This window comes from Esox lucius, chromosome 10 (assembly GCF_011004845.1).
Source record: "Esox lucius isolate fEsoLuc1 chromosome 10, fEsoLuc1.pri, whole genome shotgun sequence".
NCBI lineage: Eukaryota > Metazoa > Chordata > Actinopteri > Esociformes > Esocidae > Esox > Esox lucius.
In genome coordinates this window covers 13,307,608-13,436,773 of record NC_047578.1, presented here as the reverse complement: position 1 = coordinate 13,436,773, position 129,166 = coordinate 13,307,608, and the positions used below count along the sequence as shown (strand labels likewise).

Here is a 129,166-nt window from a genome sequence, read left to right as displayed (position 1 = left end):
AGGATTGGGCTTGCAGGCGCCCAACCGATCAGTAAGGTTTGTTCATCAATAGATTCACAAACCTACGATCAGTAAGGTTTGTTCATCAATAGATTCACAAACCTTACTGATCGGGTGGGCGCCTACAAACCCAATCCTGGTTGGCAGTTTTTTTAATTACAGTGTGCGGGCAAAAATGGTCTTGGGCCCATTTTTCTATAATGTTCTCTTACAAGCACTTGGAGGGGAACCCTCCAGTCCTTGTTAGAAAACATTTCCTGGTTGAGTGAGCTGTTTGATAAAAACAAAGGGGTATTGTAGAATTAAATGTAAAACACATATTAAAATGAAAACTGTAAAGCTTATATCAAACATGAAGTATTGGCAACAGACTCGACAAGGCCATCAAGCCATGGTTTACAGGTAAGTTTAGTCACATTGGCCATAGGATGTCCATAGGGTTTTGTTTTCAGACAATTTTTTTTTTTTTGTGGAAATGCCACTCCCAAGCTATTTACTCATAAATAACTAGATTGGTTTACAAAGGCCCCAAGTTCAGCAGATGCATTTGTCTACAATAACATTGTAAAGTACATGTATTTTTAATAGGCTTATATGTGTTAGTATTGTGGGGGGGGGGGGTAGAAAGAGTGATAGTGAGTGAGAGTGTGTGTGTGTTTTGGGTCTAACTATGCTTATGGGGACCAAATGTCCTTTTGCCGGTTCCCATGAGGCGAAAGCCAATTTCCGGCTTAGGGTTTAAGTTTAGGGTCAAACTTACAATTCATTTTATAGTTAGAATTGGGGTTTCTTTAAGGTCCAGGCGTTGTTGGTTAAGTTTATGGTTAAGGTTAGACATTACATCTAGGTAAAGTTTAGGCATAAATGTTACTTTAATGAGGTTAAAGTTAGGTTTACGTTAGGGTAAGGGTTAAGTTTAGGGCAAGGGTGTATGCATTTTCTATTTTCTGGTCCCCATGAGAATAGCCATACAAACGCGTGTGTGTGTGTGTGTGTGTGTGTGTGTGTGTGTGTGTGTGTGTGTGTTTTATGAGTGAAACGTTAATTTGATTGGCTAGACTGCGTCTGTAAACGCCCATTGGGTTTATCATTGGATGTCTCGTGATTCCAACCGTCGGAGTCTGCGCATTGAATGCAGCGCTGAAATTCAAATTTTGAACAGATGTTGTCAAAAACTAGAGAAACGGAGGGGTCGGGAGTGGCGATACGACTGCTAACTAACTAGCTGCCAGCATTGGCAAATTAAGATAAATAAACGACGATTACTTCTGAAGTTATATATTTGAAATAGAAACGTATAGGAATGGATCCGTTTACCGAGGTGAGTACACATTTTAACTTGGTATATACTTAGCTACACCTAGTTAGCTAGCTAACTACGTAGCTAATCTGTATAGTACTAGCTGTACTTCATCTGGCTAACGTGAATGTAGCTAACAAGTTATTTACCTGGCACAAGCCGTTTTCATTGCGTGAAAAAGATAAAACATACTGTGTGACTCATTAACCCCCATATGTAGCTCTGATAACATATTAACAAATGAGTAGCTACGCAATCAAGCTGTTTAGCTAACAAGTAGTACAGTCAGTATGTAAAGTAACTCCCACGTGTTCTTCAAATAAGGATTCATATTTTTCAGTTTACTTCCTCTTAATTCCAATGTAACTGGTTCGAAACTTTAGGTAGCTAGCGTAATACTTATTTTTAACTAACTAGCTAACGTTTTCTAACTACCCACATCAAACTGCATTGGATTCAGGTCTATTCTCACTTTCCACGCAATAACGCCGAATATTTCTTAATAATTGTGATTTCCTCTTCATAATTACAATACTGTAAACGTACATAGACGACTGTCATATTGTCAACAACCCTACAATAGCCCCTCCCCTTCCAACGTAAGAGCAGGGAGAGGAATCTGAGAATTCTATAATTCCCTTAATTGGGAATGAATGGCTTCTAGTCTTCATAAGACCAGTTGGAGTTTGGAATAGTTCCAATTTTTGACTGCATTACTGAACTACAGTGTGATGTAGTTTATGTTTAAATATAATGCTACGACTCAAGGTTTTTTAGTCTTCCTTTCCAAAAAGCTACTTAATGTCAATTTCCATTTACCCTTGTACTCTAGTCCTTATCAAATTTAAATAGTTCCTTGTGTAAAGATTATTTAAGTTAATTCAAAATACTCTACTTTTGAAGTGACTATTTCATGAAAGCTCTGGTCCTGGAGCAGTTTACAAAGTCCATCAATTGTCTACTAAAACTAATGGAGATTTCAAATCCTGTTGCCACGACACCAGAAGCTGCGCATTCCTAAGGAATGACACCCGCAAGTTTTCCACACAGTCTGGCTGGGAGGAAAAGTCAGTTGAGTAGGAATGTGTTGAGTCTTGCGGTGTAGCAGGGCTCTGGTTCATGGTAATAAATTATGACTATTTTTCTTTGGGCTGGGATGCCAGCTAGGGTTTAGTGTACATAAAGGAGGAGGCCTGAGACAACTGCAGCCTTGTAACTCCCCACACTCCATAGTTTCAGTTGACACTATGATATGGACAGATGTTTTCACTATTTCTCTCTTATTACCTGCCATGCAGTGCTTCAGTTTGGTTACAATAGAGAAAAACGAAAACAACCAAGCAACGAGTCTAGTACTTTGGTGTGGAATGTTTCAGTATGTCACCTTTGTGTTAAGTTAGTGTTCTATGTATGGTATTGTGGACTGGTTCTGTTTATTAGATTGAACTAATAGATTGAACTGTTGTCATTGTTTTTTTTTTTGTGTTCAGAAACTCCTGGAAAGGACCCGCGCTCGCAGGGAGAACCTGCAGAAGAAGATGGCAGAAAGGCCTACTGCTGCTAACAGGCACATTGTCAAGAGAGCCAGGGAGCCTCTGGCTGAGACCTGCAACAGTCTGTCCACAGACCCTGTCAGTGACAAAGGTAAGGTATTTAAATGACTAAATGTTTGCAAACCCAGTGCTCCCTCTTGTGTCCACTGCAGAATAATGCATTGACAGTAATGTTTTAAATGTAACCCTCAGAGAGGTCCAATAGAATTAAGGAAGTGGTTGAACTTCCTGCCCTTCACTTGCATCACTTTTCCATAGAGGAAGTTTGACCTCCAAAATGGCAAATTGTAAATTATTGATTGAAATCAAACGTTTGGAATGGACTGCTGGTTGCAACTTTCGATGGATACAGCTAGAAACTATAATATTTCAGAGCTGCATATGTGTTTCTGTAAGTTTTATGTTACTGAAATTTATAAAATTTTAAATGTTAACTCATGCTGTCTATCACTCCAGCCCCCCACCCATCTACCAAGCCCTCTCCCTCCAAGCGAAGTCGTTCAGGTGAACTTGGCCAGCCCCCCGTTGTTGGGGAGGAGAACAGGGAGCCTGCGATGCCTCCTCGCATTATGACCCCTACCCTTACAGACCCCCAGACTGACAGGAAGCCCCCAGCGGGCCCGGAGAGGGTGGCGCTCCCCCCTGCCATAGCTACCCTTCCTGAACCAAAGCCCATGGTGGCGGCACAGCTTGTCCCTGAGCAGGCCGAGCCCGTAGCATGCTCTGTCTCAGATACCGAAAAGGTAGCTCCAGGGCCAAGGGGCACTAGGGCTGTGGAGGTGGTGCCTGCTAGCCCAGTTCTACAGAGGAACAGAGAGGGCCAGACAGAGGCTTCCACCCCTGCTGCCATAAAGTCTCGTCTGGCCCGACTGGCTGAACAAAGGCAGTACTGGGATTCTGAGGGTAAGGACATGGTCTGTTAACTAGCAGATTTAATTTCTACATGTAGCACATTCTTAAACAACATTTACACAACTTCTCCTCTGTTTGAGACTGCAGTTAGTAATTACAGAGTTCCATGTTTCATTTGTGACTGAGATTTGAGTGTTTCTTCTTCGAGGTACCTCCAATGAGGTTCCAGACGTCCCTCTGGCTTTGTCCCCGGTGAAGACGCAGAGGCAGGCTGAGGCCCCGGTCCCCACTGCTGTTCCATCTGTGTCCTCAGACGCCCCGTTAGGTAGAAGGGGCCGGCTGGCCAACCTTGCTGCCACCATTGGGTCCTGGGAGGATGACCTCAGCCACGCAGCCCCCTGTGGCAATGGAGGCCAAAACCATGCACAAGGGAAGCCGGGCAGCGCCACTACTACTGCCCCGGCGTGGAAGAGAGATGCTGGTGCTACCGCCAAGCCCGGCTCTTCTGCAGCGGACCGGACACAACTCAGTCAAACATCAAACTGCAAGTCAGTTCTTGGTTCCAATCAGGTGAGGCATGCAATGGCTTGGTTACTCATATGTATTACTGTTATGTGATTTATATTTAGGAAAACCTCTAGGAGATTTTTTGAATTAAATAAGTAAACAGGACTTAATTCTCTGAATTACAACTTGTATGTTATGTATTATAATTGGAGCTTACAATCACAAGCGCTATAATGAGGACATCAAATTGGCCCTTAAAATTATTTCAGCTGATTTAATGTAACAACTGATTATAACTGATTTATTTTCTCAAAATCAGTTTAGATTTTCTGCCTTCTTTGAGGGGAGCCTTTTTCTCACTATTATTTTATGTCCTCATTGCATTTCAGCCGCAGTCAGTCCACTCACCACTAAAGTCCAACAAAGTGGTTCCCCCTAGCCCCCAGAAGACTGAGGTATCTAAAGCCAGACCTGCTCTGCAGGCTGGTGGAAGACTGCCGTCACCTGTTTCCAGTGCTCAGAAGGGTTACCAGGGGGCCATGTTCCCCTCTAGCCCCCAGAAAGTGACCCACTCTCTAGCCTCACCTGTTTGTCAGAGCCCCCTGAAAATCCAGACACCGCCTAGAGGTCTGGAGGTCACAGCCAGCCCTAAGAAGACAGAGCTCCCCCCAAAGCCCTGTAGCACTGGACTGTCAGTGTTGCAGACAAGGGAGAGGTTGACCAAGACGACCACCCCGGCCTCGCCCCTGCAGCAGAGAGCCACTGCTGGGGCAACTGGAACTCCAGGTGAGTGACAACTGTTACTCCGCATAGCTTTGCTGATTTCCCTGCTGATTTGTCTATTGCTATGTATTTCAAACATGGGCCGGTCCACTGTCATTGTCCTCCAAGAGTTACAGACTTCCAATCTGTCTCAACAGTAGTCAAGTCGTTCATGGAGCGTTTTGGGGAAAGGTGCCAGCAGCGTTCTGGCTTGAGTTCCCCTGCTACAGGCCAGGGTGCTGCCGCTCGTACCCTGGCCGTAGTGAACCCATCTGGGGAAGGACTGGCTGGCCGTACGTCTGTGGTGAGCCAGTCTGTGACCCCTAACACCAAGCTTGTGCAGGAGAGGTTGAAAGCTGCTCAGGCTGCCCACACTGCCACTGCCGACCTAACACTGAAACAGAAACTGGTACGTCTGTCATTGGGTCCTACTGGCATTAGTTATTTTACACTGCAACCTATGTTGTCAGTGTTGTTAGAAATCAGCAGTTTCGTATAGTGGTCAAATAATGTAGAACCCGTATCAAATCGAGGGAGAAATTTGCTCATTCGATGAATGTTCCATTGTCTTCTCGCTGTAAAGAGAGTTTCCAGCTAGCATATACATTAAGGGTGTTTCTACCTAGCAAAGATCAGGTTTCCAAGACAGTAACCCCCATGCCAAATGATCAATGTAAACATTCCTGTGGTTATCAGAGCACAACCTACAGAGAGATAATGAGAACAGAAACATCTGTTTAGATTATCTAGGCACATTCACTTCCAATGAAACGTACATTGTTTGTATGTAATGAATAGCTCTTTATAAAATAAGTGTTATTTTAAGTGACCACACTGTTGAAGTTGGGATGATAATCCTCTTTTTGCTGTTGTTAATAACAGGAGCGTGAGTCCGAACTCGCTCAGATTCGCAACCGCTTCAATAAAGGGAACAACACGCAGAAAGATGAAGAGGCAGATACCCAGACTCAGACTAATGTCAAGGTTGTTGAAGCATATTTATACGCCATTCAAACCTGTACCCAAACTACATATGTGCATGATGGATGGCAGCAAGGCAGTTATGAAAAAGTGATTCAAGTGTAAAAACTGAACCTGTAATGATTTTTCTCAGGATCTGAATCAGAAGCCTGAGGAAAGACCCGCCGCTGTGTCCCAACCCGATGACGAGCCAACTGCCCTGCCCCTGGACATCCTCAGCAGTTCACCCAATAAACCTACATTGTCTGCTGTTACCAGCACCCCAACCACCAGCCCTGTGAAGAGAGTGGAGTTCTCTATGAAGAAGGCTTTTAAGGAAGAGAACCAGGAGGCTTCACCAGGTACTGTTTAAACTTTACTACACTTTCTGACACTAATCACTATAATGGTAGAAGCATGAATTGGACCAGGGCCCCGGGTTAAGTCAACAACATGTTACCAGTAGTCCATGGTGTGCATTCATGACGGTAATATATTTATATTATCCCTTATTGCAGACAAAGGAGAGAGTCGTGAGATAGAGATGAATGTGGATCAGTCCATTAACTCGGATATGATCAACGACATCTTCGCCGGGGTTCACGATAAGAGCGAGGACCAGAGTGATGAGGAGGGCGAGGGAGATGAGGAAGAAGATAAACTGAACATCTCCTCTATGTCCATTCTGGCCCCCTTTGCTGCGACTGTGGCTGAGGTGATCAAGAGTCCAGTGAGGAAGATGATGGTGAGAGTTACTTTAAAAAGACGGAAACAATATGGAGACAATCTTTAAGAGGCTTAGAATTTGAACCATGATAAAAAATGTAACTAGGTGTATAGTGTATGGGTATAATTTTGAGTGTATAGATATATTTTATATGAATCACACACTCGTACACTGAAATTGCTTACAACCAAACAGAATTCTCCATTCATGTCACTATGCCCCCCAGACATCAACACCGGCCAGTTCATTTAACGCTAAGAGCCAGACTCCTGAAAGTGTGACCAGACCTAGTAAGTTCCAGAGGGCTCAAATACCCAGGGAAGGAGACGAACACCATGATCAAAACCTGCCGTACAGGTAACCCCACCCTGATCACTAAAGCAATATAGTCAACATAGGCTACACTTTTGTCAGCTTTAGCCCAACAACGGCTGTACAGTTGATATAAAGTCTATACACCCCTGTTAAAATTTCAGGTTTTTGTGATAAATCATGTCAAAACCTTTTCCACTTTTTATGTGACCTATAATGTAAAGAATTCAATTGAAAAACAGACATTTTCGTGGGGGGGAAATAAAAAATAAAAACAATAACCTGTTTGTGTAAGTGTGTACACCCTATTATAACTGGGGATTTGGCTGTGTTCAGAATTAACCAATCACATTTAGTCATTACACACCTGCCATCATTGAAAGTGACTCTGATTAATTAAGTTCAGCTGTTCTAGTAGGATTATCCTGACATTTTCTTAGTTGCATCTCTGAGCAAAAGCCATGGTCCGCAGAGGGCTTCCAAAGCATCAGAAGGATCTCATTGTTGAAAGATATCAGTCAGGAGAAGGGTACAAAATAATTTCCAAAGCATTAGATATACCATGGAACACAGTGAAGACAGTCATCATCAATTGAAGAAAATATGGCACAACAGAGACATTACCAAGAACTGGACATCCCTCCAAAATTGATGAGAAGAAAGCTAGTCAGGGAGGCTTCCAAGAGTCCTACAGCAACATTAAAGGATCTGCAGGAACTTCTGGCAAGTACTGGCTGTGTGCTACATGTGACAACAATCACATGGGGTAGGGTGGCAAGACAGAAGCCTTTTCATAAAAACATCCAAGCCCAGCTAAAGTTTGCAAAAACAAACCTCAAGTCCCCCAAAAGCATGTGGGAAAATGTTATGGTCTGATGAAACCAAGGTTGACCTTTTTGGCCATAATTCCAAAAGGTATGTTTGGGGCAAAAACAATCACCCAAAGAACACCATACCCACAGTGAAGCAGTTTTTCTTCAGCTGGAACTGGGGCCTTTAGTCAGGGTGGAGGGAATTATGAACAGTTCCAAATACCAGGCAGATTTGGCACAAAACCTTTAGGCATCCGTTAGAAAGCTGAAGATTAAGTTCACCTTTCAGCACGACAACGACCCAAAGCACACATCCAAATCCACAAAAGCATGGCTTCACCAGAAGAAGATTAATGTTTTGGAATGGCCCAGACCTGAATCCAATTGAACATATGTGGGGTGATCTGAAGAGGGCTGTGCACAGGAGATCTCCTCACAATCTGACAGATTTGGAGCGCTTTTGCAAAGAAGAGTGGGCAGATATTGCCACGTCAAGGTGTGCCATGCTAAAAGACTCCTACCCAAAAAGACTAAGTGCTGTAATAAAATCAAAAGGTGCTTCAAAAAAGTATTAGTCTAAGGGTGTGCACACTTATGCAACCAGGTTATTGTGAGTTTTTTTTTAAAGATTTCAGTTGGTTTTTCAATTGAATTGTTCACATTATGGGTCACATTAAATGTGGAAAAAGTTCTGACATGATTTATCTTTGTCTCATTCTTTTACATCACAAGGACCTGGCATTTTAACAGGGGTGTGTAGACCTTTTATATCCACTTTATCTTTGTTTCACACAATTCCAAAATCCCTCTAACCAGTTTCTCTATTTTTTTTCCCCTTCTAGTATTGATGCCTACAGGTCGACCAGGGTCAAGGACAATACGGAGCGTCCCCATGTCAAGCAGGTCATCGTGAGGAAAGAGGACGTGTCTCGTAGAGCAGCAGAGGAAGCCAGGAACCAAGGACACACCAGCATTAGACAAAAGATGAAGGTCAGAGGAAGATGAGTTCAGACTCCATAACACTCCCAGAACAGGAACCACTTCAGATGTGATCCAGTCTTAGGCTTCAGGCTAGTCTTAGCAGGTGTATCTAACCTTAGAACAATCTCAAGCTATTTATAAACAATGGTAACAGGGCCATATGCATTTTCAGTTTTTACAGAATGCCTTTATGTACTTTTTCATGAAACTTCTGCCATGTAGGTCCACAGTTTAAACAAGGTTTGGGGAAAATATTATTGTCTGGATCCCATTGTAAGCAATGGAACAAATTGGTGTGCCACACAGACTGGCAACATGCTGGAAATCTATTTTGAAACCAGGATGGGATAATCCCAATGTTACAGTGATAAGATGGTAGCTGGGTGACAGATTTGTGCTGGAACACAGCCTGTTTGTCCTTTTAGAATAGGCTAACTGCTCATAAATGGACTGTTAAATACCTAAAGATCACTATTACCTGGTTAGAGGTCCCTGCTATAACCTCTGTTTAGCGCATCCCCTGTAATTAATTGGGGCGTATTGTTTTCTTTGTTCACCGTCATTCTATATGTATTATATTGACCACTGGGAGGCCCTCGTACCGACGTCTTTCTGTTTCCTTGCAGGTTCTGACCAATGAAATGAACCTGCAGCAGACTGTGATTAGCCAGGCCAGCCAGGCCCTGAACTGCTGCACTGATGAGGAGCATGGGAAAGGTTCTCATGTGGAGGCAGAGGCTGAGAGACTGCTACTGATAGCCAGTGAGTTCAGCTTACACCACTGAAAGTATTGGTGCAGACAGACAATTTCAATTCACCACATACCCACTTCCCCTCTTACAAAATCATAAATAATAATCATTTTACCAAAGTATCACAAAAGAATTACAGTACAAGAGTGGCAATGAAAATAAAATAAGCCTAGTGATGTATGTACTTCTAATCAATGTTTGTAACCGTTGGCTTGAGACAACCTGCTTTCTTAGCTCTGAAGCTTCAAGCATAAAAGCCAGAGAGTGGTACCTTGAAGGCTTTTGTTTTAAAGACCTGCCAAACCTGCTCAGACTACCTTGTGATCTTGGTTGTAGTTTGCCTGGCAATCATTGTATCAATAGTAGTGTGCTCTACACGTGGCTCCAAAGAACACAATGTACAAATGTAATAACAGGCTATGTTGGCATCCTGGCGGTTAAATTATTTCTCTGTGGAATACTGCCCCCTTTAGGTGACGCTGGCCATTTCAAATTGCCTGTGAGTCTTACCCAGCAGGACGGTGGTAGTCAGTTTGCTGGCAGGCCCTTTGTCAGACTCGCTCATCTTTCTTGTCTCCTTCCAGCGGAGAAGCGAGGGGCTCTGATGGTCGAGCTGGAGCGACTGAAAAAAGAGGGTCCCAGCGGGCAGCAGGTTGGGGACATGGGTGTCTCAGCCTCTAAAGGCTCCATCTCTATTCTTGAACTCCGGCTGCCCCTCAAGGCTGACTTTGTCTGCTCCACTGCTAACAAGCCAGGTAAATAACCGATAGCTGTAACGTGATGGTCTTTCTCCAAACTTGTGACCTAGTTTATCTGTGATAGATACGTGGTTTCCACTAAATCTTGGTATATTCCAGAATTATCCTGTCATTACTTCTTCATCATGATCCGTGCTGGCGCTGAGAACACTGTCGCAACTCCCCTAGCCAGCACACGTAGCTCTATCAGTGGAGATGCCATCACCTTCGCTACCAAGTTCACCCTGTGAGTTGGACTGTATATGGACCAGAGTGTCTATGGACTAGAATGTTCATGCATGTGATTCTGTATCTGTCAAACCTTCTAATGCCATCTCTCTTTGATTTTAGGCCTGATGTCTCCAATGACTTTGCCATTGATATTGAAGTTTACTGCCTAGTGAGTACATAGTGCTTTTTATTTAATTTTAATATTTTTTTGCAGATGTCATGGTTGTGTTATAGGAGGCATTCTTTTACCTGTGATACTGCTCTTACCCTGTTATTTCTTTAGGTGCAGAAGCGTGAGTTGTGCCCTGACAAGAAGAAGAAGCAGCTCAGCAAGTCAAAGGTAGTTGGGTTACCGCAAATATTGCAAAACAAACTGTACCATTCAGTGTGTGGGACATGAAGGGTGGGCTTGCTGAAGGGGGTGCTCAATTTGTCAATCACTCAATCCTGGTGTTACTTCTGAAACAAAGTCACCCTTTCTTTTTCCAGGCTATCACTCCCAAGAGGTTCCTTGCCATCACTGTAAGCTTTCCTTCATAACCTACTTACAACTTTCCTTTCTCCAGGTCATGCAGAATTGTATTTTAAAAGCGATATTAAATTGGTGTCCTAACCTTGAGTTGGGTCATTATTCCAATCTCCTTCCTGTAACTACAATACATTGTAAAGTACTGTTGCTAGTACATGTAACCAATGGCTGAGTTGCTGTGTATCAGTAAGTGCACGAAACAAATAAAATGATGGGTAACTCTGAATACTATTCTGTTTGAGGGGTTTGGAAAGATTGATAGTCACTGGAGAAATGGGTTGATTTTCACTTGTGAATGCATTCCCATAATATACTTTGTATGTTTACTGACAGTTTATTAGGTCCACCAAAACCTTTACAGATATTTATTCTATATAGACAGTGATTTATGCAGCTGTTGCTTTATAAGTCAGACAGAAATTGAGGCGGTCAGTTTTGCAGCAGTTATCTGCAGCCACTGCCTGATGCCTTTCCACATGGACCAATACACACTGGAATGTTTCTAACACCTTGTGGAATCTATGCCTACAAGAATAAAAGGAATAGAGAATCTGATGAAGTACTAGATGGTACACCTAATAACTGTCTAGTGAGCCTGTAAAGTTACTTCGTAATGTGATGTCTTGAAATTAATACGTCTTTCCTCCTCCAATGTCTCTCTGTTTCCCTCTGTAGAAGAGCAGTCAGACCCCAGGTAAAAAAAAACATTTCAGTTGAAGAATTTGATTTTGAAAGGTTGCTGAGTTGATTGACATTCAGATGCTGCAATATTTTTAAATTTTTTTAAATATGTATATTACCTTGCTATGATGGTATGTGCTTGGTTTGTTTAAAACATGTAACCAACTTTTTTTATTTTCTCTAGTTGTGGCCAGTCCTGGAGGCCCTAATGCTGTCCGGACCAGTAACTTTGTTCTGGTTGGGTCTCACAAGCTAACTTTAGCCTCCATTGGGAAAAACAAGTTCCCATTGGAGAAGGTAAAATTGAAAACTTCCTCTATTCAGAATTTTCTTTTTACACTTTGGCTGACCATTACATATTCTATAAACAACTAGCTAATAGACCAGATCAAAAAAGGTGGAGGTAGAGTATAGAAATTACAGTTGGCTGAGCGAGGCTAGAGCAATGATGTGGTGCCTCTTTATCTAACGCAAACACTTCGTTCTCCCACCCTGCACTGCCTGTGTCCTGCCTGCCAGCCACTCAGCCTCATTTACTCACACAGCTCCTCATTTCTTTCCTTTAGATCAAATATGAAGGCAGTGAGAGAGAGCTTCTGAGAGACATGTTTCACAGCAAGGTTGCTATTTGAGCCATGACCACTTGAATTGGGGAGTTGCGTATATGGTGGTGTTATGGGACGAAAACAATTTGGTTCTGTTGTGGCACTATGTCAAATTTCTGTCCACAAGTTTGTTGGTATTGCAGTAAGAAAAGCAAGTTGTGCAGGATGTTTTATTTTAAATTTAATGCAGTATTCAGGCAGTATTCATTAATTGCACATCCACACAATTTACTCTTTCTTACTAGATAAAATGCATTTCAGTCTGATACTTGGCTAATCCAATCTGTCTTCTCACCTGCCCTTCCTATTAATTGATGTAAGCAGTGTTTCCCTTAATTCTTTCAGCAGTGTTTTATTTTTAGGCCTGCCACAGATTAAATTAAATTAAAAATAGTTTCTTGCACTCAATGGTTTTCTTGTCATTGGTTAGAGGATTTTTTCAAAGGTAATCTATCTGCATTTCCACATTTTGCCATGTACTGTTATGCTGTCTGAATGAATCGAACATAATACCAATATTATTAACGCCATGTCTTTAGGAATTTTTGGAACAGTCTAGATTTATTTTGGTGGTTGTGAAGTCTTTATTTATTTTTTTATATAAGGTATAGTTCAATTTCAATTTGCAGTTGCTGTTTGCTAAATTAATTTAGGGGAAACACTGGATTTAAGCACTAGATGGAGGTGTAAATAGTATTTTAGTTGAAGCCAGTATTACATGTCCTGTGTAATCTGTAGGTGCCCTTCCTTTGCCCCCTGGAGGGCCACATCTACCTGAAGATGCAGTGTGAGGTGGGCTCCTTGGTGGAGGAGAAGGGATTCTTGGTGAGTACAAGTTGCTCTGGTTAAGAGTGGCTGCTGTATAACTTGAATAAACTGGATAGAAGGCCTTAATGTCTCCGGTAAGGTGTTAGACTCGGTATTCTAATCAGTATCCTAATCAAGATCACAAACTCTTTTTCAGACTATGTTTGAAGACGTGAGTGGGTTTGGAGCATGGCACAGGAGGTGGTGTGTCCTGTCAGGGTACTGCATTTCCTACTGGACCTATCCTGATGATGAGAAACGCAAGGTAAGAGGAAGGCAAATGGTTGGGACTGTTAGACTTCGGTCCCCTTTGGCTTTGTGTTCATCAATCATGCAATTGAACTGCGCCGCCCTTTTTCCAGAATCCAATGGGCCGGATCAACCTGGCCAACTGCACCAGTCGTAAGGTAGAGCCAGCCAACAGGGAATTCTGTGCTCGGCCAAACACCTTTGAACTGATCACTGTTAGACCGCAGAGAGAGGGTGACAGAGAGACGCTGGTCAGCCAGTGTAAAAACACCATGTGTGTCACCAAGTAAGTTAATGCTCACAGTTGCGCAGTGTGTTGTTTTGTTAGCATTTACCTTGTGAAGCAAAAGTAATTTTAAAGATTGATATATATTTTTTTAACGGAGAATTGGTACACCGCTAAGTTAGTAGCTTAATTAGATTTTGCAGCGGCTGGGTAGTATTTAAAATATAGCTTTGTGAAATGATGTTGCCACAAGCGGCACCACAGGTATTCTGATAAAGGAGATGGTGATCTGTGATTAACTTCATGCATTGCCAATGTCTGTAGAGGGGTCATCAACTCTGGTCCTCAAAGCCAGTTCCACTCCATTTTTCATTGCAACCCTCTAATTAGGGACTTATTTAGACTTGAGACAATAGGTGGGTCCAATTTACGGTGAGGTACAAGAGAGAACCAGTAGGCTCTGGCCCTTGTAGGGCAAGAGTTGATGATCCCTGTCGTTATGTTGCTAGAAAGGCATGTAGAAGCACACAACCATTATTATAGGTAGCCTGCATTTTAATACTCACATTTTACTTAACAGAAAATATTTGTTCCTGTTTTTATTTTAATTTTTTTATCAATTAAGGAGTTCTGGGGATGGGCTCATCGAAGTGTCAGTTAGATTAGGAAGGAAGCCATGACCCTATTTTCTTAAGCCATTCCAATGCTTTTAAATCTTTCACAGAACTATACAAATGCATACTTCATAGAAAAGGGAGAATTTGATTTTGGTCTATTACGTCCAATATTGAAACACTTAATAGAAGTCATTATGTACCTGTGTAGGAATTGGCTGAGTGCTGACACCAAGGATGAGAGAAACCTGTGGATGCAGAAGCTCAACCAGATTCTAGTGGACCTGCGCATGTGGCAGCCGGACTCTTGCGTCAGGCCTGTGTGAAAGCAGATCACCCAGGCATTAACTTGACTTAACCACAGTGCATGGCTGTGGCTCTCATGGACTGTCCGTATTAGAGACACTTACGTTCACCAAGTGCAATATAGTATGAGAGCTACTGAATAAGATTTACAGGTGGAAGGCATTTTTAGAAGGGCTTTATTGAACAGAGAAAAATATACAGTAAGTGTGTGAAAATAAAGCCATACTTTCAGTTATTTCAGATATTTCAGTATTGACTAGGGCAGCTGGTCCTTGTACACAGTCCATGCTGACGTTGTATTTTATGCATTTCCAAAATGGTAGGTGGCCATACTCTCTTGCATTTAGTTTTTTGATGCTTTTAATCACATTTTTTCCTATCTATGGCTAGATGCGTTGAATTTGATTTAGTCTTGATCTGTTGGTGACACGGTGAAACACCTGAATTTTCTGTATATTCATAAATAAATACCCCACTTTCATCGTTTTGGGTTAATGGCAGGATTTGAGAGCACTGCGGAACAACAGTAACACTTTATCAAAGTTTTTTTTATTTTAGCCACATGTTTTTCCACTTCAATACCCTTTGTGGTTTTTCTGTCCTTTCTGTTTGCAATCTTAGCTGTAGTTTATCATGTTGCGTACCATTGTCTTTTTGGCTGTGAATGACACTACCAGCCAGAACAACTGCATGTTGTTTGATCTTATATCAGTGTCTTTTATAATTTTTTATTTGTCTGAGTTTTAAATTGTTACAGCCAAACTGTGGGCGTGGATTCAGATTATTATATTTTTGCAAATCTTTTTTGTTGTACAGGCAGATTTCTATTGTCATATGTTATTGTTTACGCTACACATACTAATGTCAAAAAGTGCAACATTCTCAGTCCAGGTTTTAAGCATGTTTTTGGAGAACTGATAATATTCACTTTGAGATATTGCAGGGATTTCTTAGGGGGGGATGCTTATCATCTTATTTAATGCACACACTTTCTTTTTTTCTTGTTGGCTGTTTAACACCAAATTCTATCTACATTTCAGGCTTTACTGGAATATCAAGCACTCCAAATATTCCTAAAACAGTAGAATTTTTTGAAATTAATAATTTTAGAATAAAATCTTTTCTGTGGTGACTGAAAATAATTTAACCCCCACCTAAGATCTAGACCCTGTAACCAGGTTCCAGGACTATGTAAATGGTTCTCTGATAATTTTTTTTGCAGGTAAATTTAAAGAATTCTCCCAAACATACCTAGAAAGAAAGTGTTGAATAAGGGGGTTTGTAAATGTCTTATATTTGCAGGTAATCCACTACATAATATTTCTGAAATGGGTAATGAGACTTGAATAAATGCCAGCTTTAAACACTATTCTGTGGTTTCTTTCAATGTTATTAGGACTGTGTTGGCATTTTCTGGCTTGAGGTACATTTTTGTTTTTAGACCATATGTAGAAGTGCCTGTGAATTTAGGGTGAGAAGGGCCTCTGGATGGTGCGATTTTAAATGTGTTGCCTTGCAGTTACCTGCATTACTGGGAGACCTGGGTCCTCATTTATAGACGTTTTGTACGCACAAAATAATGCGTACGCCAGTTCCTACGCATACTTTGGGATTTATTTTTTTAAAACTACACGAGAATGTCCGGTTCTCCACTCACATTTTGGCCCATGCGTACGCACAAATAATTTAGAAATGGAAAACTGCGACTCTGACGGCAGATGGATAAAACTCGAGAAAAGCTTTCAAATTAACATCTCGGTGAAAAAATAAGTCGAAAAATTTCCGATAAATACAATCTCTCGATGAAAAATAATTCCTCATATTTGTACAGCTGAATCGGGAGTAATATTCGATTGTATCTGGAATCATTCAATAGTTCTTGCATGTCAGGAAATTCATTCCCACGAATAATAAGGCGAACATGAGGACAAATAACGTTCAAACTGATGCTGTTGCCTCAGTCCGGCAGTTACGAATGCACAGTGTCTTTCATTTCATCGCATGATCTGTCAACGTGGCCCATTCATTGTCCATAACAATCAGTGCAATTACCACACTTGAAAGTGTTCGAATATTGTGTAGCTTTTACAATAAAATAGGTGGGTATAAAAAGACATGCAATTGCAATGCGTAATGACGCACAATGGCTGCTTTGGCACTGTTGGAAGATTTGGCAAATGGAAGAATTCGAAGAGATCGAATAATACCAGCAAGTCGTTGAGCTCCAGTGTCCCTTTTCCACCGCCTGTGGCAAAAACACTGTGTAATGCGATGGGCTTTTTGGCCTCCAGTTTAATGTCACACCACTCTAATTTCTGGGATGGTCAGACCTTCTGAACCTGCAGCATTCACAGCGTTCACCACATGCTGCCACTCTAACGACTTTTTAACATTTGTAATGCTCACACTGTGTCCACCAAACAATATATTTGTTCGTTGTTCAACCACCCCTACAAGGACTTCATTGTTTGTATTTGAAGACACAGAAAACACAATACAATATTACTTAGAAAAACCGGCATATTAAATGCATTACTTGATCCTGGATGGCTAAACTATGATTGTACTAAGATCATAAACCATGCGGAAAGATACGTCTACAAGCCTATTTGATCTACTTGCGCAGGTGGACGTGAACACTGACCGCAGTTGAAAATATACATTTTACTTGGTTGTAGTCATTTCTGTTTCAGCTATTTACGACATCGGCTTAAATTTAGAAGTCCGCATTTACATTTCGAACAATACACCGTTCTTTTTTTCCAAGTTCTCCCAAATGACTTTCAAACTCAAACCCCAGTCAGCTCTGTCGAGTCATTTGTGCTAGTATTTCCGGAAGTGCAGTTCTATTGCGCCTGTTTAAAACGGCAAATCCACCTTTACAAAATAAAAAAATAAAAAACTTTTCACCCATTCACTATTGACCTAAAAAAAATATTTTCATTCCATAATTAGCATGTCATGTAAAAAAAAAACTAAAAAATATAAAGAATACCTATTTACTGCAAATCTATTAGAATTGTAAACAAACCCTCTATGCTATGTTATTCGTAGTTTTTCTCTCTCCAATGTATGTAAAACAAATGGAAATGTAATAATGTAAGTTTTGAATGTCCGAATAATGTAACAAAACTAATGTAATGTAACCCAAAACTGACGCAACCGAACTGATGTAGGATGTCACGCCCCTCTTAGAATGACACTCCTGTAGTTCGTGTGCGTGTTTGAATGAGCTGAGTTGCATCATTTTCCGTTTAGAATACAACTGACATTTGGAGTCCGAACAATTGGGGTATGCATGTGCTTCATGCACATTTGTATTTTATTCAATTATCATATTTTACAAACTGTCTATGTTATATTCGTAACTACACTTGAAGTTCCTCCCTGGGAATAAGCGATTTTAATTTACTGCAACGAAATCCGTTCATCGTTCTAAAGTGCCGGGTAGTTTTCACGAAGTGAATCTGTGAAACCATGTGAAATCTACATGGTACATACAAGCACGTTTACTGTACGCTACTGAATTTCGTGCTAACAGTATGGTTGATTTTGTGCACTCCGTTGTGAGTTTAGCTGTTTTCTTTTTTTTCCTGACCAGCCCAGCTACATTCTTTATCAAAATGTGTGTTACAGATCGGATTAAGGTTTAGGTTAATCTAGTATCGATTATACATTGTAGCATGAAACATATCTACCATGTGCCACGCTCGTCTCAGGAAATGACGTAATTTATTTGACGACCGAATTCATAAAGTATCTTACGTTAAATGAGTACGGAGTGGCTGTAGTGAGCGTTATTAGCATAGACATAATAAAGAGTAGACGCCGCATCGACCGCTACTTCCTACTGGCGCTGACGAGCCGTGGGGCCGCCAACTTGGACCGGTCAGCCGCTCCACTCAGTGTAATCTGTTTTGGCAGGTGAAATGAGCTGTTAGCGCATTTAATTAATCATACCTCAGTGAATACCTTACTGAGTTTTTTTTGCTGCAAAGGTCATACATGTAGCTATGATACAGGACACATGGTTCAGGGTATTTTAATATTCATAGTGGGCTTAACAGTAATATAATTTTCTGATATATGATATAAAGTGACCAGACGTCCGAGATCAAAACTGGGAACATTATCCCCAAAAAGGGAGAAAAACAGGGACATTTCCATTGACTATCATTCTGATTGATACACCTAATGTGTAAATAGTGGCAGTGAAGTCATATATATATTTTTTTTCTTTCTTCTCTTTCTCTCTCTCTTTAATTTCGCATCCCCCCTCCCAACATACATACACTAAAATAGCAGGATGAAATGAAAAGTGACAGTTTTTATTTAAACTGCACATTTACTGTTGAAACTCCCTAGAAAAAGTCTGCAAACTTAATGTAGCAATTTTCAAAACACAGTTACAAAGTGCTTTACAGAACCCAGAGGGAAAGAGATCAGGGTTAAGACAATCACAAACACAATGTAAAGATAAACTTCACTATACAAAACCTCGCAAACCCAGTGTAAGGCAAAGGAGACCAAAATGTTGATTCCTGGAGACACACCATGAGGCTAGAGTTCATGAAACACAAACAAACAGAGGTATTTACAGACCCACCAACACTTACAGCAGTATTCACATATAATGTGACAGACCACTGTTTCCAGGCATTTTTAAGCCATTGCTTTCAGTTTGTGTTGATCTTGTCAGAATGATGACAGATGTGACATAAAGATACTATGTGTGATGAGTAAGGTTAAAGTACAGATATAAAGCTTAGAATTAGTTTTGGGATGCCGGAATTTAGGATTAAAGTCTTGAATTGGCATGGAACAACGCACACGATCTAAAACCCCTGAAAGAGGACAGTTTTGTAGAGCTTCTTCCTCGTGCTCCCTTTCTGCAGTTCAAGAGAGGTGAGTTTGGCAATGTGATTTTGTTAATACAAAGCAGTAAAGTGCCTATCACAGGGGTGCAAACTCACAGAGAATGAAAATGGTAAACCGCTACAAGGGCAGATAGATAATTAGTTTGCATCCATGTTTTTAGGAATGGGATCAGTTTCTTGTTTAACTTATACAGTATACTTGTACACAAAGGAACATTAACTTGTAACAATGTAATTGCAGAACTGGGATAACTTGAAAACAACACATGCAATACCTACCCTTTTGATACCTACATGTACTTGATGTTGTGTAATACATACCATCTAGGACCTGAAAAACATCTAGAAACATCTAGGACCTGAAAAACACACTGAATACAAGATAATGCCAACCGAAACAAAACTGCATATTGAAAAACATTTAAACAAGATAACATCATATCAACATACATACCAATCTTTCTGACACCTGCATAAAGTTGATGTTGTGTAATACATACCATTTAGAAGCATCTAGGACCTGAAAAACACTGAATACCAAACATTTCAGATAAACAAAACTGAAGCAGTTAGGAGCATCTTAGGAACACAATGCATAACAAAAACACAGCAGTAGGCTAGTTCACTACATAGGAAGCTACTTTAAGTTGCGCTAATTTCCCATGACAAGAAAAGTGTAGCTTGTGTGGCCAAGCTACTTTGTAAATAAAGGAGTTTCTACTACTGAAAAGTTCTTTGACTCTGGAAATAGAGAAGCTACCACCAAAATACTAAGTTACTAGCTAAGCTATTGCCCAACACTGATGATACTGTCTTTTATTTATAGATATGACTATATATGATACAGTCTGTGCCACTTAAATTAGCTGGCCAATGTTATACCAGTAATATCTGTTTTATTTCTACAATAGCATTCTTGTGTCAGTTGTAATCTAAGCCAGTGTTATGGAATATGACTAATCAAGTCTCAGTTCATAGCTGGGTGAACACCGGCTGGTGCAGTACAGTAATATCAAAGAACCTTGCTCCTTCTCAGCTCTCTGGTTATATTCTAGTCACAAAATACAACCAATAGTACTGTAATGTTAAATCTTACTTGTGAAAAGTAATCCACCGAGCCCTGCTTTCGATGGTCCGCCGATTTGAGCAGGAATATGCTGCACAGTGCTCTGGCATTGTTGCTTCTGCTGCTATGCAACTAGGAGTACTACCGGTCCAAGATGGCGGCCGTATTTCTCGCGCCCAGCAGCCAATGCGAGGTCTACTCTTTATTATGTCTATGGTTATTAGAATTGGAGTGCATTTTTTAAAGGAAATTGTGAATGGGCAGAAACACCATGAATTGGTGTGTTTAATGTTACTTCATTTTAAGCCAATCAGTCATCTATTTTAAAATAAACTATTTTCTGCCAATCAGTTAAGAGAAGACCCCCAATTATATTTTTGTGTTTTTTGTGTAGGTGGTTTTGTTAATGTTTAAGTAAAATTAATGTTTAAGTAAATTCGTTTTTGTTTATTGTAAACCACTAGGGTTTCTATTAAGCCAATTTGGTTATTTTATATTTAAAAAGATTGAGTAGCTGTTTTTGAGCATTTAAACAGCTTAGAAAAAAGGGATAAAATAAAATACAACTATGTGGTGTTTTCATTGATTTGTTAAGAAACAGTAATTATTTTCCACCTCAATTGAAAAGTTCATACTAAGAAAAAGTTAATACTAACCTTTCAATACTGCAAAAGCATGTTGCATGCATTTTTATTACTTTCTTGATCCGTACATATTACTTTTCAGTAATTTAAAAGACGCTCTTATCCAGAGCAATTAGGGTAAGTACCCTTCACAAGGGCCAAGAAACGGATTTTACAACAAACCGTTTTATGTTAGTTTGTTCATTGGCACAAGCAAACTTTTAACTGCTGGCCTAAAACTCTAACCACTTGGCTGTCTGGTGCCCCCCTCCACCCCCCTTTGTGTTCCTCTCTAGGATGTGCGGTATATGGGCCCTGTTTGGCAGCGATGAGTGCCTGTCGGTTCAGTGCACCAGTGCTATGAAGATTGGCCATCGTGGTCCCGATGCCTTTCGCTTTGAGAATGTCAACGGCTACACTAACTGTTGCTTTGGGTTCCATCGCCTGGCTATTGTAGACCAGCTGTATGGAATGCAGCCTCTCCGCGTCAAGAAGTTCCCATACCTCTGGCTTGTCTACAACGGAGAGATCTACAACCACCAAACGGTTGGCCTAGTGGCATCTGGGATGCACATTCTGTCTCCTAATCACATTTTATTTCTCGGTTCAATAGATATTGGAGAGATTGCAGAGAAATGCGGGTGTGCCTACACCCTAACAGTGGAGTGGAATTTCAAATGTTCAGATCATCAGTTATTTGAAATAATCAATCCTATTAACACTCCAAATAACACTGTATCAGTAAACCTAATGGTGTTTATCTGCTGTATACACCAGATTAATGACAATATTAGCCTCCTGTACTATTAATGATATATACCTCAAACTTCACAGTTTCATCTTGCTCTTCAGGTTTATGGTCAGAATACATATAGTTAGAAAAAGGGAATACATTTCCATTTATTGCATGCTATTTATTCTCCATGTGAAAGCTTGGTGAATAACAGCAACAACAGTTGGGAACTTTTGTTGGTATATGCATAATATAGATGGTGATTAATTTCTTCCTCAACAGATAATACTGTGGCCTTAATGATTTACATTTGGTTGGACTAGAAACAAGCAGATTTAGCTGTATTGGGTGCAACCATGGCACTAACAAATGCAAACATTATCTATAGGGCACTAAGAAAACACAACAAATATCCCACTTACGGTTAGGGGATTATTATTTTTTGATCCCCTGCTGATTTTGTACGTTTGCCCACTGATAAAGAAATGATCATAATTTAATGGCAGGTTTATTTGAACAGTGAGAGACAGAATAACAACAAAATAATCCAGAAAAACGCCTTTCAGAAATATTATAAATTGATTTACATTTTAATGGGTGAAATAGGTATTTGATCCCCTCTCAATCAGAAAGATTTCTGGCTCCCAGGTGTCTTTTGTACAGGTTACAAGCTGAGATTAGGAGCACACTCAAAGGGAGTGCTTCTAATCTCAGCATGTTACCTGTATAAAATATACCTGTCCACAGAAGCAATCAATCAGATTCCAAACTCTACACCTTGGCCAAGACCAAAGAGCTGCCCAAGGATGTCATGGACAAGATTGTAGACCTACACAAGGCTGGAATGGGCTACAAGACCATCGCCATGTAGCTTGGTGAGGAGGTGACATCAGTTGGTGCGATTATTCACAAATGGAAGAAACACAAAATAACTGTAAATCTCCCTTGGTCTGGGGCTCCATGCAAGATCTCACCTCGTGGAGTTGCAATGATCATGAGAACGGTGAGGAATCAGCCCAGAACTACACGGGAGGATCTTGTCAATGATCTCAAGGCAGCTGGGACCATAGTCACCAAGAAAACAATTGGTAACACACTACGCCGTGAAGGACTTGAAATCCTGCAGTGCCCGCAAAGTCCCCCTGCTCAAGAAAGCACATGTACAGGCCTGTCTGAAGTTTGCCAATGAACATCTGAATGATTCAGAGGAGAACTGGGTGAAAGTGTTGTGGTCAGATGAGACCAAAATCGAGCTGTTTGGCATCAACTCAACTCGCTGTTTTTGGAGGAGGAGGAATGCTGCCTATGACCTCAAGAACACCATCCCCACCGTCAAACATAGAGGTGGAAACATTGTGCTTTGGGGGTGTTTTTCTGCTAAGGGGACAGGACAACTTCACCGCCTAAAAGGGATGATGGATGGGGCCATGTACCATCAAATCTTGGGTGAGAACCTCCTACCCTCAGCCAGGGCATTGAAAATGGATTGTGGATGGGTATTCCAGCATGACAATGACCCAAAACACATGGCAAAGGCAACAAAGGAGTGGCTCAAGAAGAAGCACATTATGGTCCTGGAGTGACCTAGCCAGTCTCCAGACCTTAATTCCATATAAAATCTGTGGAGGGAGCTGAAGGTTCAAGTTGCCAAACGTCAGCCTCGAAACCTTAATGACTTGGAGAAGATCTGCAAAGAGGAATGGGACAAAATCCCTCCCTCCATGTGCAAACCTGGTGGCCAACTACAAGAGACGTCTGACCTCTGTGATTGCCAACAAGGGTTTTGCCACCAAGTACTAAGTCATGTTTTGCAGAGGGGTCGAATACTTATTTCACTCATCAAAATGTGAATCAATTTATATCATTTTTTACATGTCTCTCACTGTTCAAATAAATATAGACTGATAATTTCTTTGTCAGTGGGCAAATGTACAAAATCAGCAGGGGATCAAATAATTTTTCCCCTCACTGTAAACAGTGTTCCCAAACAAAACTCATGGTCACACAGGAAAATACATTTGTGACCAAACTGGTCAAACATTTGATCCCTGATAGTGATGCAGTAATAAGAATGTCATGAGCATTTTTGACTGCTTGGAATATCTTTAATTACGTAATAATCTGGAATGTTCTCCTTAACTTCTCAGCTGAAGAAGCAGTTTGGGTATACTGATTACCAGACCAAGGTTGATGGTGAGATCTTGCTTCACCTGTATGACAACTTTGGCATCCAGAAGATGGCATCCCTATTGGATGGAGTGTTTGCCTTCATCCTCCTGGACACAGCCAATAGGAAGGTGTTCCTGGGGAGGGATACATATGGGGTGCGGCCGATGTTCAAACTGCTGACAGACAACGGCTTTCTGGCAGTGTGCTCTGAGGCTAAAGGTGAGAGCACTACTTTATATGTACTTATATGAAAAAAGTCCTTGTGTAATTACTAAAATACACTAATTATTTCAATACCATAGTACATTGTAACAAAATCTTGCTATGATATTTTTACTAAAGTATGATGCTGTAATCTTTGCACAGTCATAGTCACAACCACTTAATATTAAGTGTTAGCATGTTCTGTGTTTTTATTCTCTCCCAGGTTTGACTGACATCACCCACTCTATGTCCTCTCCCGCTACGATCACTCCGTTCCTCCCGGGACACTTTGAGGTGTTTGACCTGAAGCCCAGTGGAAAGGTGGAGTCGGTTGAAATGGCCCGCTTCCACAGCTGCACCCAAGAGCCTAACCACAGTGCTTATGACCTAGTCAAGGATCTAAAACCAGGTACACACCAACACACACTCCAGTCCAGTGTATTCATATCATCGGTCAGGACAGCTAGCATGGATGATCAAGAGTTCTGCTGTAATCGTTTCACTAACTGTAGTAGCTGCAGTTAATTGGAAATGGCACGTTGATAAATGTTTTTTCTTTTGAGGATATTGCAATCAAGCAGTTTTTCCAACTGAATTTTTTTTGTCTTATTAATATATAAGTTAATTTGCTTGTTTTTATCCATTCAGATTCATGGTCTGTCTCTGTCCGGTGTAATGACGCTAAGATATCTTTCTGCTACCTGTAGGTTTTGACCAAGAGTCAGTGAAAAGCAACATCCGGTCTTTGTTTGAGAATGCTGTCCGAAAACGCCTCATGGCCCATAGGAGAATTGGATGTCTTCTTTCAGGTACAAATTTTATGTAAAATATCAGAATGCTTTTTTTTCTTTAAGACACTGCTTCATCGCAGCAACTCCCTTTAGACTCAAGACAGTCAATGCTGTTACTAGTGTCTCCATTTGCTGCCTTTCTGGTTTTTATCACACCTCTTGCTCAGTCACTAAGTCTAGGCCAGATTCTTTACTCACCATAGGGAATGCACTATCTGGACTTGGTCTTTGATTGGAGTAACAGGCATTCAACTGCCACAAGGTGTCACTAAAGCACAAAAATGGCAACCTGATTTGATTACCAACCCCCAAATCTGAATTGTGCTGGTCTATTGAACTGCCCACCCTGGGACCCTTGGGTCCTCATACCCTGTTTTGTTTTTTAATGTATTTAATGTATTTAATGTATTTTTCTATAGTGTCACACATGAAAGATTAAGTAATGCTTGATCAGTTACTTGTGGTTTTCCCTTTCCCTGCTTATAAATCAAAGTAAATACTTGTTTAGGTACAATTACTCACATTAGATAAGCTAGTAAGTTCTATTTTATTTTATGTATTTTGTGTCTATACCAGGTGGTCTGGACTCAAGTCTGGTGGCAGCTACACTGGTCAAACTGGCCAAAGAAGATAAGTTGAAGTATCCCATCCAGACTTTTGCTATTGGGGCAGAAGACAGCCCAGACATCCTGGCTGCTCGCAAGGTGACAGAGGCTCTCTTCAGACTCTGTAATTATTACTGATTTTACATCATTATCAGTCAGAATTTAACACAAGTACATTACTGATCCTTTAAAATAAAATAATGAGAAATAGAATACTAAGACTTGGTGAAGCAGCCTGTGAAGTAATTCCATTGACCTGGTCATGTTTTAATTATAAAAAAGGAATATGTCCTCCGTAACTGACCTGGTTAAAGGCAATACAATCATACAACTGAAATGATAGTGATGCTTAAGGCCTTGTATCGTTCTAGGTGGCTTTGCACATCGGCAGCGAGCACCACGAGGTGAACTTCACTCCTGAGGAGGGCCTCAGAGCCGTAGATGAGGTCATCTTTCACCTGGAGACCTATGACATCACTACCATACGTGCCTCTGTCGGTGAGTCTAGCTGTCCCATAGCACGACCTGTACTTCAAAAGACAAAGCAGTCAGGGGATACCACAGCGGCTGAATTAATAGGTTGAGGATGGTGCATTTGTGAAATAACTAAATGGATGCTAAACTGTTTTATTGCATTTTCTCAATGTTCCTACTGACCTGGACAAATGGAGTCTGACTAGGTTACATTTCTTTTCAAACGTATGAATAGAAAAGAGCTAATGTCAACCATACCCAGGCCAATATATCTGGGTCAAATACAGTGATGGCAAAAATATTTTATCCCCTGCTGATTTTGTACATTTGCCCACTGACAAAGAAATTCAGTCTATAATTTTAATGGTAGGTTTATTTGAACAGTGAGAGACAGAATAACAACAGAAAAATCCCGAAAAACCCATGTGAATTTTTATTTGCATTTTGATGAGTTAAATAAGTATTCAACCCCTCTGCAAAACATGACTTAGTACTTGGTGGCAAAACCCTTGTTGGCAATCACAGAGGTCAGAGGTTTCTTGTAGTTGGCCACCAGGTTTGCACATCTCAGGAGGGATTTTGTCCCATTCCTCTTTGCAGATCTCTCAGAGTCATTAAGGTTTCGAGGCTGACGTTTGGCAACTTGAACCTTCAGCTCCCTCCACAGATTTTATATGGAATTAAGGTCTGGAGACTGGCTAGGTCACTCCAGGACCATAATGTGCTTTATCTTTCTGATTGAGAGGGGATCAAATACTTATTTCACTCATTAAAATTAAAGTCAATTTATAACATTTTTGACATGGGTTTTTCTGGATTTTTGTTTGTTGTTATTCTTTCTCTCACTGTTCAAATAAACCTACCATTTAAATTACAGACTGAATTTCTTTTTTAGTGGGCAACTTACAAAATCAGCAGGGGATCAAAAAATGTTGTTCCTCACTGTATGGGATTCACTGATGATTGGCTCAGAAGCCCCAGTGGACAAGCATTGTCCAGAAGGGGTAGGTCATCACATGCTTCCTTGTACCATTGTGCATAACTGTTGCTTCCCTTTTAACTTTGTTTTCCAACTACAAATATCTCTAGATGGCGGAAGAACCTTTCTTAAGAAATGTACATTTGCTGAAGCAATTGTTTTTCCTATTCTTCTTTTTCTGCAGGCATGTACCTCGTGGCAAAGTACATCCGTGAGAAGACAGACAGCGTCGTGATCTTCTCTGGGGAGGGCTCTGATGAGTTGACACAAGGATACATCTACTTCCACAAGGTAAGTCCGGGGCAGAACATTATCTTCCATACGATACACCAATTTCCATGCTCCAGACAGGGTTGTAAATGCACTTGTCAATTCAGGAAGCACATTCATTTTTAACAATAAGAATATAACAGAAATCAATGTCCTGGTTTGACTAAATGGAAAACGTAATGAGACTGAAGTGAGTTTCTGCTTCCCGTTCCAGGCTCCCACACCCAAGGCAGCAGCTGAGGACAGTGTCCGTCTGTTGAAGGAGCTCTACCTGTTTGACGTGCTGAGAGCCGACCGCACCACTGCTGCACATGGGTATTTCACCCATTTATTTTTTTTGTCTATATATATATATATATATATATATATATATATATATATATATATATAATTTATTTTTTAATCTTTGGTGGGGATCCAATATAACAACGGGTCAGGGATGTGTACTGTAGGTTCTAAGGTCGGCATCTCATCTCTCTTGTCTAATCCAGTCTGGAGCTGAGAGTGCCTTTCCTGGACCACAGATTCACAGCTTACTACCTCTCCCTGCCTGAGGAAATGAGGCAGCCTAAGGTCAGTCTCATCAGCCCTGGACCAATATCCTTCCTATCCACAAATCCCTGTCCTCTAGATTTGGCTCTGATTAGATCATTTATGATGAAATCAGAATCTGTAGATTTTTGTGCAGTTGGGAAATAGTGCATATGAATGGTTCTATGTTTTTTCTTTAGGGATTGCTGTATTGAATATTGAATTCAGATTTCTTGCGGGGAGATCTGTGTCTCCATACAGTACATGCAAGACATTATACAGTGCTGTAACTCAATGAGCAAGATTGTGTGTCTAACCAGGATGGAGTGGAGAAGTACCTTCTCAGAGATGCATTTAAAGGTCTGAACCTGATCCCAGATGAGATCCTTTGGAGACGTAAAGAGGCTTTCAGCGATGGAATGACGTCTATCAAGAAGTCTTGGTACAACAGCCTGCAGGATCAGATGGAGTCCGAGGTACACACACAGGCACACCTTGGTTTTTCTGTCCTTGTGTGGAATCCTATCCCAGAAATGTATATTCCCTAGCCCTAAAAATGAACTTTAACTAAACCTCAAATGCCAAACCTTTAATCCTTAACCTGCCTGCCTAACCTTTAAAACGTAAAACCCCAATTTTATCAATATGCCCAATTGTAAGTTGTACAATACACCTAGTCCAGAAACGGCCTTTTCCATTGTGGGGACCTTCCACAAAAAACACATGTACACAAACTCCTGGATCACACACACACACACACACACAAATGATGCTACCCCTTTCTCTTTCCCACCAAGGTGAACGACTACCAGCTAGAGAAGGCAGCCAAGACCTTCCCTCACCTCCCTCCCAGAACCAAAGAGGCGTACTACTACCGCCAGGTGTTTGAGAAGAAGTACCCTGGCCGGGCCGAGTGGCTCAGCCACTACTGGATGCCCCGCTGGATCAACGCTACAGATCCCTCAGCCAGAACCCTCTCCATCTACAAACCTGACAAGGACCAGTGACTCCGCTACCCATGTTTTACAGTGTCCAGCAGACTACATACTACTTAGAATACATGGCCACTAGATTGATTCATTCTAAGTAATGTGCTGTATGTATGTTGGAATATATGAGCGGTGAAAGTAACAAAAATGATAAATTCGGTTTAAATGCTCTCAAATTCAAAAATGATAAAAATACACATGAATTAAATTATTGCAATTATTAAAGAAAATTGAAAATGTATCATTGCAAGTTTAACATCACTTTATCATTACACTTTTTCACAATTATCATTATTTATCAATACAGGAGAACACAATGCATAACGTGTCAATCATAGGCCTGCCCACCCATATAAATCGACTGTTCTGAGGCCTACAGTGGATATAAAGTCTACACACCTCTGTTAAAATGCCAGGTTTTTGTGATGTAAAAGAATGAGACAAAGATAAATCATGTCAGAACTTTTTCCACATTTAATGTGATCTATAATGTGTACAATTCAATTGAAAACAAACCGAAATCTTTGAGGAAAAAAATAATAATAAATGACCTGGTTGCATAAGTGTGCAACCAGGTTATTATTAAACTAATACTTTGTTAAAGCACCTTTTGATTTTTGGGTAGGAGTCTATTAGCATGGCACATCTTGACATGGCAATATTTGCCCACTCTTCTTTGCAAAAGCGCTCCAAATCTGTCAGATTGCGAGGACAACTCCTGTACACAGCCCTCTTCAGATCACCCCACAGATGTTCAGTTGGATTCAGGTCTGAGCTCTGGCTGGGCTGTTCCAAAACATTAATCTTCTTCTGGTGAAGCCATGCTTTTCTGGATTTGGATGTGTGCTTTGGGTCGTTTTGGAACTTAATCTTCAGCTTTCAAACGGATGCCTGAAGGTTTTGTGCCAAATTTGCCTGGTATTTGGAACCATTCATAATTGCCTCCACCCTAACTAAGGCCCCAGTTCCAGCTAAAGACAAACAGCCCCAAAGCATGATGCTGCCACCACCATGCTTCACTGTGGGTATGGTGTTCTTTGGGTGATGTGCAGTGTTGTTTTTGCGCCAAACATACCTTTTGGATTTATGGCCAAAATGTTCAACCTTGGTTTCATCAAACCATAACACATTTTCCCACGTGCTTTTGGGGGACTTGATGTTTGTTTTTGCAAACTTCAGCCAGGCTTGGATGTTTTTCTTTTGAAGAAAAGGCTTCTGTCTTGCCACCCTACCCCATAGCCCATCCATATGAAGAATACGGGAGATTGTTGTCACATGTAGCACACAGCCAGTACTTGCCAAAAATTCATGCAGTTCCTTAATTTTGCTGAATGCCTCTTGGAAGCCTCCCTCACTAGTTTTCTTCTCGTCTTTTCATCAATTTTGGAGGGAGGGACGTCCAGTTCTTGGTAATGTCTCTGTTATATTTTCTCCACTTGATGATGACTGTCTTCACTGTGTTCCATGGTATATCTAATGCTTTTGGGCATTTTGTACCCTTCTCCTGACTGATATCTTTAAACAATGAGATCCCTCTGATGCTTTGGAAGTTCTCTGCGGACCATGGCTTTTGCTCTGAGATGCAACTAAGAAAATGTCAGGAAAATCCTACTAGAACAGCTGAACTTTGTGATTAATCATATTCACTTTAAATGATGGCAGGTGTGTAATGACTATTTAACTTGAGTTTGAATGTGATTGGTTAACTCTGAACACAGCCACATCCCCAGTTACAAGAGGGTGTACACACATATGCAACCAGGTTATTATAAGGTTTTTATTTTTCATTTTTCCCTCACGAAGATTTCAGTTTGTTTTTCAATTGAATTGTTCACATTATAGGTCACATTAAAAGTGGAAAAAGTTCTGACATGATTAATCTTTGTCTCATTCTTTTACATCACAAAAACATGGCATTTTAACAGGGGCTTGTAGACGTTTTATATCCACTGTATACGACAAAGGAGGATTTGAGATTAGCAAACTAGGATTTGAGGTTGAACCCATGGTTGTCAGTCACGACGCTGGGTCCATAGATAATAGAACATATCTATATATCTAATCATATACAGTATCTCAGAAAAGTGAGTACACACCACATTTTTGCAAATATTTGATTGTATCTTTTCATGTGACAACACTGAAGAAATGACACTTTGCTACAATGTAAAGTAGTGAGTGTACAGCTTGTATAACAGTGTACATTTGCTGTCCCCTCAAGATAACACAACACAGCCATTATTGTCAAAAACCACTGGCAACAAAATTTTGTACACCCCTAAGTGTCAAAATTGGTCCCAAAGTGTCAATATTTTGTGTGGCCACCATTATTTTCCAGCACTGCCTTAACTCTCTTGGGCATGGAGTTCACCGGAGCTTCACAGGTTGCCACTGGAGTCCTCTTCCACTCCTCCATGACGACATCATGGAGCTGGTGTATGTTACAGACCTTGCACTCCTCCACCTTCCGTTTGAGGATGCCCCACAAATCCTGAATAGGGTTTAGGTCTGGAGACATTCTTGGCCAGTCCATCACCTTTACCCTCAGCTTCTTTAGCAAGGCATTGGTCGTCTTGGAGGTGTGTTTGGGGTCGTTATCATGTTGGAATAATGCCCTGCGGCCCAGTCTCCGAAGGAAGGGGATCATGCTCTGCTTCAGTATGTCACAGTACATGTTGGCATTCATGGTTCCCTCAATGAACTGTAGCTCCCCAGTGCCGGCAGCACTCATGCAGCCCCAGACCATAACATTCCCACCACCATGCTTGACTGTAGGCAAGACACACTTGTCTTTATACTCCTGGGTTGCCGACACACGCTTGGCACCATCTGAACCAAAGACGTTTATCTTGGTCTCATCAGACCACAGGACATGGTTCCAGAAATCCATGTCCTTAGTCTGCTTGGCTTCAGCAAACTGTTTGTGGGCTATCTTTTGCATCATCTTTAGAAGTGGCTTCCTTCCGGGACGACAGCCATCCAGACCAATTGTTTTGATGCAGTGTGCAGCGTATGCACCCTGACAGGCTGACCCCCCACCCCTTCAACCTCTGCAGCAATGCTGGCAGCACTCATGTCTATTTCCCAAAGACAACCTCTGGATATGACGCTGAGCATGTGCACCCAACTTCTTTGGTCGACCATGGCAAGGCCTGTTCTGAGTGGAACCTGTCCTTTTAAACCGCAGTATGGTCTTCGCCATCGTGCTGCAGCTTAGTTTCAGGGTCTTGACAATCTTCTTATAGCATAGGCCATCTTTATGTAGAGCAACAATTAATTTTTTTCCGATCCTCAGAGAGTTCTTTGCCATGAGGTGCCATGTTGAACTTCCAGTGACCAGTATGAGAGAGTGTGAGAGCGATAACACCAAATTTAACACACCTGCTCCCCATTCACACCTGAGACCTTGTAACACTTACAAGTCAAATGACACCGGGGAGGGAAAATGGCTAATTCCTTTCTAACTATAATCCATCTTTCTTTATATATTCAGCAGATGGCGATGTTGGGTAGTCTTTGTCCACAAAAAAGTAGTAGTTGCACCTACTTACGTCCTCCGATTACAGTGCTTCTGTTAGCATACCAAATTCAGTGAGCTAGCTTGCTCCGTTTAGCGTACTGTTACTTAAAGTGATTTCTACAATGAAATTAAATTACGTATTTTAATTTAAAACCACATTTAATTGTTATCTATGGAACTCGAGAAATATACATTTGCACTGTATTTAAAGTACCATCCTGTATCTTCCTACATTAGAGCATAGCCATTTTTTACTCTTCATTTAATAAGTTATTGAAACTATTTCAAATCGATTTTTTTGTTAATATTCTGAAAAGTACAGTAATTTCATTTATTATGCTATGCATGATAGTGGCTATTTATATATTATTAAGGAAATGTAACTGTCATAAGAACTGAAATGCCACTTCTACCGTGTTTGTACTGTAGATTGTTTAGAACAGGACCCTGGTAGGATGGCTGTTAAATTGCTCTATTTTGATTTATAGGGGGTCTATGACATCAGCCCAAATACTGTTCTATTATCTGTTTTACCCATTCATTTTTCCCATAGTGGACTTTTAGATCCAGTTCAAATAAGGTCTGTGTTTCGCGTAGGATTACACCACCTTGCCGTTTTGATAACTGAGTAAATATATAAGACAAGGGGACTTATATCAATATATTTGCCTAGATTTAGACAAAAACGAAGGAAAGCTAATTAACCGCTAATGTGGCTATCTCAATGAACTACACTCACGTTCGAAGTCATCACCAAGAGCAGCCTGTGGTAGCTGGAAACCGTCCACATTTCCCAAAGAATGTGAACAGCAAGAATATAGTGTGGTTGTTGAGCTTTTTTTCTCCAAATTAGCCTTGGTTTCTCATTTTCATAATTGATTGGCTGATAACAAGTTTATCTTTTATCGTTTTTCTACCGAGATACAGGCGTCGCTGTTGCCATGTGTTTTAAGGTACAATACTATAAAATGTTAGCAGCAAACAGCATTTAGTATCATTTGTGGTAAAACATTAGCTACCTTTATTATTTACAAGATATTCATGATGTTCAGAATGGAATTAGGTTTTCCACCAGACCATGTATATAAATATGAACATGCCCTGGCCTGCTATTGTTTCGAGTTTCGGGAAAATTGGTATTATGTGAATGTGAACGTTAACTATGCTTGTATATATCATTTCCCGTGTGTGCCAGTTAACTCAACGCGTCGAGGAACTGGATTACAACCAGAAAGATAACTAGCCCACCGGTGAAATGATGCATACCACCACAGCTGGCAGTCGACGTTACAGTTATTTAGTTAAGCACTACTTGCAAAACTGATGTTATTTTGTTGATGTATTTTACCAGGCTATTATTAACATTTTCGTAGGATATAGTAGTCATTTTTTAACTTTTTTCTTTCAGCCCTGGCTGCAAATAGCCTTTCCACTAGCCATTTGACTTACACCCCATCTAGTGTGAGCCAAGGACCCTGTTTAGCAGTGAAGTAATTTGTTTCACCCCAACATAAATCCTAAATGGCTGGCCCTCAACCTCCCACTCTGCATGATGTGAAATAAGGGGTTGGTGCGCTGTCCCACTGTTGCAAGCCATAGCCTCCTGCTGCTCTAAAGACATCACCGTGCCAGCCAGGATGCCTGCAGGTCCCGGGTTCCCTTGGATTTTAACAATGTCCGGTACAGACAAGGAGGGTACCAGTTGTTCTGGCTCAGGTTCAAGGAATCCTGCCATGCCTGTAAACCTGCCTCAGAGACAGTTCAACTACTGAAGATCCTCTCTGTGGGTTCTCTGGACAGAGGGTTATAGTACTTCTCCAGACTGCACATTGTTGGAAGTTGATGGCCTTTTCCATTCACAGTCCATGTCTGTTTGTTAACTTCCTGTGTTATCCCAACAACTAAACAGTGACCCTTTCGAAGGGTCAGCAGGAGAGTAAAGCAAGGGTTGGACCCCATACAGTGTAAAACCATTGATTTTGCAGTATTTCCCCTTTATGCTTGGTTGCAGTGTAGACCATACAGGATTGAGTGTTGAGTATATAGTGTGGATATATTGAATGTATAAGCTGTTAAACTGTTGTGTGAGCATTGAAGCAGACTGTTGGATGTCTGCTGAAAGTTGCAAGTAGAAAAACAGGAAATCTTATTTAGGCAGTTGCTAGGAAGAGGAAGTAGATTTAGCTTGGGTGTGTCAGACACACAGGGAACAGGACACAGATTGACAATGCACACACATACTGAGGAACTTCAAGCTGAAGACATAAAGCCCAAATATGACGCTTGTGCTACATGTACACATATAAGGTATAGAACATAAATTGGACCAATGGCACACTGCTTGGCTACCTTAACGCCCCCACTTTTTAGGCGTGTTTGAAGTATAAATAATGCTGTTATGACAGTTCATGTTTAGACATTGTGCGGCGACACTTGTCTCCAAAAGCTTTTGTAATAAAACGGAATATGCGGTACGGTAATTGACCTGACTCCTGGTTTTTTATTCTCCTTTCCAACAAACCAACTCTGGGAAGTGTTAGACTTCAACAATAGTTTGTCATTTGCATGCCTTATTAGCACATGGGAGGGTAGCCACATTTAGAAATCTATTGTGCCCATGTTGACCAGGGAATATAAAAGGATGGCAGTTGTGGAAGGTGGAACATGGGCCTTATGAGTTGTACTGTTCTAGTTTAGGACCCTTTTGTAATACAATGGATTTTTCTATCACTTGTCATGGTATTGGAGTTGTTTGCTGGGAATAAAGTAATCTGTGTGGTGAAGTCAAGGTTTATCTAAGTGAGTTCTTTTGACACATGTACATCTGATGTTGTACAGCTAAAAAAATTTCCAGTGCAGATGCATGGCCAGATTTATGAGCTTGGCAATATAACACAATATCCCAAACCTCTAATATGATCTGGTCATATAATACAAGCTAGACATGAAAACAGAAAATTATATTCAGAATGTAAATAATGACAGCATTGGAAATTATAATGGTGTCCAAGGTATTATCCTGGATAATGTTTATTGATAATATATCAATACTTGTTTTTTGTCTTGTATTTTGTTAGCTACACTCAACAGGATAAACTTCTGCTGCACTTCTGCTAATGTCCACACTTGTGGTCTTCTGCCCTTTTAATGCTCATCCATAAAATGACATGTGGTCTGAAATTGACAGTAACGTCGACAAACTAAGTTAACTAGGTAATATTTCTATAAGTAAAACAAAACAATGTATTTGTTACTGCACTGCTAGCTCGCTAATGGCAATGACTAGCATAGAAAGAGGACAGAAGATATGTAACACTTCATTTCAACAGAACAGCACAAGGAATTCAGAATGATCGCGCTGGTCAACGTTAGCTAAGTTTAGAAATCACGTTACTTAAGGGAATTGTAGTCTTACATTAGGTACGCTATGTTGCTAATTAGAATGTAAACGTTTGTATGGGTAATTTAAGCAAACATGTTGACATTCGTCTACTTGTTCTGACGAAATTTAAACGGTTATCAAAACGGCGAGGTGGCGTAAGTCTACACGAAATACAAACCGTAAGGGGAAAATGCGAAAAGAACCGGAAACAAGCATATTTAGCGTTTTGCCGCTAGTTTTATGGGGATTATGACGCCGCAACCTTTTCGGTCTAGGGGTTTAGAGATAAATTATGTTGAATTCTTCGGTTCAACGGAACACGTTTGCGAACTTGCTTGTTTCACAGATTTATGTTTTTTGGCGCTTGAAGTTCACGTATTGCAACGTATTCTGTTCAGAGGAAGGGAGATCCGGTTATTAAATGTTTATTTTTTTAATTATGATTTGTTTTATTTACTTCGTTCCGAGATCAATGGGCTAATGACTAAATCTGTTTTGAAATGATTCAGAATAAATCTAAAATCTCATTTAGAAACAGAATGTGTACTGTATGTAGACTTTCATTTACTATAAACTATAGTTGACTAAAGACATTTGGTCTCCTTTGAGATGGAGTGGACTCCTTTGTAATTTCTTTATTTGGATAGAATTGAAATCATATTAGATCAGTCTCTAACTATGATACAGGTATACTTTAAGCCAAAAAGAACCTTATTTGAATAGATATTACACCCGTTGTTACTCTAAAAATACATGATGAAAATATGTTTTGGGGAGTATGCTAAGCCAAAACGAGGCTTAGCCCCCGCAACCATGAATTTCTAGTGATGTCCCTGCTGTGGACCATTTATCTGGGATTCAGTAGCTCTGCTTCTCCAGTGCTTTCATTGGACACCTAATATAGATACCAGTATTCTAAAAGCTTAAAGCAAATGCTAAGTCTATAGATGATTTTTAAGTTCTTTCCACAGTATCTGCCTTTTCCTACTATTAACATGTTGTGAAAGGAATTGTTAAGATACGACAACAAAATCATTATTTTGACTGGTACTAAAAATGTTTAACGTTGCCTCATATCCTGACAGTGAACAGGTTAACTGTAGAAAAAGAGACACTTTATTCTTGGCTGGTATTAAATGGATATTTGTGAAGTTTAGTTCCGTAAAGGACCACAACTTGGTAATATTACACAGAATTACTAAAGGTATTAGTGAATGAAAAAATAACCTTAAATCAAGTACCTTTTAAACATTTAAAAAAATAATCTAAACAGAGTTATGACACAAAATATTTGGTAACTTGATCAACCACCAAAATTGCCTTGGGGCAATCTTGCTCCTTATTTAGACTCTCTTTTACCTGTTTCTTTCATTGAACTTCTCTTACTAATTTCAAGAGTGAGAAACCCCTTTGATCCCACTTACTAATGCTGCATTAAATGTTGTTGTTAAAAAAAATATAAGTGGCTACACCAAAAAGTATTAAAAGGATGAAGTGTTGTTGCCTGTTGCATTCTGTCTTTACTGGTGTATGTAATTCTCAATGACCAATTTAAGGAGACCATGATATTTCTTATTTCGTAGCAATGAAATAAAACCAAGTGTGTGCGTGTGTGTGTGTGTGTGCTGTGTGTGTGTGCACTTGTGTGTGTTGTGTGAAGGAACTACACTTCAGAGCTTGCATAAGTATGTGTCATTGAGATAACAACAGAGTGTGTAACAGATTGAATATAATTCTGGAAACAGCATCGATCCTTTGGTGCGTGGTTGAATTATTTAAACAAAGACATCGCACTACCCTGCTAGTGTAATGTGCTGGGTAACCATGTTGCATTGACAGCACTTCAACTTCTCCTTCATGACCCATTTAGACTGATGGAAATCTATGAAACATTAAATCTCTAAATTACATTATGGTCTGTAACTACTGTGATTGGTTCTAACTTGCAGATTCCAACAATAATTAAAGCAAGATCAGTACCCATAGTATTGTTATTGTATTGTGTGTGTCCTCATCATAAGTCTGTTACTGAAAACATTCTGGTGATATGGCTGTCCTTGGATGAGTGTGGGATCACTTGGTGGATTATGGGAGGCATTGTGGATTTTCTAAGGCTGTCTATTACCCTTAATGTCCACAGAAGGCCCACCATGCAATACTTGTTCCCACAATTCCTTTTTGTTTCTCGACATATTCCTACTGAGGAAAGGTAGAAAGTAAAGTTCAACCAATAAAGAAAATAGTTTTAATATACCAAGCCACAATCACACACGTATCCTGTCATGTTTTACCATACGGTTTCATCAACATGACAGTTGAATTTACAGTCACTTGAAATGAGAGCACGCTCTGATAGACCAGCATGTCTTTTGTATCAGTGTGTGTGCATGTGTGTGTGATTTATTTACAGCACAATCAGTTGTGATTTAAACAGTTATGAGGCACTAGACAGTGGGATTGGCAGTGCAATTTTCTACATACCCTGGGGTAGAGCTTTGCATTAATGGTCCATGACAACAGTATTTCTGAAACATATGATATGGTGATGGTAATAATACTGTGACAGAACAATGTTTTTTAAATACATTTGGGTATCAGATCTAAGGTTGCAAAATTCCTCAGATTCACCCAAAATTTCCAAGTTTTCCAAAAGGCTTGATTAGAGGATTCCGGATATATCCTGCTTATGATTTTCCTTCTGATTCCAATATTTGACTGGGATTTCTGAAAAACCTGGGAACATTGCAATCTTATACAGATCATTCTCTTGAATAATCATTTCATCCCCTCTTCCATATATAATTGGCAGTCAGGTACAGTACATGTACATCACCACAATGTGAAAACAGACATTTTATTACGATAGACGTACAATAAGTTTGACCAATAATAAATATATTTTGGATAAAATAAAACTTGGCTCAGACACCACTTCCAATCTTCGTACGGAATGCCTGGATGAGAAGCGGACCAATAGCAGGAGACTGAGGACAGACCAACCAGTTAACGGCGCTTGTCGTAGTTTTGTAGTGCTCTCCACTCATGTGAATCTACAGTTTAAAAGACAGCTTGTAAATATCAGTACATTGTCTTGCCAGATTGTCAATTTCAGTCTCAGTTTGACTCTTTGGAATGAAGAAAGCTATTACAGTGGGTCCTTACCAGGTTCGTCCCGGCTCCTCTTGCCCATCAGTCCAACAAAAGAGTTAATTTTATGCCCTGAAAGAGAACAGAAGGGAGAAGGGGAAAAAAAAGATGTTTCATCGTTCAACAGCTAATACCAATGACAATGCTATTTAAAACAATGAGTAATGCAGGGCACGTTGTTCGACCACAGTGATGAAAGTGTGCAGAAGAAAAAGGTGAGTTCGTAACTGACAATATTATTGACACTTGATGTTAGTCAGTGAGCGGTAAAATACATGCTGAGTGTATAACTGCAGACATAAGAAAAGAAAGAAAAAGAGGCAAAACCCTCCGTTATACCTTTTCAGGAGATAGTAGCTACCAACGCCATTAACACCTCATAGATACACAGTGTCAATAAATAATATCTAGCCTTCCACTCGTGTCTCTAGTCTTGTGTATAGTGACGGACGGACTCGGTTTCCTTGACCTAGTGATTGACGGGTTGTATTTAGGACATTAGGCTTCTGGTTTTCGTGGGAGGACACAGGATGCACGACCTGTGGGAACATTCGCGTCACAGGAGGACCGGAGTCTCTGTCAGCCTGTGTCAATCACCCTAATGGAATACTGTATCAGAGGTGAACGAGTTGGGAGATGGGAAGGAAGTGTGTGCATTTACGCGTATGGGGTGGGGGGGTGGGGTGGGGTTCCCCTCCTGCCAATTCAATGCTTCAATATTTCCATCCTAGATGACTGGAATCAGGATTATCAAAATTGGATGATGACATCATGGGCAACTTAGTTGCACTCCAGACTGATTCCCTAGTCAGTGACATTTTTCAGTGTTCCCTCCAGGCATTGTAAATGCTTGGCCCAGCATTTCTGTATTTTCCACTGTCTGTTATAATGTGTGCATCATGTATGATCTATATAGTATACTTTACACTGTGTAGATTATATTATCCATTGTGGAAATGGAAGGGTAAGATGCTTGGGTCCATCTTTCCATCATCAGCGTAACCAATCGGATTTAAATAATTCATGTCCTTGGGTCCTTGATTCAAGGACTCTCTCTTTTCTCGCTTACGCTCTTCCTCTTCACATCCCTCTCTCTCTATCTATATTTCTCTCTGCCTCCCATCACATCCCTCTCTTTCTCTCCCGGTATCTCTCTTCCTCTAATGATGAGTGATGTACAGTAGTGTCAGATACATTCATTTATTCTGAGATTGAAGCTTCCAGTGTCGGAGTAGGGAATTCTATAAAGAAATGCCTGATTGACTGAACAGAAGGTATGGAGCAACAACCTCTCGCTCTTGCCTGTTTCTCTCTCTCTCTCATGGTCCCCTCTTTTAACTGACTCTTTATACCTAAATTGGAGCTAAGTGGAAGCTAGGGAGACTCAATGGCAATGTTTGAGATCAGCCACTCCCTCTATCCCTTATCCCTCCTACTCATGCCATGATAATGTCATCAAATGTCATTATTTATCACACCTTTTCCAGTGTGAGTTAACAACATTATTACTTGTGTATTGACCTCACATTGTTCCCCAGCCTTGCCTGTCCAATACACAGCCTGCTCACACTCAATCAGTTTAGATCAGTGTCTTTCCCTCAGTAAAATGTCAGAAAAAAGTATAAGTATAACTGGAGAAATCATAATTTTCCGCTAGTCATGAACAATTGGGAAATGTTCTGCAATATGAATTAAGTTCTTTATGAGTTTATAACTTACTTTTCCGGGTTATCTGGGCATTTGCTGATGGAAGAAAGGGAAAAAACTTAAATCAATGTAGGCCTATAGTTAATGTAGGCCTATAATGTAATTTATTTTACTTAATTTATGAACTTGTTAATAACGTGAATGACCAACGAGTGAGGGCATAAATTATTCATTTCATTATATTTAATTCCATTTCACATCAATAATTGTCTTATTTAGTATGATGGATGGGGACATGCCGAGACGCGAGGAAGCACACGTCTTACCAGAAGAGCGTTTCCCCATCAGGCCGAAGAACTGATGTGGTCGCGGTTTCCGCGTCATTCTCCGCAGTATCTCTCTGAACGGGTCAGATGACAGCCACTCGTCCTGCACAAGGAAGGAAATCCAATTAATGGAACATTAGAGTGTAGTGTAGGAGAAATACAGACTTGTACATTATAGCCAATATGTATACAGTATTTTTTAGATCTGCGTAAAATACCACATCATTGGAAATGATGTTGCATTTTCAATCAATATAAGACAATGAACTTTCATATTCGATCTTATTTCTATCTAACAGGGTTCTATTTTTCGAGTACGAATTATTCCTAAGGTTACCAAACGACAGTAACCGCTAATTGCGCTACGCGCTTTAGAGTGCCCATCAGTTATCCAAGACATGCCAAGTCGGTTGGTTCCATTCTTATCTGAATAGCATACCAGCGTTGTTAAAACGCCCTGCGTAGCCTTTGGAACGCGGCAATAATCATATACAGTTTCAGATTAATGTTCCAAATCTGACTGCATTTTGTAAGAAAGGTTCAAGAGACCCCAGAGACTTGGCAGGCACCCAACCCGCAATGTCAAGTGAGAACGTGCGCTACATGCGAATGGCGCTTCAGTCTGGGGCAACAGTAATAATAGCTTATACCTTATGCTCACTGAATTAATCTTTCACCCGATATATACTCCGTATCCCGATACATACTCCATAAGAATAAAGTTTAGTCTTTATAGGCCCAAATCTGTGATACGGCCTATACATGCTCAAACTCGGTGAACAAAATAATAATTTACATACATGGGCATACAAAAATGTCATACAAATTGTTTAAAATGCACTAGTAATGAAATCAACGGGAAAAATATATATATATCGTTTAATAGGTTATTCTAACAAGAAAATAATATTTTCTTCTAATATGAAATAGTGCCTACCGTTATTTCATTGTTCGTCCAATAATCAAGATCTTCTTTTGGACCAATTTCTTCACAAAAAACTTGGGCAATAGCAAGAAAAGCTATCACAATCGGTAGAAGTAATTTCATGATGCAGCAATCTGTTGCGCGCAACTATTTAGCCCTAAAAGTCTTCTTCCTTCGATTTTCAAAAGTAAAAAAACATATATTCAACAGATTTTTTAAATGGTTTTATCCCCTCACTATTGCCTTTTGACAGCTTTACTCGTATGGAAATTGGTATCCTTTCCTCTCCAGAAAGCACCCTAAGCGTGCGCAAAAATATGTTCCTTCCTTCGTTACAACCTTTTTCTCTGCTCCACTCCGCGCGCTCTGTCTCACTTTGGTCCTGTCGCGTCTTCTTGAACACTCAGTTGTTCTGCACTTGGTTATATAGCAAGGGATGAGAGGGTGACAGCTGTCTTAATTCGCTTTAAATCAATTAAGCAAATGCGTGACAGGTACGTCCTCCGAGCTGTGTGATGACTAACATCCGTTGGAGTATTTTGCATACGTCGATATTACTACTTTAAATGTTCCCCTCGTGACCCACTCGGCTTATTGTTCACCTTTTAGGAATGAATCAGAAGGAGTTTGTCATATGACGCACTGAGGTTGTTAAGACTTCTACGTAGGCCTACATCCTAAAAGCAGTTTTACAACAAAGCAAGAAATTATTCAGATCATAAAGAAACTATTTAATTGAATCGTATTCATCAGGGGACTGTTTCTCGTCAAAATCTTGTCAGAAATGTCTAACAATTTAATTTGTAATCAGAAAGACAGTTGCATTGTATATAATTTTTTTTTGCATCATACAGAACATCTCTTTTTAATTGCCTTAATTACCTTTTAATTACCTTGATTTACACCAAGTAATGTAAAAAAGAAACATGCTTAACTCAACCATATGACTCCTCTTGAATGACAGAGACAAAGATGAAATAGAATACCTTTTGCTTTATTCTTTTTAAAGGGGTATTGGGCAATAGTTCAGAGATAGTCCAGTAGGCCGCTATGCCACGCACTTGGAGCATTCAAACCAAGTCTTATTAATGTACATTGAAGCAGTATAGAAACAGGTATGGTATAGGGGTGGGGTTTGCCTTGAAGTGGCTGACCCTCTGGCAGTAGAGTGGAGACAGATTATTTCCATCAAAAAGGTTGGCTCGTTTAGCAGCTAGATGTTGGCTGTGAAGAGACACATGCATGGACACTGACAAATACAATGTCCACACAGCTCAACAAGTGCTTGACAACTCAAGTGCCTTTATCCCAGTCACAATGCACTCCATTTGTTATGTGGTTAACGTAAAAAATTTAACGTTATTTTACACAGAAATAACCCAAGATATACATATTGGCAATTTCTGATGCCTAGACATAGTTATAGTCATGTTTAGTAGTCAATGCTTTGTTGAATATATAATAGTCCCCTTCACACCACAGGCTCCGTACTGTGTACGGTAAGAGGTGAATACACCTGTGTAGAATGTGTTCTAATGCCACCTGAATCGTTATACCATTTGCCATGGTATGTACTGTGCCAGTTTGTATCGATCAGGTTTGATCAATATAACCGGAGTCTTGTGAACATTTTCTAAAAGTCCCTGCTGTCTGGTAAGTCTGGAGACAAAGTCATTGTTGAGGATTCCCACTGCTATTCATTACTTTACATATCCTGTCATGGGTTCTGTGGTCACCAGGACACTTTAGACAGAAATGAATCATTCTCACATCTGGAACTGCTAATTTAATTAACAAGAGGGGAAAGGGAAGAGGGAAGGAAATGGAGAGATAGAGAGAGGAGGAAAGAGAGGAAGGGAAGGGAGAAAGGAAAAGAGAGGGGAAGTCAGAGAGATGGAAATAGAGAGGGAGGGGAGGATGGGGGAAGTGCTATTAAATCAAAAGGAGCGGGAATCCTGTGGGAGAATGAAGAAGTGAAAAAGGCTGAAAGAAAGAGCCAGAGTACAAGAGAGAAGACACAAGTGAGAAAGAAATGGGAGAGGAAGAAGGGCTATTGATTTAGAGGGAGGGGGAGCGGTAGAGGGGGAGGTAAAGGGATATGGGGAGGTCAGGTGAGGTAGAGGGGAGGTAGAGGGGGAGGTAGGGGGAGGTAGAGGGAAATATGAAATTAGGGGGCGGTAGAAGGGGAGGTGGGGGATAGAGGGAGATGGGGAGGTTGGGTGAGGTAGAGGGGGAGGTAGGGGGAGGTAGTGGGAAATGGGGAAATAAGGGGTGATAGAGGTAGCGTGTGAGGGGGGGTACAGAGAGAAGGGGAAATTGGGTTAGGCAGAGGGGGAGGTAGGGTGAGGTAGAGGGGTAGGTAGGGTGAGGTAGAGGGGGAGGTAGGGTGAGGTAGAGGGGGAGGTAGGGGGAGGCAGAGGGGGAGGTAGGGGGAGGTAGAGGGTAGAGGCAAAAGGGAGAGTGTTACAGTGGGATGGAGTGGGGGAAGGGGAGACAGGACGGGGAGCTAGAGGAAGAAGAGCATTAACCTAATGTAGCAGCCATAAAACAGTGCTATTCCAACAGCCTTAATACAGGCGGAAACAGTAGCAGGTTGAAGACGACAGTGTCACTGAAAAACCAATGTCTCAGTTTACTGGGGACCCCGCAGAGGGTGAAAAAGATGGGGGAGGTAAGGTGAAGAGGAAAAGGAAGGCATGGGCAGCCAGTTAGAGAGGCAAACAGGGGCTGTTATAGTCTTCATCTGTAGAGAGCTGTGGAGATACGACGGGAATGACCGGCGACCAGGGGGAGGTCCTTTCAACGTCATGTTGATAATGAAATGAGCCAGATCCCCAGCAGGTACCACTCAACACAATGTCACCATCTATTCCTGATAAGACGACACAAGACCGAAGGGGACCGAATCTCCAGTGTCACAACTAACCATTTCAAGTGTGTCAGAAAACGTTTGATCTTTCTTTGGTCTTTTTTTATTCAGCGTCATGCTTTCTCTCTCCCTCTTTTTCTCTCCATTCCAACTCTTTCTTTCTTGTGCCTCATCATCTCTTTCCCTCAGACTTTTTGACTCTTCTCCTCTCTCTCCCTTGCTTTTTTCTTTTGAAAGACTTCTGAAAACCAACTCATGAATCTAAAACATAAGAATGGCAATCTTGGCTGAAATCACAAAGTTTTTTTTTACCATCCCGAAAGTATCAAAGTATTGGAATTGCATGGTGGGATTTCATTGTGATTAAAATGTGTAATCAACAAATTAGCCGATTGGAGGTAGATGCTAACAGAGACACAGTCAGATTGTGGGTGGATATTTGCACATATCCCAATTATACTGAGATAATTATTTGGCAAAGCAGACCGCATTTGGAAAATGCAAGGCCACAGAATGTCAACAAATTGAAAATGAGAGAAATATCATTATTCTCACAAAAATGTTTTACTTGTTTGGTTAAAAAAAGGAATAGATGAAATGCACCTATTTAAAGTAGGGAATAGCAACAGTAAGAAACGAGAAAGAACTAACCATGTATCTAAACTTTACACATCACACCTCTTGCAGGGCTGTAAAATGTTACATAGGCCATGATGACACACAAACAATAACTGCACAGAGTGAAGGCGGATGTTTGCATTGTCAGGTCAGCTCCAGGGGTGCCGCCTGTGTACATACCCTGATTTTCCCATACAACCATTTGGGAATTGAAAAGCATTCAACTCCATGCATCTATTATACAAACGTTTGTGTCCAAAATGGCTCCCTACTCGCAAGTGCCCAACTTTTTAACCAAGCCCATTGGGCACTGGTCAAAAGTAGCACACTGTGGTGTAAGGGACAGGATACCATTTTGGACGCAGGCTACCTTGTCCCAGTGGGGAAGACGTCTCTCCATTCATGTTTGTGCTCTCTGCTTTCCCTTGGTTAATTGGGACAGTGTTGAATAATGAGTTTGAAGAAGATGATCGATGGAGGTGCTTTGTTTAGTCAGAACAGGGTCGTCATCAAAAAGGGATCAGAATGTTTTTCTTAAGATGGATCAATGTTGACCAGCTACACCATATCAGAGGCCTGACCATACAGTGCTGTTTTACTGTATATTAAGCAGAAGGGTAATTTATGCGGTGAGTTTCCTAATGATTGTCATTAATTGTAAAACAATTTTAACCAACTGAATATGTAACATAAATTGACTTCTGTAATAATTTAAATAATCTATCATGTTTTTCTCCACACGTTTGCGCTATCTAATTCATAATTAAGGCCTTTCTTCATTATAGTAACTCCCAGTGGTCTTGGGACAGTCAATATCATGACTGATATTGACGGCACATTCACTGCCGTTCTGACTCTAATCACAATGTTAGTTCAACCAGGCAAGGTAATCTGGACTCCAGGTAATCTGCAAACCACCAGTCTCACAATAACACAGTTAACTCAATTTCCCAATGACGCTGTTAACTAAGTTAACCAAAATGTTTTCAAGTGTTTCACCTATTCCACCAGTTCGTTCTCAACTGTAGTCCAAGAATGACTGACCTCCAGACGCCATTATGGGGAACTCAAGAAATTATTTTCTGGTGGTTTCTCAGAGGGACTCTCATCATTATTCAGATTGTGGTTGGTGAGTCACAGATAGCATCACTACACTGACTCCAGTAAAGCAGTGTCATTATTGTGAGTGTGTGTGTGTGTATGTGTTTATGTGTGTGTATAAGGATACAAAGTTGGAGGACATTCCATATAACAGCACGTATTTGGTTCCATCCACAGTTACTGTATATTCATCATTGTTAAAGGCTCAAGGCTCTTTAAGGCAACAAAACAAATACGAAAAAATTCCCTTATTTGCCAATCAACAATTAATAATTGTTTAACTATGCAGGTCTATCACGGGCATGTGTTTTCGTGAATATTTATACGCATGGTTGTTTACAACAGGAGATTTGCGGATTCTCAACAATCTGTTTAATCTAACCCTAAACCGAATCCTAAACCTATGCCTAACTTTAACTCTAATCCTTATCCCTAACCAAAAAGCATTTTGTTTTCATCAAAGCATGTTCATGATAATGCCTATCTTGTCATTGCAGGTGACCAAAATTGTCTGCCCATAGGGAGAGTGGAATGGATGGCAGCACAGGGGAGGTAGGGGAGAAGGGTGAGTGCTGTTTTATACCTCCTAGACTTGGCAAGCCTGGCCATTGCCCACGTGAGGGACTCCACTGCCAGCCTAAACAGCCCAGCCACCTTAATTAAAAGCACTCTTCTAATATAAACAGTGCTATCAGTTACTGAATGGAACATTGCCCCGAGTGAATTGCCAGCCAAAAAACACTGGGATAATTCATTTACATAACCAGGATGCGATTGCAAGTGAGTGCGCTGGGAGGTGTTGAGTCCCAGCAGGTCTTGGGGGAGTATGAAAATCATTGTTTGTTTGAACTTCCAGGAAATGCAGGAAAACAACAAAAATAACAACAACTTTATTAATGCTCTCAAAAACTACAGGTGCATTAAGCTACTCGGTTGTTCAAGGGTTTCTTGTCAAGGAGGGCTCCTTGGGCCCAAGGATTCTAAACAGTGTTTGAAGATAAATGCTGCTCTCATGGAATGGTATTCCTTAAGTATTCCTTAGAAATGGGCTATTTGAAGGTATAAAGTGTACAGTCTATGCTGAATTTGTTATAAGAAAATTGTAAATTTTAGCTATTAAAGTATATTAGAAGTTTGAACATGTTACCAGGGGTGCCAAACTAATTTCATGTAGAGCCAAGTGTCTATTGGGTTTTTATTTCTCTTTGGTTAAAACCTAGACAACCAGGCGGGGAGAGTTCTTTACTAACTAGTTAACTTAATTCATCAATCCAGAACAGGAAAACCCGTAGATACTCTATGCCAAGCCTGCTCATCAATGTTACTGTTCTGTGGGTTTCTCTCTATACAGAATAAACTGATTCCAATATTAAACTCAAAATCAGGTTAGTAACACCTGGAGTTGGAGAGAAATCCGACAGGACAGTTGCTCTTCAGGAACAGTTTGGGAAAGCTCTGCTCCACATCCTCTGTAGAACTAGCTGCAGCCTGAGGAGAAAAAAATTTAATCAGCACAAATGAGATTTAACAATTAAAAGCCACCCTTGAGGACTTCTGAAGTTAAACTCGTACACTCAGTACACTTCACCAGTGCTGTCGTGCTACTCCTAAACATAAAATCAAGCTGAATGTTTAAACAGCAAGATGACGGCTACTGGCTGTGATTAGGCTAAGCACAACACAGTGGTGCACTGCTATATACCATGACCACAGAGGTGCATTATTGCTATTACAGATTACGAAAGTAACTGGAACAGGATAAAAGTACTATGTAATCATGAGTGTGTTCAACGCTCCCACAAACGATGGCTTTCAACCAATCAGCTTTCAGGATTCAAACTAGTTCATGGTTCATATTCCTGTCATGCTCACAGCAGTCTCACCCTATGGAGGACATGTGTACTGTGGCTTACAACAACTTCTCAGGGGCCACAAGCTGTTTGTATTTCTGAGCTAGCACACCTGTTTGAAATTGTCGGCTAATCAACAAGACTTTGGATAGGTGAGTTAGTTGAGGTAGTCAAAAACTACAGTAAAAATGTGTCGCTCCGGGTGACCATCAGGATACCATCATTGTACAGGTAGCGGAGCTTCTCATCTCTGTCTCTGATGTGATCCACAAAGGAGCAGATGTCAGTGTAGAGTGGAAATATTTAGCCATACTGAAAGGCCATAGTTTATCAGTAACCCTCATGACACCCACTTCTTAAATATCTCCGCAAATCCGAGACACATCTCAAGACCCTGGAGGATATAAGGATAATTCTTGAGGGAAATTGAATATTAATTTGACATGAACAAGCAGGAATGAAAAAGCTCCAGGTATCAGTTCTTTGGACTTTTCATTTATCTCCCTCCAGGCCATGTTAAGAAGCTAAAGGGCAATAACAGTTTTATGTCTCTCATTAGTTTTACAACCACCGGTATTAAAAAGTGAACGTGAGGATAAGAGAATGCATTGTAATTCTACATTCAATAAGGGCTTTGTTCAAGAAGGCTTCAGCTATGCCTGAAACTATATGTATTTGATTGTTCATTCTTCTAGAATTTTGGTCGTCTAGTTCCCAATCCTCATGTTGAGACAAGGCAACTCTGTTATGGTCCAGTCATTCTTCTGAGCTGAGATACAGTGCATGCATTTGTCGAGAATTAATTTAACTGACCATTACTTTGTACTGTATATAACCCAATGATACTGAAGGATTTTTCAGCCATCACGGAATCCAAACGGCCATTGATGACTGCAATAAGGATGTCGAAAATTCTAAGCAACGTCCTTATCATGCCAAGACAGGGACTAGGTACGCCTCCAAGTGATGTTGCTCTGTGGTGCTGATGAAAAGGCCTGTTCAAACTGGCACCAGACCCAAACATCAGCAGTTACTGTCAGAAAGACAGGCAATCTGCTGGATCACCCCTTGGAGAGGAAGAGAAAGGAGATAGATGACGAGGAAGAGAGAGAGAGAAAGAGTGAGAGGGTGAGAGTAAAAATATAGAGTAAAAATAATTGGAGGATGGAGACAGATAGGGGCGTGGCAGAGTGTGTGTGTGTGTGTGTGTAGTTTATGGTGGCAGAATAGACAGATGACACAGTCCACTTGTGTCAAAAGAGGGAAACGTTTGTACTCGGAACCTTAAGCTAGTAAACCTAAGGAATCGCATTGGGTTTATTAGCAATCTTTCGAAAGACCCTGCAGAAAATTCACTTTAGACTGAACATGATTGACCACAACCCAACTTTACTTTGTCCTTTATGCATTCTTTGTTGTCTTTAGAGCCACAGGCACACATAGACCAGCCCAATATAAAGACATGCCTAAAGATATTGTACACAATATACTATACTCGTATGTAGAGGGATCTATCATGGCTCTGATTCGATTCATGTGCTCTTCACGCCCATTAGTTCAAGTGGACTGGATGAGCAATTCAGGGTATGGAGACATGCTGTCTCTCTCTGAAACTTTGACAAAGTAATCAGATTCACAGATTGGCAGTCATTGTGAATCTGTTTCAGGGCTGCTTGATTGCTTTACTAAATATGTAAATTAGACAAAATGTAAGAGATTTTCTGTCCTAAATTTGATGGTCTGGGTAGTTGGTGTCCAATGAGAAGGTCTTTGGTACATATTGTAGGGACAGTAGAAGTAGACATTTTTGCTGTTGTCATTTTTATTTTACGGTGATTCTGAACATGAAGTTCTGGTATGACAGAGAATTCAGCTAAGGAAACCATGTCACCATGACTACAATGTACTTATAATAGCTTGATAATATTACTACTTGTCTGAAACTAAATGTCTGAACTATTGAATAACCTGTAGGTTATTCAAAGATGCTTTTGTTTGAGAATCAAGTTGTCAAAGCCCATTAATTTTACCACAAATGAAGGCCTATATTTAACACAGAACTCCTCTCTGTTCCATTGTATTTGCTATAATTACACAGCAATTATGTGCAGCTTGAGATACTCTTGCTCTCTTGTTCAATGTGATGAGTTAGTGTTCACAAGGCTGCAGAGTCATTGACTAATATACAATATTATCCAGAGTACATAACATAGAGTATAATGGAACACATCACATGGTGGATATTGTGATAGGCTTCTATCTATTCTTCTGTAGGGAACACAGTTGGTGGCAACAGTTACTGGCTGTTTTTACACCATGGTGCTGTAGAACAGACTGGGCTGTAGAATGATGTAAGAACAGACTGGGCTGTAGAATGATGTAAGAACAGATTGGGCTGTAGAATGATGTAAGAACAGACTGGGCTGTAGAATGATGTAAGAACAGACTGGGCTGTAGAATGATGTAAGAACAGAGACATAAGAACAGACTGGGCTGTAGAATGATGTAAGAACAGACTGGGCTGTAGAATGATGTAAGAACAGACTGGGCTGTAGAATGATGTAAGAACAGACTGGGCTGTAGAATGATGTAAGAACAGACTGGGCTGTAGAATGATGCAAGCACATATTATGCAGAATCATGATTGGTACAGTCGCATGGAGAGTCATTGACTAATATACAATATTATCCAGAGTACATAACATAGAGTATAATGGAACACATCACATGGTGGATATTGTGATAGGCTTCTATCTATTCTTCTGTAGGGAACACAGTTGGTGGCAACAGTTACTGGCTGTTTTTACACCATGGTGCTGTAGAACAGATTGGGCTGTAGAATGATGTAAGAACAGATTGGGCTGTAGAATGACGTAAGAACAGACTGGGCTGTAGAATGACGTAAGAACAGACTGGGCTGTAAAATGATGTAAGAACAGACTGGGCTGTAGAATGATGTAAGAACAGACTGGGCTGTAGAATGATGTAAGAACAGACTGGGTTGTAGAATGACGTAAGAACAGACTGGGCTGTAGAATGACGTAAGAACAGACTGGGCTGTAGAATGACGTAAGAACAGACTGGGCTGTAGAATGATGTAAGAACAGGGATGGTAGGTGAGCTGCATTCAAGAACCACATTTTGCAGCTCTGGGCCAGATGGTCCTTAATGGGGCATTGGTCTAACACTGATGAGAAGAGGGCGTTCATGTCACACTACATACTATACAACAGAATGACATGGGTACAGATTGTGTTGCAGTATAATGTAGGTATTGATTGTGTTGTAGAATGATAAAGGTATAGATTGTGTTGTAGAATGATAAAGGTATAGATTGTGTTGTAGAATGATAAAGGTATAGATTGTGCTGTTGAATGATAGAGGTATTGATTGTGTTGTAGAATGATAAAGGTATAGATTGTGTTGTAGAATGATAAAGGTATAGATTGTGTTGTAGAATGATAAAGGTATAGATTGTGTTGTAGAATGATAAAGGTATAGATTGTGCTGTTGAATGATGTAGTTAAGCATATCAATCTTGTTTAATCTTCTTTGTCCCAAATAACAAGAAATCATTTTTGAAGCTGTGTTTTGTATGTTTGAAGATGTCATCCTTGAAGTGGAGAGATGCCTGCCAGTTGTGTGTTGTGCAAAAAAATAACTATTAATTTGCCATGAATCTCTTGATTGCTTTCATGCTTTGCAATTAACTGTTTTACATTTATTTGCTGAAACAACATGCATTAGTGGACAGTTCCTTCTAGTAATGATGGCATTCCATGGAGTGTTAATGCAATAGAGAGCCCTGAAATGTTATTTTCAACCAAACAAAATCTCTGATGGACACCTGTTTAAGAGATATTGACAAACCCTCTTCACTTTCCAAGGTCAATGACTCCACCTTTCCTGCACACTCATAAAGAAATGGGCTTGATGAAAACACGTCCTTCAATCCCAGTACAGAAGCGTACTGAATGACATCCACAGATGCATAGAGTATTGGGGGAACATTAAGTGTAAATATTCGTTCATCAAGAAATTAGGCCGATCACTTTGGAGGGAATTGCTTTGAGAAATACTTGTATTTCTCCAAAGTTTACTCTCTCCCAGGGGAGTCGTTGTGATCCAGTGCCAGATCTCGCCTTTTTCCCAAACTTTTATTTGGGACCCACTCTCCTCTTGCGGTTGGTGGCTCAATAGCGGTAGTGCCCCCTGATTACTGAGTAAAATGTAATGAAAACGTCAATTTCCATCTTCTGAAAGGAAATAGCTTTGTGAATTTGCTGGTCTGTATACTTTTCTGAAAATGCTTACAGAGATCATAAAACTCCAAATTGCTAAATGATCCATGATATCTCATTCTTTTAAGAATTCCGTATGTTAACGTTGTAGAAATCCCAATAAAGGGAAAAATAAGAAACAAAGGCCTCAGTGAGATGTATAAACTAGATTTAAAAAAAGGGAATGAAAGTGAATACAGTTTCACTATCATTAAAACAGACAGAGACAGAATCAGATATGTGATGTTAAGCAGCATTGTGTGGATGGACCTACCACCTGGGAAGGATATTTCAGAAGTACTCAATTTGAAATGACACATTTTTACAATACCCTTTGAAATGTAATTAGAATTTCTCCTACTTTTGGTGGTGATTTCACAAAACAAATACACTCACCTAAAGGATTATTAGGAACACCTGTTCAAGTTCTCATTAATGCAATTATCTAATAAACCAATCACATGGCAGTTGCTTCAATGCATTTAGGGGTGTGGTCCTGGTCAAGACAATCTCTTGAACTCCAAACTGAATGTCAGAATGGGAAAGAAAGGTGATTTAAGCAATTTTGAGCGTGGCATGGTTGTTGGTGCCAGACAGGCCGGTCTGAGTATTTCACAATCTGCTCAGTTACTGGGATTTTCACGTACAACCATTTCTGGGGTTTACAAAGAATGGTGTGAAAAGGGAAAAACATCCAGTATGCGGCAGTCCTGTGGGCGAAAATGCCTTGTTGTTGCTAGAGGTCAGAGGAGAATGGGCCGACTGATTCAAGCTGATAGAAGAGCAACTTTGACTGAAATAACCACTTGTTACAACCGAGGTATGCAGCAAAGCATTTGTGAAGCCACAACACGCACAACCTTGAGGCAGATGGGCTACAACATCAGAAGACCCCACCGGGTACCACTCATCTCCACTACATATAGGGAAAAGAGGCTACAATTTGCACAAGCTCACCAAAATTGGACAGTTGAAGACTGGAAGAATGTTGCCTGGTCTGATGAGTCTCGATTTCTGTTGACATTCAGATGGTAGAGTCAGAATTTGGCGTAAACAGAATGAGAACATGGATCCATCATGCCTTGTTACCACTGTGCAGGCTGGGGGTGGTGGTGTAATGGTGTGGGGATGTTTTCTTGGCACACTTTAGGCCCCTTAGTGCCAATTGGGCATTGTTTAAATGCCAAGGCCTACCTGAGCATTGTTTCTGACCATGTCCATCCCTTTATGACCACCATGTACCCATCCTCTGATGGCTACTTCCAGTAGGATAATGCACCATGTCACAAAGCTCGAATCATTTCAAATTGGTTACTTGAACATGACAATGAGTTCACTGTACTGAAATGGCCCCCACAGTCAGCAAATCTCAACCCAATAGAGCATCTTTGGGATATGGTGGAACGGGAGCTTTGTGCCCTGGATGTGCATCCCACAAATCTCCATCAACTGCAAGATGCTATCCTATCAATATGGGCCAACATTTCTAAAGAATGCTTTCAGCACCTTGTTGAATCAATACCACGTAGAATTATGGCAGTTCTGAAGGCGAAAGGGGGTCAAACACAGTATTAGTATGGTGTTCCTAATAATCCTTTAGGTGAGTTGTATATATATAAATATATATCCACACAGACCTACAGGTAAGTTGTTACATGTTGGAACTAGTATTATAAAATGTAGGTCCATGAACACACACACACACACACACACAAACACATTTTATCTCCTGTTTCGGTCAACAGAAATTTCCTGCCTTCCTGTATTAATCTGGTTTACTATATTTACTATATAGTATTTTATTACCTAACTGTATTTGCTGATGTGTCTCACCTCTTCTGTCTTTACTGTGTCTACAGACACAATTTAATTAACATATTTTTCCATATCACAAACTATACATATTAGATTATTAAGATGTTCAATAATTTAAAAGATACATCTGGAGAAAGGTTGTCTGTTTAGACCCTGTACACCCCTGAGTCAACCATCCATTATTTCTAAAGGTGCTACACACACGCACACACACACACACACACATAGACACACACACACACACAGCAGCCAGTAAAGAAACAAAACAGCCCTGTTATTCATCATAGTCACATTAATATTCACCAGTGCAGTGGGTTATGGGTAATGCCAAACGTATGCAGTTGATCATGATCTTGATGTGACCTCTTCTCATCTCTTTAATTAAAGCTTTAGGGTTTTGTGATGGATGGCTGTTGTAAATTACGATTTGTCTCATTTAAAATGGTGGAAGGGGGATGCTACGAAGCGCTTTGGTTGTAGCTGCTAACGTAGAGGCCAACATGTACAGTATGTGTCAACATGTTACATAATATACAGAGTAGGTATGAATGTACACAGTAAGCCGTATGAACAAAGCCATGTCAAACGACCCTCTATGTCACACGCACGCTCGCACACAGACACGCACACAAACACAAGCTTCCCGCACGTAACCCTGTGAAGGTCCAATAATCAGGTGAACTGTGACCCACGTTGCAATATAACTTTGAACGAGATTTTTAAATTCTACCGCAACGCGTCAGTAGCTGAGTTTAGAGCAGCAACAACTGGAAGTGATTGCACTGTGTTTTCGAGAGATGATTTGGAGAATCACCCCTGTTCGAGTTCCCTACGTCTGAGCACAGCTGAGTGCTTCAAGTCTGAGCACTGCTAGTTGGTCACGAAGCAAGCTAGCACACAGCAGGTGTCCCAAATGGAATCCTGTTTCCTAGAGTGACGCCCAACTCTTGACAGGAATTTGCGTGGTCCATGTGAAATATAAGGCGCTGCATTGGAAATAGGGTGCCATTTGCTCCGCAGGCAACATTCATCTGGTTTGCCCAATTTCTTTGTCATTTTATTCCTATATGAATTAAAGCACACATCTGAACAGTGTTTGGCTTCCACTCTCAGCATCCTATCAGTTCGTTGATAATTAAATCACGGGCATCACCACAGAAAAGTGTCACAAACCAAACAATTTACCCCTGGTGGCAGGATAAACCTGAGGTAATGTTGTCGTTACTCATTTAACACCATGGTGTGTCGTGCAACTACTCCTCATGTTCCCCTTCCATCATCTCCTCTAATCCCTTCTCCTTCTCTCCTCCTATATGACTAACTGCCTCTGAGGAGCCTCTTCACTTCTGATCATAAATTTGCCTTCTCTTACGTCATCACCCTCTGTCGCTTTTCGTTTTTACCAGTTGAAAGATCTTGTGTGCATAGTAAGATTTTTCTTAAGTGCCAGGATACCAGGCCTGCGTGTTCTCATGTCGTCATCTCTTCTATCCCCTCAGGGCTATTTGGTATTCCAAGGACTACTGCCGATAGCTAAGTTGATGTAATCAAAGTCCTCTCCCCAAGTTTTACAACCCTGCTTTACTCTAGGGCTCAGCAAATCATTGTCTAAAGTTTCCTCTCGAGGGGTGTTGACACGTGTGAGTGTGTGTGTGTCTGCATGATTAATGCATTGTGAGCCCTGCAAAATGTGTTTTAGCACCCGGATTATTTCAGACCTTCCAGAATGATACATTCAGAGTACATCAGGTATTATGATTCCTCTTCACTGCCCTGCTCTTGTTTTTCCATCGGTCACCATGTCTATTGTGATTGTACAGTCATTCAGGTCCATGGTGCTTTTAAGTGTCACTTCTTTACTGGGATGATTAAGAAAAGTAGCCTTGGCTGCCCTTAGGATGGCCATTCTCTGTCTGGCCCAGGAAAAACATCTGTCTCTGATGGCAACCCTCCACTGGCTCTTTAATATCTCTCTATCCTGTTCTTTTCCTTCCCTTTTCCCCTTTCTATAGCTACCCATTCCAGTTTCCTATTATCTTGCCCACTCCCCCTCTGTCTTCCCCAACATTATTTCTAACAGAAATGCCTTAAAATGTATTTTACTCCTAGGCTGTGTAAATGGAGGCGTCCAATAAAAATGTCTGTCATGCCATTCATCAGTCTAGTTTGGCCGAGCAGAGAGCAGCAGTCCAACACCTCAGCCTCTCTCTCTACCTGCCTTTAGGTGAGCAGCTACACTGAACAAAATTAGAAACGCAACACTTTTGTTTTTGCCCCCATTTATCATGAGCTGAATTCAAAGATCTGAGACTTTCTACCGGGGGGTCCGGGGGGGGGTCCAAAAACCAGTCAGTATCTGGTGTGACCACCATTTGCCCCACGCAGTGCAACACATCTCCTTTGCATAGGGTTGGTCAGGTTGTTGATTGTGGCCTGTGGAATGTTGGTCCACTCCTCTTCAATGGCTGTGCGAAGTTGCTGGATATTAGCAGGACATGGAACACATCGTATACACCGATCCAGAGCATCCCAAACATGCTCAATGGGTGACATGTCCAGTGAGTATGCTGGCCATGCAAGAACTGGGATGTTTTCAGCACCCAGGAATTGTGTACAGATCCTTGCAACATGGGGCTGTGCATTATCATGCTGCAACATGAGGTGATGGTCGTGGATGAATGGCACAGCAATGGGCCTCAGGATCTTGTCACGGTATCTCTGTGCATTCAAAATGCCATCAATAAAATGCACCTGTGTTCGTTGTCCATAACACACGCCTGCCCATACCATAACCCCACCACCACCATGGGCCACTCGATCCACAATGTTGACATCAGCAAACCGCTCACCCACACAACGCCATACACGCTGTTTGCCAACTGCCCTGTACAGTGAACACCGGGATTCATCCACGAAGAGAACACCTCTCCAAAGTGCCAGACGCCATTGAATGTGAGCATTTGCCCATTCAAGTCGGTTACGACGACGAACTGCAGCCAGGTCGAGACCCCGATGAGGACGACGAGCATGCAGATGAGCTTTCCTGAGACGGTTTCTGACAGTTTATGCAGAAAGTCTTTGGTAATGCAAACCGATTGTTGCAGCAGCTGTCCGGGTGGCTGGTCTCAGACGATCTTGGAGGTGAAGATGCTGGATGTGAAGGTCCTGGGCTGGTGTGGTTACACATGGTCTGTGGTTGTGAGGCCTGTTGGATGTACTTCCAAATTCTCTGAAATGACTTTGGAAATGGCTTATGGTAGAGAAATGAACATTAAATTCACGGTCAACAGCTCTGGTGGACATTGCTGCAGTCAGCATGCCAATTGCTTGCTCCCTCAAAATTTGCGATATCTGTGGCATTGTGCTGTGTGATGGAACTGCACATTTTAGAATGGCCTTTTATTGTGGTCAGCCTAAGGCACACCTGTGCAATAGTCATGCTGTCTAATCAGCATCTTGATATACCACACCTGTGAGGTGGATGGATTATCTCGGCAAAGTAGAAGTGCTCACTAACACCAATTCGATATTTGAGAGAAATAGGCCTTTTGTGTACATAGAGAAAGTCTTAGATCTTTGAGTTCAGCTCATGATAAATGGGGGCAAAAATAAAAGTGTTGCGTTCATAATTTTGTTCAATGTATGAAGAGATCTCTACAGAGTAGCATGAACCCGAGGAAGAGAGAAATGTCAAGGCCAAATACCAATGTGAGGTAAACTTATGTCAATCTCAACATCAATGAAAATGTTTAAGATGGACACAGAAGCTGTTGTGACTGGCAAGAAAAGTCACTTTTGCAGTCAGAAATAATTATGTTTCACTGTAAAATTAATTTGCTAGTGTACTTAAAATTGTATTTACAGTGTTAGTGTTTAAAGCTTTGATTTTCGTTTTTTGTCCACAGTCGACCTTGTTTCCATTCCGTGTCCTACCGATGTTGCCCTCAAGCCTCTTGCTTCAGTACCGCTTTCAGCAATATTCTATGTAGTTTCCATCAAAAACATCTTGGTGCCCTTGACAGTTTCTTCAAGAGGAACATGGAAACATGGCTTTTCATTCTGACCTGACAGTAGTACTGACTGATAGCGGCTTACGTTTTATTTAGCAAGCGCTGTGTAGGATTCGGGGCTAGTGTTTACGTGTGCTTGCTTGCACACGCGTGTTCATTTGTAAGTGCGTGGTATGACCCTCAGACATCAAACAATAGCTGCCAGCACATCATTAACTGAAGTATTTTTCAGATTTCTGACTCAGTGCTGTCCAGTACGGAGTTTCAGGATGTGTTTGACTCAGTCAGTCATCAACAGGGTACTCTCAATGAGCACTTGGTGTGTAGTGATAGGTTGGAGGTTGTACCAACAGGTGTGTTTGCACAATGGTTTGTTGTGCTTATAAAAAGTAAAACTAGTTATCAAGAGAGCTGGTCTACAGCCCATACAGAAGCCATGTACCTAAATTAAAATAAATAAAGTGATCAAATGTTTAGAAGAAACAATTTCCTGTGTCACTTGATTAAAAAAAAAACTCAGCAATATAGTATATCTCTGACAGTATATGCTAGAACAACTCGTTTTTGTCCAAGCCCTTCTGCACCAAGAAAGGAAACCTTCATCAAGTTTGTCAGATTTCATTACCTATATAGCACGCTGTCAACATGGTTTTCAACCTTGTAAAGAAAGATTTAAATTGAGTTCACCGAGGGTGAAACATAACAACTGTACATGTGTTGTCTGAATATCTGTCACCTAAATAACTTTTTGCCTCCTTTCCCTTTTACTCCGTGTCCTTTATTCAAGGCACATATAGGTACTCGTATTAATAAAGAACATTGCCTGTGTGACAGAGAGCCACATTCAGTAGATGTCTGTGTATACTTAGTCCCCCCGTCCCCCCCCACCACATCCATCCAGTTACAGTCCTTTATATGGTGTATATACAAAGAAAACTGTTTGTCTTGAAAGCTGTTTTGACAAAACACACAAATGATTTCAGGGAGAGTTGTTGGAGGGAGGGAGGGGGGACAGCAATGTCCCTGACAAGTGATAGTAATCCAAGAGTACAAAGTTAAATGAATGTCAAGGTAGCGGGGGGGGTTGTTATCACTCTATGAAGCTTTCTCCATTCATTAGTCAAACAGATTACACTGTACCACAGCCAAGAAAAACAGTTGTAACAGACAGCATGCAGCCGCCATCGAGAACTACATTCATCCATTCATGACTCGAGTTTGGACATTCCTTTTAATTCTTGACATTCCGCAACGAAGAGTTGCTAATAACAGTGTGGGTGTTTAGCAGTTTCGCTTACAAACATCCATCATTTTAGGCTTCTATTTTGGTTCGGTTCTTTCTGCTCCTAGCCCAACATGTCATGTGCCACTGCACACAACTATTGTGGAACCGACCAATTTGAGCCCAACCAACAGTGCGTTTTGCAGAAGCCCAGGCCTGAGATGTCCCAGGATTAGTACCTGCAAAACGTCCTGTGTGAAGTAAGCTTGTTTTTAACGAACACTGTTGCATAGGTACATGAACAAGCCACGATATTTGTGGAAAATGACAAAGTGTCCCCGGGTCACACCAATGTTCTTTGCAGACTGGGAGAGGGTCACAGTGGAGTTGTCAACCTTGATGCAGTGGACTTGGAATGAAAAGGCCTTCCCCAGAGTAAGAGCAGCCCCATCTCGTGGAGGTGAATCCTGAGTTGTTGGGCAGACATCCAAGCGGAGATGCGTATTGTCGCCAGTGTGTAAGAATTCAGGGGGAGGAGAAAAAAACGTGAGTGTTATTCGCATAGACAAGATAGGAGACAGTGCATGAGGTTATGGCAGAGTGACCCATAGATAGCAGAGAAGGAGTAACATCTGGCCGTGGGCTACACCAGCGGTGAGAGCCTGTGGAGCAGACATAGATCATATCTATGTCTGGTGGTAGGAGCGACCTTTGAGGTAGGATACAATCCAAAGAGTGTGCAGTGCTTTGAATGTGAATTGCGATGGTGAATTTGAGAATCTGATAGTTCACAATCGATGACAGATCAACAAAGATGAGAACTGCTCGGGCAGTGAAAATAACCTTTGTGAGAGGAGAGCAGGCCTGGTTGACAGACAGGTCTTGAAACCTGACTGGTTAGGGTCACGGAAAGCGTTTCTGAGTGGGAGAGTATCAGAGAGGTGTTTTGTAAAGACAATTGGTATACCAGTTTGTAGTTTTTGGCCTCAGATGGTTAAAGTGTTGAAGATTTCTTGAGGAGAGGAAAATAAGCTTAACAAGGTATCAAGCTCCATCAGCACCTGACAGACGATATATGTTCCCTGGCTGGTTAATTTGCTGGCTATATTGACCGGGAAGACGGTGTAGTGTAGGTTTACTTTTGGTTCAGTTAATTAAGGCAAGTGTAAATTATTATGTACAAAATTATCATTATTATTATTAGTGCTGCTATGTAGATATGTGTTGAAAGCCACTGGCTAAGTCTTGCAAAGCTGATGTAAAATCATTAGTTAGCAGGCTAGTTGGATTGCAGTCTTGCATAATAACACTCAGCATTTACCTGTAAATTGGCAGAACAGTTTATGCAAACCAGTATTCATGAGGGTACACGATTGGGTTTAGTCTGAATTCATACATTTAAAGATATTTTGTTTTGGCTGTTAACTTTATGATGCGATACTCCTCGTAAACATTTCCTGCATGACTATATAATTTTCCAACATAGATGTTATATATTTTTCAAAGAAAATAAATATATAACTCAGAAAACTTGTGAAATATGTATTTGCTACTGCAAATCAATCTGCACAGGTTATGTTAAATGTTACCTACCCTTTAAGCTCATGTTGCCTTACACTGAAATCAGTTCTTGTTGACACTAATTGTGACAGATATATGAGTCATCCAACATCACTCCCAGCATGGTCTAAGGTCATAGCCCAGAAAGTGCTTATCCAATCAAATGAAGTTGCTCTGATGCCTTGCCTGACACCCATAAATCCTGCGAGACTAATTATCTCATTCACACCAGGCAGGTTGGACAGTCCGCTTTATTCTTAGGCATTTCTCTCAAAGTGGGACAAATGTCACATCGCTAACCAGAACCTGAACCTACAATGGTCTCTTTTAAATTTCTCATGGATTTTCCTGCCAACTACAAGTTATGTGATTAGAATGATTTAGTGTTTAGGGGATCAATTCACATCATGGTTGAATGAAAGCCGTTTTAGAGGCTTTTAGACGACATGAAAATAAATACAACTTTAAGACGCTGTTAGTACAGAAACTAACAGGCAGTATTGACATAATAAAAACACTATTTTATAACCATAACTTTTCTCAAGAATAGAGGAGTCAAATTATTCCATACAATGCAACCTTGTCACCCGTACTCCCGCCGTAATTATTGAACAAAAAAAGGAAGTCATTAAAGTCCTTCGTTTTTTGTTCATTAAAAGATGTGGCAAGCATTTGATCAACGTTTCCTGAAATAATGCTGTATTGTTTGTACTTTACTGCTGTGCTGAGAGAATGGGGGTGTGTTCATACACAGAATGGGGGTGTGTTCATACACAGAATGGGGGTGTGTTCATACACAGAATGGGGTTGTGTTCATACACAGAATGGGGATGTGTTCATACACAGAATGGGGGTGTGTTCATACACAGCCTTCGTCCAAACAAAATCCACACAACCCACATCCTGTACATCCCTTCGCTCCGGGAACTATGAGGAAGAAGAAATGCAATTAGTTGGTCTTTTCCCCACACTTGGCTAAGTACATATGAAACCGTTTGACCATAGACATGCAACGGATCCTTTAGCATTTTTTTTTAGTTTATTTTAGGACCTTTGAAGTACGCACATATACAAGAACCTATATACTGTACAATTGAAATGAAAAATGTGTTGAAATTACTGTGAAATTCCACAGACGCACGTTATGCCCGAAACATGCAAGCAAACTTTTCAGTTATTACAGTACCTGTTTTAGAAGACAATGTTCTGTCATGAGTGGTCTTCCATAGCCGTTTTTATCCATTGCTACCCATGTTTACAGCATCGGCATGTGTGAGTGTGTGAGTTTGTGTGTAGGCCTTCAACATGACAGTGGGGAGACATGGAGGCAATAGGAAACGTGAGCAATGTCAGACAACATGTGGGGCTGGTCAGGGATGATAAGAGTGACTTGAATGCTAAGCAGCATTCTTCGATTGATCCCCGGTGTTTCGTTACAGAGGGTGATATTTCTTTCAGACCTGCCTGGAAAGGGGTGGGGGTGTGGGTGTGGGGGTGTGGGTGTGGGGGTGGGGGGTTGGGTGAGGAGAAAATAGGAAAGGAGAACCTCTCCACATCCCAACAATAATTACTCAGGTCATTTGTGTGTGTTGTTGATAACTACTTTGGTCTCCCCAGATCTGTGATGAGACCAAGGGAATTATTTCCCAGCAGCCCGATGGGAACATCATTACCATATGTGTTAAAGGTCAGTGCAATCCTTTGACCCACATGGCATCTTATGTTTCATTATTAGTATAATATTATTTTAAAAAATTCACCAGGAAAGGAAAATCAGTCACAGATTATACGGCATGATTTTCTGTTCTTTCCTTTTTTGGAAGATTTTCAGACCGAACATTGTGTGCTTTATGTTCCGTCTCTAATTGTGAGGTGGTACTCACATCACGTTTAACGATGTTTAAAAGACAGGTCATTTAGTCATTTTGCAGACACTCTTATCCAGGGCAAATTATAAGCATCCTGCTCTACCTGAGCTACACAGGACCCTTATTTAGAAGTGTGGAATTTCATGTTTTAAAAATTAACACAAAACTACATAGTTAATCACCTGTTTTTACGGTATGTTCCATATAGTTTGGGTAGTGCCTTTCAAATGTTGCACACTGCCGTCAGAAGTCCCCGTTATAAACACCCTTGCAGGCTTATCTCTTCCGTTTATACTGAGTACATGTAGAAGAGGTGGGTTAATGTAAATTATCAATCTAGTCATTTATATAATATCCTAATTTGTTCTCTTTACAGTATATTTGAATGTATACATGTATTTATAAACAGTTTATCTACTGATTTCGGAATGGTACACATCCTGACCAGAAATAGGTTTTTGACTGTACACAGCATTATTGGGCTAGTGTGCCCTATTTTTCCCCATCATTAAACCAACCCTGATCCTTGAGTCATTTGTTAGCTGATCAAAACAGAACGCAAAGGCGACGCACACGTAGGTATTTAAATCAAATATTTGAAATGTATTGGCCTGCACTGCTATGCTCTACAGAAAAACATTAAATAAACATGTGTACATAGCTAGAAATCAAACCAAGAACCTGATTGGAAGTAATTTCAACAACTGAGGAATAGATAAATCAAAACAATCGTCAGACTCTCCTGTTAACAATCCCGATGAATAAAACAATGTAATAATAATCCCTGAGGAATAGTACTTCCATAGTACATCCTGTCTGCCATAATATTAATTTAGCCACTGGCTCCATTACTCATAAATTTTTATTGATCTATTTAATCACCACTTTATTTGGGCTGGCTATCTTTTTGAAAGAGCATCTGTTCCTACTCCAATTGGGATGTGGCTGGGCAAAGGGTGCAGGATCTCAGTAAACTATGGTCAATATTTGTTATTTTCAGATTATAGAAAATTAAATCCTCAATTACTTGCTAACTATAGACACCAGGAAGTCCACTGGGTCAGACAAACTGGAGCCAGGTTCACTTGTGGAGGGTGATTTATTTGCTAGCATGATACAGGTGTTTCTCCGCAGAGTTGGGAGAACATGCCAGAAGGACAACCATCTCCGCAGTACTCCTTCAATCAGGCCTTTATAGTACAGTTGCTAGATGGAAATCACTCCTGAGGAAAAGGCATAATACACGCCGTCTGAGCATGAGGAGAACGATTCTTTGTTCTGATGAGGACAAAATCTAACTATTAAGCATAAATACCAAGCGCTACATCTGGCTAAAATAAGTTAGTGCTCATTCCCTGGCTAACACCATGGTGACATAGAGTGGTGAAGCATCATGCTATAGGGATGCTATTCACTGCCAGGGAGTAGGAGATCAGTCAGGAGACAGGGAAGGATGAAAAGGGGAGTTCTTGTAGAAACCCTGATCAAGGGAGCACTGGACCTCACACTGGGGCGAAGATCTTTCAGCACATAGCCAAGACAATGCTGGAGCGCCTTCAGAACAAGTCTGTGAATGTCTTTAAATAGAGCAGCCAAAGCCCGGACTGGAACCACATTGAAGGTCTATGGGGAGACCTGAAAATCTCAGACCACCGATGCGCCGCATTCAAACTGATAGAGCTAGGAAGGATGGGATGTAGAGTCTTACCCAAGAAGACACAAAGCGGTGATCACTGTCAAACACAATTTTAGAAAGTACTGAATAATGGGTCTGAATTGTATATAAAGTTTATAAATTGTATAAAAATAGAGTGAATGAACTATACAACCAAATTTACACCTGATCCATATTATAACTGCTCCTTTCATTACATCACCAGTGAAACTGATTGTTTACTAAATGTCTATGAATATTTATATGAGACTCTGTGCCAATCAACATCCACTGACTGAAATTGATTATATTCTATAGACTTCGATTACCAGACTATCAGTATGAAATAGAAAGGCAGATTGCATAGTAATTATCTTTTTGCACCTTTGAGACTACCTGTAAATATTAATTTCACTGACTCTCACATCCATCTCTCTCTCTTAAACACACACTAGCAAACATGCATGTACACACACACACACACACACACACCCCAACAGCAACAGACAAACACAGACCTCACACAGTCTTCAGGTTTCATTTCATTGCTACCATTACAAAGTGCAACGTTCATGTTCAAAATGTGTGGTCAGCAGACTTGACCCTTGGGTTGGAGGTGTGTGAGATGTGTGTGGCCAGGCAGTCATGTGTTGACCCAGGAGGGGGTTGAGGATGCAGCCCTTTGGGGCCCCGGTGGTGAGAGTCATTGTGGTGGGGCCAGTGTTGCCCATCAGAACCACCTGGTACCCTGCTCATCCTGTCATCTGTAGCCAATATCAAACCCTCAGATCAGATGGATAGCCACGAGAGCTAGAAGCTGTGTTGACAGAGTGGCGTGTTTCAGGCGCCTCATTGATTCGGTTGCTGTGCTCTCCTGATCCATGAAGTAGGCATCATCAACTGTGTGTTTCCAAGGCAAGCATGCAGAAACGTAAAGAAGATTAAATGCCATGCGTCTTCACTGAGGTGTCACTCATAAGGCAGACTCTATTCTCTCTGCTGCCTCTTCAAGTTAGACTCCTGATTAGTGGCAGGAAGATACACTGTCTTCTATCTCCTCTCACCTTGTGGCCAGCCAGCCTCTGAGCAAGAGTGTGTGTGTGTGTGTGTGAGAGAGACACCTATAAGGAGCCTGGAAATCTCTGCATTCTTCATTAAATAACAGCTGTCCATTGTGCTGAATCTGCTGGGTAATCTCTGTGCTCCACTGGATACCAGCTGTCCATGGTGCTGAATCTGGTGTGTAATCTCTGTACCGCACTGGATAACAGCTGTCCATGGTGCTGAATCTGCTGTGTAATCTCTGTGCCCCACTGGATAACAGCTGTCCATGGTGCTGAATCTGCACTGTAATCTCTGTGCCCCACTGGATAACAGCTGTCCATGGTGCTGAATCTGGTGTGTAATCTCTGTACCGCACTGGATAACAGCTGTCCATTGTGCTGAATCTGCTGGGTAATCTCTGTTCTGCACTGGATAACAGCTGTCCATGGTGCTGAATCTATGGTGTTCAGGATAGGGAGATGTCATTATCTCATTGCTTTTTAAATCTGTATAATGTCTCTACGTTTCTGTTGACCTTACACCTAAGTATAATAACTAAATGGTGGGAAATAATAAGCAGTCATTGTTGGCGGTTGGTCTTTCAGGTTTTATTTGGTATCCTTTTATCTACTCAATCCACTGTTTTCCATTCTCACTGCGATACTTGAATGTATTGTCCGGGTAATGTAAACGGAGTACTGCGAGGCTCCTGATTGTGGTTAGGTCAGTACAGATTCATTGCACCAAGGTGGTGATCCTAGTCATGCCATTCTGAAAGTGCTGGGGTCTGTGGATGTTGGACATTCATCTTTACTGACTCCTTGTAGGAGGACCAGGGCATTTGCAAGCTCATTCATGGCTGGAGAGTGTGCTCCACTCCAGGTGCATAGGTGGCTAGGTGAATACTTCCTGGTTGGGCGACGGGGAAGATGCATCTTCAAATTTGACTCTCTTCATCCTGCTGGGAGTTGCTGTGATGAAGCAAGGTCTTAATCATAATTTGAAAGAATCATAACAAAGAATACTAAAAAAAACAATAAACAAAGGAGTAGAAATTCTTATACCCGACTTGTACTTCAAATGATAATTTTAAAATAACATAGAAATGTTTTAGTGTAAATGTGGCCTTGCAGTACACCATGAAGCCTACATCTGAACTGCCATATTATTTAGCTGGTCTTAGAAATCTTGGTTCAACCTCATAATGCCTGTGTTATCCAATGTGATGTTGCTAAAGGAAAGCTAACCCAGCCTGTCTTAGGGGAGTTAACACAACTCAATGGGGAATGAGGAAAGGTTACACCGAACCACCTCCGTGGACCGTGGAACTAGACCCGTCAGAGGAACCCTCCTCATGAACAGATGCTGTCGGTGATGAAGTTGTTTCTATTCCTCGGGGCTTTGACAGTCTGTTCTGAGGAACATTTACGTTGACAGGTGCTCTACTCTGGGGTCTCCTCAGGGGTACCTGCAGAGAATTCATGAGAGAGTACACTATTAATCTCTGGAAAAGAGACGCCCGTTGAAAACAGATTTGGAGTGACGTATTGTTTCACAGAAACAATTTTTTGGCAATCAAACCTATGCATGTAGCCCATCCACATGAGTCTCACCAAGATCTGTATTCTAACAAGGTGGGAATGTAATTTCCCAAGTTATTTTTGGGGGAATGAAAACACTCTTCTAAATTTTCCAACCCTAACATATGAATATTCACATGTTTTTTATAGTGTAGGTCAATATTGCAGGAAAATAAGTAATTAAGTTCAAAATAACGCGTACATTTTCTCTGGATCAGTGAATCGACTATGTCAATGGAATTCCCTCTGCATCCTTTACATTGAGGTTGATTCTGTCTCAAGATGGATGCCCTTTTGTATCAGTCAAGAGAGAGCACGTCTTAGGACTTAAACATCCAAGGCCACAATTTTACACAAAAAAACCCCACCATTATCAATGCCTTCATTCATATATCCTACCTCTGAATATCCCTCTCCACGCTTCTAAGAGAGAGAGAAGGAGGGAGAGAAAAATGGACAGTAGGAAAGAGAGCAAGAGAGAGAGAGAAAAAGGGGAGGGAGAGAGAGAGAAAAAGGGGAGGGCAAGAGAGATAAGAAAGCACGCGAATGAAACAGAAAACAGAAGAGCGATAGCACAGCTGTTCAGTATGTAAGATAAAAACACCAATGACAGAGACCTTCAGAATGGAAGTTCCTGTAGAATTGAAAATTCCTGTGGAATAATTGACTTTCAGTAATGAATGCCTCCTCCAAATTCATTTGAAGGTTAAGTGTTATTCAATGTCACTTCGGGCTATATGTCGACTAGGTCTTGAAAAAAACTCGCCATCGTTCGCTCTACACCCCATGGTGGGGAAAACAGCAACAAACGAAACAGCGCTGCCAAGAGAAAGGCCATCTCATCTCACTTATGGCCTCTAAAAGACTAGGCAGGGGTTCCAGTGGAAGTCCTCAGGGGTGAAGCTGAACTGTGATCATTGCTCACTTCGAAGGAAATAATGCTTGCAGTCAAATCAGACAGAGAAGAGAGTCAACGAGAGAGAGAGACAAAAACGTGTACAATGGCATTTTCTTACATAAAAACATGTTCAAATGCAATAATAGCAGAGAACGCATCTGACGAAACTGAAAGCATGGGTTAATACTTTTACAAAACGACTTCACACGGGGCTACTTATACAAAGCCATTTCACATAGGGACACTCAATAAATGCCATGTGTTCTCCACAGCACAGCTAAACAAACTGTTCTCTTGCGCTTGTCATTCAGAGTAAAAGATCATAAACCAGAAAGAATAATGATGAATCACCTGCACTGTTAGACTGGGACAAAGACAGAAGAAAATAACAAAACACAAACAACAGCCACAACAAAAAATACAACAAATGAACCCACTCGAAATGCTTACAATATATTGGAGCCACTGAAGCAATTCTAACGAGTCACGGCAGCTTTGTGTGCTGTACTTAGAATCTAAATACACATGTGTAAACCAATTCAGTGCTTACACAGAGTGCTTGATTGTTCACACTCAATGCTGTACAAAAAAGGGAACAACATCCAATTTGAATTGGAATGTGAGGACAACGCTAGAATAGAGGTTGAACCCTCGTAGTCACAGTAACAAGCGTGTTAGAACCAGGAGTGGTGTGACAACAATGGCCCTGAACTTCATGTGGTGAAATCAGACTAGGCAAAATAGAGTTGTTTTCATGTGTGTGTACAAGCGTAGCCCATACTTGTGATTTGATTTTGTCCAGGGTCTTGATGATAATATGATTATTTACAGTGATTCTTTAAGATTTTGGCCCCATCTTCTTTCCAGAAAAAATCGTGAAGACCATGTTTATGTGTCCGTGAGAAATTTGAAGGAAATTGCTAACCAGCCCAACTGCATTTACTTTTTTTTATTCTAAGGACAGGTACAAGACGGAAAAGAAACAGAGGGATGACAGGAAAGAAAGAAGCAACTCTTCAGCCCATGTGTTCCAGAAACACTAGCACATAATGACAAAGGCAAGGAGGTAGATAAGAGAAAAAGGGAAAGAATGAGGGAATAAGATAAAAAATTTTAGCCAACATCCCTTGTTTGGTAAACAACAAGGTTACTGTGAAACATAGACGTCCTCACACGGTTGGTTCTCATAGTCTGCCTCTCTCACACTGCACTCCCCGTGCACACAAACTACGCGTTTGATCAGCTTCTCTGAAAATGTAACAAATATTTTAGGTCAGTGAAACGGTCACGGTTACAGAATGTTTTCTTTTTAAAGCTCAGTGAAGAGCCTTGAATCATATACTCAATGCCTGAGTGCCCTTGTGTTGCACTTAAAAAGTGACTGAAAAGGATGCGAGTGAATTTGCAAGTTGCTTTTCGAGTTTATAATGAATTGTTGAAATTAGGCTTTAGAATAAAGTTCAAGGGCTTGAAATTGTATTACCAAAATTGTGTCTTACTGAATTTATCATGGTGAAAAAATCTACCTGTAGGATCCTTGAAGTAAAGTAACCTGTAATAACCTTCCCACATCATAGTAGTAATCTATTACAACAATAAAGTTATTATCCGTATTCATGTTCCAAAGCACCCTCATGCCACGATCAAAAGATATTTCGCAACATCTTTGGAAAATCTGTGGTTGATGCATATAATTCTGGAAAGGGTTACAAAGCCATTTCAAAGGCTCTGGGGCTCATCTGAACCACAGAGACAGACATAGTCCAAATTGAGAAAGTTTGTGATAGTAGTCAATCATCCCTTCCTGTCAGAATCTCTCCAAAAGCAGGGCATAAAATCATCCAGGAAGTCACAAAAAAACCTAACAACATCCAAAGATCAGCAGGGCCTCTCTCATTTCAGCCAACGTCAGTGTTCTCCACCATCAGAATATTAGGCAAAAATCGGATTCATGCAAGGCAGAAACCACAGCCCACTGAGGGGAACATGAATACTATGGACAGATGAGTCAAAAGTTAAATGCTTTGTATCAGATCATTCTACACACCTAGAATAAGAATGAGGCATTTCATATTTTTTGGAATGGCCTAGCCAATGTCCAGACTTAAACCCCATTTAAATATTGTGGAAAGACCTAAAATGAGCATTTCATACTCAAAAGCCCCCAAATGGCAATAAGTTGAAGCACTTTTCCAAAGAAGTAATTTCTGCAAAAAGTGATTTGAGTCTAAAATTGCATTTGCTTCTTCACACAGGGGCATTAGGTGTTGCAAAATAAATCAAATAAGTAAAAAACATTACTGTGGCTTGTTCAATCAAACACTAATATGTTAATATTCAGTGCCAAAAATATTCCTCTAATCTGAAAGGGGGGAAAATAATTTTTCATCTAGCTTTACAGTTGTGGAAACATTTAACGTTTAATGGACCATGTCAGGGTCCATTATAAACAAATTATGCAAAAATAAACCGAAGGAACTGGCTCCAAATTGTAACGCAAAAATCTACAGACTGAGGCGAACTGTGCTCATCCTGGTCGATTAAGGAAGTTACACTTTCTACCATCTGAATTCTGAATAATTTCCTGTCTGTTATTATTTGGGTGTTTAGCAAAAAAAAACATTTGTAGCAAAAAAGGTCCTCTTGATAACGAAGACCTTCACACTCCTTTAAGGAGACCATTACCTTCAGAAAAATCAAGTGTGAGAACACAGCTCAGTACTTTCCCATATCCTTTAATAATGCTGAATTAACTTAGCATGGTTGTTGTCTGTTTAATTGTTTGTTACCAGTCCAAAACAACAATCCCATGGTTCATCAATGATTTACAAAAACATGGACTCATCAGTGACACACAGCAATGTGTCTCTGGCTGTGTTTGGAAAACACACACACAATATGTTTTCCTGTCCTTTACCATACACTTAACAAAACTTTAACCTCAATAACCTAACCATTATGCCTAAATTTAGACCTAACGCCAAACCCTAAACCTAACCCTAATGCCTACATCTAAAAGTAACACCAAATGTCCAAATTGAAGCTTTAACCTAACTTGTAAGCCAAAAATCAAATTTCTCCTAGTGGGGACCTGTGTGATCTTCAGGTTTCCACACATACACATCGACCTCGAACACATACACACGCTATCCCTCTTCAGACAAAAAGACAAAAAGCTGTCCAATGGCCGCTGTCCAGTGACCCCAGCCATTGGACAGCGGACAACTGCAGACCTCTTGTTCAATACTAGTGTAAGATCTTCTGTCCTATGGTCAGTTACGGTCAGTGGAGCGCGCAGTGTGATTAGATGAATGATTATTAGTACTACAAGACATTATTTCTGGTGTCCTGGGTAATTTCAATCTGTGTAAATGGAGACTTTCCACATCAACTACATTGAACATTACTAACAACATCTATGGTGAAAATATGGAACATTTAATTGACTGTAATAAATGCATGCTTTCTCTATTACTTCCGTACTTACAGATGGCGTTCGAAAATAGAGACAACCTCCCTGTTCACATACAGATCTGTCTCATCCTCAGACCAGGGCTGCAACCTTGTTTAGATCTGAAAGCTTGTCTGGGTTTACTCAAAGCTTTTACTGTCTAACCTGGATAGATAAAGAAACCTAACATGTTGAATACAGTGGTACTAACGAAAGACATAGGGCTCTTGTATAATGTACAGGAAATAAATGAACCAAGAATCCAAAACATGACACATTTTACTTTTTTTACTCAGGGTCTAGGAGAAAATTGAGAAAGAAATGGTGCACTGTGATTAACTTTTATGAAGTGATTTTATATCAGCCCATATCTCCATCCAGATTGTTGTGTGCATCCATTTTGGCTTGAATCCCAGCCAAGCTATCCACCTTGGTATTGAGACTGTCTATTTGCCCTAATCAAAGTGTGATTTAGGCCTAAAGGATTCTCAGTTCACAATACAGCAGATGGATCTAACAACAACAGTCACACAGGCTATTAACCCAAATGTACACATTATTTTCACCAGATGTAGGCATCAAGACAAATGTAGCCAAGATATATACAAGCTATATCATCGGATGGCTGCATACAATCTGAAAAAATTACACTGCAGGACTCAGAGACCAAAGTAGCGATCCCAGTTAAAAGCACAAAGTTTCCCATCTCCCTCTGTCAGACCTAAGTAACGATCCCAGTTACAAACACAAACGTTTCCCATCTCCCTCTGTCATGGGTGGGGGTGTTGTTTTGTGTCATTGTTTCCTATCAGTCCAAGTCAACAATTCCCTCGTTTATAAATGAGTCACAGTATAAATAAAATACGGAATCATCAGTGACACACAGTGGTGTCACTGATGATTCCATTATTTTTTTTCCAAGGTAACATAAGTGATGTTAATGCACCTTAGTAATATTGACATACTTTAATAGCAATCTAAGATGTTATCATGTTTATTGACAAATTACATTCAACATTTCAGACATCCAAAATATTTTTTGTTGTTCTTTTTTTATACGTTGTTTGCCAAAATTCATACAAAGTATAAATTGAGGAAACACTAATATTCCTGATTAATATTCCCGAAATAGTATTCTGCCTATGGTGAAACTATAACCAAAGAATAAATGTACACATGTCCCAGGTTAGTGGTGCCAAACTTCATACCAATTGAATTGACACTGGCAGCGCTAAACAGCAAAGGGGCCAATACAAACAACAGAAAATGATCGGGATGACACAGAATCTGTAAGTGTGAATATGCTGATAAACAATAATCACATTGTATGATTTTTAAGTAATTCATTTGTATTTTATTCCATGACATAAGTATTTGGTACATCAGAAAAGCAGAACTTAATATTTGGTACAGAAACCGTTGTTTGCATTTACAGAGACCATACGTTTCCTGTAGTTCTTGACCAGGTTTGCACACACTGCAGCAGGGATTTTGATCCACTCCTCCATACAGACTTTCTCCAGATCCTTCAGGTTTCGGGGATGTCGCATGGCAATACAAACTTTCAGCTCCCTCCAAAGATTTTCTATTGGGTTCAGGTCTGGAGACTGGCTAGGCCACTCCAGGACCTTGAGATGCTTCTTACGGAACCACTCCTTAGTTGCCCTGGCTGTGTGTTTCGGGTCGTTGTCATGCTGGAAGACCCAGCCACGACCCATCTTCAATGCCCTTACTGAGGGAAGGAGGTTGTTGGCCAAGATCTCGCAATACATGGCCCCATCCATCCTCCCCTCAATACGGTGCAGTCGTCATGTCCCCTTTGCAGAAAAGCATTCCCAAAGAATGAGGTTTCCACCTTCATGCTTCACGGTTGGAATGGTGTTTTTGGGGTTGTGCTCATCCTTTTTCTTCCTCCAAACATGGCGAGTGGAGTTTAGACCAAAAAGCTCTATTTTGTCTCATCAGACCACATGACCTTCTCCCATTCCTCCTCTGGATCATCCTGATGGTCATTGGCAAACTTCAGACGGGCCTGGACATGCGCTGGCTTAAGCAGGTGGGACCTTGTGTGCGCTGCAGGATTTTAATCCATGACGGCATAATGTGTTACTAATGGTTTTCTTTGAGACTGTGGTCCCAGATCTCTTCAGGTCATTGACCAGGTCCTGCCGTGTAGTTCTGGGCTGATCCCTCGCCTTTCTCATGATCATTGATGCCCCACGAGGTGAGATCTTGCTTGGAGTCCCAGACCGAGGGAGATTTTCTGTCATCTTGAACTTCTTCCATTTTCTAATAATTGCGCCAACAGTTGTTGCCTTCTCACCAAGCTGCTTGCCTATTGTCCTTTAGCCCATCCCAGCCTTGTGCAGGTCTACAATTTTATCCCTGATGTCCTTACACAGCTCTCTGGTCTTGGCCATTATGGAGAGGTTGGAGTCTGGTGAACAGGATGGCTTCTTAAAGAAAAACTAACAGATTTGTGAGAGACAGAATTCTTACTGGTTGGTAGGTGATCAAATACTTATGTCATAATTATTTTAAAATCATACAATGTGATTTTCTGGATATTTGTTTTAGATTCCATCTCTCACTGTTGAAGAGTACCTATGATAAAAATGACAGACCTCTACATGCTTTGTAAGTAGGAAAACCTGCATCGGCAGTGTATCAAATACTTGTTCTCCCCACTGTATCTGTGAAGTACTGTATCTCAAATAACATCTTTCCACAATTTCCTTTATGATATAATTAGCTTTGCCTGCATTTCTTTGGTGGAAATCTTACAAATGGCTCCTTCAAAAAAAATCATACCTAGAAAAATAAGAGCAACAAAACTCAGTCAGGATACACTAGGAATATACTATCATTTTATAGTGGCGGTGCTATAACAGAAACATGTTTATATTTATTGGTCTGTTTGGCCCAGTGAGATAAGATTTGGCACACATACTCATGGATTTGAGTTTCACTAATCCACACCAAATCTCATATAACCCTGGCATGATTTTGACTAAACTTGAATTAATGTCTTGTCATCGAGATTTGGCATTTACCAAAGGAACCAGACTTGTCCCAGGAGATTTGTAAGAGATATGTTTACTGTTGTCTTGTTTGTGTATCTATTGCTTGTCTCATTAAGACTTCAGTATTACCATATTGACTGGTACTGATCGATGAGAGGGATAAGAGGTGCTTAAGGGAATATTCCTGTGTATACATTCAGCTCACATGAAGATAGCAAATAAAACTGTAGTGGGGTCATTGATTTTTGTCTCTTTGTTCAATCCCCTCTTAACTCCCTCCTCTTCTCCTTCAACCATCTCTCACGTGTCCTCCACCCTTTACACTGGAAGCAGCAGCGAGGGACTGAAAAGTTTAGAAATCCTGACTGATTACTCCCTTTCTCCTCTGTGAGCGTTCACAGAGGCAGAGTGAGAAAGAGATTAACCGTCACACCACTCCTCTCGCATCCTAATCCCCTTCATACTCACTTTTTCTTTGGGTTGACGGAAGACCAGGTGACATGCCCTTCTACTGACTGGTTTCATATTGATCTGTTTCCTCCATGTTATGTATTTGAATCTTGTTAGAGTGCCATTCAAAATATTTGTGTGTGTGCGTAGCAGTGTGTTTCCTGAGCAGGTTGTGATACATTTTAGAGTCGACCCACCTTCCACCGTGAGCTAACAGATTCAGGCTCAACCAATCCACAGACGAAAAGAAAAAGGATGAAACGTTGAATTGAATATTGCAAATATAATGAAGCAGAATTGTTAAGAAATTAAAAGCAATGTTGATAGATAGACATTGGAGCACAGGTATTCAAAGTCAAGGTTGCGAAAATGTATGCGGCTAGTAACCACCTTGTTGACAAATAACCAACATCTGAATGGGTCGGATATGAGATTATGTTGTTAAGCATGGCTGCCACGGATCTCGAATTGTTGCGATAATAAGTGAAATAACAAAGCCGAAATTATAAGAACATATCCTGATTATATATCCAATAATTCACATTTCCTACGCTTTACAGTTGGTTCAGGTCAGGTGATTTCAGCGTTCATCAGTCTTCTCTGTATGTCTGTCTCTTTTGAGTTTGAGTTCAACAGAGCAAACTTAACATAGTTTCAACGTAGCAATAAGCTCGATCGGGAGCCAAGGGAGAAGTATTCTGGCCTATATTAACCAATTTCACTGGAGATTAAAGATCTGAATAATTTTTGAAATACGATTGACTTTGTGTATTGACGACGAATAATTACTTTTTGAAACACGCGAGGCCTGGAGGGCAGTTAAAATAATAATTAGACTACCATCAGTGATTCTAAACGCGTTTATATAGCCCTGCATTTGTACGCAGGGCAGATTGTTCTTGTTCAGGCAAAAAGTATCAAAGAAATGTAGGAAAAAGCACGATTTATGGGAAAACAGAGAGCGCATTTTGGAGAGATGGGCAGTGAGTTCTTAATACAGACACCACACACTTCGTGTCGCGAAATTATAAATTAGGGATGTCTTCATGGAAAGAACCCCCCCCCTTCCCATTGCCATGACCCATCTCTTCGAAGGTGTCTCAAAGATATTTGGGATATACAAAACGTAATGTAATGTAAGCAACATGTATTTCACCTTAAAATAGGCAAAAGCAGGTTCCAACAGTTGTCCACTACTCGCCGTAATGTCGTTCCGTGTCTGCCAGGTGTCTTATTTTTGTACTCAAAAAATTATTGCCGTGTAATGTCATACAAACTGCTCTTCATTGTAGAATAAAGACTAAGCTTTTGATCAATATCACATTTGAGTATGCACAATGATTTATAATGTTGCTTCGCTTTAACTCCATTCATCAGTGTTGGGATGTTACGCAGGGAGAAACATGTTCAAATTTCACGCCACACACACACATTCCTGACAATGGATCAGATTGTGCAGTGAGACTGAAAAAAGGAGGCATTATTGATTCAACAGTTTTAGTATTATTATTCGCATCTTTGGAGAGGCAAGATGCATGATCTATCTGCCAACGTCTTAATCTCTATATTGAGATGTGAGCAGCACTTCACGCTCTGGCCAGACGTCGCCCCGAAGCAAATTACTGAAAGTGGTCGCATTTGGAATGGCACCACATTCCCCGCATTGGCCGAATAAGTGCACAGTATAGTGAATGCGGATGATTTAGGACACAGCCTTTGGAAGTGCGTATAGTGACCCACTTTGGTCCTCTTTAAGTTCTAGAAGCCTCTTGTGCTCCCACACAATAATCGAAAACATGAAGGAAATTAACACAGAAATACAGAGCAGTCGCATTTTCCCACACAAATCGTACTTTAATATACTGTAACTACAATAATTCTGGACAATCCATAACTTCAGTCTGGCCTTGAGGTAGGGTACAGTTTCTTTTCTAAGGGTATCCTAGTCAGAGTGCCTTTGTGGTGAGTAACTTCCCCTGGTTCCATATCAATGGTCCCAAGTGATTCCTTCCTTTGTCTTTTGTATCTGTACTGATGAACTGGGCATATGTGTTGTGTCCACTGTCCGAAATGAAACAATGAATAAATGAGACTAACCTGTCCTGTAAAAAATAGACTCAATGGCAGTCTAGATGAATGATTGGAGACAAGGAAAGAAAGCAGTTAGAACTACTGAAATGCACCACATCCCTCTTCGTTCAGTATGAAAGTATCCCATCAACACGGTCATTTCTTGAATCCATCGTCCTGGATGTTGAATTGTCTTTTGGGCTTGGTGGACTCCAGCATCAGCTCATACAGCTGTCCCACTTGTTCTTCTTGAAACAGCTTGAGATCTGCCTCAGACAGTTCTGCTCCAAACTCCAACCTCTTCACACGGTCTCCTGCAGATGCCAGAACCTGGGTCTGTAAGGTGTCACGGTAATTCTGGAGATAAGAGATAAAGAGGAGGCACAATCAGACACAGATCTTTGCTACAATGTAAAGTAGTGAGTGTACAGCTTGTATAACAGTGTAAATTAGCTGTCCACTCAAAATAACTCAACACACAGCCATTAATGTCTAAACCGCTGGCAACAAAAGTGAGTACACCCCTAAGTGAAAATGTCCAAATTGGGCCCAAAGTATCAATATTTTGTGTGGCCACCATTATTTTCCAGCACTGCCTTAACCCTCTTGGGCATGGAGTTCACCAGAGCTTCACAGGTTGCCACTGGAGTCCTCCTCCACTCCTCCATGACAACATCACTAAGCTGGAGGATGTTAGAGACCTTGCGCTCCTCCACCTTCGGTTTGAGGATGCCCCACAGATGCTCGATAGGGTTTTGGTCTGGAGACATGCTTGGCCAGTCCATCACCTTTACCCACAGCTTCTTTAGCAAGGCAGTGGTCGTCTTGGAGGTGTGTTTGGGGTCGTTATCATGTTGGAATACTGCCCTGCGGCCCAGTCTCCGAGGGAAGGGGATCACGCCCTGCTTCAGTATTTGACAGTACATGTTGGCATTCATGGTTCCCTCAATTGGTCTGCAATGCAAAACTTGGTTTGATTTTGGCATTGGCAGGTAGAATGTTTATTTTACCAGCAATGCTGTCATAAGGGCTTTATTAGTCTAAGTTTTTCATTCGCTCTATCTTATGTCCTATGTTTGGAGTCCACCTGTGGCAAATAGAATTGATTGGAATTCATTTAAAATGCACGTCTGTCTATATAAGGTCCCACAGTGCATGTCAGAGCAAAAACTCCAAGAAAGTCCCACATAACAGGGGTATGTAGACTTTTTATATCCACTGTACTTTGGAGATGGATTTCGTCAAAGCACTCCTGATTAGAAGGCATATGACATGCTGCCTGTGGAAAAAACATTCCCTGGTCTGATGAGACCAAAATTTAACTATTAGGCCTAAATCACAAGTACAACGTCTGGTGAAAACAAGGTAGCGTTTATGGCCAATACCATCCCTACAGTGAAGCATGGTTGGGGGAGGATCATGAGGATGCTTCCCAGCAGCAGAAATTGGGAGGCTGGATTGAGGGACGGATAAACAGAGCAAAATATAGAGATCACTGTTAAAAAATGCTCAACAGCTAATCTGACAAAGAAACTACCAAAATCCAGATGTGCAAAGCTGGTAAAGGCACACTGAAGAAAACTCAAAGCTGTGATCACTTTAGTACTGAACAAATGTGTGGAAAAAGTAAAAAGGTCTTAATACTTTCCGAAGGCACTACACATCATTTTGGATCATATAAGGCCTAGCATTTTTGAGGTTACTGTTTCATATCAACATGGGAAGAACATATCCACTGAGTCCACAGAAACAAATTATCAAACTGCTTGACACCCTCACTGGAGAAAACAATGATATGCATGAATCAATACGTTGTATAACATGAATATATTCAGTAGCACAATGTAAGGTCGATGGGTACAAGAAAGTTGAAGTGAAGTCATGTGATTTGGGGTACAAGAGACTGTGTTGAGTGTTGCAGTCGCCTGATTCTTATCTCTGAGTTCCTAGAGCTTTCATGGGATACCACAGGGACATAACCATGGTCACTGATGAGGGTTTTTAGGTCATTTCAAGTGCTAATAGAGGCCATAGCCCACACCTAACCCACAATAAAACCAGACATGGAAATTGAACTACAATGGACCTTAGGTCATACATAACGATTGCTGAATCCCAGAAGCAATTTACAGTTAGAGGCTTGGGATTCAAAACTGTTCCAGGCAGTTTGAAGAGCGAGATGAAGAGCGAGACAAAAGTTTAGAACTCAAGTAGGTCACGTAATATACCAGTCACAGAGTTTCTGTTAGACGGTTACTGACAAATTTTGGCTGCAAAAAACAACAACATTAAAAGCAGATAAATAAAATCACAGCTGACCAAACTGTCAGGAGCAGCTTATCATACACCCATATTTCGGGATTCAGAACCATTCTCTCCCTCTTTGCACTCTGATTTACGTTCATCTGGCTGCCACTGGGGAGAAAGAGAAAGCATTGTGTCAGAACTAAAAAGCATGCAACAGAGATTAATAAAGCTCATGAAAAGAAAACTTGCATTGCTGTTGGCCGTACAGGTTTTTGGTTCAAATTGGAGTTACGAGATATTGAATGATGTGGGAATCTGTATTACTACTAAAATGTTTATGTTACACGTGCTAAAAGTAATCATTAAGGAATGAGGGGGTGTGGTTTATGGCCAATATACAACAATTAAGAAATGTTTTTAGGCACAACTCATCGCTGTCAATGTTTTAACCATTCACATGTTTGGTGGTTTTGAATGAGTTCAACTATTACAGGTATTTTCAATTCCAATTTGTACTAACCCAAGATATACACATTTGTTTTACAATGTTCATAGAATAAAAAAAAAAGATAAGAGTTCAGGTGGGCCTTCGCGCTATATCAAACAAAGAAAGAGTATACAATAACAATGAAAAAAATCATGATTAAGGCTTATCAAGAAAACTGCCAAAAGCACTAATTTGAGGCAAGGAAGATTTGAAGCTCCCAACAGAAAAGGCAGGGATTAATAATTGTAAACTCACATTAATCCATCGTTCATAATTACTTCAAGCTGATGTCTTCCTCAGGTAATTAAAATATTTACCATAAATGATCAAGGAGTTAGTGTCTTTCCCATATCTTATAGGTAAAAAAATATATATATTTTACAATGTTTTTATTTCCAGTAATTTAATTCTGTTAGTTGAAATACTACAGGATATGCAAACCTTCAAACGTATCCTCTGAAGTTCACAGAGAATGAATTATTATACCTCTGAGATCATATTATTTTGTAGCCCAAATGATTAAGTGGTGACAGTCAGTTTTGTAAGAACACACATTCCTGTGATGAAATCGAATCTCATCCACACTATATTTTGGCTTAGACTTCCCACTGATATGCAGACACTTTTCTAGCTCACATGGTTGGGGTTTAACAAAGGATTACCTGAAGATTGTCTTCTAGATCTACTTGACAGACAACTAAGGAAGTCGATCATTAACACAACAAGAGCTATGTACAACACAAGTAAAAGTGACTTCAGTGGGAAGTCAAATTAGCTGTGCCACTGGCAGTCACATTACCAGAGTCACCTCCTGCCCTTAACAGGCATCTGATATTTTTGGTTTTATCTGAGATATTTTAGTTAGAGGATTTTGGTAGCCAGAAGCATCTTCTCACCTAAACTGTAGATAATACAATTTGTGATAAAGGGCCTATTTCATTGCAGCAACTCCCGCCAGTGGGCTCCAGAACACAATGTAATTCTGTCTTATCCTGCTGCTTGCTCAACCAGGAAGTCTAGACTGGAATCCTTATTCGCTGGAAGGAAAGCGCTCTCCAGTCTTGTACCTCAATTGAGGTCACTGGCACCCAAGCCACTGCATGTAGATACAAAAGAGTGACAAGGGAATGCAACCATGCTCAGTTATTAACCTCCAAACCCAGGACGATGGCTGTCCATAGTGTCACCCTTAGGCTAATCTACCAGCCAGACTTGAACCCCGGTCTTGGAAAGACGCAGCTAACTCTGAGGCAATGACTTTAATATCAGGTGATTCAGAGGCCCACTGAATATATTATTGGAGAAACATTAGGGCTTACTAATTTTTTGTGTTACAAATAATATTAGACACAAAATCATAAAGGGACTGAGCGGGGGATGGGTCATGTCTGACAATAATTAATTCTTAGTCACTAGGGGCCACGTTGTTTGGGTTCATAGCAATTAACTTGACTATTTTGCTTTATGGCCATATAGCCCCGGCAAATTTGCCACCCCCTTAAAACCATGTGGCCGTGGCCCTAAAGCCGGGAAATCCCTCAAGTGTCCTGCATGGTGATCATATTTCACCTGGACAATTGTATGCGGTTGATCACTATAATATAGATATTAGGGCTAAAGCTTAACTGAAATGCACTGCAAAGCAACTGCAGGAAAAATAATACATGATTCCCCTCCAATGATTCCGTTTCTCTCGGATGACTCCGGGACATGTCCATTAATCTGGTGTCCTCTGGATCGTGTCCAAGACAACATCGGGAAACAGTGTGTCATTTGACTTATTTGACGTAGCCCAGACAGACCTGCCAAATCTTTCCAGACCACTTATGAAAAGTATGTTAAAAATGAACTAAATATATAAAGCAAACAACATCAGTTTATATTCATTCATAAAAAAACAACTGGTTTGAAAGAAACTATTAAGACCACGCATCAAACCATTCACAGAAACATTCCATGGTTTTGGAATCGGTCCCATTTAAGAAACAGACCATTTGTGTAAAAGGTTTTCTCCTGTCTTGTACATAACGTAATTATTTTGAACGTTGGCCAAGGGGTAATCTTCTCTTGGAGATAGAGGTGAGCAGTCAAGGCAACTAGTGAGAGCTCTTTGGAGATTTGCAGACCTGGCCAATGTCACATTGAAATTCTCACTTTTTGACATGGTACTTTCATGCAGAAATTACTTTTTCAAGGTTAGGGTACAGTAAAGTACAACTTGATTTTTCTACTTGGAAACTGAAAGAAAATTGGAATAGAGGACCTGGATGCTTAGGTTCACAAAATGGTGACTGGACTGTCAATATCCTACCTATTGGACCTTCTCAGAGTAAGTCCTGGACAGCTTGTGTACATTTCCACAGCAACTCATCTTTTCAGTAAACCTATTGACTCCAGTTTAGCCTATACAACTAGATTTGCTCTAAAGCAATTTGGGTGAAGTCTCTAGTCTGGGTAAGGTAGCTTTGATTGCTCCTTTTACCACTTGGGGGTTGTACGTGCAAAATATGTTATTAAATGAAGGCGACCTCCCTCTGAATCTCACGTCCAAGGCACGGTTGACCAATCAACTAATGACATTAATATGACAACCACCCCCTCTCCGTCTGCATCTCTTGGTCACAGTTAAGTAATTCCCACTCCACCATCTCAGTCACACAAGTCCCTACCACACTGAATGCATTAAGTAGGCCTGCTTCTGTGGGGTCTCTCCTGCTCACCCCTTTCTCCCTCATGGGAGAGCTTGTCTGTTTCAATTCAGGACGATTTATTAGGAGCAGCTCTATTCCCAGGGGTTCTGTGTGTAACTGGATCAGACTGAACACTCAGTGCCAGCAATCAGGTTAGGAGTGTGCGTCTGTGTTTGTGTGTGAGTGTGTGTGCGTAATCACATTTCAGAGTCTCGCTCTTCATCTGTTCTTTGGGCTCTGCCTGCCGCCCTTCCGCAATTCTCAGAGGTAGCTCGGAACCTGAGACGGAGGGAGGAGAGGAGGGAGTGGTGATTCACCCCCTCCTTAATGAATGGAAAGTGGGAGAGGACAGAGATGGAGGGGGAAGAGAGGGGGCCAGATTCTGGTTCTGAATGGATCTATGTTCTGGTGCACTGGCAACATCCCAGACAACTCTCTTCTATTATAACTACTACAGTACTGTACTCTTTCTGGGTCCCACTTCTCACTGTGTCTTTTCACTACAGTAGATCTACCCGCAAGGCTCCCGGACCAGATAACTTCTCAGGCCGTGTTCTCAAGGTCTGTGCTGACCAACTGGCTGATGTCTGAAAATTATAATTATTGTTACTTTTTAACTGCACTATCGAGAGTAGGAAAACCAAGGATTTCATGGCTGTCACTTGTTATTGCAAATGACAAATAAACCTTTTGAACTATGTGGGTAGTCACACATACTGTAGAGCTGGGGCCTGTCAGTGATGTCACGGCAGTCTGCCGGTAAAATGTGATTGCATTTTGATACATTAGCATTTTTGCAATTTGATGTACCAAACATAATGCTACCAATCTCTTGAAGAGGGAAAAGAAAGATTCATGGTGCTGAAAATAAATTAGTTCTGTTTAAAAAAGGTTAGATGGAGAATTAGCTATGTATAATAAATGTCATATTCAGGTAAACACACCATTTTGTTTTGATATTGTCAAAATGATAGAGCACAAACCATGTCAAGGAGCAATGTCAGATGTCCACACTGCGCAGCCAGCTAGCTAGGTATGAAGGTTGGGGAATGTGGTGACCTATGACAATGCAAGTGTATTATAGTATTTTTATTGTAGGTTTGGACAATTCCTTTCTTGAAGGAAATTAGATTAGAAATTAGATTTCCGACAATATTTCTCAAATGAGCAAAGACAGATGGAGGCAAGCAAATTCCTCATTACATGGATAATAAAATTCAAAATGTTTACAGATTTTGTAAGCTGGTTGACCAAAAGAGAAATTAAAGTGTGAGTCGAATGCACTGTTGTTGTAATTCAGCTAACATCCAGAAGCTAGGAGCATATTTTGGACATTCCCTTTAAAATATAAAGCAAAAAAGCTATATTACGTTAATGCATTTTGAAATATATTTTAATGTGACAAACTGCAAGATGAATTTGGAACACAGTTTTTTGGGGAATTATATGATTGGACAATTTATTCCACAAGTAGATTGGACAATTTATGCCACAAGTATTTGTTTTGGTATTGGTTAAATGTTGTTGATCAGTGCAATATTTGCAGTTGCCAATAAAATAAGGACCTTTTTTTAAAATAAGGACCTAAAACTTGCAGTACAGCTGTATCCTTGCGGCCAGGAGTTTGTCTAGTCCGTTGGTTTCCTTGGGTTTAGAACATGGCAGTTCAAAGTGCTTCAGTTCTGTATGGGTTTCGTGGTATAGTACTCGGACAGGGTTGCCTTGTTTTGCTGAACTCTAGCGACTCCTGTGTCAGGTTGGGTGCCAGTAAGCTAAATCAAGGCTGTTGCCTGGGGAATGCACTCTCTTCCCACGGAGTGTGAGCAGTTTGATTAGAAGCCGAAACGGCTTGGCATGATACCCATTGGGGAACACAGCTTGCTTTTTGACACTCCCAAAACTGCCAGTTGATGCAAAGACGCAGGGCCATAATTGTGCATTATGAAATCGGAAAGGGGAGAATAATGGGGAAGAAATGTATTACATTTAGGATTACTTCTCAAGAGGAGCATCCGATGAAACTAGGTCTATCGGCTTTGGTGTCATCTTGCACATCATTGAGTTTCCTCGATGCTTTGTAGCAGTTCGCTTTCCCACTCTCTTCTTTGTGTGGTCCCAGTGGGGGACCATTTCAAAATGCAATTGAATGGGGGACCATTTCAAAGTGCAACATTTCAAAATGCAATTGTCTTGAAAGCTTCCACTACTAAGATTGAAGAGAGAATATTTTAAAAAAAAACTGTTTTTAGGTGTGATGCAGATGATTGGTGACCATGACATCCATAAACATACTCATTTGTCTGTTTCTCTAAATATACTACTTTAAAATACAAATATAATAACAATAGCCAGAATAATAATATCAAAGAATTCTTCTTTCCCCATAGAGGGCATTCTATTTCTCTTGTTTTGGTAGTGTTTAATTGATGTCTTTCCTGTATGTATCTATGGATTAAGAACCTTATTTTAGCAGTAAAATATGGCAACAACTGTCACATTTTCAAACCTAAGATCCATTGCAACATAGTCAATGGTTTAGGCTGCCGAGAAGCTGTTACCCCCCTACTTGTTCACTGACTCACATCTAGAGGAGGATGGAACTCTTCGGCCTGAATCCTAGGTTTGACGTCTATTGGAAATCAGATACCCATCATACCTTTGCCAATACCATCAGGATCAAGGGAAAGATGAACGGAATAAAGTAGAGACAGATCCTTGATGAAAACTTTGACCGTGGCAGAGGTTCACATTCCAATTGGACAACGTATCCCAGACTTGAACCCAAACAGACAGATCCTACCATTCTTCTCTGACAGAGGATCTCCAGAGAAGAATGGGAGAAACTCCCAAAATACAGGCGTGACAAGCTTATAGCATCATACCCAAGAAGACTAGCCTGTAATCGCAGTGCAAGGTGCTTCAGAAAAGTACTGCATGAAGGGCTATGAATACTTATGTAAATGCGATATTTCAATACGGAGTATCGGGTGTAGATTGATGAGGAAAAAATCTATTTAATCCATTTTAGATTATTGTGGTAATGTAACAAAATGTGGACGAAGCGAAAGGGTCTAAATACTTTTTAAATGTACCGTTTATGGAATGTTTTATTGTATAACACGCACAACCTTATCAATTAATGTTAAGGTAAGCAGAGTACCCTCACAGTAACATTTCCTATTGACCTGGTAACTGCTGTTTTTCCAATTCATTTTTGAGGTGAGATTTGGAGATCTGGAGGTTTTTATAGGACAGTCTTATTGACAAATATTATGTATAAGTCTAGACATTGTGGGGGTCAGGGAGTTCCAGCCAACCAAAGTTTACAAAAGACAATGATGTGTGCAAAGGTTTGCATACTCCAAATAAGTTTGTGTTCTGCTGTATTGTTGTTATATAGTCTGCTGCCAGGTCTATGTTTTATCATGTATGCTGTTGTTATGCTGCTGTCTCCGTCTTTCTACATGATTGGATTTCATGTCTCTTGGTTCTTCTGTCTGTCTCATTTTCTTAATCCCCATATCCATTCCGTACAGGTCTTTTTTGCCTGCTGCCAGACCGTTATTATAAATAAGAATTTGTTTGCTTGCCTGCTAAAATAATAGTTAAATAAAATACATCTGCTTGACTATCTTTCCTGTGCAGTGCAGAGGTCTTGAATCAAAGTACCGGTACTGCCAGAGATTTATGGGATTATGGTGAAACACTTCCACCATTCGGCGAGTGTTGGAAGTGACAACACAACCGTATTACTGGTTAAATCTCCTCTGTATCCTCAATCTAATAATCAATTTCAAGTAATTGGACATTTAATTTAGCTTAATATTAGTATGCATCGACCATTTGTAATGACAAGAGTTCCAGAAGTGTTAAGAAAAACCTACCTGCCATTCCCTCATGAAAACAGTGACCTCCTCGGGCGCTGCTGATTTGTTCCTTCGGAATTCATCTTTCACATACTGGTCTCCAAGCGCTCTCAAGTCTATAGGCAGGAAACGGTGCAACAACAAAATCCTCTTGTACAAAGAGCAAACTCTAGATACATGTGTAGCATTCGCCATGTTGTTATTAGAAGGAGAAACACAGCTATTATGCTATGTTAGCAATTTTTTCTTTCTTTAAAGACAACTTGGTAACGACTTCACCCGAGATTATGACAGATGAATGCTGGCTAGAAGTATAGCTGTCTTGAGTTTAAAGTATTGACTGTCCACCGTTCAACTCAAAGAATTGCTCAAGATATTGCATGGGAGTCCTTTCGTGACAAATAGTCCATGATACAGTCAGAAAAGACGCAAATATGTATTTGTGAAGCTTTCAGACGTTTAAAAATAGTAACATTAGCTAAAACAAGGTTAGTATTTCAACAGAACAGCGTAACGTACTCATGACCTACGTCTTGTGAGCAACATTACAAACACCTAAGGGCATTTTCACAATAAAGGTATCCAATGTATTAGTAGATAAGTGACACGAAACTATTGATTTATGAAAAAATTCTCTAAACATTAAGAATGATTGAAATTTGTTCATATTTTAATGACATTTCGAGAAAATGTGAAATCATCAAAGTGGTCCCTAGTTACTATTGTCAAATATTAGATGCTCTCGAAATTCATTAAGCTCTAATAATTCCTTAATGTGTTCCACCTTATACTCTTTATCATATAAAATATTAGAAGTAACAATTCTCTTTATATTTTCCCCCATGTAGTTATTCCTTTTAACATTAATCTTCACAATATCCACTATCCAATGGTGCAAAAAATATGTTATATCACAGTGTAACTTTTATTTTGATGACAAAATGCACAAACCGGAAGTAATCTTGTTCCAGCGGAATCGCTAACGCAGCCTTCGATACCCTATAGGTGACGCTACACTTCAACAACGTGAGAAAATCCAGGAATTTACTTGTCAACATGTTTATGTTGTCTTATATTGACCTCTAATGGTGTTTTCGTGCCTGGAGGTAACGAATTGGGGCAGTAGAATCGCATCACAAGACCGTTATTACCAGACACAAGTTTCAAGGTTGTTTGCTGAATGTCGGCCTAATGTACTTCTGATTGAACTATAGATTTCCATCTTCTTTATCACCTCCCATAATGCCTTTGAAGTTCATTAGCCAATAATTGTTATCCAACGAATCTTCAATAGGTTGTCAGCAGTGTACAGTAGTCAGGGGTATTACACAGGTATATATTGTAGCCCCTCCCTTTCCACTTGGCATGGAGCTAACACACTTTTTAATCCAGACTAACACATATCATAGCAGTTCAGTGCAACTGGACACTGTATCAATTCATAAGGTTAATGGAACTTTGAGGATAGTGTTGATTAATGTATTTACATTTTAAGCACAGCTGATGTGAGCGGTGACCGCTGTTTGAGAGTAAATGTTTCCTACGTGAAAGATAATTTTACATAAGAAAATATATATATAATTTTAAGACACCAACTCCGGGATGATAATGCTTGCATCTGCGATTAGTACATTTCAGATTGGTCATGGCATTGGGAAATATGAAGCACCAGTCACTAAGCTTATAAAATGAATGACTAGTCACTCTCAGAAAGGAAAGCTTTTGTTTATTTGAGCATATTGGAAGATAGGACCTATAAAACATCAAGCGTCCACAATCAACAAAACTTCCCACAAAGCTGAGAAATGTGATTCTCTTTAACCATTAAAGGCCACAGAATGAAGAAATTGAGTATTGTCAGGATCTTAAACATGCAGGGTTTTTTTTTCCTTCCTCAAATGTGACTGCTCTTAACATCTTTTTACAAAAATTCAATATTTAAATATTAAATATGTATTTATTTGCTTGTAAGAACTATAGCGATTGTGGTGGATGTTTACAGTAAACGCAAAAATGCTCAAGTTCGCATAATTTACGTAAGTTTACAGTAATGTTCATTATCAGACAAATATCCCAGTTCAATGATATAATATGAGTAATAGGAGAAAATGAGAATATGGTCGCAACGTCTTGTAAAGCATAACTGAAAACGCAACTTCTGATCATAAATAAAAGTTGAGTGGCATCACATCGGTACGCAGGGCTTAATAGGAACGAATAGCGGGTGGAACAGCAGCACAGTCCTCAGCATCCAGTGAGTTGTCAATAACTGGCCTGTATTTTAGAGTTACCTGTAACACAAGTCAATAATCATGTCCCATTAATCCTGTTCGGTATGTTTAGATAATTTGGTTAACAATCATTTAGCATCTGTTTTTCTTTTCCCCGGAAAAGGTACTTACCTTCCCAGTCTTAGGATCTACAGTGGACAAGGTGTGTTTCCTCCAGTGCTGCTCTATAGGCTTCCTTTGCTGTCCTGCTAAAGGCTTTGTATAGTCATACTCATCCTCACGGTCCTGCAAGGTTACACAGATATCTTTCAAAACCACGTCCCAGTTGGCAGAACGGCTAGAGTGAATTATCAGCCAAGGAGTCATTTTCTGTCAACGCGCGTTTATTTCAGCTCCCACGATATTAAGACCCATCTACTGTAAAACACAACCACCATATTGTCTGCATATTCCTAATATCACGTACCTGGCAGCAAGTTCATATTGCAGGTCAGGCCAGTGCGGACAGGATCTTACCTTAAAGTCCTCTCTGGAGTGGGCTCCTCTGCTCTCCTGGCGCTGCTCGGCAGAGTTGATAGTCTGCACGGCATTCAGCATGAGGTTCTGCAGCTCAAGGGTCTCCACCAGGTCAGTGTTCCACACAATGCCTGAAGCAAGCAGAGAGCGAGAGAGAAACAACTTGACCAGCACTGCTTCTGAACACCTCCGTTTATGTTTGATGGGTTTTTCCCCCTCCACTACTGCAATTGCAACATTGGGAGAACAAAGACCCTGCAAAGACACGGCAATCGAAAGACAATTCATATCACGACAAAAACGGGAATGAGACCTCTGTCAAAGGTCTTGATGTCATCCAATGTCTGGTAGACGGCGTCCATCTTGTCACATCCCTCCTTCAGAACCTTGCCGGTACGGAACACAGCGGCGTGGTTCTGCATGGTCTGTCGACATTGAGGAACAAAGGCTCAGACGTGTCATTATGTTAACCACCATTACTAATAGAGTTGGCGACTATCCAAAGTGAATTCCTATTTGTTTTACCTTCTGCATGTTAAGTCTGATCTCGGAGGTCCTCAGGGAGCCGTTAGCAAACCTCAACCGGTCCAGGTTGGCCACAGACTCTTCTCCTGCGTTGGGCTTCAGGGGGGAGAGCTTCTCTCCTTTGGAGACATCACAGTGCCAGGATGGGTATACTTTTTTTCTATCTATTTTACTTTAAAAACACATCAATCCTTTTATACATATTTATTTTCCTTTCCAATTTAGTTGAGTCCAATGTCCACCCTATGGCCTTGCCACACTGCAGCAACTAGCAGCGAAATCAGGAGAGTTGAAAATTGAGACGTGTCCTCCAAAGCATCTCTTGCCATGCCTTTCTGCGTATCACATTGCAAATCAAACTGGCTGACATTGCCCTGCATTGGGATGCATTGTCAACAGGGATTTCCTGATTTCATCACACTCTAGCAACTCCCATTAAGCAGCTGACTGATAAAGCAGCATGGAAAAAGCAGAATGGCTAAGCACAGAAGCCCCACAAAAGGGCTTGCTGCAATGTTTAAGGATGAAACTGGACACAAAGATATTGCATAAGGGAAGAAAAATGGTCATGAAACATTTTAAAATTAATCTCCTATTCATCTAGATAAGTCCCATTCAGGAAACAATCTTTGGGACGATGCACAGGCTTTCGTGTTGATGCCATGCAAGGTCAAGCAAGCAAGAGTATTGAATGGTTACCTGGAGTGCAGATGTCAGTGATTGTGTGAGCGCAGGCCCGCCCAAACACCACAAGGTCCAGCAGGGAGTTGGCTCCTAGGCGGTTAGCTCCATGGACACTGGCACAGGCAGCCTCACCGCAGGCAAACAGCCCAGGCACCACCTTGTCCCCCTCCTCAGGCGTGTGAGTGATGACCTGTGGAGAACAGGACAGACAGCCGCAATAAAAAAAAGCTTGTGGTACAGCAGACGTCCTAGCCACGGTACTTCCAAGCCTGCATTTCTTTCCCTTTTGTACTTGAGGATGTATAAAAAAAATGGGGACAACTCCTTACCCTTAAAACACATGAATTAATTACATTGAATACCTTCTAAGGTAGGATTTGCATAATCAATCTAGGGCAGGTGGAGTTTTAGGACAAAACTGTTATAGAGGACATGCGGAAATATCGCCCCCACGGGTACTTCTAGTGACCTGTCCTTTGTAGTTAGTGGGGATCCCACCCATGTTGTAGTGGACAGTGGGCAGGACAGGGATGGGTTCTTTGGTGACGTCCACGCCAGCAAAGATCATGGCAGTCTCAGAGATGCCAGGCAGGCGTGTGGCCAGCTGCTGTGGGGGGAGATGGTGAAGCTGCAGATACGCATGGTCCTTCTCTGGGCCACATCCCCTAAGGGGCAGACAAACAAAAGTGCTGTCAACATAGGAGACCCCTTTCACAGCGTGCAACTTACAGCAACGCGGGACCATTTATGTTGGTGAGTAGGTTCCATATGAAATACATTTCCTGTAATTCCAATAGCACAGACTTTGTCATTGCTAAAACAAAGATCTTACCTGCCCTCTCGGATCTCGATGGTGATGGAGCGAGACACAACGTCTCTGGAGGCTAGGTCTTTGGCGTTGGGGGCATAGCGCTCCATGAAGCGCTCGCCCTCACTGTTGATTAGGATTCCACCCTCACCACGGCAACCCTCGGTGATCAGACAGCCAGCTCCATATATACCTAGCCGGATTCCGTTACATCATAGGTTACATGAAACCAGCACAGGCACCCAAGGACTTGAGTTCACACCCAATGACATTTAGTGTGATTATGCAACTGCAGCATGTGCACCGACCGGTCTGCCGGCCCTCAGACTTATCCAACAACAATATTCAGCTATAGATTCTATAGCGTTGACAATCCACTGCCTAGCAAACAGGACCGTGTTGCCCATCACACACGGGATACTGACCTGTGGGGTGAAACTGGACAAACTCCAGGTCCTGGCAGGGCAGGCCAGCGCGGGTCACCATGGCGTTACCGTCTCCTGTGCTGGTGTGGGCCGACGTGCAGCTGAAGTAGGTACGGCCATAGCCTCTGTAGCAAGAGACAGAAACGGGGGGAGCCCTTTAAAATCGCCATCAACAAGGTACATTCGGGATGCTCATTTTAGCAGTAAAACTTTGTTTGACTGGTATGACAAAGATCACAGATTACTTGAGACGAGCCTGAATAAGTTAGCCACAGAAGCGGTCTACTACAGAGAGCAGGTACAAACCCTGTGGCGATGACTGTGTTCTTGGACCGGAAGCGGTGGATGGACCCATCCTCCATACACAGGGCAATCACTCCCTTGCACTCCCCATCCTCCATCAGCAGGTCCAGGGCAAAGTACTCCACGAAGTAACTGGTGTCGTACCTCAGAGACTAGACCGAGACAGAGTGATAGACGAGTGACTTTCACATCCCGGGTAATAAGAGAGATTATTCTCAGTAACGGGGGATTAAGACGGCCTGCAGATCAAAGTGAAGGCCATATAGCCCAACTCCAAGCGGCTGATTTTGGGGATGTGCACGACCTACCCGTCCGTAGAGTGTGTGTAGGAGGGAGTGGCCAGTTCGGTCAGCCACACAGCAGCACCTGTGGGCCTGTCCTCCTTTGCCATATTTCAGACTCTGACCTCCGAAAGCCCTCTGGTAGATCTTGCCATCGTCGGTACGGCTGAAGGGCATGCCAAAGTTCTCCAGCTGAGGACATTGAGAGGAGCATTCAAATCCCTGGCGCGCCAACTTTCAGTCACTTTCACAACAGGATGGCCGACAAATGAATTATAGCAGGGCTCAACGTTAAATTGACTGGCCCCAAACATTTTTTACTGTCCCTCCTTACAAGTTGTAATTTATCAGTGTTACCACATATAACCAAATATTTTTGTAACTTAACATGTTTAATCCTTTATGAAATGCATTCTGTATATATAAAACTACAAATATGATGTATCTTTAATCACATTTCTAATTTTAAAAATGAATAAAAACAACAGTCAACAAAATATATGATTTTAAACCAAACACTGACTTATTCATCCCTGGGGAACAAGGCGAATGGCTGGTCCGTCTTAGTTACTATGTATGCGACTGTTTTAAGTTGTGCAATCACCCAATGGGCATCTGCATTTAAATTCCTGATCAGTACAACCAAGGGACCTGAAGATGGATTGTCAGCCACCCGCTTGACTGTCATGCAGACCAGGTGCAGTTTAATATTGCCATGGCTGGTTAGGGACTGTTTGTGAAAGTTGTCAGTGCCTTTGTAAAAATACCCACATTTGTCCACTCCAGTTGTGAATTTACGACAGAAGACAGTGCATCCGAGTTCGAAGTCAAAACAGGTAAATTATTTGTATAAAAATGTTTGCTTTCGTTTGAGCTCATAGTTACCCTTCGCTGCCTTCTTCAATTGAGTGTTTCGAAGTTTTGATTTATTGAAAAACAATACCAGACAGCCACGCGTCACATCACTAACTCTTAACATCCGACCAACAGTGTGTGAAAGGAGCTGCAATGTAGTCCTTTGTGCGTATGCCAGACTACAAAACAACTGGAGGATGTAGAGTTTATATTGTGCTTATTTTTGTCAATTTCTTTTCAGTGGCCCGATCGGGACAGTGACTTGCTAGTTTTATTAGTCTCGACTTGAGTTTTCACTGGCCCCGGGCCATCGTTATTGTCCAGACCTGTATAGTATTTTGGCTAGCTGAGTAGTTGTCAGGATGAAATCCACTGATTAGCGATTATGTTTTCCACATAAAAATGTGATAATATAATGTACAAAATATGTTCATAGGCAGTTGCTATTTTCTTACCTCTACCACAGCATGTGGGGCCTGCTCTGTCATGTAGTGGATCGCGTCTTGGTCTCCCAGCCAATCAGATCCCTTCACTGTGTCATAGAAGTGCCATCTCCAATCATCATTCTCCATGTTCCCAAGGGCTGCATTGATCCCACCCTATTATCCCCAAAAGGCAATTTTAAGGAACGTTTAAAAAGAAAGTAACTTACCAGTAATGATATGATAGTCATAGTTCTATTTTTTTCTATGTACCACCATTTTCTTAAAGGTTTTTATTATGCACTGAAATTCACAATACAATTAATGGGGTCCAAAAACAAATAATAGGCATATTGTTGTCAGTGCTCCCTCAGCCAAAGACAGACTGGGTCAAGGCTGGTTTCAAAGTACATGATACGTTTGAACTTTGGACTTATGTAGAAATTGCTTGAATAGGTAGCCTAATAGCAAAAGAACACAATGAAATGGATAATACTAGCTTAACACCATTGCTAAGACAAAAACCTTGAATATGAGACTTGGAATACCTGTGCAGCCACTGTATGCGACCTGGTGGGAAACAGCTTAGTAACACAGGCTGTGTTGAAGCCAGCCTCAGACAGGCCAAAAGCAGCACGCAGTCCTGCCCCACCAGCACCCACAACCACTGCGTCAAACTCATGGTCTACCACTGGGTACTGTGTGGAGATCTGTAAGGAGCAGCAAAACATATAGTTCCATTTTAACTTTTGTCCTCAATACAGAGTTCCGTTATTATAAGCAGACACAGTAGGAGTTAATATTGTACATGTTCTTTAACTGAGTAAGCACATATCTTAGTTCTCAAGAAATATGGATACTTACACCATCTGACACTTTAGCATTGCTTTTTCCATAAATTGAGAAGTGGAGCTTCCTGGAACTCTGGGATACTGCAGGTAGCTAAATGGGAATATAAATCATAGCTACTGATTACAATACTCTTGTTTTAAGTCAATGCATGCCCTTACTATGGGCCTCTAATGTGTCTAATGTCTAAACGTGTACTGTAGTTTCTTTAAGGTTTTAAAATGAACCAAAAACCAAGCCAGCTTTTGGTTGCATAGTGGAGGCGAGGATACCGCAAGAACTGCCTAACAATTACATAGCTAATCACAAATAATAGTGCTTCTTAACATCGTGCGTAGTCTCATTTGAAATACAATGGTTCGCTAAAGTTAACGTTTTTATTCCTAAACAAACCTCATCAAAACAAACCTGGTCCCAATTAGAGACGACTAACTATTGAGCACCACCAAGTCGCCATAGTCTCACCCCCTCTTAAAATACATTAAATACATTATGGCAAAGAGGTATTATGATAAAACAAATAAATGATTGACATCACAAACACTACAGTACCAGATTCAACCAACACTTGATTGGTTAGCTGGCTACAGTGCTAAGACCTTTTTTATCTAACTTCCCTTGCGTGACCTTCATTGTGTGCTGATATTTACTGTACTACTACCGCGAAGGTTCAATTCACTCATTGCAACAATCCAAAAGGAGATATAAATGTTCTACAAACCTAGTCGTCAGAATTTAATTGCACGGATATATTAATCGAAAACCTTTAAATATGTTTCAGAAATGAAGACAGCTGCCTCTTTGAATAGTAAACGATACACTGTGTAGCAAGGCAGCACGCTAGCTAACTACGACAGTCCTATACCTTGAATGATGTTACAAAACAAGGTGGTTTAAAATATCAGTTATGCCTATGGAGACATTCATTAAACCTGTAGTTAATAGTGACATTGTAAACTATCCGATTTTCTCCCATCGCTTACCGCTTTAGATGACAGGACCTTTTTAGTCAGGACACGGGAGGCAATACACACCGCAGCCATGATGACGATTGGCGCTTGCTTCGTCTAGGAATCTGCGTTACCAAACCTCAGTGACACTTCGTAGAGCTGTGCCGGAGCATACCATTTTATGAGGGGTTACTCCAGTCAAAACGACATTTAATAGTATTAATTAGTTAATTAAATATTGATCAAATCAATAACTTTCATATAAACTACTTAAACATGTTATTAAAAAAATTGGGAATTATTATAATTGTCCTTAAGTCACTCTACTGACAATACAATCATGTTCAACTCCCCACCACAAAAGTCTACTTCGGAAATTACGGATCCGGAAGAGGCGATTGTATTTCGAATTGAAGAGACGTTCTTGAAGTTGTTTCAAGGGGGTAATTTAATTCATGAGTTTTATGTCAATGTTTTTCCACGTTTTGTGTGTCAGGGGCAAATAAGTTGTTTTTAATTCAACAGAATCGTGAACAATTTGTTGGCAGTTCATGTAAGAGGCAGAGGTCATGATTACCGTATCCTCTCTTGTGAACCCAATGCATTACTGTTGTAATTCTTTAAACCTATGCTGCTATTGCAGGCCAGATGAACAACCTGAATGACCCTCAGGAATGGAACATCAGACCAGAGCGGAGAGGGGATGGTGGCGATGGGAACAAGTGGAACTATGCCCTACTGGTGCCCATAATTGGACTAGCTGCCTTCCGTTAGTAGTACTATGCATATTGTACGAACTGCGTCTTCAAGACTGCAAGAGCTAAGAGCGGCGTGCGGGTTATCCAAAGTAGATTTGACAAAGCCATCCACAGAACCTAGCAGTTAAAATGTATAAACAGATTCAGTGTCCCAATTATTACGGAGAGCACTCTAAATGCACTTCCTAAAATCCAAGATTGGCATTACACATACCAAATTGATGTAGACCTTCATCTGAACACCTTCTCCCACAAAGACAGACATATAACAAAATGTATCTCTTTCAGGCTGGATTTGGTCCAGGGAGTCACAAAGGGAAGTGTTAGAGGTGAAAAAGAAGTATGATAAGAGCATGCAAGCCATCCGCGATGCCATGGACAGGAAGTACAAAGAGACACTGAGAGAGAACCGTCAGGAGACGATCCACTTGGAGCTAGAGCTGGAGAAGGAGAAGAACCGTGCAGAAGGCTACCGCCAGGCCATAGCCTCACAGAGCCAGCAGCTGATGGAGGAACGCAGAAGGCTTAGCCAAGAGCGTGAAGCCTTGACTGGAGAGAAAAGAAAAGCACTGATGGCAGGTGCCACTGGGGCCCTCTTACACATGGCTCTGGAGAGGGAGAGTAAAAGCGAGTGGCACAAAGGAGCTGTGGCTGCACTGAGGGAGGTGGAGGAGGGTTTGTTGAAGAGACAAGAGGCCTTCTGCAGCATTCTGGTTCCCCGGGAGAAGAGGCTGGAAATAGAGAGAGATGTGTTGGTCAGAGTTGTCCAGGAACGGTCTCTTGCCCAGCTGGACATGGAGAGCGACTTAAAGGACATTTTTAGAAATGACAGCCAATGTGCACATTACCTGAACAAGGACAAGCACAATAATGGTAGTCTTATGTGGGTCTATCTTAGATACTGGCAGCTGCAGGTCACACTGCAGAAGCACAGAAGGGCAGAGGCCACGTTATTGGAAAGAAAGTCTAGCAATCTTTGATGTTGCAAGGATTATCACTGTATAGTGCTTATTGAACCTATATAGTATTTGCCTGACCCTTAACCTCAGTTCATACAGTACCAGTCGAACATTTGGACGCACCTACCCATTAAAGGGTATTTCTTTATTTTTACTATTTTCCATATTGTAGGATAATGAAGACATCAAAAATATGAAATTACACATATTAACCCAAAAAGTGTTAAACAGATCAAAATACATCTAATATTGTAGATTCTTCAAATTAGCCCCATTTGCCTTGATGACAACTTTGCACACTCTTTGCATTCTCTCAACCAGCCTTGAGGTAGTCACCTGGAATGCTTTTCCAACCGTTTTAAATATGCTCAGCACTTGTTGGCTGATTTTCATTCCCTCTGCGGTCCAACTCATTCCAAACCATGTCAATTGGGTTGAAGTCGAGTGATTGTGGAGGCCAGGTTATCTGTTGCAGCATGACCACTCTCCTTGGTTAAATAGCTCTTACACAGCCTGGAGGTGTTTTTTGATTCATCATCCCCTCCATCATCATCATCCCAATCCCCAAGAAGCCAAGGATCACAGGATTTAACGACTATATACCTCTTGCCCTTACCTCTGTGGTTATGAAGTCATTTGAGCGCCTTGTACTGTCCCACCTCAAGACCATCACTTACCCTCTACTAGATCCACTGCAGTTTTCCTACAGAGTCAATAGGTCTGTGGACAATGCAGGTAGCATGGCTCTTCACGTCATCCTCCAGCATCTGGACTCCCCTGGAACCTATGCCAAAATCCTGTTTGTGGACTTAAGTTGCAAATTCAACACAATAATTCCCGCTTTGCTCCAGGACAAGCTATTTCAACTGGGAGTGCCCGAGTCCACATGCAGGTGGATCACAGCTGGGGAAGCAGCATGTGAGGCTGGGGAAGCACCTGTTCGAACCCCTGACCATCAGCACCAGCTCCCCTCAAGGCTATGTCCTGTGCCCCCTACTCTTCTTCCTGTACACCAACAGCTGCACCTCCACTCTGTCAAGCTCCTGAAGTTTGCGGATGACACCACCCTTATGACTTATTTTTGATGGCGACGGATCCGCCTACAGGTGGGAGATTGACCATCTGGTGTCCTTGTGCAGTCAGAACAACTTGGAGCTCAACACCCTAAAGACTGTGAAGATGATAGTGGACTTCAAAAGAAGCCCAGTTGCTCTTCCCGCCATTGCCATGGGTGGCTCCCCAGTGAACTCTCTGGAATCCTTTTGCTTTCTGGGCACAAACACCTCGCAGGCCCTCAAGTGGCAGCTGAACATCACCTCTCTTACAAAGAAAGCACAGCAGAGGATGTACTTCCTAAGACAGCTGAAAAAGTTTAACCTGCCAACAACTATGATGGTGCATTTCTACACTGCCATCATAGAGTCCAGGACGCGGAGGCGAGTGGCAATGATTGGGGCTGATCCTTCTCACCCCGGAATTGGACTATTCAGTGCTCTCCCGTCTGGCAGAAGGCAGAGGTCTATCAGGAACAAAACCTGCCCCAGGAACCAAATTGACTATAGCCTGCTCCCAACATACACACACAACCCTCAACGGACATATCTATAACCCTCTTCCACATACACACACAACCCTTAACTGGACACAATCTTGTACCTTACATATACTTTTTAGTTGTTTTAGTAATTTATCAGTACACAGTCTACTATTTTTATGCTCAGTCCACTGTTCTTACTTGATTTTACTTCCCTTATTCTTTTTGTATTTATTGTTGCACCAACTGCCAGAACAAATTCCTTGTTTGTTGTGAAACATACTTAAAATGTACGTACAATCAAACCTTGATTGTTCTGTTCAAAAACAAATTATAGTTCCACTAAGTGTAAACAAGTGACCTTTGTCACCAGCAAAGTACCCCCACACCATCACACATCTTCCTCCATGCTTCATTGTGGGAAACACACAATTTAAAAGCATTCAAGGTGGCTACAAAATTAAGCTGGTTGAAAAAACTGCAGTGTGCAAAGCTGTCATCACGGGAAACAGAGACTATTTTGAAGATAAAAAATATAATAGTATTTTTATTAGTAAAAAAAAAAGGTTACTATATGATTCTGTATATGTTATTTGATAGTTTTAATGTCTTCTTCAATAGTAAAGATCAAGAGTAGATTAAATATCTCAAACTTGCATGCTTGTCTTTGGGAATGCTAAATAAAGTACCACAGTGATACTGTAAATATTTGGTAATGGATTTGTGTATTCAATAATTTCACCAGTATGTCTCAAAAAAAAATAAAAAAGAGAATATCTTCGTAGCCCCCGACCCGGATGTATTGGTGAAGCACCCCCTTGAAAAAATCCTGGTGCCGTGCCTGACTATAGATAATTGTTCTTCTCTGCTGTTCTCAGATGATTTTCACTCTTTCCTGGGGTGTGCATGACCTGTTTGTAAGGGGGGGGGGGGTCATGACATTATAGCCGTCCCCAAATTTTTGACCTACCTACTTACACTTGGGGCTGGTTTTGAAAAAACAGATTAAGCCTAGTCTAGGTCAATAGAAAACTCAATTGAGTTTCATCACAGCAATATGACCCGTCTGGTTTGTAGCACAAGCCTTCTGGACAGTGAAACAAGAAAAAATGGAAATGTATATTTTTTTCCATGATGACATTAAAATCATTACATGAATAACTTTTAAGTCATGTTTATTTCACACTACTGAATACTAAAACATTACAGAATTGAACTGAAACCACAACTACAGTTTCACTTGGAAAATAAATAGTACTGCTTACTATTTGGTGGTCTGGTCAAGTAAAAATGTATAGCCGGGAGGCCTCCAGTACCATTAGTAGCCTCCAGTACCATTTGATCACAGAAATGTCCCCATGATAGACACCATAATTGTCATCAATAAAAAATCTGAGTCATTTAACTTTTGCAGGGTAATAAATATGCTACAAACATGAAACCACTAAGTGGTATTATTAAAAATAACAATACAAGTTCTTAAAATATAAAACAGTAAAAAATACAGGCATTTAAATAGTGATCCCAGATCACCAAATAAAGACAATTCACATTTTTCACCATAATTACACTGTACGCTCATGCAAGAAAAGAAAAAAGGCATTTACTAACAAAAACTTAGTTCATTCATAATTTACAAAAACTTTGTTAATGTATACTGTCCTAAAATAACATACTGCCTGTATCTAAAAAAGACAATCATGACTTCACATTTTCAGCCATCTTTATCAAAGGTTCATCGTCAGAAGTCTTGGGACTTCGTTTTTGTGTCTTGCATAATATTCGGTGATGAAGGGGGATTTGCCACCACCTTTATCAACAATTCATCACTGGAGTTCTCTACTTCTGGAAAATAAACAAAGAAAAATATTACAACTGCGTAATTGTGGGTAGTATAAGAGATCAGGCCCCTATATGGCACAGCTGCATTGTTACAGCCAGAAGTTCAATTCTGGTAGGCAAATAACAGATCAGCAGTACAACCCGGTGAATTTTGGAAAGAGACAGCTAAGAGTTGTCAAGCCAGGTAGTCCTGAGGCATGGCCAAAGGGCTAATGTCCTGCCAAGATCCCAGTTTACCACCATTGAGAACACTCACTTATGCCACCAGAGGGAGCCACTAGAGCATGAGGAGACATGGAAATCCCAGCTGATTAAATACAAATAAAAATGCTTTATTTTACCCATATTTCACCCCAATTTCATAACGCCATTTCAAGATTATGGCCTTGTCCCGTCGCAAACAAGTCCACAGCAGTCGCATACAGGTTGAAGATCAAAAACATTTCCTCAAGTCACATCTCAACAAGCTGTCCTTGATTCTTATCACACTGTTGGCACATCCAAAAGGCTGAAGGCAACACAATCCTCACCAACTAACACGATTGAGCTTGCAGGCGCCCAACCTACAATAGTGAGTCGTGTCATGGTAGCCCTCTCAGATATCAAACCTGTCCACCCTGGGCCCCCAGGCCCCTAATTTGAGTGGCATTATTGCTGGACCCTCAGGTATTGTTGGTACAGTACGCTGCAACCAGGATTCAAACTTCTGACTGCAATGTTGTAGCTGTACTGCAAAGCAGGTACCATTGAGCTATTAAGGAGTCGAAACCACCCGGGTGGCAGCTGCCACCTTAAAAAAGAACGTCTTGCCAGCCCACATATCAGGTGTCTGCTGAAATATATTCATATTTCATTTTATTGAATGGTAATATATTTTTTCTACTTTAGTTGTTAATCTCTAAGGTAACCCTTAGTAACCCTAGCTTAGCAGTAATGAAACAAATCACTGATGCACATGTTTACTAACTATACAATACAAAATGTTATACTCTTGCATTAGCAGCAGCCATTTATTTTAGTTAAAATATGTCTGGTATCTATTACCTAATGTATTCGTCAATATTATTGGTAAAGTTATGCCATGACTGCCATATAACCCGTGTCCTGATAGCTAGCTAGCAAAGGGGCATTGAATAATGTTGATGTAGCTTGCTGTGGATGATTCAATTGTTAAATTTGTGGAGAAAGTAAAGGTTTATCTCATAGACTGTATAAATAATGGACGACGCCCTTTCGCTCTTTTCCATTGGTGAAAAATGAAGCCACCAGTGTCCTGATACGGCGCTGACATCTTGGACTGGCGTCTGCGCAGATAGCGATCTTGGGATCAGTTCTGCGCAGTAGTTATGCGCAGTAGCGAGAAGGAAGTAAAGCCGTAAAGCCGCGAAATCAACGGCCCCACCCCTGTGCCCCGCCCTCACTCTCCCTCGCAGAATGCGCATACCGTAATCAATCGTAAGTCCAAGTACAGTACAACCGTTGCTTGTTAAACCTAGACGATATGTTATAGCCTAACTTACATCATGTTTAACCTTAATTTAGAATAGGCCTAATACAAAAATTATTGGTAACTTCTAGCTAACGGTCACCTGCTTGCTATTAACATGGCTATTAACGAGGCTTGTTGTCTTTAGCTAACGTTAGCTAGCCCATTACATTTATTTACTAATTAAATAGCTTATAAATTTAACTTACCGAAAAAAATTCAAAGATCGATTGGAAATGCCAGATCGGTTAGCACAATGTACTGCAGAACAACCCATGATGTCCGTGTGAAATTATATCAATTATAGAAATTTAGAGATTAAATGTAAAGTTCCAATCTCCTCAGTCCTCCGAAGATTCAGTGGCTCCTCGGCTCAGATAGCTGTCAATCACAGCTGTGAATCACGACGTCACACCACCGTTTTTAGAGCATTAAATAACTAAAAACAAACTTATTTTAAAAACAAACTCTTGAATTTACATTAGCGTGATACAAACTACAGTAAATGACAGAAACCAGCTTCGGAAAAAATATATTTGAAGGGTAATTTAATTGTTTAGTTGGTCTCGCGTCCCATTGAATAACATGGGGAGGGCGGGGTTTATGACCTGTACTGGGACCACTCACCAGGGGGCGATCGAGACGTTTTGGTTTCACTTTTCAGGGCTTGTGCGGCACGCTTGGTTTATCTACAGTAATTCTAAATTAGACACCTCTGGACATCTCTACAACAGCAACAAAATGTGACGTGTGGTCATGTGATTAACAGTTGTAATTAAAATGTAGTATATTCAATTGTTACTCTATAACCTCATTAGCCTACATTCAGTGTTTCAAGTAATATAAGGCATTCATTTTCAGGATGCATTGATTTGTTTCTGCACATGGCAGAATAATATAAACAATGTCTCAAAGTAAAATACTGCATCTTTTCCCCTCAATTCTTAAGTTTCATATATAATAGGCTACTTAGGAAACGCCCAACGCTCAGAGATTTTGCACACTGGAAAGACTCGTACCCTTTGAACACAAACATTTAAGTGTAGAACATGTATGATATTTATTAGCAAGACTACACTGTCTGTTGTCAGTAGCTGGATTTGTATAAAGTGGACATTACCAAAGATAGAATGATATGCCACCCTTGAAACATATTCCAGAAGGTAAAGGAATATACAATAAAATGACTTCTTACCTGCCCTTCTTTCACAGGTGTTTCTCACCATGGCTCCACAGTTATCTTCCAAGACTACTCTAGTGTCACATCTTGTCAAAATAACCATCAGGGTCTTCATTGGTGGATTTTTCACCCTGATTCTATTCAAGTGCTCATCATCGGAGCTGTCATCTGAAGACCCTGATGAAGCAATATAAATCATCAACTGTTGTATAAGAATACTCAACATAACCTATTCTGTGGTGCTTTTAATATGATGTTGATGCTTTGGCAAGAACTAAAAAAGTATATTCACCTTCACTCATGCTTTGACCAACTTTCGTACAACATCTGTTGATAGCTTTTTGCACAATGGCTGGTCTTTTCATCTTCCTGGATACCACCGTATTACCTGTCACACTCCTCTTCTTTGCTGGTGCAATGCTCTTCTTAACAGCATTAAGAGGCTTTTTAACTAATCTTATCAAGGGCTCATCATCAGAAGTCATCTCTTCCTCTAAAAATGTCAACAGGATGAAGGAACAACATTAGAGAGATTAGATTTTTTAGAAATTTAGATCGAACCTTCCAAAACAAGAGATCGCAAATGCATAAATAATTGTAATAATTTGCCCTTTAGAACACATTACCTCTCCTTATTTTGTTTTTACTTTGCCTTATGTGGTTACTGTTGGATTCCTTAGTGACACACGGCTTCAGTGTCCTTACGTTATCTTCAGAAGGGGAAGTCCTGTTCAGAGTAGTCAACGGCTCATAATCTGAGCTGTCATCGGAGGACACTGATGCAATCAGAAAACAAGACAACTGAATTAGAAACCGTATGGAATATTAAGTCATAGTGAAAGCATAGAGAAATTAGGTGCTAGGTATTCTTACCGATTCTCCTGTTGCGTTTGTTTGGAACCTTACTGGGCTTTATAATGTCAGTTTCTCTAGTTGTGGCGAGTGTCTTTTTTCCTGTTTGTTTCTTGAGCTTATCAACCATCTTGCTCAGGGGCATATCATCTGAGCTATCACTTGACGAGTCTAGTTACACAGAAGATACAATAAAGCAATGGTATACTCCCTGTTAAGATCATTTTTTTCGGTAAATTAAATAATAGCCTAAATACAAGAATTGAGAGAATATTCTCACCTGTGCACATGTTATTAGTGATCTTAATGTTATTTCTGCCCTTACTCAAATCGTTCAGCTCTCTGCTTGTGTTGAAGGGTCTCTTTTTGAATGGCAATGATGTCTGTTTAGGGAGTCTTTTAACCATCTTTATCAAGGGTTCATCGTCTGAGCTGTTATAGGAATCCTCATCTTTGGTTGAAACTATAATTACAACATAGACCAAACAAGCTGATTTGTCAATCCATTCTGAATAACAGTGTATGTTGTAAGTGTTAAGGGCATACAAAGGAGCCAAAGGGCTTTTCACCTGCGATCTTGTTTTTTGCCTTCTCACTGCCGATACCTGTTCCCCTGTGCGCACTCTCCGGCCGCTTTACAGTGTTTTTTTTAAGTCTATTCAACAACTTCGTCAAGGGCTCATCTTCCGAGGTATCATCCAGCCCTTCATACAAATATTAAATATTAACATATTATGAGAAATAGGCTAAATTTGTTAACAGGTTTAAAGGTTTTTATTTCACGGTACTGTGCTGGTTCTCTCACCAGAATCTTTTCTAGCGGTATCCTTTGACTTGAGGATCAGCTCTTGCGTACCCTGCGTCTCATCTGGCTCATTATTGGTCTGGGACTTCTTGATTAATTCAATCAAAGTTTCATCATCCGATGAGCGGTCATTCAAGGACTCAGCCGGTACTGCTAGAAAAATACGTTAAATGTGAACACAATGAATAAAACCGCTATCAGTTACTGTATTCAATTATAAAGCTAGGTTCGAAATGTATACGTTATTCACCTGTGGGTATATCCACCATGGTTGCCATTTCTGCCCAAGTCAAAAGCTAAAGACAAGTTAAAATTTACGAATAGATAGCTACAAAACAATACATTCTGGAATAACACATGGTTTTCCTATCGCGTATATATTGGCTTAACTTGTATTATGAAAGTGTATCTAATTATTAACAACAAAAGTCAAAACGCTGACATGCCTACAGCCATTTCTAGGGAAGATATCTATTCCCTTTTGTTTACAATTGCTAAAAGGCGCGAGGTCCCTTTTTGATGACGTCATTATATTGGTCTGGCGTTCGCACTCTATACCTTGTACAGCTGATTAGGAAATAATTGAAGTCTTGTAGTCTGTCGTTAAGTAGGCTAGTGTCTTTCATTTATTACGCTACACGCTTAAAAATATCTTATTCTAAATGGAAACTTCTAACAGGATATGGAAACATGACAGAAAGGAAAACTGATTAAACATCCTGTTTCAATCTTGTTGCAGCGTGATTATAAAGCCTCAATTACGTGTAACCTTTTCCAAACATATTTGCTAAAACAATGCAAGTACAAACAATACCAACCGTCTTAACATTAACCTGTCACGGATTAAAGACAAATGTCCCATGTTATTTGGTATTTCTTACAATGGTAAATATTCAGACCCAGGTATTCTCTGGAAACAGAAATTATAATGAATTCATTCATCATTATAAAACAAAAAAAGTGCTAATGCAAAACGTACTAATTTATCTTTTTTAAACTTAGACCATATTACTTTAAGTGCGCATTGTAAACACACATTGAAAATTTAAAATCACTTCATGATATACTAACATTGTTATGAACCTCACTCAATAAATATCATGGAAACATGGCAAATATTCATGAGATTTCCAATTGTCCATCAAATTGTCCATTGTTTAGGCATATCTGCTGCCAATCCTTAATGCCTCATTATAGTGATCTCCAACTTATTAGAACAGTATGTGTGTCATATTTACCGTTAAACAAACAAACAAAAAAACATAACATTGCAGCATTTGAAAAATCAATGGTCATCATAACTCACGCACAGAATACACAAACAGGAGAAAACACCACTTAAGAGTAGTGATTCACATGAGTAAAGAACTGAACGCTCTTTACAACCAATGTGCCTTCATGCTTGTATTGTTAGACCCCCTGCTCACAGGGAAGGAGTTATAAGGCGGCAATTTTACTGGCTTCTCGGACACCACTCAAGTAGGCCCCTGTTACAGTCTGAGGAAAGTGCCTGTTCGTCGCCTGGAACAAGAAAGAAATACATTGAAAATGTACTCTCAGAGATACTCCTTGTAAAGACCCGTGCCCTTACTTAAAGTGATACAAGAGTCGGGGTGTTTCAGGATCAGTTGTGTCTTTCTGATCACAATGAATGAGATTACGTGGATAGGGATGGCCCTGTCCTAGATCTGTATTCCTATATAGAAATGTTTTTTGAATAGGGGCCCTGTGGCAATAGATTTGTGAAGACTGATGAAATGGGCAGGGTCTCACCTCCCCAGCAAAGAACACTTTTCCTTGCACGTCTTCAGCGATCATGTCATAGGCCTCCCCACTACCTCCAGTCTTAACAAAGCTGTATGACATCTGAGACCACACATCTCTACTCCACCGTGTCACAAAGTACTTCACTGGCTCTGGGACCTCCTAGCCAAAGAAAACAGAGAAGAAATGAAGATATTGTGCAATATTCTGTTGTTTCAATTACCAGTTAAAAATCCCAATTTAAAGCAATTTATTGAATTGCTCCACAACATTACAGCAATTGACCATATACTGTATATTTTACAGATTAATAATTCTGATTGATATATTCTCTTTATAGTGAGATAGTGTTTCATTACCTGCTCCTTGAAGAGCTCACGCAGGACCTTCATGCACTGATTGGCAACATCTTTGTCCTCCATGTCTCTGATAGAAGTCACAGCTTCCCCAGTTATGACAGACATGAGGACACTCCGTTTTCCCTGCGGAATTGCCATGGTAAAAATATATTTTTTTGCTCTACCAGTAAACATTCATTCACCAGACATGCCTGAAAATGTGTGAGGTTAACTTCGTTTAGACATTGGTTGTTCAATGCCCTTCTTTGAAATCCCAGCTTAAACACCGTTTTACATGCTGGTATCTAACCTGTGGATCCATGTCGTAAAACACACTAAACATCCCTCTCTTGTCTGGACTGGGTGGAATATGACCAAAGTAGTCTGCTCCTTGAATCTTGCTGTCCCAAAAGCGGTAAGGGAACTGGAGAGCAACCTGAGGAATAAGAATGTGTGCTAAGACATTTATAGGATGAACCCAATTCATTTAAATCCCCCAGAAGGTGTTGCAGAGCTAAACCATTACCTTTTCAATCACACCTGCTCCAAGACTGTGGATGGCTTTCAGCTTCCTCTCAGGAAGAGCAGGGTTGAATTGAATGATATTCTTCTGAAGTAAAGTCAACGGGACTGTCACCAGAACCTAAAATGAAACAAAAGATGATTCAAGACAACTGCAGTCTTTTTGTACAATCACAGGAAGTTAGTTGCCCTCTGAAACAAAGTAAATTAGTCCCTACCTTCTGTGCTGTCCACTGAGTGCCATTTGATGAGGTAACTATAACGGCATCCCCTGAGTAGTCAATAGCTTGCACCTAGAATTAAACAATTAACTGTTGAGACATACTCATGGTTAAACATTTTTGAGTACAAACAGAGACAGCCTCTCACTTGTATCGTGCAGTACAGCAGGACCACCATGAGACGGTGGTGAAAGAACAATGTAAAAGAGACCATGTTAAACCAAGCGGGTCAGTTAGGCTGTCCCTTAAAATTAGCCCTTGGGCTAAAGGCACTAATGGTGATGCTATTTTCTGGGCAAGATTTAATCTGTGTAGGGAAAACCATCCCATAACACACAAGTGGCTAACCGGGCACTTAATGTGGATGTCGAGGCCCTCGGCCAGCTTGTTCAGCAGGGAGGAGTAGCCTCCAGTCAGCAGGGTGTGGTCTCCTGAGAACTGGGCGAAGAACTCGTTGTGGTCCCAGGATCGAGCAGACACCTGCAAACACACACACTATTAGAAATATTTTAAAGGACTATAGAAGAAATGACTAGATTTTTGTTTTCATCCTTATAGTAATGTTACAACAAGAGCTGCATAAGAACAAGCTCCTCAGCTCAGACCTGGTCCAGTGTGCTCCCACAGGCATACTCCAAGTTGCTGAGATGGAACTGAAGAACCTTCTCCTCCAACTCGCTGAACTGGATCCCAGACTCCTGAAGGAAGGTTTTGTAAACCTCCTGGATTTTCTCTGGAAGATAAAATGATGAAATGAAACAACAGTCGGAGACGGTCCAGTTTCTTCTATCATTACCTTGCACAGCATACCTTTGTAGATGCTAGCACATCATTGAAAAGGACACCAGGGACCACCAGTTGTAACCATAGACAAATATGAACATAATCAGAGTTCAAGTGCAGTGGTCAGTGTGTAGCACCTCCAAGGGCAGCGTCCTGGTTCTGAGACTTGTCCTTCCTCCACTCGGAAACCACATCCAGGATGGCGTTGAAATGGAAGTCCATGCGCTTGTCGATAGCCGGGTCTGTAGCACTGCCTCCCTCCTGGAAGAGGTCACATCTCTCTCCCAGCTTGTGCATTTTCACGTTCAACTGCGACAAAATAACAGCATGACGGCAGCTTTGAGTAGTGGATGGAAAAACAGAACAACCAAAGAAAAAAAAAAGAAACAGTGACACATTTGGATTCCCCCGCGGGCGGTTATGTGAGAGTGTAGCGGCCTTTCGTGTTCACGCTGGAACCAGGAATCTCACCTGCTCGCTCATTAGGGCGATGGGGTTGTTTACACATCCGTTCACGATCTGAGCGCCCCGACCCACAGTGATGCCGCCCAGCGATGTGTCGTCCCACACCCGCCCTCCAATTCGCTCCCTCGCCTCCAGAACCACTACCTGGGGTTGGGTCAAATACTAGGGTTTAGTGGTCATAGACGGTGCATGGACACAGACCTGATCAGCAAATCACTCACTATTTTGTACTCAATGACAGATTTAACCACTACATACTGTATTTTAGGGGTTCTTAATCTGAAAAAAATACATTATGTCCACAAAAACCACTTATGAACCTAAACAATTCAAAAGTCAGATTTCCTTTAAACCTGTTAAGGTTACCTGCATGCCAAAGTTTTGGAGTTGTCGTGCAGCTGCCAGCCCGGATGCACCAGCTCCGATCACAATCACGTTCTTCTGCACAGACCCAAACAACACATGAGCTACGGACCCAAACAACACATGAGCTACGGACCCAAACAACACATGAGCTACGGACCCAAACAACACATGAGCTACGGACCCAAACAACACATGAGCTACGGACCCAAACAACACATGAGCTACGGACCCAAACAACACATGAGCAGCAGACCAAAACAACATGAGCAGCAGACCAAAACAACATGAGCAGCAGACCAAAACAACATGGTAGAAGGTGAAAGGAGGAGCTAGCCAGACACCCTCACGTTGTGATAGCGCTCCGGAAGCAGGGGCCGTTTGACCGACAGAACGCCAGTGTTGATGAGACCCTTCCTGGTCACGAAGTGCAGCACCCGGTCCATCTCCTGCACACAGCGGACCCGCACCAGTCCCCGCACGATGATGTGGGGTGCGCACTTCTGGGGAGTCAGCACTTCCTGCATGTGACAGGAAGGGAGTACTTCATCATCATCATCATCATCAACAGGCCCTGCTGTGTTTTAATGTATGTGGTTTAACCTAGACCATCCTGTCATCTGATAGCTTACTCACACTGCCAAATCTCATTCACCTACTCTCATTGAAGAGATCTACTATTAGATTGCTGGGTGGTAATGTGAAATACCATGCTGAAAAAGGTGGGGAAAATGACCAATTAAAAAGAGTGTAGTAAGTACTACCATTTATTAGCATTTTTTACACTTCTTTCACTAAGTTGACTGAGCCATTAGTGTTTACAGCTCAATCTTTCAGTTACTGATCTGAAGCTCTAATCGTTTGGCCACCTGCGACTCGCAAATATATGCTGTACGTTGTGTCTGAGTACCTTACAGTCCCTGTGCCAGTATGCCAAGATGAGGTTGCGCAGGGCCAGGTACATGGTGGGGTCACGGGAAAACTCTGGAAACTCATAAAGCTCATCCAGCTCCATCATATCTGGTCGCACGCACAATGCCTTCCCACACTCATTAGGCTGGTAGAAAGGCTGAAAGTACGGGGACAGCCCTGGAACTAAACACAAAGTAAATGTTCAACTGAACATAAATATTACCATTTAACTGGCTTGGATAACAGAAACAAAAACATTGGATATTTAAGATGCATTCCGTAATTTAACGCACTCCAAATTAGACATCCGTTGAGCAGGTCACGGTACATCCCAAATGGGCGTTGTAGTAAACACCTGAATGACGTTGTACGCCAAGAAACTGGGACCCGTTCTGGCTCATAGCCACCATGTTCAAAGGTACTACCTGACATTGTACTGAAACTCTGATGACTCAACCTTGATGGTGTAATTGTTCCTTAGCTCCCGGAAATCTGTGCAGTGCACAGCTCTGACTGAGCACTAATTTCTCTCCCCGTCCAGGACGTACTCTGAGGCGGGATGGCTCTGCAGTGCTCTGCCCTCAGCTCAGCATGAGAGAGGTTGCTGGTCGACCCCGAGGGGCTCATGCCCACACAGTCGGGATAGTAGGCAGTGAGGAAAGGGCTGGCTGGGCTATCCTTAAACAATGGAGGCAGGATCAGCATGGAATGCCACCAGCTGTCAATCACCTCCGCCACTCTCTGCGGGACACAACAAGGCTCTGAATAAGGATGAGGCAGCATATTTAAAAGTCACACCTTCAGTTGCTGCAGTTATACTATAAATTCCATAATCCTTTAGAAATACGTTTTGTAAGACACTCACCAAATCCTCTGGAAGACAGCACTGGTCTGGCCCTTCTGTCTATAGACGTAAACACATAAAAGGATGGCACAATCAGTGAATGTCAATCAACATAAGGTTGATAATACTTTTCTTCCTACTACTACTACTTTCTGTTTACCTTGACATTGTTGAACTTCATGCCACAACGATAAGTGGATGCTAATGAGGCAGTGAGCTGGATATCCTTCGTTAGCTGACGCCATTTCCCACAGTCTGACTTGGTGCATTGGACCTAGAAAACAAGTATGGTTGATAGAGTGGCTGGATTGACCTAAATTCTATGCTATATAGCTAAACATATGCTGACGAAAGGACGTTTCATTTTCTTACCCAGTATGGGAGCTGTTGGTCAGCCATAAAAGCTTTGAGACTGGGCTCACTTTTCCCATTACTAGTCCATACTCTTTTCCAGGATGCATAAGTCTCATAGCCATCTTTGTGACTGATAAACCAAGAAAGGATATGGTCATTACATTAAGATGTTTGATAAAATGTTAATATCTTCTCATCCGTTGCCCCTAACAATACCTTCTGTAGTAGTGATCAAAACACTCATTGCAAAAGTGCTCCCCACAGGACAAATGGTACCATCGTGAAGTGTAGCCATTTTTGGCACACCTGAAAGAGAGAAAGCGAGCAGTTACTAACCTCTCAGCCAGTACAACCGGATGTCATACTCTGAGTACAACTGATGTATCAACAGGAGAGCATACCTTTCTGAGGCACTAGCAAAGCACACAGGGTATGTAGCAGAGCATCCTGCCTTCTCACACTTCCTGTATTTCTTCTCTGATTGGTCCTCTTCCTCTTCTGTATCAGTGGCTTTTCTTTTAGTCTGGAATCCAATGACAACCAGAGGGATTAGTGAGAGGTAGGAGTCTTGTAATGAGCGGACACAGAAAGTGGCTTTTATGAAAGTAAGTTAAAATGACTAAATAAAGGGGATCTCACTAAACCACACAATCCCAAACGAGTTAGAAAAATGGCTTGAGCACTGTGCCAAACAGAGACACAAGGCTGACACATTACTATCATGGTGCACAACTACCTGTCCAGGTGGAGGATTATTGCAGCGTTTCACTCTGACGTTGACCTGTCTACCAGAGGAGCGAAGGGACGACTGACTGTCCCCGGGTGACTCCATTGCTGTCCTGCTTTTCTTGGCTCGGCGAACACCTGCAGCATTCCCTGTATAACCTGTAATAAATCACATGTTATGTTAGATGGTGGTTTGGATCTGTATGAAAACATGTTATACGAATATTATTAGTAACAGAAATTGAAAACATCCTACCCGATTCAATATATAATTAATTAGCAGCCCACAACAAACAGATGCGTGCAAAATAGACATGTCCTGTGACCAAGATGTTAGCTAACTAGGCTAACTTGTTGTAGCTGGCTAGCTCAAAACCTGAGCTGTCTGAACTGTCGTCAGTATATGGAAATAGCGCGTTAACCTGCATCTGTCAGCATTGCTGACTGGGCTTCTTCTCTCCGATTCAGGGTGTATTCCTTTGTTCGAGACTATTTTAAGACAAATGTTCTATCAATATGTCTTTGTTGTTGTTATTTTCTGGAGGAAATGAAGGCGAAACTGACAAGCTGTCACCATAGAGATGATTAGAGGACCTTAAATGGGAGAACTCGCGTTCTAGCATAGACATCGAGAGTACATAAGACAGCTATTTTAATGTAGTCAACTGGTTTGGACCAACTAAAAAAAAACACAACTCCAACTGGGTAATTAGGCAACACCAACTCCCTCATCTAGAGGAATCGGCCAGTTATATACACTGAACATTTTACTTTAACATTAAGTTATACTCAATGGCATACATAATTGCAGATGCAGTTATCAAAAAACGAGACACCCTTCAAGACAGCTGGTGGTTATTTTCAACTAAATCTAGTCTACTCATTGGCACAAATGCAGATTTGTATATAGCCTATATCCAGGTTGGCTTCCAATACTGGGCTAGCGCCTGTGTGAGTTGCGTTTCATCCCAAAATATGGTAGATCTGAGTCGTATGCAAAATGCACAGGGAATCGTTGACTGGGTCCAGAAGGCAATTCTAAATCTTTATTAACTATGCACGGGAATGACAACTACCATAATGTATTTGAAATGTTTATGTAACAAAATTCATGGGCATATCACTTCCTGACCTATTTTTTTCGTAAGGAACGTTAGACAAGTTGATTTTCAATAATCAAACTGTATTACTGGCGCCAGGGAAAATAAATCTTCCTCGCATCTCTATGGCTGTCACAAAAAAGAAACACTTCCGGTGTGTTACTACGGGTTAGTAGCGAATTGCAGTTTTTTTATTACTCTGTTCTTTTTGGATTCTTCTTCTTGCCGTTGTAGTAGTCAAATAACCATAGTAACGGATTCACGCGTACGTGGATGGGTAAGTCCGAAGCAAACAGCCGGTGATTTGGGGAGACTGAGAACCATACGATTTAATTTATTTCTTTAATGTAACGTCATTTATAACTTACTGCAAATCTTCAGTACAAGCGAAAGTCTGTAAAGGGATCTTTTTGTACAAATGCGTTTGCAATGCTCTCATCGGAGGCTGCAATGACTAAAAGATACCTGAAAACTTCAACTGGATCTAAAGCCAATGTGCATCGAAAAAGACCAGCGATCCCAATGATCAAACATTTAACAAAATACAATGATGAACAAGAAAAACAGGAGGTAGCTAAATAAAATGTATTATATAATATTTACACAGATTATTTACAAGGATATATGTTTTTAATATTTGATCATGCATTTTAATTAAGCATTTTACTTGGGGTTTTTATTAATGTAAATGTATCAAATTGATTATGTGCCTTTTCAGGTTCTTACCAAACCTATTGAGCTTAGTCGCGTGATACATCTTATTGAGGATCCTTTAACAGTAAGTGATAAAATACTCGATAACATAATTTAACTAGCTCACAATAAACTAGTTACTAGTATAATATAAATCCAAATCAAATCAAACATTTCTTTCTCTTTCTCAGAGTACTATGAAAGAGAGACACATTTTTGTGTTGAAGAAAGTAGTGAAGAGATGTCAAAACGGATTTGTATCCTTTCCTGACTTCAATTAAAAGTGCTTGTGGATAGATTTTTGTCTTGTTCTAAACTAATTATCCCATGGTGTAAACTCTTCAGAATCTTATCCTCTAATTCTGTTTTTGAAATATATAGGCCATGTTGTTAGCCAAAGTAAATGAAGTTGAACTCCCTAGATTCCAATTAAGAGAACGTTTATTTTTAGTTCAGCATTTTTCTTGCCCTGGAAAACTAATAGTTATGACACATTACTGGTCTCCGTGGAGTATGTTTGCACAGCATTATTATTATTTATATCTCCTGTCACCAATTCCACAAATGGCAGTCTACTTTTTTGCATGCTTAGATTGTCCTTAAAATTTATTTGTCAAGCTTTTGAAAGAGCTGGCTGATATTTTTAAGATTTTAAATCTTGTTGCTGAGAAGTCCAAAGATCACCCTGAATATACTTCAGTGCTATGTAACTTACTGAATATTTTCAGGTAAGAATCCCAAACGCTCATTAATGATTATTCAAGCAATAAGACAAACATACAAATTGTTGATTTTATTTCAGCATTTGTGTATTATATTTCTTTTTAGGCTCCCTTTTCTAAAGGAGAAGACCTCTGATGAAGTGAACTATGCACAGTCTGTCAAAGAATCAATCTCTCAGCTGGGTATGTAATGCAGGCAATGATGAAGAATGTATACAAGCAGTCATGGTCATCCAGAAGTTCCTGCTCATTTATTTTCTGTTTGCAGGCTTCCTGATGAGAGTGCCAGATGCCGAAGTGAGAAACCAAATCTGCCACTCCATTATATCCTTCTACAGATCTGAGACACCCAAACACAGTGTGGGTGGTAGGTACAGTCTTTCAAGGCCTGCCGCTGAGTCTCACTTTGCTCACCGACAGATTCTCGAAATATTCAATGAGTCAGCAATTTCTGATGGATGTTGTGGTTGTTTTTGTGTTAAGACAGGAAACAGTATTTTATATTGTGCAGTATTAATGTGCACCAGCTACTGTACCACAACTAAATAAGCAGAATCTTTGCTTTTGCATTATATCCCTCATCAGGACTCCACGCTACTAGCCCAGGCTACAGAGTGCAGCTGCTGGAGCAGAGTGGACTGGCTGAGACTCTGGTCCTGTCCATGGCCCTCCTGGAGCACCAGCATGCTGTCAAGCTCCAGGTTCTGCACACTCTTCAGATCCTCTCCAGCTCCTCTGGTAAAAGAAAATCAGCTATTCAAACATTAATTTCCATAAAGGATTGGTGAATTGGTTTTTGTATGAGTCCCGAATGGTAACTTACTACTTACTACAAGAGAACTTATTCCTTTTGGTACTCCTTTACACCTTTCAGCTAATGTCTTCCTATTATCAGCCATATCTAGTGGTTGGAGAACGAAAGTTCAAAATGGAAATGGAAAACAGCAGTACGTTTTGCTATTAGGTATACTCTTTTTAGCTAGCACACCACCATTTCTTATTGAGATGTATGGGATTTTAAAAATTTCATGTATGTAAATAGTTTTAGACATCCTGAAATTCGTCTTCCACAACAGACCAGACATCATGTAATGTCGAAGTAATGAGTCTTTTTGTTATCTTTATCAGAAGGCATAAAGGGGAGCTAAAACTTTCTAGTAAACACTTAAGAGAAGACTATGATCTGTCATTGGTGAGAAAATTGAAAAGTAAATACAACGTAATTGAACAAAATTTTAAGGTGACCGATAATTGTGGACGGTGGCCAATAATAGGGGGTCCTATTTTTTAGCTACATCACTATCCAACTAGCTGAAAATATTAATATTTCCACTGAAATACTGATTAATGACATGTTAGCTTACATTTTATATCACTAATATCACTAAACATTGAAATATTGATCAAATGATTGCTCGGTACAAAAATATGTATTTCAAAGCTGCTGTTGACTATGCCGATAATAATGTTTCTACTAAACAAATGGGCTTCCCTTTACAACTTACAGCCTTTTTTCATTCTTGAAGCTTTGTCCTTTATTGGATGAATTAAGTATTGAGATAATTAGGTATTGAGATAATATATAAATAATGTTTTACTTACAGTTTACCTTTGCCAATGGCAAGAGGTTATTTTTATTCATTTAAACTCAACTTACAATCACATTTGTCTTGTTTCCAGATGTGAATTGTAGCCTAATGTTAAAGGCACAGGGCGCACAGCAGGTCTGTTTTCATATGAATGAGCCAGACCCATCAGGTCAAATCCTGTTCCGTTCATCTGAGATCATCTGGAACTTGCTGGAGAGAGGTTCCAAAGAAGAGGTCATAACACAACTCAGCAACTTGGACTGTATTATGTATGTGGTTTTACCCACAGTCTATTATAAACATTCAATTACTTTGTCACATTCTCTGTGACTGAGTGCAATAAACAGTACTCAACTTGCGGAAGTGTTTTCAGCCAAGCAGAAAATGTGCAGTATTTGAAGAGAAGTGAATGATTAGATTATTACTTGTTTCAAACATAGGGCTCTGAAAGAGGCCTTTTTGTACCAGCTGTTGAATGCTGTTCGACATTATGATCTTCAGCTCAGGAATGACCTGCTTGTGATCATTACCCTCATAGCAGAATACTCCAAATCACCACTCATTGTAAGTGTCGTCTAAGGAAAGGCGTTACATACACCACAATAATGCAATCCACCGTGCCTGACACGTGTTGTACATTAACGTTGTTAATATATTCTTCTCATCAGTATATGTCCTCGTTAACAGGAACGTTTCCTTGGCAAGCAGCTCATTCTTTACATTACATTTCCAGAACGTAAGCCTCTTTTCTTTCTTCTTCTTTATTATTATACAATTCTGTTTTGTTTGATTTTAAATGAGATTAATTGATCTTTAACTGTTTTTGTATTGTTTGATACTATTTTTTAATCTTAGTTAAAAGTCACAACCCATTAGTCCGCAACCTCAAGTTGTCCTACAACAATGAAGATTTTGAAATGAAGACTTTGCTTTTAAATCTGGTTGTTGTCATGTCAAAAGACTTGTCTGCTCTACAAGTAAGTGAGATTTTTACTTATCATTTACAACAGGGTAGGGCAAATGTTTTTGGCTCGTCGGCCACATCAGGATTTAGAAATTAGATGGAGGGACATATTTGTTTTATTTGTTAATCATAAATGATTTGCTGGCCAGAAAAGGGCAATAATTAAAAAGTGTACAGTAGGATCATTATTATGTCTAAATAATTACAATTCTGATTCAGAAGAATGGGCTGGTGAGTTATGTTTTTCTTCCCCTCAAAACTATTTAATCACCTATCGCAGGTTAGATGGGGTGGGCCTTAGCTTGCCCATGCCTGATTTACAATCTCCCTAAGTACAGACATTATTCATACTTTCTGACCATGTACTTTTTAATGAAGGATAAATTAGAACATTGTATGTGATGTTCATGTCTCCCAGCTGTTTAAAGAGGGCCGTGTTGTCCTGGCCCTGCTACATCTGGTGAAGCCCACTGCTGCTCTGCCTCCAGGCCAGTCAGGGCCAGGCAGTTGGACCTCCGTCCAGCAGGAAGCGCTGCAGCTGCAGGCTCTAGCCACTTTGGCCACCCTGGCTCCACTGATGGTAGAGGACTACATGACCTGTCAGGGAAACACCAGCTTACTGCTGCTGCTGGAATGGTGCACTGAGCAAGGCGAGGAAAGAGGTTTCTTACACATTTGGTTGTTACACTTTCATGTCTTGTAAAGCATACAGTACAATACCTGGCAAATAATCTTTCATTGAGCCCGGGACTACATTGTGCCATTCACTGCCAAGGTACTTGTAAAACTACTTTTTTTTTAAAGATCTCTCTTGAGTAGGGTTCTGATTATGTCACTGATGAATTTGCTATCACAAAATAAGTCCTGGCCCCAAAAAGGTCTGACAACCACTGCCTTATTGTTTTGGCCAAACAGATTCCTACTTTGGACAGGGCCATAGTTTCCATGGCACTGGGGGAAGGGGCAGTAAGAAGGCTCAGATGCGTTACTGTGTTAGGCTGCTGAGATCCATGACGTCCCTAGGAAACAAAGCTATTAACCAGGACCTCTTTGATCAAGGAGCCATCAGCCAGCTTCTAGGTAATGACAGACAGAACCTACACTTTTGGAATATTACATCTATGTTGAAAATTATTAAAAATATAACAACAACCTTCCTACAGAATGAACCCCCCCCACACACTACTATAGAAACACTGTAATTTAAACTTGGATTCTAAATGCAAGCTTTAGAAACCCCATGAAAGGGAATTTTCTCTGAACATTTGTCCTGTCCATGATGTTGACCATAACTTCCTCAGGGATCATAATGCAAATGGATGGGACTCCTGAAGAGGAAGATGTTTTCACCTTGGAGATCATGGTTGATATTCAGCTGATCCTGTCAGCGCTCTGCGAGAACAATCAACATAGAAAGGTCAAAAGAGGAAGAACCTTGATAACAACATGTTCAGAGTGGATATTGCTGAAATTTGTGTTTCTCGTTCACTCATTTCTAATATCAGTGGGAAACTTAACAGAGCTTAGATTGTTCTGCTTTCTTTATATATACATTTAAAAACAATGTGTGACGCACTATTGTATGCCTCAGGAACTGTTTGGAGCTGAAGGAGTGAAGATGGCAGTTCATTTCCTCAAGATGAGTCCAGAGAAGTTCAACAGTGGCCTGGGACACAACAAACTAATTCTCTCCACAGTGGATTGTGTCTGGTCAGATAAATTAATAGAGTTTCCTTCTTAGATTTCAATTTTAGTTTAAAAACCTAGTTGGTTATTAACCTGGGGAGGGGGCCATAGACAGCAGGGCAATTGGCCTGCAGTCTGGGTTTGTGGGGTTAGAAATCCTTAATGCCTTGTTGCATTGTAGCGACATAATCTCATATGAGCTCAAAGGTGGAGAATGCCTACCCTTTGGCGCATAAGGATTGCAGTCTTAACGTCCTGGTTAAGAAGCATGGTTACACTCAGTTTCGACTGTCCTGAGTCCACTGGGAGTTGTTGCAATGCAGCAGAGCTGTAATTGCAAATTGGATATCATGAAATTGGGCAGAAAAACAGGGTAAAAGTTAAATCTACCCAGAGTGACTTACAGCAGTGCATGACTAGATTTATGCTCTGGGCCCTATGGGAGTCCAAACCATAAGGCAGGCTTGTGTGAGTATTGTATTTTCTCATTTGTGAGCTGTTCTTTTACTGCAGGTCCTGTATCGTTGGATGCTATACCACAGAAGATATGTTTTTGGAAAAGGAAGGTGCTTTCCTTCTGCTTGACTTACTTAATGTATGTTTTTTTTTCTTCTTCAACAAACCACCTTTAATTAAGTTAGATGAAGTACAACTCTGTTTCCAAATAAGTTGGGACGCTGCGTAAAATGCAAATAAAAACAGAATGTGCAAATCATTTCATCCATACAGTATATTTATTTGAAAATGATACAAAGACAACATATCAAATGTTGAACCAGAGAAATTTTGTTTTTGGAAAAAGACATGCCTATTTTGAATTAGGTGCCAGCCACACATTTCAAAAAAGTTGGGACGGGCATCTTTTTTACTGTGTTGCATCTCCTCTTCTTTTAACAACACTCTGTAAGCATGAGGAGACCAATTGCTGTAGTTTTGAAAGTGAAATGTTTTCCCATTTCCCATTCTTGCTTGTTATACGATTTCAGTTACTCAACAGTTTGGGGTCTCCTTTGTTGTATTCTTCGTATCATAATGCGCCTCATATTTTCAATGGGTGACAGGTCTGGACTGCAGGCAGGCCAGTTTAGCATCCGGACTCTTTTACTACGGAGCCATGCTGTTGTAATGCGTGCAGAATATGGTTTGGCATTGTCCAGCTAAACTGATAAAATATGTTGCTTTCTGCTATTGAATTTAGAGTTTAAATGATTTGCACATCTTTGCATTCAGTTTTTTTCCCATTTTACTCGGTGTCCCAACATTTTTGGAAACAGGGTTGTACTTCACAAGCACTACACTGACTTCTGGACCTGTCTATCATGCAGTCAAGCCCTAGAAACATGCACTGCGTTGTGCTTGGCACCCTGTTGGAGCTGTGTGATAACCCCAAGACAATGTCTCACGTCATGGCCTGGAAGGGCCCGAACAGCGTGACCACCCCAGCGCTCCTCCTACAACTCTGGAGACAGGAGGAGGCAGAGATGGGGGTGAGAAGAGACCCCTATGGAAGGATCGCAGGTGGGTCAATGGCATCCCTTAAGTGAGTTTATTGCTGTTGACAATCACACAGTGACAGCAGAAATGCTTTGCAGTGAGGCGAATAGTTTTTAACATTGTTGCTTGTTTAAAAACCTAAAGAAACATGCTATTTCTAAAACAATGATTTGAACCCTTTTTAACTCATTTAAAATGTATAACTTTTATACTTCATGACTAGATCCAAAGAAGCCCATTTTGTGTTATTACCAAGAGGATGATGATGCCCTGGTGTCGCTGTCTGCTGACAGACCGAGTGCTTCAATAATGGATGTGTCTGAGAATCTGCGCTCTAAGATTTACTCTGTCTTCTGTAAACTTGGTACGGGGCAAAAACAAATGTTTGTTTTCATGGAATGATGGATTTCGGTCTAAAATGTTTACAAACGTGTTTATTTTGCAAGTTGTACTGAAAAACTAGGTTTGACATTTGGAAGTGTTAATAACACTGTCTGAATGAACACTTGTGATTCTAGGTTTTGAAAGCCTATCTGGATTGTCAACGGAGGATTATATCACTCTTAGCATCGTGACCAGATATCTAGACTTTAAGGTGAACTTTGTTTCTTAGATTTTTGAGTTATAGTTCTTTAAGGAATTTTTGTGTTTGTGGTGTTTGAGATAGCTAATTGGTTATAGAGGTACAGAGAGATGGGAGTCATGAGGATGAGGTCATGCATTGAACCCTGATTTCCGTCCATGGAGACCGGGACGCATTACCACTAGACCAAAAGCTTTAAAGTTATCCTAAAATGTAAACTTATAACAGGTTGATCACACACCAGAAATGACAAAAGATAGAACAGAGAACTGGAAGAGAGGGAGGGAAAAAAATTATTGGTAAGAAAACATTCTCTGGTCAGTTTGAATGGGTACTTTTTGTAGTTATTAAATTACAAAAAAAGTGTTTAAATGGTGAGTGAACTCTGTCTCTGGAGGTGGGCGAGGTGTGGGATGAGATCACCAGAGAGTTGTCCCAGGAGGAAGTGAGACCAGTCACCCCTGACAAAGAGGCCCTGGGTGCCATTGCCAAGTTGACCGAGGACACAGCTAGGAGAGTCATAGCAGAGCAAAGCAGCATGTTGGAAGAACAGGAGAAAGAGGACGCCAATGAGGAGAAACACATGTACACAGAGGTGTGTGTGATTGGTCAAATGACACCAATGTCTGTCACGAGTCTAACAAAATACAAGTATGCTAAATTATTGTTTGTTTCTGCGTTCTGCAGATAAGTTCCTACTGGAAACAGCAGGAGCTTACAGCCCAGTCATGGGAGAATTTTGTGGCAAAGACCTCAAACTACAAGATTTTAAAGGTTAGCCTATATCTGACTCTAGCTATTAGCCACAGTTTGAATAATTGTTTTTGGAGAAGACTGAGATTGATTACTTCATCGCTTTCTATCTCAGGAGACAAAGCAGCGCCAGGAGAACTCCATTAACATGTCCAGACCAAAACCAAAGCATGGGGAAGCTATATTCCATCCCACACAGATCCCTGGCTTACAAACTACAGTATGTGATTGTCATGCAGATACCGTGCTGTGGTATATTGTTGATAACAGGACCAAGTGTATTATCATTTTATGGACAAGACAGCCCAATTTCCATGATTTCTCTGGGGCTTAGATTGTACATCTTACAATTGTCCTGTTTGTATGTGTGTGTTTGTGTGTGTGTGGGTGGGTGTTGTTTCAGACATTCTGTGGGCGGGTGTTGACTGTGGAGAGTACCCCAGCCAAGCTGACCGGAGGGCCCCTGGCCAACACTGAGCTGGCCCTAGAGCGAGTGCCCATCCACGGGGGAGCCCTGAGCAAACCCCCCCCTGTCACTCAGGACCCAGAGTATTTCAAGATTGTCTCAGTCAAATAAATACCCCCTCTGGCTTACTTCAGTGTTTATTAACTACATGTCCACTATATACTATGTGGGGTGTTAGATTAAGATTGAAAACAAGGACAAGAATTAAACAATCCAGCTTGAACAATCAAAGTTACACTAATAGGTATAGATTGTAATATATACTGTATGTTTATGCTATAGGCATATACAATTATTTAAACAGCACTGTAATGTTGTTTTCACATTTATCTATGACAGAATAGTTTTAAAATGTATGAATATTTAATTCTGGGTGTAATAATGGATTGGAACAGTTAACAACTGTTTTAGACTTCAGTTCATTGTGACCCGGGGTATAAAATGTTTTTCATTGTGACCCGGGGTATAAAATGTCTTTCATTGTGACCCGGGGTATAAAATGTCTTTCATTGTGACCCGGGGTATAAAATGTTTTTCATTGTGACCCGGGGTATAAAATGTTTTTCATTGTGACCCGGGGTATAAAATGTTTTTCATTGTGTTGTCATGGATACTGTACATTAAACTGTGGTGTGCTTTGAGCTGTGAGGTCATTTCTTATTCAATAGTTTGAACACATCAGTTAAAGTACTGATTTGGTGGTAAGTACATTTTTATTTTTTAGTTTATGTTAGCAAACCTCTATTTATCTAGACAAACACTCTTTTTTTATATATATATTTACTTGATTATTAGATTTCACTGTCTTCATATCAGAATACCAAGAAGAAAGAAAATTGATTCAGGAAAGAGGCTGCAGAAAAACTCTACTCAAAGTTTGTGTCCATTACTAGTCATATTCTGCAAAATGGCTTCGTGAAGGACCTGGTTTCCAGTCTTTTAGTTTCTAAGCCTTGTGCATGTCAGTTGGTGTTGCAATGTCAGTTTCAAGGTACATATTACCAGTGTGGTACCAGAATCTGCTGTTGGCGATAATTCAGCTTACTGAATGCACAGATGGATGGACGAAGTGATTCATGAGCACACAATCAGTGTCTTGTAGTCTACCTTCCCATCCCCCACTGAATTGACTGGTCTTGTTGTGGCCACACTAAATGTGCCAAATATGTTTTTTTTCTGCAGACTATGAACAAAGGGTACAATACGACCCAGGCTCAACAAGGCCAGTATCAGGTAAATATGGGGGAGGTGACACGTTCCTTGATTTGGAAATGGGCACTCCAATAATAGATGTGTTCAAGGAAGTTTTTTCTCTCAAAATGTCATTTTTCTAAATGTCATGGTACTTGTAAAGGATTAAAGTGGTCATGCAATAAAGCAAAATTCCTGTTACAGAACTGTCTATTAACTGAAAGGGCCCCATAGAGACCTCTGTATGTGACATCATATAAACAGAAAATGTCTTCGATAACATCATAATAGCCACCAGAGAGTCAATACAGAATGTAATGTAATGACATGTTGTCATGATCAGTCCTCATTAAAATGACTTTCTGACAGATCTATAAAGGCTATGATGCTGTCCTTTTCTTACTGGATTGGGACCTGTTTTGGGTAGTGCCTCAGGACTCCATATTACATAAACCACTGCAGCACATTAACACATGTTCCTTCAAGCGTGGACTGTTCCCCACAGAAGCACTCTCCCCTCTCATGTCCTGGCATTCTTTTTGAGTGGATGACAGGACCGTATCCGACAGGCCGAAGCTTTTATGTAGTGCATGCATATGGGTGTTTGCGCTAGACTGTGTATCTGTGTTTTCAGCCAGAGCGAGTCCATTGGATGGGACTGAGGGGTACAAAAGGCCAGGGGCACACAGGATCTTCCTCAGTATCACAGGCTTCCACTGTGTTTTCAGGGCGTTCTGGTGTTTCGGATGGTGTCTGGGATTGGAGAATTACCATGATTTCTTTGGATGCGGTTCTGTCCTGGATAACTGCGCTCTCTCCCTAGGTTGTCAAATCTACACAGTGAGGTGATATCTTGGTTATCTCCAACATTTTAGATTTTCGGTAGGTGTCACTCAATTGTTTTACTGGTCTTATTGCATAGATATTGCTGCTTAACGGTCATCATGACTAATAGTTTGCTTGACTTCATCCTTTAAAAGCTCCAGTGGACCATGTGTTTCTGCAATGTAGGACTAACTGATTTATTTCTGTTTTTGAACTAGGGCACCATTCTAAATAGCAGGACAGTGGAACATTAAAAGGTTTATTGGCAGAATTGGTGTACTTTTTGGACATATTGTTTCTTGAATGTTCAACTCCTGTACAAATTTGCAAAATGTTTGTATTTTGTGATATTCTAAAAATGTATTATATAGACGTCCAGGAGTTCAGTTCCCTGTTCGAAATATGTGTTAGGATTCAATGTTTAACTCACATACTGAAGGCCTACAGCGCTGATAATGTTCAACATCGTTTTGGGACTTGTCACTATCATATTCACCACAAATACCTCCCGAACTAAGGCTTTCATTATATATTTTGCCATGAAAGAAGGAACTGTCCTTCAAGAATTATATTTACCTTTCAACGTTTAACTTATTTAGTATAGAGTCATTAAATAATTACTTTTGACTTTTCAGTTAACTCATCCAGAGCAACTTATGGTAGTGTGTGAATAAAATGTTAAACTGTTTGTACTGCCCCACACTATTTTACAAGATAATTCTGGTTCACCTTTGACTGTAAAAAGTAGAACTATTATTTTCTTATCCATCTCAGTTGTCAAGTGACATTATGTTTTTTCTGTGACTTTGGCTGCCTGTGTTTTGGCCTTTGATGTGCTTTATTTCTTTGCAGGCAGTTGGACTATTCTGAGAATTGCCAACTGCCATGATCATCAGACTGGGACGTCTGACACCTGGATACTTCCGTCTCCTCCAGGTTTGTCTAGCATAAGATAACTGAACCAGGTTTGTCTAGCATAAGATAACTGAACCAGGTTTGTCTAGCATAAGATAACTGAACCAGGTTTGTCTAGCATAAGATAACTGAACCAGGTTTGTCTAGCATGGGATGACTGAACCTGGTTTGTCTAGCATGGGCTGACTGAACCTGGTTTGTCTCGCTTGGGATGACTGAACCCGGTTTGTCTCGCTTGGGATGACTGAACCCGGTTTGTCTCGCTTGGGATGATTGAACCCGGTTTGTCTCGCTTGGGATGACTGAACCCGGTTTGTACACACATTTGGGTAAAAAGAAACTAAGAGCTAAGTTCCTTGGGGTAGAAATGAGCTAATATTTGCACACCTGTGGTCTAACTGTACCGCTTGAGGCTTAGAAACATAGTCCCCCTCTTTTCCAGAGAACTGGGTTAATCTCTTCAGTTAATTCATAACTGTCAAAACAAAATATTTTGAACACTCCCCCAGGTGTATGTCTTTGTCTATCTATGGTGATAATCAAGCATGATTCTCATGGATACAACCCAAATTGCTATGCACCCACATTTATTTTGTATCTGGAAAAAGCATTGTAATAGAATGACATAGATCTGTATGTACTGTACTGATGCCCCTGATTATATTTGTATTGTGTGCGTGTGCGTGTGTTCCCCAGAGACAGGTCTCGGGTGAAGTCCAGCTGCAGCCACAGAACGGATACACCAACCAAATCGCCATGACGTTGGCCTCGGTTGGCATCAGCCTGTCCTTCTACAGCGCCAGGCAGATGGCTGAGCAGGTCCATGTGAAAGTGACTTCTACCTGAACTGGGCCAGAGAGAGGATGGGGAGAAGGAGAGGAGGGGGAGAAGGAGAGGAGGGGGAGAAGGAGGAGACCAGAGAACCCTGCGGTGCTGCACTCCACTGTAGTGCGTTGCGATAGTTAGCCACGGTTCTGTGTTTTCGTCGTTTGAGAGATTGTTTGTGGTAGGTGGGAGAGGATCGGTGTCGGGAGTGGTTTTGTCTTAAGAGAGAGACCGTGCATGTCTGAGCACCTGACGAGCACAGTCTATTTAGCTAACATTAACAACTCCTTGCCACCCCTTGTCAGTGGCATGTGACAGGAGTGGCAAAGAGTGAAGTCGAGTAGCGGAACAGAGACTGAAACCAGGCTTAGATCTTTCATATCAATCAGAAACGAATGGGCCTGCAGGAAGTTTGTCTTCTTAGTGTCCTCGAGAGGAAATGTAAGTGTTATTGTGGTAAATTGGAATTGGGAAAATGTTAGAAAAGTAGATTAAACAGTGTTAAGGCGTAACTGTGTTTGTTTACTCAAATCTGACTGACCTGTGTCAAGAGTTGAGGCTATACCCTACGCAAATCTGCATTATCTAAAATAATTCACTGAAGGTAAATGATCTTAGGCTTCCTAGAATGTATTTTTTATGTAGCGTTAACGTGTATCACAGACCCGCTGTATGGAATCCCAGCTGTTATAATTTGCTTTAGCGCTTTATCTTCTGATCATACTCTAGCTCTGTGGTTCTAATAGGAATTGTGGTATCTGTATCTACTTTTCATTAACAAGTTTACAATTTTAAATACCAAATAAAACTCACTTCAACTCAGATGTTTTCCATGATTCATCTTATTTGACCCGATTCCTTTTCTGTTGATAAATGTGAATATGTATGACCTGTCAAGACTAGAGTATAATAATAATTTGTCATATGAAAATGTCCAACGGGAGTTGAGCCCCACTGGTGACCTGCATGCCTACTAGGTAATCACGATTCCCAGCCCCACAATAAAGTTGGTTAGTCAATAACTGCAAGGATTCACTCATGCTCTTTTCTGTAACATGTAAGAAATGATCTAAGAGTCTCTTGACTTATTCCATATAATCTCCCTGAAGTCCAGTCAGTGAGGAAGCCCAAATTGAGTGCTGCAGTGTGATGCTGTGGAACCAGACCATGTGGAAGAATACTGCACCTAGTTAAACATTGTAATCCTCACAGTCTGGACATTATTGTTGTTGGGCTAGAGCGCGGCAGGCAGACAGACAGGAATGACAGAGAGAGATATGTGATCAATAGATAGAGCCATGACTGCAACACCACCTTCTTGTATATTGCCCTAATTACACATCATTGGGCTACCTGCTACTAAAAGACTCTGCTGTAGACAATGGGTTGAGTTGTAGCGGTTAAAACAGATTCATGTTTCCGTGTTTTACTTATTTATACAGACAATTTAGATCATGTATGCAGTAGAGCAGGAAGAAATGTGTGTGTGAGAGACCGAGAGATCACACGCAAGTTCTGGAAAGGATAGTAAAGCATGGAATATTGTACCCGGAGATCACATTTAGGGGGTCCCAATGAGGAAATGTGATTCCTTATTCTTAGGGTTAAGGGTTTCTGTGAGGGTTCAGGGGGATAGTAGGGTTTTGAATTGGGTTGCATTTTCCCACAAATACAGTAAAAGTTCAGATGTGAGTGATCCAGGTATATGTGTAAATGAGAGGACCCGGAGACTTGACAGAGAAAGTAAAACCTGACATGTCTTTTGGAAGGTCCCCACCAGGAAAAAACATATTTCCACCTAGGGGTTAGGTTTCAATTTGACAAAGGGTTTTGTGGTTATATTTAGGTTTACAGTTGGTTTTAAGGGCTAGGTTAGGTTTAAGCATTAAGATTAGGTTATTGAGATGTTAGGGCAGGGGTCTAGGTCAGTGTTAGGTCCCCATAACAATAGAAAAACTATCGTGTATGATCTGGCAAAGGGAGATTAATGACAACGTTTTCCCACGGCTTAGACCGGGTGCCTACAAACAATGGGATCTCTCCCACTCAGCCTCTGCTTCCTGGTTTCTTCCTCTAGGTCTTTCATTGGGTTCAACCAGCGTTTAATGTGGTTGATATAGTGGCCTATGGGTTTGGCATGCCCAGTTGATATTGTAATCATACCAAGGTGGTTTTGTAAAATGGGTAACTGACTGACTTTTTCATTCGTAATTTAAACCTTCATTGTACAACAAGTTGGGAAGCTTATTGGGAATGCAAATAAAAACAGAATGCAATTATGTGCAAATCCTTCATCCTTATATTTAATTGGAAATATTACAAAGACAACATGAAATGTTGAACCAGATTTCTTTGGGGGGGGGAAATACATTTGATGAATTTGATGCCAGCAACACATGTCAAAAAAGTTGGGACGGGGGCCACAGTTTACCACTGTGATGCGTAACCTCTTCTTTTAACAACACTGTAAGAGTTTTGGAACTGAGGAGACCAATTGCTGTAGTTTTGAAAGTGGAATGTTGTCCCATTCTTTCTTGATATAGGATTGCAGCTGCTCGACATTCTGTGGTCTTCTTTGCTGTATTGGTCATTTCATAATGTGCCAAATGTTTTCAACGGGTAACAGGTCTGGACTGCAGGCAGGCCCGTTTAGCACCCAGAACTCTTTTACTACAGAACCATGCTGTTGTAATATGTGCAGAATGTAGCTTGGCATTGTCCTGCTGACATTACCAAGACCTTGCCTGAAAATGAATTAATCAGGATAGCAGCATATGCTGTTCCAAAACCTGTATATATTGTTCAGTATTAATGCTGCCTTCAGTGTTTTCACTGTCCACTGACAACAAGCCGGATGGTCCCTCTCCTCGGAGGATACGGCGTCAAAAAAAAACTACATCTGACCTAGGGCCCAGAGAAAGCACTTGTGATTCTGAATGTTGTTTATGTATGATTTCTTCTTTGCATGGTAGAGTTTTAACTTGCATCTGTGGATGCAGGCACAAACTGTGTTCACAGACAGTGGTTTTCAGAAGTGTTCCTGAGCCCATGTAGTGATGTCCACTACAGAATCAGGTCTGTTTTATTACAGTGCTGCCCGGGGGCCCAAAGATCATGGTCATCCAATATTGTTTTTTGCCCTTGTCCCTTGCGTACAGAGATTACTCCAAATTCTCTGAATCATTTAATGATATTGTGTACCTTAAATTGTGAGATTCCCAAACTCTTTGCAATGTTACATTGCAATACGTTATTCTTGAATTGTGGCAATATTTGCCCATGCAGATTTTCAGAGTGGTGAACCCCTCCCCATCCACACTTCTGACAGACCCATCCTCTCTGCAATGATCTTTTAATACCCTGTTGCCAATCTACCTAATTAGTTGTGT

The 129,166-nt window shown here is 40.8% G+C and overlaps 9 protein-coding genes and 1 long non-coding RNA gene across 17 annotated transcripts; 5 read left to right on the top strand and 5 right to left on the bottom strand.

Annotated features, from left to right (window-relative positions):
• The first annotated feature begins 1,151 nt into the window (after window positions 1–1,151).
• Window positions 1,152–15,872, top strand: anln (anillin, actin binding protein). 3 transcript variants are annotated; one of them, XM_010873480.4, is made up of 24 exons: window positions 1,152–1,321; window positions 2,791–2,944; window positions 3,310–3,756; window positions 3,914–4,275; window positions 4,602–4,998; window positions 5,133–5,383; window positions 5,857–5,958; window positions 6,089–6,296; window positions 6,453–6,679; window positions 6,888–7,018; window positions 8,628–8,775; window positions 9,393–9,528; window positions 10,103–10,273; window positions 10,376–10,502; window positions 10,607–10,655; window positions 10,770–10,826; window positions 10,976–11,008; window positions 11,691–11,709; window positions 11,881–11,993; window positions 12,263–12,316; window positions 13,040–13,126; window positions 13,266–13,373; window positions 13,471–13,643; window positions 14,409–15,872. In XM_010873480.4, exons 1-24 carry the CDS (start codon window positions 1,304–1,306, stop codon window positions 14,521–14,523), a joined length of 3,687 nt encoding a protein of 1,228 aa, XP_010871782.3. In that variant the 5' UTR covers window positions 1,152–1,303; the 3' UTR covers window positions 14,524–15,872. The 3 variants fall into 3 exon arrangements, with proteins under 3 accessions (XP_010871782.3, XP_010871783.3, XP_010871784.3); XM_010873481.4 differs by lacking the exon at window positions 10,976–11,008; XM_010873482.4 differs by lacking the exon at window positions 12,263–12,316.
• Window positions 15,873–17,692: 1,820 nt separating this feature from the next.
• On the top strand, window positions 17,693–29,055 carry asns (asparagine synthetase). The gene is made up of 12 exons (XM_010873483.3): window positions 17,693–17,795; window positions 21,366–21,615; window positions 23,950–24,190; window positions 24,399–24,584; window positions 24,883–24,984; window positions 25,543–25,670; window positions 25,943–26,069; window positions 27,209–27,315; window positions 27,509–27,609; window positions 27,786–27,867; window positions 28,146–28,301; window positions 28,623–29,055. The coding sequence occupies exons 2-12, from the start codon at window positions 21,367–21,369 to the stop codon at window positions 28,830–28,832; spliced, it is 1,689 nt and encodes a 562-aa protein (XP_010871785.2). The 5' UTR covers window positions 17,693–17,795; window position 21,366; the 3' UTR covers window positions 28,833–29,055.
• Window positions 29,056–37,947: 8,892 nt separating this feature from the next.
• Window positions 37,948–42,297, bottom strand: tac1 (tachykinin precursor 1). The gene is made up of 5 exons (XM_010873484.5): window positions 41,774–42,297; window positions 40,837–40,939; window positions 40,583–40,606; window positions 38,879–38,935; window positions 37,948–38,766 (listed from the first exon to the last, which is right to left on the bottom strand). The coding sequence occupies exons 1-5, from the start codon at window positions 41,882–41,884 to the stop codon at window positions 38,720–38,722; spliced, it is 342 nt and encodes a 113-aa protein (XP_010871786.1). The 5' UTR covers window positions 41,885–42,297; the 3' UTR covers window positions 37,948–38,719.
• Window positions 42,298–76,884: 34,587 nt separating this feature from the next.
• sdhaf3 (succinate dehydrogenase complex assembly factor 3) lies at window positions 76,885–86,955 on the bottom strand. The gene is given in 2 exon segments (NM_001310915.1): window positions 76,885–77,481; window positions 86,433–86,955. Coding segments are annotated over 2 exon segments (378 nt in total). The 5' UTR covers window positions 86,610–86,955; the 3' UTR covers window positions 76,885–77,280.
• Window positions 86,956–88,120: 1,165 nt separating this feature from the next.
• sdha (succinate dehydrogenase complex, subunit A, flavoprotein (Fp)) lies at window positions 88,121–95,412 on the bottom strand. The gene is made up of 15 exons (XM_010873487.4): window positions 95,297–95,412; window positions 94,329–94,406; window positions 94,013–94,174; window positions 93,498–93,641; window positions 92,215–92,379; window positions 91,910–92,058; window positions 91,604–91,728; window positions 91,203–91,371; window positions 90,840–91,035; window positions 90,386–90,560; window positions 89,687–89,805; window positions 89,475–89,586; window positions 89,162–89,292; window positions 88,817–88,930; window positions 88,121–88,705 (listed from the first exon to the last, which is right to left on the bottom strand). The coding sequence occupies exons 1-15, from the start codon at window positions 95,354–95,356 to the stop codon at window positions 88,619–88,621; spliced, it is 1,986 nt and encodes a 661-aa protein (XP_010871789.1). The 5' UTR covers window positions 95,357–95,412; the 3' UTR covers window positions 88,121–88,618.
• Window positions 95,413–95,649: 237 nt separating this feature from the next.
• On the top strand, window positions 95,650–97,199 carry ccdc127b (coiled-coil domain containing 127b). 2 transcript variants are annotated; one of them, XM_010873488.3, is made up of 3 exons: window positions 95,650–95,706; window positions 95,907–96,032; window positions 96,310–97,199. In XM_010873488.3, the coding sequence occupies exons 2-3, from the start codon at window positions 95,912–95,914 to the stop codon at window positions 96,999–97,001; spliced, it is 813 nt and encodes a 270-aa protein (XP_010871790.1). In that variant the 5' UTR covers window positions 95,650–95,706; window positions 95,907–95,911; the 3' UTR covers window positions 97,002–97,199. The 2 variants fall into 2 exon arrangements, with proteins under 2 accessions (XP_010871790.1, XP_034150704.1); XM_034294813.1 differs by lacking the exon at window positions 95,650–95,706 and adding an exon at window positions 95,726–95,816.
• A 2,473-nt stretch (window positions 97,200–99,672) lies between these two features.
• LOC105012617 lies at window positions 99,673–105,180 on the bottom strand. Of its 3 annotated transcripts, none has more exons than XM_020050364.2 (9): window positions 104,930–105,180; window positions 104,680–104,832; window positions 104,444–104,578; window positions 104,155–104,337; window positions 103,896–104,045; window positions 103,649–103,798; window positions 103,315–103,515; window positions 103,038–103,199; window positions 99,673–100,359 (listed from the first exon to the last, which is right to left on the bottom strand). In XM_020050364.2, exons 1-9 carry the CDS (start codon window positions 104,955–104,957, stop codon window positions 100,256–100,258), a joined length of 1,266 nt encoding a protein of 421 aa, XP_019905923.2. In that variant the 5' UTR covers window positions 104,958–105,180; the 3' UTR covers window positions 99,673–100,255. The 3 variants fall into 3 exon arrangements, with proteins under 3 accessions (XP_019905923.2, XP_019905925.2, XP_019905924.2); XM_020050366.2 differs by having other exon boundaries at window positions 104,200–104,337; XM_020050365.2 differs by having other exon boundaries at window positions 104,680–104,829.
• A 102-nt stretch (window positions 105,181–105,282) lies between these two features.
• Window positions 105,283–112,569, bottom strand: LOC105012563 (lysine-specific histone demethylase 1B). 3 transcript variants are annotated; one of them, XM_010873489.5, is made up of 21 exons: window positions 112,394–112,569; window positions 111,982–112,130; window positions 111,647–111,768; window positions 111,462–111,551; window positions 111,264–111,375; window positions 111,052–111,165; window positions 110,913–110,951; window positions 110,596–110,788; window positions 110,046–110,230; window positions 109,486–109,656; window positions 109,139–109,213; window positions 108,779–108,916; window positions 108,445–108,616; window positions 108,130–108,257; window positions 107,873–108,004; window positions 107,522–107,596; window positions 107,308–107,424; window positions 107,092–107,217; window positions 106,803–106,925; window positions 106,453–106,605; window positions 105,283–106,200 (listed from the first exon to the last, which is right to left on the bottom strand). In XM_010873489.5, the coding sequence occupies exons 1-21, from the start codon at window positions 112,407–112,409 to the stop codon at window positions 106,117–106,119; spliced, it is 2,514 nt and encodes an 837-aa protein (XP_010871791.3). In that variant the 5' UTR covers window positions 112,410–112,569; the 3' UTR covers window positions 105,283–106,116. The 3 variants fall into 3 exon arrangements, with proteins under 3 accessions (XP_010871791.3, XP_034150655.1, XP_034150656.1); XM_034294764.1 differs by having other exon boundaries at window positions 109,139–109,210; XM_034294765.1 differs by lacking the exons at window positions 111,264–111,375; window positions 111,462–111,551; window positions 111,647–111,768; window positions 111,982–112,130; window positions 112,394–112,569 and having other exon boundaries at window positions 110,596–110,808; window positions 111,052–111,094.
• Window positions 112,570–113,333: 764 nt separating this feature from the next.
• LOC105012618 (cilia- and flagella-associated protein 69) lies at window positions 113,334–122,662 on the top strand. Its single transcript, XM_020050049.3, has 23 exons — window positions 113,334–113,641; window positions 113,790–113,849; window positions 113,956–114,021; window positions 114,383–114,492; window positions 114,593–114,669; window positions 114,755–114,853; window positions 115,072–115,224; window positions 116,167–116,344; window positions 116,516–116,639; window positions 116,763–116,811; window positions 116,931–117,052; window positions 117,458–117,689; window positions 117,955–118,119; window positions 118,341–118,456; window positions 118,631–118,749; window positions 119,239–119,320; window positions 120,051–120,243; window positions 120,443–120,583; window positions 120,738–120,814; window positions 121,200–121,397; window positions 121,490–121,576; window positions 121,671–121,775; window positions 121,959–122,662. The coding sequence occupies exons 1-23, from the start codon at window positions 113,501–113,503 to the stop codon at window positions 122,130–122,132; spliced, it is 2,868 nt and encodes a 955-aa protein (XP_019905608.1). The 5' UTR covers window positions 113,334–113,500; the 3' UTR covers window positions 122,133–122,662.
• Window positions 122,663–123,757: 1,095 nt separating this feature from the next.
• On the top strand, window positions 123,758–126,599 carry LOC105012564. The gene is made up of 3 exons (XR_828166.5): window positions 123,758–124,094; window positions 124,890–124,973; window positions 125,649–126,599. It is a non-coding gene; the product is annotated as an uncharacterized LOC105012564 (long non-coding RNA).
• Window positions 126,600–129,166: the final 2,567 nt, after the last annotated feature.

Bases quoted from the DNA above. Each gene is read 5' to 3' on its own strand.
- anln (XM_010873480.4), top strand. The intron at 10,827-10,975 runs GTAGTTGGGTTA...TTCTTTTTCCAG, and splicing joins AGCAGCTCAGCAAGTCAAAG to GCTATCACTCCCAAGAGGTT. The intron at 13,127-13,265 runs GTGAGTACAAGT...ACTCTTTTTCAG, and splicing joins TGGAGGAGAAGGGATTCTTG to ACTATGTTTGAAGACGTGAG.
- asns (XM_010873483.3), top strand. From the start codon at position 21,367: ATGTGCGGTATATGGGCCCTGTTTGGCAGCGATGAGTGCCTGTCGGTT. The intron at 26,070-27,208 runs GTGAGTCTAGCT...CTTTTTCTGCAG, and splicing joins TACCATACGTGCCTCTGTCG to GCATGTACCTCGTGGCAAAG. The intron at 27,868-28,145 runs GTCAGTCTCATC...GTGTCTAACCAG, and splicing joins AGGAAATGAGGCAGCCTAAG to GATGGAGTGGAGAAGTACCT.
- tac1 (XM_010873484.5), bottom strand. From the start codon at position 41,884: ATGAAATTACTTCTACCGATTGTGATAGCTTTTCTTGCTATTGCCCAA. The intron at 40,607-40,836 runs GTAAGACGTGTG...TTCTTCCATCAG, and splicing joins GATGGGGAAACGCTCTTCTG to CAAATGCCCAGATAACCCGG. The intron at 38,767-38,878 runs GTAAGGACCCAC...TTTAAACTGTAG, and splicing joins GAGGAGCCGGGACGAACCTG to ATTCACATGAGTGGAGAGCA.
- sdha (XM_010873487.4), bottom strand. From the start codon at position 95,356: ATGGCTGCGGTGTGTATTGCCTCCCGTGTCCTGACTAAAAAGGTCCTG. The intron at 94,175-94,328 runs GTAAGTATCCAT...TGCTCCTTACAG, and splicing joins ATGCTAAAGTGTCAGATGGT to ATCTCCACACAGTACCCAGT. The intron at 89,587-89,686 runs GTAAAACAAATA...CAATGTCGACAG, and splicing joins TCAGACTTAACATGCAGAAG to ACCATGCAGAACCACGCCGC.
- ccdc127b (XM_010873488.3), top strand. From the start codon at position 95,912: ATGAACAACCTGAATGACCCTCAGGAATGGAACATCAGACCAGAGCGG. The intron at 96,033-96,309 runs GTTAGTAGTACT...TATCTCTTTCAG, and splicing joins AATTGGACTAGCTGCCTTCC to GCTGGATTTGGTCCAGGGAG.
- LOC105012617 (XM_020050364.2), bottom strand. From the start codon at position 104,957: ATGGCAACCATGGTGGATATACCCACAG. The intron at 104,338-104,443 runs GTGAAAAGCCCT...TTGTAATTATAG, and splicing joins GGCAAAAAACAAGATCGCAG to TTTCAACCAAAGATGAGGAT. The intron at 100,360-103,037 runs GTAAGAAGTCAT...TTTATTTTCCAG, and splicing joins CACCTGTGAAAGAAGGGCAG to AAGTAGAGAACTCCAGTGAT.
- LOC105012563 (XM_010873489.5), bottom strand. The intron at 110,231-110,595 runs GTACGTCCTGGA...CTTTGTGTTTAG, and splicing joins CAGAGCCATCCCGCCTCAGA to TTCCAGGGCTGTCCCCGTAC. The intron at 108,617-108,778 runs GTGAGATTCCTG...ATTTTGTCGCAG, and splicing joins TCGCCCTAATGAGCGAGCAG to TTGAACGTGAAAATGCACAA.
- LOC105012618 (XM_020050049.3), top strand. From the start codon at position 113,501: ATGCTCTCATCGGAGGCTGCAATGACTAAAAGATACCTGAAAACTTCA. The intron at 119,321-120,050 runs GTATGTTTTTTT...TCTATCATGCAG, and splicing joins TTCTGCTTGACTTACTTAAT to TCAAGCCCTAGAAACATGCA. The intron at 121,577-121,670 runs GTTAGCCTATAT...TTTCTATCTCAG, and splicing joins CAAACTACAAGATTTTAAAG to GAGACAAAGCAGCGCCAGGA.